Raw genomic sequence first — 111,234 nt, 5'->3', positions numbered from 1 at the left:
TTTTAGCTTCTTAACATCCTTGATGTGTCATTTCAAGTTCCGAGGCATGTGAGTGATTCCTTTAAAGGAACACTCCGACTTTTTGGGACTTTAGCTTATTCACAGTATCCCCCAGAGTTAGATAAGTCCATACATACCTTTTTCATTTCTGTGCGTTCTGTAAGTGTTATTTGACGCACCCACCGCTAGCCTAGCTTAGCACAAAGACTGGATGTAAATGGATAATCGTATAAATACTGGGAACTATATTCTCACTAGGCGTAGGAGCACAGCTACTTGGGCGGAGTGATTAGCGCAGCACACGAGACGCCCTGTTGATGGTTCCGTAAACAAAACAAACGTGACTAACTAGCTAGTAGCGAACGTGACTCGTGATCATGGCTGACTTTGAGGAATTGTCAGAGGAATTTTACTGGGTATCAAACCAAGATCCAGAACCATATAGTTTTGAGCCAGAATACACAGACGAGGAGTTACAAACTTTGGAAGCTGTAAGACAAGATACAGCGAACACCCATGATTGTAAACTATAAATTTACTATCTAGTAATTGCTGACTCTATTACTCCAACTCTGAGCGAACTCTCTGCTCCTCACCACAGGGCGTCTTGTGTGCTGCGCTAATCACTCCGCCCAAGTAGCTGTGCTCCTACGCCTAGTGAGAATATAGTTCCCAGTATTTATACGATTAAAAATGGTCTCTGTCTCATATAGCCTTGTTATTTGTACACGCTGTGACTATACAGATCACAACATGTAAATAGGAAAATGTTTGCATTATTTTGTCACTTATTGGGATTAGTATGCTACCTTATCCATTTACATCCAGTCTTTGTGCTAAGCTAGGCTAGCGGTGGGTGCGTCAAATAACACTTACAGAACGCACAGAAATGAAAAAGGTATGTATGGACTTATCTAACTCTGGGGGATACTGTGAATAAGCTAAAGTCCCAAAAAGTCGGAGTGTTCCTTTAAGCGGGTCGCACACCGGACGCGCAGCTCAGCGCCGTGCCACGTCTAGGACAACTCTCACCTGAAAATCCGATAACATCAGCAATTTTCTGATTTCTGTAAATAAATATAAAACTAAATGTATATTGCAGCACAGGGTGAAGTCCGTATATACATTAACTACGATTTGAAACACATAAATGTAAATTTAATATAAAACTATGTAAATGGCGCTCTGTGGCGCGGCAGGATTTTGAACACGGTCCTGAGCCGTTGCTGGGCGGGGCGGACAGACGCCGAAAGGCGCCGCCAGTGTGTGTACTCTAATAGAGAATAATGTGTTCGAATTTAAAAGACGTGGCATAAGCATAAGAAGTCCACAGTAGTCGATTGTCGAGTTCACGCGCATAGGTTATCACGCACATGAACTCGACATTCGACTACTGTGGACTTCAACCGAAAACAGGAAGAAAATACAGGTATGTGCGCTGGCTGAATTAACATCATTTTTATTCATATCTTTCACATCTACTGCAGTCAGATTCACCCGTGCTCACTCTAAAGGAATCACTCACATGGCTGTGCACTTGTAATGACACATCAAGGATGTTAAGAGGCTAAAAGCAGGTTTAAAACTTGCCCCATAGAAGTCAGCAGGGTGCAAATTTTAAAAAGAGGATAACACGGTGTAGGCAACACCGATTTTTGTCGTTGTTCTCTGTATTGACAGCACTCCAAATTTACAAAAAAATGAGCTCAGTGTTAAAATTGAACACTGTTCTCCTTTAAATAAGTTGAAGTACTAAAATACAAAAAATATATACAAATTAATAACTACTTAACAAATTAATTAATAACACATAACAAAAATATTAAAGTCCCCCTGTGGTGAAAATCAAGCTTTTAATGTTGTTTATATGTCTATGTGGTGTTTTTTATGTGCTTTAAGACAAACCATATAAGACCATCTCAAAATCGCGGTTTGAAATCGCTGGTGTGAGTGTGAATATTCATTGAACTGCGTATAGTAAATGAGGCAAGGGTGTAGAGTTACATTCAAGCTATTTTAAGGCATGAAGGAAACAACTTTTAAATTTGTCATTTTGGTGATCAAATATGAGTTTTAAGGGATACAATTATTGACTACAGGGGGACTTTAAAACCAAAATTAAGATGAAAATATCTTTAAAAAAAAAATTCATGAATACTTTATGAGTTAGAGTAGGATCGTGCATCAATAAACTAGATTCCATACTTGATATTATAAATGGCTAAAACCTGCATAGTATTTGTTTGTCTTTTCTGTATGTGTTTAGTTATCTGAGTACAGGACAGAAGAAGGGTCCAATGTTCAGAGCTGTGGAACCAACACAGGTACATCAATTGTGTACTTACTGATTTGTTGCTTTTTAAATCTAATAAAGCTATAAATATTTTTTTTTACAATATTCTTAAGTTGATATATGTAATTATGCATCAAAAATCAAACCTGTTTGTCTGTGTACTGGCGTGTTATGTTGTGGTTTTTTTTGTTGTTGTTTTGTTGCTGTGGATGTTTAGCTGAATTGTGTCATAAAGAGGAGGAGAGGGAGAAAGGGGTGTTATTGTCCCTTCCAACAATAGAAGGCCAGGGGAGACACGCTGTTAGTGTTATCGGATCAGAAAGCTTGTTAGGACATGTTTAAGAGCCTGACCCCTTAATGCAGCGCACAGAGCTGCTAAAACCACTGTTAATAATAGCCTTGAGAGCAAGGGACACTGACTCAGCATCAACAACATATTTGATTTACTTTGGTGGAAAATCACTGACTGCACATTATCCTGCTTATTAGACAGCTACGTACTTGCCAAATAAATAAATGGACATTTAATATTGATTTGCAATTTTTGTATTATGTGAGAATTAAGAGGATGCAACGTGATATGAGAGACATGATGAGAGACTGTGTGGGAAATTAGTTTCCTGAGAATTAGTTTACAGTTTAACGGTCACTATACAAAAATTATTGTTTGTATAGTATTCTTATTGTTATAGACAAAATAATACAATACAAGTACTCTTTTTACAGGCTAAAGGACTGGTCAGGCCTAATGTGTCTGCAAAATGGAGGAAAGTCATCACTCTACCCTGGATCATACAGTGAGAACTCAGACATTTAAAGTCACAAACATAATGCTTTAACTCTGTTAAACCACTTTTTATCACGCTTTCAGAGAAATTCAAACTTATTCTTCCTTTTCCCTCTCATATATAGTGTATTTAGGAACGGGGACATCCTCAGTCCTGCCCTGCGTCTGATCATTCCCAGACCCATGCAGAAAAATCTAGAGCAGATCCTGAGGCTCATTTCGGAAAAGGCCATGCTTCGCACAGGAGCTGTGCGCAGGTGATAAAAATATACTTACTGTAGAGTATGTGTTACGATGAGCGTATGAAGCGAGTCCTCATACATGGTGAGATTGTTTTGATTCCTGCAATCATTTCACTTTGTTGACCTCTCAGGCTCTGTACTCTGGAGGGCTTCACAGTGACCTCCACAGAGGAGCTGGAGTCTGGGCAAAGCTATGTTGCTGTTGGAACAGAGAGGTTCAAGAAACTCCCATATGTGGAGATACTGCTAAACAAAGCGACAGGCAGCAGCGCGGACAGGTGATGAGGGTGGATAATTGAGATGAACAATACTCTCATTTTTTTGCACATACACTACTGAATAAAAAAAATAATTTATATTTTATATTATATTTTTGAAAGGAGTCATGCTCACCAAGGTTGCATTTATTTGATCAAAATTCAGTAAAAAGTAATATTGTGATATATTATTACAATTTGAAATAACTATTGTCTATTTTAATATATTTGTGTAAGTGTAAGTTATTCCGGTGATTGCAAAGCTGCCATTACTCCAGTCTTCAGTGTCACATGATCCTTCAGAAATCATTCTAATATAATATTTTGTGCTCAGGACACATTTCCTATTATCAGTGTTGAAAACAGCTGTGAATTCTTTGATATAGAACATTCAAAAGAACAGTGTTTGAAATAGAAATGCTGTGTAACATTATACATGTCTTTACTTTTTATTTTGATCAATGAATGCATTCTTACTGAATAAAAGTATTATTTCTTTATTTTCAAAATTATTACAATTTTATTGATCCCATACATTTGACTTGTAGTGCAAGTATAAATGAAATCATGTTAAATAGGATCTATTTGTCTTCACTCTAGACATTTTGCAGGAGACAGAGGATTACAGAGAAGAATTAAGGTACTATTTACACTAATATACAGTGGAGTTAAAATAAATATATCTTAAATATTTCTTTTTTATTAAAAAATATATTACAAATCATTACAAAATCATATAATAAATATATTTTGAGGTTTAAATTAGATTTTAACTTTTTAGTCTCAGACTTACGTATGGAGCCCCGCTGTATGTTTATGATTAATACATTTTCATAAGACAAACTGTTCTATTGAAGTTCGTGAATGTTCTTTTATGATGATCCGACTCAAGAGTAGAAAGATTATTCCTCAGGACAGCCACAGTGACTCCACCCTCCTGAATTCACCTGAGGTAAAAACCAAATACTCAGTTTTTCTAATTCTCCTTTTTTTCCCCTCTGTTATACACCGTAAACCAGTGGTTCCCAAACCTGTCCTGCCGGCACCCCAACACTGCACATTTTCTTTGTCTCCCTAATCAAACACACCTGATTCAACTCATCAGCTCATTAACCCATGTGATAATGAGCTGATGAGTTGAATCAGGTGTGTTTGATTAGGGAGACAAAGAAAATGTGCAGTGTTGGGGTGCCGGCAGGACAGGTTTGGGAACCACTGCCGTAAACAATGCACTTTTTAAAATCCACATTTCTTTATTGGTGCTTTAAAGTAGAGCGTCATCGTTCAACCGAACCCAAAAAGGCTTCAGATTGTTCACTCACTATATTGAACATATCTTGTGTAAATAAATGGTGTCTGCTTTCAGAGGGAAGGCAGGCGTGTGAAGTCCACAGGAGATGAGGTGGAGCGAGAGAGTTCCCCTCAGCTGGTTAAGAGGAGGGGAAGGAGAGGAGAAAGAGAGGAGAACTCTGTTTTCTACGCCAGACCTGTGAGGGTCCGCAGACACCCACACACACACAGACCCCCACCTAAAGCTACGACAGGTGAATGCTGAAAAATATACTTAATAAATAAAATGTAACTTTTTTTAGTATTAACCTGTTGCAGTCTCTCTTGTAATATTGTGTAATTGTGTTAGATGAGCACAGTGTGTTTAAGGCCTCTGAGAACAGCATGAGAGAGGAGGTTCGAGGTGCTGAAGAGGTCGCAGAGGATGAAAACACAACTGTAGAGCTTCCCATTGACCAGGTACACCTCTCCCCTCTTTTGTCCCATCTCATCTCATCTAGCCTTTTCTAAAATTGTTTTCATTTCAGAGAGAAGCAGATATCGTGGAGGATGAAGAGCCTCCTGAAAGAGATCTGTTTGACCCAGCCAGTACAAATCATGTGAGTGTGTAAAATGCACATGATAGTAATGACAACTCAATCATGAAATAACACTATTTGTTCCAATTAAGATGCATTCTGGTGAAATACACAGTCCATCAGCTGATCTTTCCAGTGAAAACAGAGATAAAGAGTTTGTAGTGTCCGAGAAGGAAGCATGGGACGATACGTCAGCTTTGCGGAGAGAAACACAGCAGGGATACACATCCAGCATAGAGTCTCAGCCTGAGGCGAATAAACATGACATTGTAAGACACTGTGCATTGAACATGGACTTCTTTTTTGTAGTTTTACCTCTTAATTGTGTTTTCACTTAGGCTTACATGGAACTAAATCATCTTTAAAAGGGATTATTTTATAATCTCATAAAATGATGCAGATTTTCTTTAGGTCAGCATAATTCTTTCATTTCGTTCCTATTTAGGAGTCAGACACACAGCATTTCAGATCTTCATCATCATCACTCAGGGTCTCTGAACATTCCCCACAAAGTGAAGAAACACACCAAGTCAGTCAGTTTATGAGTTGTAAACAATATATTTAATGCATAATATTTCAATGTAAATTATGTAGTGTAGTGCCATCTCTAGTAAAGACCTGGTATCTAATTGCTTGTGGTAGCCAATAATACTCAATGCATCTTTTTATAGTCTAATGTCGGATTACGTATTTAGAAATTATTAGAATTATGTGTAAACATTAATAATTTATATACCTTGTCTTGCTCTCTTTGTGTATGTATCAGACTTTGGGATCCCATGAGGAACAGACAGACAGGGATGCTGAGCGCCCTCTCCAGGCTGAAGATGATGCAGGACACAGAGACACACCTTCCCAATCCACACACATGCTCTGAACAGGAGAGCATTTTTAAAGAGCATTTAAAATAATGTACCCTTCAAAGTAACAGTGATCTCAGCATGCAGAGATTCAGTGAAAATATGCTTTTTTATTTCTTATGTTTAACCAAATATGACCTCTGAATATAAAAATATTTAAAATAAAGGTATTTCTAACACTAGCCACTTTCACATTATTAGTACAAATCCATATAAACTTCCGATAATAATACAATATGTATACACATTTTGTATGTTCCACAATCCACATGCGCTTAAAAGTGACTCTTCCCACAGTTGCAATTAAAGTGCAAAACATTTGGATTTCACCAACACAGTTCAAGTAAAGATTTTAAGTTATAAATCGTTTTCTCCTGATAAAGGTTCACAGTATATACAGAAAAGGAAGCTGCACAGATATTGTGTCAGTTTTCAATGAGAAGAATTGGTTTGACAACATGGCTGGAGCAGATCATAGGTCCAAGCGATCTCCTCATTCACCTTCCAGTCCAGTGGCATGTTTTAGTGGTCACTTGTGTTACGGAGCCCTGTGCCGTCTGTCTCAGAGACAGAGCTCAGGACGCACAGGGTCACTCCAGACATGATGAGTAACATTCCCAGCAGAGCTCCTACATGAGCAGAGAGACAGAGAGTGAAAAACCTGTATAGAGTGAGTGATGTTATTAAAGGTACTTTAATACCTTACCCTTTCCTCCAAACTCTTCTCCAAGCAATTTCCCCATTAGTAATGTGAACAGAAATGTGAGGGAATTCACCATGGGCACGGCCAGAGATAGATCTACAAAACAAACAGCACTTAAAAACTCAACAATACAATAATATTCTCTCATCATGATTGAGAATCATATATACACTGAAGAAATAGTAAGATTATGCTATTCCTAACAAAAGTTGTCAATACCTAGAAATTTCTCACCTGTAGAAGCGAGAGTGAAATAGAAAACTACTGATCCACTTTGGTTTAACAAGAATGGCACCAAATACTAAAACATAAATAATATATACAAATTATATAAAGTATACAAAAATTCTGGTACAGACTACATGCATAAAATAATTACACACCTTGAGATTAAGAAAAAGGAATTTGATCTCGGCCAAAAACTGGAGGAGTTTGTTGTCCCTCTGAACTCCTTCAATGCCCTCTGAGCCTTTTTTCAGGAAGGGGTTTGTTCCTCCCCACAAGATCGAGACCAACAACAGACAAAGCACTTCACCTAGAGAGAACGTTTATGCGATATTTTTAAATGGAGAATTCAACACATTTCTATAATATAAGCAAGACGGAACATAGTGATTCCATATAAATGTATGCATACACACTTGTGGAAGACAGATATACTACTGCTGAATTCGGAATCGCATTCCGCCATTGAAAGAGATGGTAAACGTAGTACGAGTAGTGTAAGTTACTAGTATGCAGTTCCGAATTCAGCTCTAAACCTTTGGACAGCATACACGATAGTCTCACCTGCTGACACCATCCTACTCTTCTTCAAGTAAAGAAAACTGGCACTGCCTTTTTTCTTGTATGGTTTAAGGGCGGTTGATAATCCAACTTTTGGTGTATTACCGCCACCAACTGGACTGGAGTGAAGCATCGACGGAAGGAAAAACAAAACAATCATGAGAGAGAAAAAAAAAAACTTACATTTGTGCCATGGAAATGCCCTTTAAATTCTACTTTCAAATTCTGTTATTTTGAGATAAGTAAGTATTTCTCTCTGTATTATTGACTGTCGAGGCAACTTAATAGATTTGATAGATTGAAATTGATTAAACCTATATCTTTCAATTTCTTAATCAACTCCTCTCATTCCTTGGTAAATAGCCTACTGCTCAATGCAGAAGTACATCCTCATTAGTTTTGTCTTCACTACAGCAGTGGTTCTCAACTGGTTTGGCCATGGGACCCATATTTTCCCATGGTCATCAAGCCGCGACCTACTTTTTAAGGCTATATATATATATACATATGTACAATTGTTTTAAAAAAACTAATTTATTTCACAAAGATTGTACCGTCCCACACACAAGTACCGTCCCACTTTAACATACACGTAAATGGTAAGAATATGACTAATACTGATGAATAAACAGTAGGCCTATAGGATAAGGCTATTGAAAAGCAGTCCCAAACTAGTTTATGTTAATACAATTAAGGTATGAGCCACCACAGTCTTTTATAAATATACAAAATGACACAAAGTGGAAATGACATGGTTTGGGGTTATGGAAACAACAGTTATCAGGGTGAATACACAATACTAACATGAACTGTTAATGAAACATGGAAACTGCTTCTGAATAAAATGAACATCATATCTGCATGCAAATCCTTTCCAGCTAACACACGACGTACCAGTTTTGTGTCACTTCAACATTGTGTCAGCTTGACGCTGCGGGAACTCTTCCCCTTCTCCAAAATTCTTGAAACCTTATAGGATAACGCCAGTAAAACAACTGGCCAATTGTTGCGAAATATGCGAATCGCATGCAAATACTGACGAGCCTTCAGGCAGTATAAAATGTGGAGAAGCAACAATTGTGTCATAATCTTTTTTCCTTCACGCTGTCAAAGATGCAACAGAAGAAGACACAACATAACAAACTTCTTCACCGCATCCAATGGCTTCCTTCTGCCGACTTTGCGCGGGCACTAACGCATCGTTTTGCTTCAGAAGGACTTCATTAACCCTCCCGGAGCCGTGTGGTTTACTTTTATCATGGATGGATGCACTTTTATGGATTTCAAAACAGAAATGGCCATTCACTGCCATTATAAAGCTTTGTAAATATAAATACAAACTCCGATTGTATTCGTCTGAAATAAGAATGTCATATACATCTAGGATGGCTTGAGGGTGAGTAAATCATGGGGTGATTTTCATTTTTGGGTGAACTATCCCTTTATGGAGCTCGACTACACATGGAGTGCTCCAGAAGAGCCCACTAGGAGTAAGCTCGACCCCTGGTACTTCCAGTCAGGCCGCCACCAGGGTGCTTTGAGGAGAAGGACCCCGTTCTTTCCTGATGTCCATGAGCACCTGGTGAAATCGTGGTCTGCACCCCAGTCCGTGCACGTCCACACACTACAAAGGCCATTTTCTCCCATGTGGACGAGGTCTGGAAGCCCATGGTTACGTGCACATGCCCCCCGTCGAGGAGACCATCACCACGTATTTATGCCCTTCCTTGGCCACGATTGATGTGGATCTCAGCCTGCCGCCCAAGCCGTGCAGACTGACCGCATCTCCCTGACAAGGCTTACACCTCCGCTGGGGAAACAGCATTCGCGCTGAACGTGATGGCAGTGCTGCAGGTCTTTCAAGGAGAGGGATTCCCCACAGAGAGTGGGGGCTTCACCCCGGGTAAGTACGGATGATTTGGGACAACTTCAGGAGGGCAGAGGTGGATTTATTTGCGATGAGCGAGAACACACACTGCCCACTGTTCTTTTCGCTGTCTCATTCTCCGCTAGCGGGGAACGCTCTGACATTGCGTTGGCCGAGAGCCAGACTTTATGCATTCCCTCCTGTGACGATTTTGCCTCTGGTGTTATGCAAAATCATGGTGTAGAGAGCATTGGTGATCCTCGTTGCCCTGAACTGGCCAAATCAGCCTTGGTGACTGGACCTGAGAGAGATGCTTGTGGCTCCCCCTTGGCGGGTTCCTCTCAGGAGGCACCTGCTGTCTCAAGCTAACGGCGTGATATGGCACTCCAGCCTGGAGTTGTGGAGCCTTCATGCTACTTCAGGGGTCTTAGGGGGGTCTTTCCTACAGCACAGGTTGGATAACGGGAGCCTACCGTCCAAGCTAAAAGTTTATGTGGCCGCTATTGCCTCGTTTCATTCCCCAGTTGACGAGCAATTGATTAGGAGGCATGCGCTGGTGGTCAGATTTCTCAGAGGGGCAAGGAGATTCCCCATGCCGCCGTGGGACCTAGTGCTGGTTCTGAAGGCTCTCTCTCTACCCCCGTTCGAGCCCTTGTCATCTATTGCTGTTAAGGAGCTCTCTCTTGCTTTTTGCCCTTGCTTTAGCTAAGCACAAAAGAGATTTACATGCGTTCTTGGCGGACAGCGATTACAATCATATTTGGACCCCGCGACAGCAGTGTCACTCTCCGGCCGAGACCGGGTTAATTTGCCTAAGTCTCTTTGTACTTCCTTTAAAGTGCCGGTCATTTCTCTACCCACTTTGTCTTCCGATGCGTCAACCTCGCATGATTTGGCTGTTTTGCCTTGTCAGGGCTTTGCGGGGTTATATAGATTGCTCGACCACCTTTTGACAGTCGTACCAGCTCTTTGTGTGCTACAGTGGCTGTACTAAGGGATATGCAGTTTCTAAGCAGAGACTCTCTCACTGACTCGCAGAGACTCGTTTTGGCTTAATTGAAAGAAAAGGGTATTTTTCATGGCCACAGAAAAATTATTCTTAACATGTACAGCGCTTAGAGCATGTAACGAGACCAGAAATCGTTAAATTGACTTTGCGGCAAGCAGAGAATCAAAACCAAACATATATTGTGCACAAGTTTTATTAACTAAATAACGAAAACAACTAATCTAAACACATACACACAATCACACAGACATGGGTAAAATGGTAAGTGACAGAATGAAACCGGAAACAGAAAGAGGGAATGAAGCTATGGAAAAGATTCAAAACCTCTGTTTAGTCAGTTAATTGTACAATACTTGCATTGCCGTTGGAGTTGAAGCAGTTTCGTAAAGTTCCTGATTTGATGGTTCCGTGAGTCGATGGCGTTGAAGTTGCAATCGATTTATTCTGCATTGAATGAAGAAGATAAACTTGCATGGTTAGTTCGACTCCGTCATGGTCGAGGAAGTTGCACATGGCTTGATGTGTTGGGCCTGCCGGCCCGCAACCGCGTAGTTGGACCGGGTTTCTGGTCTCACACACGCACAGCGACCAGCAGAAGCAGGAAGAGAGGGAGGAACTTGTGTGGATGCTCTATTAAGCCTAAGTCACACCTTTCAGGGTTGGCTTGACCAATGAGAAAGGTGAAATTCCTCTGTTGGGAGGTTTTGAAGCATGGTTAGAACAGGTCTGGCAGTTTGTGGCAGTTATACTCTGATTAATATAACAAACACACACTGCATTCTATGAGGAGGATTAATAAAGGCCTTCTGAAGTGAAGCCATGAGTTTTTGTACGAAAAATACCCATGTTTATAACTTTATAATCTAAAATAACTAGCTTCCGCCAGACGACCGTACGCATACTACGCAAGTGGACTTGCGCCACAAGAGTAACCCATGACGTGTGTATGACTTAGGAGTATCGTAAGCTTAGACGCCTCTCGCCTCTTTCATTTCCTACCGTACCTGATCTTCACCTCTCACGGCAGGATTATATACAGTTCCAGCAGCATCAAGCTGACGCAATGTTGAAGTGACCACTCTCGAAAGGGAACGTCTCCGGTTACTGTTTGGTTCCCTGTGATGGATCAATGTTATTATTATTATTATTATTATTATTATTATTATTTTATTCCACCTGTTTTTTTTTTTGTTGCTGTTATTTTGTTATATTTTGTTATATTTTTATTTTAAATCAGGTACATATAAGTTATTTTGAATATGTATTATGTTTAATACATGTCAGGGTTTTGTGCTACAATATCCTACCTTGTCAAACTTTTTATATCCTTTTAATATCCTAACTTGTCAAACTAATAATAATAAAACAAGCAAATCAATGTCTTCAGGATTACTAATGCTGCTGTGTTACTAATAATTTGCCTACTTATACAATACGCCCTAAAAGTAAGGCTTTTTGTGAAGAAAAAGTACACACTTTTGAGTGTGTAGCAAAAGAGTAGCCTATAGCTAATATTTTACAGTGATTTGCATATTTAGTCAACGCTATAGGCTACTTGGTTACTTATTGTGCTAGGAAAATAAGATATAAGGCATGTTTTATATGTTATTGCGTTAATAAATTACGATGGTTTGTTTCCATCACATTGCAGTTTGATTACCCACACTAAACTTGTTGGTGGAATGGAATTATTTAACCAGAACACACACAGTTATGTTGTTAATGTCCTAAGTATGCACTGTTAACAAAAGCCCATTCCATGCTGATTTTTACATTATTAAAAATAATTAACGTACAATGTAAACTAATGTGAACATAAATATGCTTTCTAAGCTGGAGTCACCATGATTGCATTATCTGGACTGGACAGATTTCCTTGTTTTGTTACTTGTAGCGTCTGAAGAAACAAGGCTGCCTTTGATAACACCAGGAACGAATTTTACGATCGTGCACGTATTGTTGCAAAATTTTTAAAAAAATAAACAATGTATTTCGGTTTCATTTCAAATATGTTTCTTTTATGTTGCGCGTGGATCATCGGTGCTGGTAAGAAAAGTTTATTTATAATCGAATGTTGTAACGTATAATTATTATGAACCTTATAATCATTCATTTTACAAGTAAATCATTATAACAGTCGAGAGTCATTTTACTCTTAAGTATAAAGATACAATTTCTGTCATCTGATTATTGATGTCGAGAAAAGTTTTGTGTTAAAGGTTTTCTACTTTGTTAAAGTAAATCCCTTGAGTGAGATCCCATTAAGTGGTATGCTGTTGTTGGTGTTTTTAATCATTTAATTTAGGCTACTGGTGGTCATGATAGTGATTCAACCCTGAATACAAGCTACAAAATCTTTATTTTTAATTTTTGTAAATGAGAACAAATCTTACATTAAACTTAAAGTCAGAACACATTCTTTTAGCCTCTTTTAGGGTGAATGTTCCTGACAGGTTTTTGGTGGCGATCCGTGGTCATCCAGCTGTACTGGGCTGTGAGTTTACACCAGATCCTGACCTGTCCAGCCTGGTGCTTACCTGGCAACGGGACTCAAATGTTGTCCACAGCTTCTATTATCAGCAGGACCAACTGGACCGCCAGAGTCCAGAATACCATAATCGGACATCGTTGTTTATTTCAGAGCTTGGTAAAGGAAATGCCACCCTTAGAATAAATTCAGTTGGACCTAAGGATGTGGGTCAGTACCTGTGCCTTGTGAGCAACGCTAAAGGGACGGGAAAAGCTCAGATAGAGCTGGACTACGGGGGTATGCTTTCAATAAACAGAAATCATTTTTTATGCCTTGTTATTATTAAAGCTTGGAAAAGAAAAGAACGTTTTGAACTTCAATGGTGTTTTCAGTATATGTTAACTGATACGCAGTATATACAATTATCTGTAGCCTATTTGAATATGTGTAGATTTGCGTAGTCAAATGCCTGCAACAGTAATAAGACATTATTAAGTACGGAGTTATGGAGAAAAGGACATTCTTTAGGAGGTTTTTAAAACGACTAAAAGTTACTGTTGGTGAATCTTTGCTTCCTGAGGATACTAAACTCACTCTCTGTGTTTCTCAGCTCTTTACTCTGAACCTAGGTTTAACATCCATGTGAACTCCACAACTGTGACAGTGCAGTTTGAGACGGAGGGATTCCCCAAACCTGAGGTGATCTGGCTGGACGAAGATGGCCAGAACCTCAACTATCACCTGGAGCTCCTCGACCAGACAGAAGATGGGCTTTATTTAGTTAAGAGCAGCTATGAGGCCCAGAAGCCGGCGGTTAATGTCACATTTACACTAAAGAACCACCTCCTGAACCAGAACCTTCAGAGACCCGTGTTCCTCAGCTATGGTAAAGACCCTCTTTCACTCTGAACTAAATGCATGTCAGAAGGTATTCACTGGGGTTAGTGAAGTTAAATTGTGATATTAAAATTCAGACCTATTCACCATGAAAATGGAAGTATAATAGCCATGATTTATCCATAATTAACGTATGGCTGTATAAAATAAGATGTTCACAGTCTCTGTGAAAGTGACATTGAATTAAGTGCTATATGACATGTGAGAGGCTTTGTGAATTCATTCCAGTTCTTCAGGCACGTTCAGTGTGCATGAGGTCATGTTTATTTTAATAAGGATAACAGTCCATTGACTGTCAAGAAAAAAAAAAAAAAACACTTCTCACATCACCTCATAATAAAAGAATGAAACAGTATATTTTTAAACCAGTTTCGCTAGGAATCACTCTTTCATAAAGACAACCACAAAGGGAGGTAATTAACTCTTATTTTCTTAAAACCAGGTTTTTTCTTTCAACCAAGACAAAGAAGAAATTGAAACATTGATCAGCCCATAGTGTTTTAACACAAGTTTTACTTGCTCAACCAGCAACGAGAAAAAAATCAGATGAAATAACTGCAACATGTTGTATTGATGCAAAGTTGATGGATAGGCTATAATATATAACCATAGTCAAATAAGCTAACATGAGGAAGAACAGAAGCTGGGTTGTTGTGAATTCTTCTAAAAAATAGTGTGGGAAAAAGCAGCTCAGCATCAGGTTACTCACGATGATTACTGTATGTTACAGTCAACTAGTACAACTAGTTCGGTTTGAAAACCTAGTTTGATCAGTAGGCTAACTGTCGTTCAAGTTACTTTGTGTCATTGATCTGAATGCAAATAGCATGATCACATTTAGTAAGACACTCAACCAAAAACACAAGAAAACCTTTTCTGAGGACACTAAATTTTCTTTTTGGACGGAATAAACAACATTTATTAAATTTATCACATTATATATATTTTTCTTTGGATTTTTTCTTGAAGTATTACTTGTATTATCTGAAGCTTGATTTCAATTTGGCTAAATCCTCTAAATAATAATCTTAATAATAATAATTAATTAATTATGGTTTGAGGTAGAATTGATGCTTTATATCCAGTAACATTATTGATTTGATTGCATTGACACTATGAGATGCGAACTGAGCTAAATGATGACATCACTGTTTTCTCCGGATGCTTTATAGTGGAATTGAACTAATTTCATAATTTATGAACTTTGCAGTTATTGAACTGAACTGGATCAACAATGAACTGACTTCAGCTGAACAATGACACTGTTGATCATCACTTTCCTGTGTTTTTTTTTTTTTTTCAGTTTCAAATGAGGCTGGAGGCAGAAGCTGGAAGATGGCAGCAATAATTTCTCTGTCAATAATAAGCGTCATTCTTTTTGCTGTTGTGATGCTTTTACGATTTAAAACAATAAAACTCTACCTTTGAACCTCATCAGCTTTCCATATTGCTTTCCATTGAGCTGCCTGGAAAGATATTTCCATCTGCTGCTAAGCAACACGTATTTAATGAGAATAAAATAGCAGAAAAGCAATGTGGACTTGTGGGAATTTTAGCAATGTTATCATCCTCACAAACCCTTAAAACCATAAATATTATTTATGGTCCATGATTATGCAGTCTATTTGCGTAAAAGGCTGTTGCCTATGCTGTCATCATGGCAGTATCCTCCCCATTTATTGCTAGTTGCACAGAAATCTATAGATTACAGAGAGTGCTGTGTCAACAATGACAACACCAGAAAAAAATCCCTTAAAAGGTGGATAGTTGATACAGTAAACACTGGGTTTCTAAGGGAATCTAGATGTTTATTATTGAAAGGCGTAAGGACAGAGTGCAACGGTTCGATTGTGTGTAATGATGTTTGGCTTGGGTTTGTAACTAATGGATGGTATGAACATGACTGTCTGAGCCAGCTCTTTCATGTTACACAAAAGGTAAATGCTCCATATTTGCATTACTGCTCTCCTGTACAAACTTCAAGATATGCAGAATTTTTGTTTATTATTTATGTCAAGGTAAGCACAATATCAACTCAATTGTCTATCCATGCCGTACAATCATGATTATTGCAGTACTTAAAATATTAAATATTTGCGAGTAAATTCCGTTGTTAAATTTCATATGACAGATTTAGCACAAAAACAAATGCACAACATAAAAATAAATAAGCAGTGAATACAAAGAAATGACTTTCGGCCCATAAACTCCCTCATAAGCCCCTTTCACACAGCGCGTTGATCCCGGGAAATTGCCGTAAAAAAATTCTAGAGTTTCTTCTGTGTGAACGCAAATACGTCCCAGGATTGATACAGGTGTCGTGCCGAGTTTCGACCCCTGCCAAATTATTACCCCCCTAGTATGGTAGGTTTAAGATTAGTTGTGGGGGAGGGCTTAGGATTAGGCAATCAGGAACTGACTTCAACGAGGGGGGTAATAATCTCTGTGTGATAAGGGGCTTTACAGTCTCTTTTTTGTTGGCATGTGTGTAAATTGTAAAGCATTCAAGCATTCTTGCGTAAAACTGACGTTAACTCAAGAATTTGACAGAAAACAAACATTTGCTCTGCTTGTGCTTATCATGGCCAGTGATGTATGAGCACAGCAATGCAACAAGTCGAAACATGTAGGCTATGCAAAGCATTAGGCGCAGCTTCAATAGGAATCATTAATTGACATGGTTCACAGATGAAGGTCCTTGCTTGTTTCGTCTACGCACAAACCAAATTATAGCAATGACCAGAAAAACGCAAACCACGGACAGGACAAGAGCGATGGTGCCTTGATTTGCAGTTGTGTCCTTATCTGAAACAGAAAAAGAAGCTTTGCTTAATGTGGTAAGAGCTTCAGAACGTGTCAAATGCACTGTTAAATCCAGACTGAGATGGATATTACACATATAAAAAAAAAAAAAAAAAAAGCATTTAAGATTAATAATAAAAAGCCTTCAAAAAGCTTTCAAACCGTGAAATTCAATATATGGATATATTGGAGGTGTACAATTAGTCATTCAGATGACAAGACAACTAACCAAAACCATTTATGCTAGTATATTTGTGAATGAACTAAATGATGTTGTTCACATTCTGTAATCACAATGTGACACACTGAATTTACAGTTGATTTTTTTGTTTTGTTTGTTAAAAATGCCATCTACTGTGTTCTGTCCACTAGTTAACCATTTAGAAATCTATGTCTGTTAAAGTAGAAATTCTCTGGAGCCCCACTAATGGAAAATGTAGTTGTATCTAGGTTACAGAGGCTTCTGTACAAATATTTGACAAGGGAAAAACAGGCCACTCATGTATACAGTTAGAGAATACAGTCTTATGATAAAGGGAATTGAGACAAAATGCCCAAAAATTGCAAATGGCTTCCATGATTACATGTAAGACACAATGTTTCTGTTGAAAGATTTTAATGATATTTTAGGGAAAACCCACTGCTATAATTAGTGTTTTCCAAACCCTGTGCGTGCTGATCCATGAACAGCTTATATAATTACAGTAAGTCTGATCTTAATCTTGACAAACCATATTTTGTCCACAAAAAACGCTGAATCGTTCTCAGTTTAAATACATTTAAAAAGCTGTTAATTACCTTCTGGGTTATGAATAAGGGGTGCAGCCAAAATTAATAATCTCAGTAAACGGCACAGCAGCTTAATTCAGCTTATTTACCAACATCCAAGCCTTTTTAAATGTCATAATACTTAGATAAATGTAGTTTGCTTTGGGTTCTTCTACATTAGGCAAAAGTGGGTGATTATGTGCAATCACCTCTATGACTCAAACCGTTTTACACACCTTTCTCATTAATCAAGTTTTTATCAGCTATGCAATTCCAATGGTCTTACATCAGTTTTTTAACTGGAAAAGTCAAGTCTGTAGATGAATCAATTGAATCACTGTTCTACTATTTCCTTATTTATTTGTGGTGTGGATCCAACCTAATCTAGACAAAGGAGTTCTGTGTTGTTAAATAGCATGAAAATTATGCTAACAAATCACTTGAGACAAGTCAAACATGCCTTAAATGCATTGAGTAACGGATGACATTCCTCTAACCGCCACATCCTCACACACACTTTACACACAGAAAGTCATACCATAGCTGAGGAACACGGGTCTCTGAAGGTTCTGGTTCAGGAGGTGGTTCTTTAGTGTAAATGTGACATTAACCGTCGGCTTCTGGGCCTCATAGCTGCTCTTAACTAAATAAAGCCCATCTTCTGTCTGGTCGAGGAGCTCCAGGTGATAGTTGAGGTTTTGGCCATCTTCGTCCAGCCAGATCACCTCAGGTTTGGGGAATCCCTCCGTCTCAAACTGCACTGTCAATGCAGAGGAGTTTACGTGGATGCTTAACCTGGGCTCAGAGTAAAGAGCTGAGAAAGAAACACATAATCAGCTGTGTTGAATTGAAATACACTGAAGTAAAATGTAAAAAGAATATTGATTGTTTTAATCACTAAAGTAATTTCTAGCTTATATAATTTATTTTACAGCAAAGCATAACGAGGACACTGTTCACTGGAAATCACACTTTTTATATTTCAAGGCTTTTCACGACCATGAAAACATGATACGGCAAAACACAGCAAAACCACTGCTGACATAATCTCAATTCTCAGGATACCGCATCCTCCAACAAAAATAAACTTCAAGATAAAATTAAACAGGAAGATGAATAGCTAATTTGTTTATGTTTACTCTGTATCAAATGTAAATGAATCAATTCATAAAATCAATTCTTAGACTACACTAGAATTGGAGGTCAGTAAATTCAGTAAATACTTTAAATTCAGTAGCAGTGTTAAAGAAAAGTACAGGAATCACTGAGCATTTTCGTAGGGTGATCTGTCCACATAGATGGAAGAATGCATATGCAGGAACAGTTAACGCAACGAAACGTCATTCGGTTGGCTATAATATATATAATTATTTTTTTTTTTTTTTTTTTTTTTTACAATGGAACTGATTCTGAATAGGAACCAGTTCTCAGTTCCAAAACTTACATTAATCACTGGAATAACTTTTCCAAAACCATAAAAAAAAGACAGAGAAAACGAATATGATCAACAAAATTCAACAAAAGTTGGGAGATTCTGGAAATTGCACAGGAGATTGTACAACACATTCACTCCAATATTCATCACACACATACCTCCATAGGTCACTTTCATCGAGGCTTTTGCTGTTCCCTTTGCATTGCTCACTATGCACAGGTACAGGCCTGCATCCTTTGGTCTAACTTTTGCAATTCTAAGAGAGGCATTTCCTTTATGAAGCTCTGAAATAAATAATGACGTCCGATTGTGGAATTCTGGACTCTGTCTGCCCAATTGGTCCTGCTGATAATAGAAACTGTGGGCAACCTGTGAGTCCTCCGATCGTTGCCAGGTAACCACCAAGTTGGAGAGGTCAGGATCAGGTGTGAACTCACAGCCCAGTACAGCTGAACCACCCCGGACTGCCAGCAGATGCTTATCAGTGACAATCACTTCAAATGAGGCTGGAAAGAGGCAGGAAGTAGAAATTAGAGTTGTTTGAAGAAACACTGCTGGGTAATCCAAAGATTTAGATTAAAGGAGTCATTATCATGAGAAATCAAGTCTTCCTTCCTATTTTGAAGGAATGTGCATTTTTAACTACTTAACATCTTAGCATCAAAAAAACAAATTTAGTGAAAAAACACTTCCATGGCCCTTTTAAAAAAGAAGTTTGAAAAAAAGAAATGTGCGATTATTATACTTCTTTTAAACTAAAAAATAAGAAAGTATACTTTCAGTTCTCAGAAATATACTTGCAATTGCACTTTAAGTATCCTTGACTTATACTGACAGAAAAGTCTAAGTATATTTGGCCTATAATTATCTTTTGATCGAGATCGAAAGTATATGTAAGTATTCCAAGTATGCTTGGCTTGTAATTGTGTTTACTCTTTAAAAAAAAAAGCATAATTAATAATAATTAGAATGTTTGTGTACACAAAGTTTACTAAAATCAGTCAATGCTGAAATTCATGTATAGAGCCCCTTGTGATACTTCGAGCACAGTTTTATGTTGTGTCGAGCCTTCTTAGTGTTTTAAAAATAGCGATTTTGACACTATCCTAGAAGTGCCCCATGCACTCCCATTCAAAAGGCATTTTGACCGAAAACAAAAATACGGTCAATCTTAAAAGTGGCATTTCCATTCTAATTATGCTTTTACACAAGAGTTTGACTCTAGATTAACAAAAAGAGCCTAGGTTAATTTTTGCAGAGAGTTACCCTTTAAAATGAGTAGCCTATTAAATCCTTTTTTCACAGTTTTACATATTGTCTCATAGACTTACATTGTTTGAAAATACTGATTATAAAGAAAGAGATATGTTCCTAATTCTGAGTATCTGAATTGTGTAGGATAGTCCACTGGAAGTGTACATAGGAATCTTTACTCAGTCTTTCCCAGCCAAAATCTCCAGATCAAAACACAGGTGAAGAAGCAGAAACAAGTGATAGAAGATTGCTTATGCAAATGTAAAATAACGCTATCCTCAAACATTAAAAAGCATATAACGTTACAGAATGAAATGTAGACCCAGAAAGGGTTAATGATTGTTAAGGTTTGGGGGGTGTTGGACTTGATCTGCTGTTTTGATCATCATTCTAAATTCGATCCGGAGGAGGTAGTCTTTGACAAAAATACGACTTTCTCAGCTTCTTTTTTTTGAAAATGTTGCTTATTTATTTGTGTATTAAACTTCCCCACATTCAAGTGTTGATAAAGGAACATGAAGCTAGAATAAAATGTTTTTTTTAGTACAGTTAACCCTTGTGTGGTGTTCATATTTTTGTTACTCAGCCAGTGTTCGTGGGTCTGGTGGACCCGCTGCATTTTTGGGTTTTTAATTCAACACAATCAAAAATGTTATGTTAAAATACTCAACAGATGTTTACTTCATCCTAATTACAAGCAATATAAACAGCATGTATGATCAATATTTTCTCTTTACCTTTGTTAGATCACATTTAAGAATTGCAACCTCGTGTGGGAATGGCAGGAGTAGAAGCACAAAACTCACTCTTGCACTCTTTCACACTTACACACAATCTCTCTCTCACACGCACGCACACACACACTCATGCAGACACATACACACACCCACAACACACACACACACACAACACACACACAGACACACACAAAACACACACCCACACACACACACACACACACACACACACATACCCACGCACATACACACACACACACACTCACTTGGATATGTGGTGTACGGTCACTCTCCATAGGCATAATGGTTTTTCTAATGTACAAACTGTATAATATATCCCCCTACACTAACCCTACCACTAAACCTACCAATCACAGTAAACTTTTGGCATTTTTTGAATTTCAAAAAACACCATTTAGTATGTTTTAGTATGAGGACACAGATGTCATCATAAACCATGTTTACGTTGTAATACCCATGTCATTATAAACATTTGTGTCCTCATAAACCATATACAAGAACATACACACACTAACAGCAAGCCCTGACAGGGGGAGGACAGAGTAAAGGTACACAGGACCTACAATTTCCACACTTTTATTAGCCCCGGGTCCAGTGGACCCGAACATCCTGTGTGTAATATAAATGTGTAGGGGGGGGTGTACAGTGTGTTTTCATTAAAAATGTGTTCTGATATATATTCCTCACAGAAAATGAGCCAAGGCCAATGAGTCTCAGTTTGAAAAAATAATTAATTGTATAATTTTTCTTTTGATAAAAAACGAAAACGGGTCCAACAGACCCGAACACCATAAAAGGGTTAAAGGTATATTTCAAGAATAAAAAAAATACCTTAATAGAAACATAATAGTAAAGTGCAAAAATAATACATAAATAGTAAACTATAAGTATGATGTTATGTCCCCTTAAAGAAAACTTACAAGTATATTTGCAATATAAAACTACTAAACTAGTAGTTTACTGAGAGTAACTTCAAAGTGTACTTTTATAAACTGCTACAAGTATTTGACTATCAGTATAGCTATAAGCTCACTTTTAGTATAGTTGAGTAGAAACGAAAAATTTAAGTTGTAAACTAGTTGTGTACTCAAAGTTTACTACTGTTGCACTTAAAGTAGGCTATACTTAAAAGTATACTTGTATTAAAAAGTGGGCCAATTTAGTCCCAAGTAATATTGAATTGAAGTACACTTCTAGTATAGGCTACTTCCTAGATAAAGTATACTTAAAAATATACTTTTTTATTTTTATAAATTATTACGTTTAAAACTATGAAAACAAAGAGTGAGAAGACACAATATATTTCAATATTCATGGAGTAAAACTATTTTGGCTGTGGTTGTGGCGCTATTTCACCCACAAAGCACGAGTATCTAAAAGTTTTTTTCTAAAGTTATTGTACGTGTTTAATATAACGCCCTGGGATTTCTATTCATTAAATGTAAGTCTTACCCACAACAAGAGCATCTGCGAAGCACAAAAGTAGCCAAAGCATCGTCGCAGGGAAGTCAGGAACATGGTTTAAATAACGAGGCAGTTCAGTGTAACGTTGATCACATGTAGCCGAAGTCAGAAATAAAAATGTATTAATTAAGCTTTATTCCACTTTACGGTTTACGTGATATCTCAAGCCATAGTTAGAAGCTCGAGCAAAGTATAGCATATATCAAGTTCCCTTTGCAGATAAGCTTCCATTCCCTGGCCCTGCAAGGTACAAAGCTTCCAACTTAAGTACACCTGGCAGCAGCCTGCAGAATGGGTCTGTCTGCGGACTGCAAGAGAGGGGCGTAACTTACAGGGGGCGTAACTTGAAGTTGTCCAAATCACACAGAACCGCACGATATGTCAGATAGTGATGGGATTTATGGCTCTTTGAGGGGATCCGGATCTTGGCGATCCGTTCCTTTCAAAGAGCCGTTCAAAAGAACGGCTCTTTTGGCTCTTTTTAAATATTTAGTCAGTTTTAAGAAGCCAGCTTGGGGGCATCTCAGTTTATCCTGAAAAGAATCACTGGGAGGAATGATGAGGTGAGATTTGTAGTCAAATAATTAAAACTCAGATATCACACACCAATATCTGAGTTTGAATTATTCTGAAATATTGATTATTACCTCATTTGTGGACTATATTCCATAGGGTTGCACAACATCCCTCTGCTTAGACAGTGACACCACTATTTTGGATTTACCTTTAGTACAAAGTGTGTGTATGTGTAAAGCTACGTTGACTTATGTATTCATACAATACCTACTCACAAATAAACATCAAAAACAAAGCCGGCTGCAATGAATTTCTGTGCAAAACAGTTTTTACTACAAACACTTCCACACAAGAACATTGTTATCACACAAGAACATTTTGATAGAAAACAAAAAATATTTAAAGTTTTAAATATATAGGCCTACTGTAGATAAAATTAGACTACATAAAATGGAAATGTCTACATAGCCTACAGTCCACTACTACAACTATTACTACTGTAAACTTTGCAAATAGGACATCAGCCCCTTCGTCTTAAATGAACAATAACAAAGTGGGCTGCAATGAATGTCTGTGCAAAACAGCTTGACGGCAGCGTGCACAAGTCATGGCTCCGCTCATGTTTATGAGCCGTTCAAAAGAATCGGTTCGTTCGCGAACGTCACAACTCTAATGTCAGAACGAACGAGATGTTGTTGGCAAGATGGCAGCGCGTATAGTGATAACGGTAATAATATTTTCCCGAGATAACTGTTTAAATCGAAGTGTATAAGTCATTCTCATACAGTAGCAACATATTTTGGTATTGTTTCTGGAGTTGATAATCTATTAAAACAACACACAACAATATAAAAACACTTTAAGGTCGTACATTCAAATGTCACTTCCTAACATGAACAAACAATGAACAGCTGTTTTTTTTATTAACTAACATTAACAAAGATTATTAAATACAGTAACAAATGTATTGCTCATTGTTAGTTCATGTTAGTTAATACATTAACTAAATTGAATAAAATAAAAGTTTTTGCAATTTTCTTTCTTGTTTAAGTTGGACCCCCAAAAGAAAGATGCCCTGATTTCCTCCCTATGGACCCCAGGGCACTTGTGAATCTTTAGTATATATTGCAAAATCACACTCATGGAAAGAAGGATTCATACTGAAAAAAGCTAACACATTTAAGTTGTAGGTTCTCCTTTCTTTTTAGTCTTTTGTAATCTTGGCTCTCAATTGACTTTATCTGAGGCGTAATGGTGAAGACTTGTTGAATCACGTAGGACTATTTTCCCTGTAGGTTTTTAAGCCACTTAAAAGAGAGGTTCTGTTCCTGGATTCCTAATATGTGCGTTCCTCAGACTAACATGTTCTGTAGCTCAAAAACAATGTGTTCCTCAACAGAACTTTTTGTGTGTGTGCTCCAGTACTTCTAGAAGTTACTGATGCCATTTTTGTTTTTATCAGGTCTGTTGCACAGCACATTGTCTCTGGACCATTGACAGAATTAACAGGCCTGGATGTTGAGGTAAAATATCATTTGCAAAGGACATTTGTCTGCATATCACTTTTTTATTAATTATTGTCACAACTTGGGCTATTACTACTTTAACTATTTCTCATTTTACACTTACAACTTGGAACTCCCGTACAAACCACCAAGCAAGTCAAGACCCTTTCACACAAACGCAAATCTCTAAATCTTTAAGCTTTTGTACTTTGTAGTCTGCTGGTTATTAAACATATTTATTTTTTATTTATTTTAAACAGGGGCTCCCTCAACAACAATTTGGCATTGCCTGTGGAATCTTCATGATGATGGCGAGTGAACAGTTTTCCAGTAAAATATACATTTAATTCATGCTCTCTCACGAAATGTCCTTTAATGGTGTCTATAGCCCTTTTCACGCATGCAGCTTTTTCCTTTTCTGGCATTGGACTTGTGTAAATGGAATAAGGCCCAAATAATGTCAGCACAGTGTCAGCACTCTCTGACGCAGCTTTAGTTGTTTCCTTTCTCCTCAGTTCCACCTAAAGCTGTTTTTGGGATTCATACTGTTGCGAAAGAGGATTCTCTCTTTTTCTTTTCATTCAGCTTGCTGAATTCACACACACACAAAAAAAGAATTACAACTTTTGTACAAACACATCTTTTCTATATTTGCAGTACTCTTGGTATGCTGCCTGTCATGGAGGCTCCATTTGATTTCACAATTCTAAGTATAACTTCAATGCTCATAGATATGGTTATAAAATATGCAATTTGTTTTTTGATTTGGTCCAGGAAGGGGCCCCCTCTGTGGTCCTTCCTGATTGTTATGATGCAGAGCAGGAAGCAGGATCCAGGATCCAGATGCAGCAGTGTTTTTATTAAATAAACTTGAATTATGACAAAGACTAAGAATAAGAATAAACTTGAACAAAGACTAAGACTCCAGGACAGAACAGGCAACATAACAACATCAAGAACTCACAAAGACTGAACTAGACACAGGGCTTAAATACAAAGGCAAACAAGCTAAACAAGATAACAAGGGGGCGTGGCTAATCAGAGACACCTGGGAAGACTAATCAACATAACGGGAGACAGCTAAACATGAAAAGACAGGGGAACACATGACAGACAAGAACAAGACACAAACCCACACCGTGACATTGATATAATTGATATAAACGTGGGCCTGTTAAGCCCTTTCGGACTGGAAAAGTGAGCTGGGCCTAAAAAATTAACTTAACTTGCAACTTGAATTGTAAATGTATTGTACTCCGTTCTCTTTTTCAGCATGACACGCCTTGCTTAAAGAGGTGGTGGTGCACAATGTTGGTGGAGAATTGAGATTGACGGGTACCAGTGTCCAGGCCTGGCTGCTGGATGAAATGACTGAGGGGGCATGTAAAATTGTATAGGGGGCTTCACTTTATACCATCAATGAACAATACACACTGATAACTTGCTTAGTAAAAAATATAAGCCAGCGTCATTTATTATGCATATATTAACCCTTTCACGCTTAATTTTAATATTCTAACTGACTCCCCATTTTTTCAAGGCAACTGTTATTTTAGAGCGTTCCCCCTTAATGTTTCCATGGCGACGCGTCATATTTGTCACGTGACACACCGTAGCCACAATAACCATGACAATAACACTGTATGACAGATGTATCGCTTTTATTTCCTTTTTTATTCAAAATATTCACAAACTTGCTTACTCAGTAACATCAGAGCCCGTCTACGGAGAGCCTTGGCACTCCCTATTCAGCCCCATTGTGTTGATTTTGGTTGCAGTTCCATTAGAATTCCACTGGGGGTGATCGCGAGCGAGTGCAGACTGAATGGGAGTCAATGGGGCTATACGGCTAAATGTGTCTCTTTCACCCAAATGCCGTTGAGAAATCTCAGATTTTATTGTAGGTTTTGCAAGTTCAACATGGGTTATAGGTCGAAAGTTGAATGAACGAGTACTTATTTCTTTTCTATTTCTTACAGGTTGAGTTGTTGTTGCCCATAACACGCTAGCATTCTGCTAATGACGTCAGCATTCTGACGTCATTGACATTTTAAAAGACTTTTTAAACCAAATAAGTGACTCTAAAAAAATCGAACACCCAGCAATGTGTAATTTCTTTGCATCTCCTTTCGAATACAACATTCAAATTACTAGACAAAAAATTATATCCTGAGAAAAGTGGGTTTTGAGGGGTATTTCGCCATAGACCTCCATTCATTCTGCACTCGCTCGCGAGCGCCCCCGCATGGACAGAGACGTGTTACTGCAACCAATCCAGAACCCGGAAGTAAGCAGAGAGTGCCAATTCTCTTCCTATTAGACATTCTCTGGTAACATCAACTATCTGATATTCCGTTTCTCAAAAATGTGTATGTGAGTGTGTTTGGACATTTAAAAACCTTTAGAAATAATCTTGATCTTGATCTATAACGTCTGATGGGCGCCACCATGTTTCTTTATGCCACAGTTCAGAGAATCCTGTGCGTTATCAGATTCTCCCGAAATACATGAAAGAGAGTGGCCGGTGAACTGTGAGAAGAATAGAGTAAACTTTATAGTTACTTCCACTATGTTTGTCTGATATGAATAACAAATTATATTTGAATAGATTGTTATTGCTGCTTCCACAGACATCAGTGTGTATTTTACAATCTCCAAATGTATTGTTTTACTAGTGCTTATGTGCATTTAAATGTCTGAAACCTAAAATAAACATTTTGAGGTTGAAAACACTGCATAGTTGTGATCTATGACAGCGCTGAGCGCGTCCGTCTTTGGCTCAGCACCAATCTGGCAGTTCTGTCGTCACTGAACATTCTAAATCCATATATGGGACCATACTCTCAGGAGCGCTGGAATAAAAATCCCATATATGGGACTGTACCGCTCAAAAGGTTGAACATTTCACTTGTAACCAACCATGAATACAAAAATGAAACTGAAGGGGCACAAATCAGATCTGAGGGGGCAATGCCCCCTTTTGCCCCCTCGTGGCCCCGGGCCTGCCAGTGTCTTTAAAAAAAAAAAAAAAAAAAAATTCAAGATCATATTAGCAGTAATCTGGGGCAGCAAGGTATTTTTTTTTAAATTATTATTATTATTATTATTATTTTTACTTACCACTAGCCATGGCCGGAGGCTTGCCCACTTTACCAAGCAGGGAATACAGATGGCCAGGGGAAGTCTGGACCCAATTTTCCACATCCCTAGGAAGAGAAAATAGGACGTGGTCACCATTGTAAAAATGATGGCAAAAATTTTACAGGCCCAAAAACTTGGTCTAAAGTAATCTTTCTTGTGCTTTACATGTACTTAGCTATTATGTAATATGCATCTCACTCCCTTGTTTTAAAAGGAACCCGTCCGTCCCCTTAAAACCATGCAAGGCGAAGAAGACATGCAGAGTCGAGTCCTCTCCTGAGGGAAATTGGCATTTTGCAGGCATGTATCTGTGAAGCACATCTATGAGCCATAGTTTAAAGTCATTCACAGGATCACAGTTAGTTATATGTGCAAACCATATAGACATGCCAGCTTGCCACTTCTTACATACTGTATCTTAATCCAAGATGCAACAATAACTACAAATATGGCAGAGGTCTTCAACCCTGCGGACCCACTATCCTGCAAAGTTTAGCTCCAACCCCAATCAAACACACCTGAACCAACTAATCAATTTCTTGAAAATCACAGGTGTGCTGAAGCAGATTGGAAATAAACTTTGCAAATTTTACACATGATCTTCATCCTTGTGGTGCTACAAGATGGTGACCCTGCAATTCGTACCCTGGCTATCACATGCACACGTTTCTGAGAGAGGAATCCTAGGGATGGGCAAATGAAGCACTGAAGCTTTCCCCTGAATGTTTCGGGAAAAGATTTGAAGCATCAAGAGTGTCGAAAACAGCGCCATCTTGTGGCAGGTCAAATTTATAGCAGCCATGTTTATAAGCAACTGAGTGTGCAGCGCCGTTGTTTTATCCATAAAGCACAAATAAAAGCCTGACAACGCTAAATATTCAGTTTTCTGATAATATGATTCACATATTAAAGTGTGGCAATAAATGCAACAATTATATTACTAATTACTATAACTATAATTAATACTAATGATAAAAATACCAACACAGTTGCTTGATGCAAGTAAATGTTGGTCTAATTATTTTATGGTTTCTATGCTGTTTATGTGCCAGAATATATGATCATGTAACATAGACTATAGGCTTATTTATATATAACATTTTTTTAGTAAATGGACTTAAACTTCCAAAAACCTGTAGAGTAGTGGTCTGGGTTCAAACATTCCGACATGCAAAGTGAAGCATAGAAAGTGAGGCTTTGTTTTTTCATTTGTCTTGCTGTGGTGGCACACCACTACTAAAATGAATACTGAGGAAACACTGCTACCAGAAAATGTCGTATTTAAAAAAAGAAAAATCTGAACATGTTTTACACATGAACCTTTCTCTTCTTTTGTCATCAGGTGTGGTAAACTGGAACTCCTTTTCAGCGGAGCGTAGAAGGACCTGAACTCTCAATTTGATGTGATGCACCGATGCTCTTGTGGTACTTTGATGAACCTTGTAGAGCGCTGTGGAAAAAAACAGTGAGCAACTTGAAGTGGGTGTAACTTGAAGGGGTGTAACTTGAAGGGGTGTAACTTGGAGTCTTGCAGGCTGCAGACAGATTCTATTGCTCGCTTCGCCCCATACATACTCTGATTGGCCCAATCCTCTTTCAAAGGCATAGTCCTACATGCATGATAAGAAATGTGTTTGTAGTCGGTGTATAGGACCAATTACAATAGTATATCAAAAGTATATCATTCAAATCTATGAACTTGAAAAGACGCGGGTTTGAATGAATAGATCTAAATTTAGTATTTTTGAAGTGTACGAATATTTTTGAGTAGTCACTATTTACAATGGCAAGCTTGTCAGAGGCTTTTGTTTAAATAAAATTGTATTGGTATTTTGTAAGGATAATGAAGACTCAGACTTGACTGACATTCCTCAGAGACTCCAACATTTCAGATTAAAGACATCTCTAAAACACAGAGAAATGCATAATTGTTCATTTGCATTAGCCTAATTTAGCCTACATTTATTCACTTAATAGATGCTTTTATCCAAAGCAAATTACAAATGAGAAATACATCTAGCAATTGACCAAAACAGTTACATCTGAACATCAGAAGTGATATAAGCCTAATACAAAGTTCCAAGATTGTCATTACAAGCTATAATAGAGATCAAAATGAAAAATGTGAAAGTGTGTGTGTAAATATATAGTGCCTTACGGAAGTCACATTTTATGTTGCTGCCATATGTTAAACTACTTTAAATTACTTTTTTCCCACATCCATACTACACACTCCATACACCATATGACAAAACAAACATCAACAACAGATGTTACAACTTTGCAAATGTATTAAAAAGGAAAACCTGAAATAAGTTCATTGTAGAAGTATTCAAACCCTTAACTCAGTACTTAGTTAAAGGGATAGTTCAGCCCCATTTTTTTTTTTTTATCATCTGTATGAGTTTCTTTCTTCTGTTGAAGTATAAGATGTTTTAAAGAATGTTGGTAACCAGACAGTTGACAGCACCCATTGACTTCCATAGTAGGAAAAAAATACTATGGATGTAAATGGGTGCCATCGACTGTCTGGTTACCAACATTCTTTAAAACATCTTCTTTTGTGTTCAACAGAAGAAAGAAACTCATAGGTTTAGAACAACATAAGGGTGAGTAAATGATGACAGAATTTTCATTTTTGGTTGAACTAAGCACCTTTACATCCTCAATTCTTTTAGATGTGACAAGCTTTGCACATTTATATTTGCCGATTTTCTGCCATTCTTCTCCTCAGATCCTCTCAAGCTCTTTCAGGTTGAATGGGGACCGTCGGTAGACAGACATTATTAGGTGTCTCAGGTCAGGAGATGTTCGATTGGGTTCAAGCCCAGGCTCTGGGCCACTTAAAGACATTCACAGAGTTGTCCATAAGCCACTCTTGCATTGTATTAGCTGTGTGCTTATAGGGTCATTGTCCTGTTGGAAGGTGAACCTTCTGCCCAGTCTGAGGTTCTGAATGCTCTGGACTAGACTTTTATTAAAGTCCCCATGAAATCAAAATTGACCCTATATTTACTTTGTTAGCGCATATTACTAGTCTTGTGGTGAACAATTAATCTGTGCAAGTAAATATTAAAAAAAAAAAAAGTTTTTACCATGGTAATCTTTAGTCAAAATCTGAAAAGTTACTTCCGGGTCTGGAATGGCGTGGTTTGAAAATGCTTAACCACTCCCCTCAAACCGTTAGTCTGCTATGAGCAGAGATGGAGAGGAGGAGCGCTAGAGTAAAACCCTGCCCTCTGTTCAATATTCCGTTTCACTTGGAAATACGCCATAACACTGGAGAAAAGTCGTTTGCAACTTCCAGTTCACGGGGGCTTTAAGGCTAACTCTATATTTTGCTGCGTTGAGGTTTCCTTCCCTGATGAGTCCCCCAGTCCTTGAAAACACCCCCACATTATGATACTGCTATCACCACACTTTACTGGGATGGCATTGTGCAGGTGATGAGCAGTGCCTAGTTTCCTCTACATGATGCTTGGAACTAGGGTTCGTCAGACCAGAGAATATTGTTTCTCACTGTCAGAAAGAGTCCTTCAGGTGCTTTTTTGCAAGGAGAGGCTTGCATTCTGCCATTAAGCCCATTGGTATTGCAGTGATTTTTGTCCTTCTGTAAATTTCTCCTATCTACATAAATGATCATGGAGCTAAACCAGAGTGACCATCAGCTTCTTGGTCATCACTCTAACCAAGGCCCTTCTCCATCGATTGCTCAGCTCTAGGAAGAGTCCTGGTTGTTCCAAACTTCTTCCATTAAGAATTGTGGAGGCTACATGCTTTTGTGAATCTTCAATACAGCAGAATGTGTTGTTTTTTTGTAGTCTTCCCCAGATCTGTCTTAACACAATCCTGTCTCTGAGCTCTACAGCCAGTTCCTTTGACCTCATGGCTTGGTTTTACAATTTCAGCTGTTAGACCCTTTATGTGTGTGTGCCTTTCCAAATCATACCCATTCAATTGAATTTGCCACAGATTAACTCCACCTGAACTGTAGTAACATCTACAAGCGATAGTACTGAATGCTACTGAGCTGAATTTCAAGTGTCCCAGAAAAGGGTATGAATACTTATGCAATATAATTATATAAAAAAAAAATACATATAAATTTGCAAAGCTATCACAAATATGTTGTTTGCTTTGTCATTATAGTGTATGGAGTGTAGATTAATGTGAAAAAAAAAGGAATTTAAAGTAGTTTAAATAAGGCAACAACATTAAGGTGAAAATGAAGGTTTTTGAATACTTTCACAAGCCACTGTATATTTATGCACATGTGTAAATAGTCTAGTCTGTTTGGTTCTATTAATTCTGCATCTTTAGTATTATACTCTGCACATGATGGGTATTTTTTGCTGAATTATATTGAACACAACAAACTTGCACGCTACGTTTACATGTTACGTCAGTTTAATAAGAGCGTTTCGGACAGGGAAAACCATCCATTAGTCACCAAGCTATTCAATCTTTTAAATCGTATACTTTTTTTATTTAACATTGTTTTTATTAGTAAATCATTAAAAAAAGAACAACAGTGTTTTAATACGGCGCTGTTGTCTCTCACAGTATGTTATAATGGACGCGAGCAGTTCTGACACCCCCCGCGCTGCTCATAATGGTATGAGCCGCATCGCACGCTGACTGGAAACATGTGGCTTACTGTGTTTTTTGGATAGTAGAGTCTCAATTTGCCGGTTTGTCATGTTGAGAAACACGTCGCATCTTTTGGTCAATAACTTAGTGATACAGTCTGTAAAACGACTGAAGACCAAGAACACACAGTTGTCACGCCGACAGACAGGAACTGAAGGGCCTTTAACGGTCTCTCTGGATCAGACAGGTGAAGCCTGCGATTCGTTATTTTCCTGCTGCTCGAGGTACGTCTTCTTTTCAATCTAAATAATGAATCAGCCGACATCTGCACAGATTGTTACGGTTATTCGAAAGGTTTTGGAGAATTCCAGATTTGCTTGTAAAGTAAGCAGATTGCCACGTTGCAACGGTGCTGCTTGCATGGCATTGATTAGAAGAGAGTCACTCCCCTTGACCCCTCAAGAATCGTGTTCATTTAGGATCCGGTCTGTTTGATATGGATTCTGGGCGTTTAAATCACGGGGATGTCTGCTGCAACGTGGGCTTGTTGGAGGCGCAGTTCACTTGGCGCCCTCACGGCGGCGCTGCTGCGCCACTTTAAAAATGAGAATTCAGTTTGTTTATTAGACCAGTCAAGCCAAAAGTGACACTTCATATTATATAAAGCAGGTTTTTTAAAACTTTTTTATGCCAAGGACCCCAACATATGGTAATCACTTGAGTAGCCTAATATATAATGGTTACTGTATATTTTAAGATTTAAAAAAACTTACAAAATCTTAAGTGTAATATAGAGATGTTGTTTCCAAAATTAAATAAATGGATTTTATGTCACTGTACTGAGGCCAAAACAAATTATTGATTTTTTTTTTAACTAAAATGTCAATAATTATTAATAAATGTATTATAAAAAAATATATCTTGAGAACGTTTATTTTCTATGAAATTGGCAAATTGTTTTTTTTTCTACATAGTATTAAAGTGGGATGTTCAAAAAAACGGATTTGGTGTTTTGTTAATCCATTAATTTCCATTTGGTCTTTAGAAACTGTATACTCAGAATGTGGCACTTTGAATGACCCACAGCTGTAGTCTTAGTTCAGACTAAAGTCTAAAGACTAAAGTCTAAAGACTAATGTCTGCCACTGACAGCTCATATGTGGCTCTAAGATTCACTCATATCTTTTTTTTATATGCATTTAGAGATCATTCCTCATATTGTGTGAGCTGATTGGTCGTGACCATGAGGAGGTGTAAGAATTGTGGAGGGACGGACATTGATGTGGACCAGGCACGGGGTGATGCCGTGTGCATGAGCTGCGGCTCCGTGCTGGAGGACAACATCATCGTTTCCGAGGTAACCTTCGTGGAGAACAGTGGAGGAGGATCGTCCGCCGTAGGGCAGTTTGTCGCTGGTGACTGTGAGTGATAGTTCATCTACACCATTTTCTTACTGAAATTGTTTAATTTGTTAATGAGGGAATAATCTTTCTTTTTTTTTTTTTTTTAGCTTATGAGGTTAACAAAATGTGTTATTTGAGTGTATCTAAGGGGACCAAACCAAAAGCTATATGATATTGTCCTCTATCTCACCATCCATTAGATAGGGTTGTTATGAACCTTGACTGGAAACAGGTCCAGTTCTCAAATGTTAGCCTGTGAAATCTTTTTTTATATTATAATAATCTGCTTCCACTTTTATACTTTGGGTACTTTCTGAGGAATTTCTAGTCTTGCAGTTTTGGATAATTTCATTTTCCTGAATTATTTAATTGTCCTGAAATCTTCCCACATGTTTGAAAAGTTTGTATATGGCAACTTTTTTTTTTCTTTTTTAAATGACACACTATGATAAATCAAATGTGTGGTAAAAGTTTTATAATCAAAATAATATCATGTTGAAATATACAAATAGTTCCTCTCCAAACTCATTTAAAGGTGCAGTAAGCAATTTCAGAGAAGTGCTTAAAGACAGAGGACCAAAACACATTAATAGCCAATCAGCAGTAGGGGGTGTCCACTCCACTCCGCGCACGTCTTGCATAGCATGTTTGAGAATTTGAGGGCGGAGCTATCAAGATAGGGGTGTGATCCTTTTGGGTAGGGGCGTGTTTGTTTTGGTGTTTTCAAATATCAAAAGCATTTCTCAGAAACTTACTGCATCTTTAAAGGGCATATTGCAAGGTTTTTTTTTTCTTTCAAAATTAAAGCTGCAGTCCGTAACTTTTTTGGGTTAAAAATTATCCAAAATACATTTTTGAGTTAGTACATAACCAGCCAGTGTTCAAAACTATCTGCTTGCCTTAGCTCGATTCAAAACGGTAAGCTTGTAATAATGTTTTTAATTTCAGTGGTACTGGTGGATTTCCGCGGGGAATTCGAGCATGTCTTTGCGTCATTACGTCACATCTGTACACATAAAGAAGGAGTTTCGGCTAGTCGGCTATATTGCGTGTGAGGATGTTGGAGGTGGAGATTTATAGCCTTTTCTCACAGCACTTGATATAAACGTATCAATTTGATGGCGGATCCAGAAACGTTCAAACGACAATCACCAGTGATAACTGGAGTTTCATCTATTGTAAACGCAAAAGACTTCGGACTGGCTACAGAAAAAAAGAGACTGCAACCGGCCCATGCGAAAACAAGGATAAATATTGGAAGGGCATTACATGTAGTCACGCAATGCTGATGTTGTTAACATTAACAATTTGAGAACAAAGTATAATTTGCACGGTTTGACGTGATATGATAAGCGATCGTTAGATTTAATCAGCGCGATTTACTTCAATGCTTTTTTTCCCTTAGTTGGTCAGAACAAAAGTGGATGTTACTTGTTCAGACGATATTTTCCGGTGAAAATTCTTATGTTGGTCATACTTCCAAAAAAAGTAGAATCTGTGATTGCGAATGACAGTATCCACACCGGCGCGGTGACTGACAGCCGCACATTCTCCTCAAAACATTGGATTAATCGTTGCTGTGCCTTGCTGAGGCACAACCCATGTAAAGTTGATAATTCCACGAATAACTGCAATTGCAGATTTCGAACAGAGATGGCGACAAAGAGCAAAAACTACAGACTGCAGCTTTAATACATAAACTTGTATGAAAATATCATATAACAAGTTAATACAGAATTTAAAATTGTTTTGCAAGACATAATGTCACAAATTTAGTAGAAAACGTGACAGTTTCCTTGACCGTGTTGAAAAACCACTTTATTTTTTTTAAACATTGCGTCATTTTACATCACGAGAGGGAGTCGTTTGCCGGCGCTCTGCGTTTGCTCAGTGCAGAGTAGGTTGATATTCAGTTGGAGCGGTTGTGATTTCTGTGTGTTTTCGGCAGTTATTGTATTTCAATTTATAATCGTCATGGTAAATGATTGTGTTTGTGGAGGTCGCACAAACTCCAGCCTGTCAGGACATCGAGTCCACAGGTTTTGCTCCACAGAAAAAGGACGGCGCTATCTTCTGTGCCTGGGTGCATTTTGTGCAAGTGAAGAGATGGGACTTCACTTCTGCATCTGTTTCGAAAAACGCGGTAGTGTGTAGCGTTCAATTTAGACCGGAAGATTATAATCCCGGCGATATAATGGAGTTCAACATAGGGTGCCGAAGCAAGAACCAAGTGAGACTCCGGGTGGTGCGGTTCCTTCGGTGCACACAAAACGTGCCTTGTCTTAATTTAATTCATGAACATATCCTTCATAAACTTTTAATGTAATGCTTTTATGTGTGTTATTAGTCTGCAGCGAAACTTCTTATTATCATAAATAGTTCTATAATTAATTTTCAATCTGTAAAAAAAACACTTTAAGTTTTCATTTTTGTGTTGGCTGTTTCTGCATAAAAAGTTTTTATGCAGTGATTGTGATTATTTTTGTATTCATTGTCTCCAAATCGGGGTCATTCAAAGCCTTTATAAAGTCTCATAATGGCTGACACAACACATGCTGGTAAGGGTCCAATACTAGCTTTGCTATATCCTGATACATAATAATAATCTACAATATTGTGATCTGAGCATAGTGTTACAAATCGTCAGCTAACGTGTATATATCTATAAGCTAACACTGCCCTGTTCTCCTCACACCACAACTCAATTAGTCTCATCTGACCGTTGTTTTGTCTAATCCTGGCATGTCCCTGTTCTCTTGGCTGCATAGGCTCATAATTATATGGCTGATAAATACGAGTGAACATTTACAGTTTCCTCAACCTCCTAACTGTCATTGCGATCCAATGCTTTCCTTTTGTTTTAATTGGCCGCATTCCCTCCCGTTACCTCACTTCCGGTTTTGGTGATTTTCAGATGCGGAAGGAAAATTTTCCCACAAAAACGACTCCAGAAGCCTTAATAGCGTTTTATAAGTATATATTTAAAGCAAATCTAGTTCCTACATTCTTTTTCTATACATTGAGTCACTGGGTACTCAAACCTGCAATATGACCTTTAAGTGAGTTGAGTTTTAATTATTTTTTTTGAACTGCAGTACCGTCTTTGAACACCAGATGGCTGCCAAGTTGTTGTTTTTTAAAACTAATGTTCTGCAATGGTGGTCATGTGCAACAAACTTTCATAATTATTCTGAAAAACAGGTCACTTCGCTTCCGGTTCAGGTCTTTTGAATCTGCTTTGTTAAATATAGAGCCGTTTTAATCAAGATACCTTCAAAGGAGCGAGCAACACCATTGTCCATCTCATATGCAGATTGATATCAAGAAGTTTTTATTTTTCTTCTCACTAACATTTGGATATTAAAATTGAATCAAATTTATATTTTATATTTATATTTAATTTACTACTAATAAAAATAACTAGCTAGGTTAGCTGGTTGCTTTAAAAGTGCTTAGATATCGCCGTCAGGTCATACTGCTGTTAACACTTTCTCCAATAAGCTGTTGCAGTGAGACATGTTTTCCTGTTTGTTCATGTGACATTCAACATAAAGCCTGTGAAAACATTTTATAGTGGAAGTTGACTTTCAACAGCTCATGTAGTTTAAAAATGGCAAATATTAATTTTGAATATAAGTGTTGTTTTTACCTTTCTAAGTATTGGGTAAGATAACGTGTATTAGGCAAGGCAAGTTTATTTGTATAGATTATACACAATAGTTATAAAAACAAACATATTTAAAAAAATATTTTAAATCCTTTAAGAACATACAAATATTAATTGGAAGAGATTGATTAAAACAAATAAGAACAAACCAAAAGCATTGATAAAAGAACATAGACTATAGTTCTTAGTTATGAAAAGTATATTTTTCTGTTCTCATAATATTAGTTTTAGTATTAATATATTTTATTTTTGCTTTGTTGTAGCATCTGGAAATGTTCCATCATTGGGAGGAAACTTCCACACCGGCGTTGGGAGGGAATCCAGGGCGGCCACTCTACAGAATGGTGAGCGTTCATAATATACAGTATTTTCCATTCCTGAAGAATTCATATGTCCTTCATATAGACTTAATTTACACTTCATGATAGTCAGAAAGCAGACATAAAGCATAGACACTGACATTCAAAAGTTTGGGATTAGTACGATTTTTTTTAATACTTTTTGAAAGATTCCTATGCCCACTAATTCCAAATAATATTTTTTTCCCAGGATTCTTTGATTTAAAAGAAAGTTTAAAAGAACAGCATCCAAACAGAACTCATTTATAACAATATAAATGTCTTTAATGTCTCTTTTGGCCATTTTAATGTGTCCATGCAGGCTGAATAAAAGTATCAATTTCTTTCAGAAAAAAAATCATGGTGATCCCAAATGTATATTAATTGTAGTGTATGTAACTTTTCTTTCTATGTGACTTAAGGTAACTTAGCCTATCTATAAACCTTTCATGTGACATTTTTTTAATCTAAATATTTTAATCGCTTGCTTAATTCATTCATACAGAGCTTTTGATGTTAACTTATTCCTTTATCATACAAATGTCATGTTTTTTGGCAAAAGATGTCATTGTGACATCTATATTGGGCTTTTTTTTAATTTAAGGGTTAAATTGAGTGTGCCAAAGCATCTCCTATGTGCTTTGGCACACTCAATTTAACGATATTGTGTGTTACATATGTCCGTATAATATTCCGTTTCATTGAACTACATGATTAAACAAGATAGTAGTTAAGTATATGTGTTCTGTGTTTATAAGAAAGGGGGATTCTTTGGAAGCTGTGGGCTTGTGTAATGTGGTTTCAAGTTAAGCGTGTGAAGTTCGTTTCAGCCAGATGGTAATGGTTGTTTTTGAAAGAGGCTTATTAAGCCTGAGAAGTCAGAAGGTGTGGTGGGTTTATGTGCTTTTGTGTAGTAAACCGATGAATCAGTTTGGTCAGACAACCGTATGGTCTGTGTGTGTGCTGGGAGGGAAATGCGGAGGCCACTTTATGTGTGTGTGAGGGAATGTACACGTGTGATTAATGGCCTCATGTCTGCATCGAGATTTATACTATCTGTGTGTGGTGAGAGAACAAAAGTTGCTCTGTGAGATCTTGAATCTGTATAAACAGACCTGCTTTCAGCTTGAAGATGCTCTCCTCCCATTCTGAAGGGCCGAACAGCCCGTCTACAGCAGGTGCTCATATATAATGTAACTAGACCCGTAATTTGTAGTAACGCATATAATTTCAATATGTATTTTTATTATGGTTAAACTATCAGTTTTTGGTGTTAACTGTTAGAATAGTAGAGGTGCTGTATAAGCATTACTAATAGTTGACTGCACCTTAAACTAGGATAGGGAAATATATTAAAAACACACACTTCTCTGTATTAAATGTATTAAAAAACATATCAAAATACAGATAGGAATAAAAAAGTTTGTATAAGTCTTAAAAAACACAAAAATCTATGATTTAGCTCTTCTTATTAAATAAAAATGATTTAGCTCTTGAAGTCAGCATTAAATTAAAATCTTTTCGATTTTCTAAATGCGTGTTATAGATCTTATTTTGAACGATCCATCCGTGCATAGTTTCATTTTTATTTTTTTTTGGTCAATTATCAGATTTTTCTTCAATATGTCTTTTTTCAGACTTGCACCAAACTCTCCAGTTTTACTCCTATCTGTATTTTGATGTGAATTTTTTTTTTTTTTTTTTTAGGGGGGGATTTGTTCATATTCCATTCACCTGATTTATGCATTATTTTATTCCTAAAAACATGGTGAAAATTGATTTTTATTTTTTTTCCTGGCTGTTGACAATATTTTCTGATTTATGGAGTGATTCAAATAGATAACCAAAATCACCTCTATAAAAAAAAAAAACTTTTAATGGTAATATGCCAACAATAGAATCTAGAATTTTGTACCTGGTTTTATCCAATGTTTAGACTTCCATTCCGGAAATCAATATTTTTTCTTTTTGGATAATCTGTTACATTCAAATGTACATCGCAGCACGGAAAAAAAGTTGCTACTTCTGTTTCGTCGCGATTTGGAAAACCAGGAATAATCTGTGAGGCAATGGTCTTCCTCTCTGTCTGGTTTAAAATAATGAATTGAAGTAAAAAAAAAAAAAAGTTCTATATTTGTTTGATTTAAACGCAACAGAGTTGGACTGGTAACCTAAAGTTTGCTGGTTCAACCCCAAGAAAGGGCAAACCAGGAGCTTTCACCATTTGTGTGTTTCCACTATTAACTTTCGAGGGGCAAAACCTGCAGTAAATGTGCTTTGAATAAGTCTGACTGTGATGTTTTGGTTTTCTTTTTTTTAGCTAAGCGACAGATAAACCATCTTGGTCATCAGATACAAATGAATCAGCACTGTTTGGACACCGCCTTCAACTTTTACAAGATGGCACTCTGCAAGCATCTGACCAAAGGACGCAAATCATCCCATGTTATCGCCGCCTGCCTCTACCTCGTCTGTCGGACGGAGGGAACACCTCGTATCCTTTTGACCATGAGGTGATGAAAGCACTTAGGGGAAAATAAAGTGTCTGTTATTGAGGGTTATACACCATGAATGATGACGCAGATGATAAAATATTCATAATATGTGACGTATCCGTGTTGGTCAATTGGTTTTAGCTGTGGGTTAAGGCCTGTTCACACCAAGAACGATAACTATACTGGATGGATTCTGATTGGCTGATTGTTTTTATCGTTCATCAGCTGGAAAAAAAATTCTGAAAGTGTTTCCAAGGATATCGTTTCTCTGTGCCGTTATAGCTGTGGTGTGGACTCTGCTAGAACAATTTTTAAAACTATATCTTTATCGGTATAGTTATCATTCTTGGTGTGAATGGGCCTTTAGAGTATAAAATACAGTTCAATGATGGACAGGTGTTTGCAACAGTCAAGAGCTGCTCTCAATCCCACTGTAATGCAGATGTCACAGGTTACATAAACTCAACACTATTTTGACGTTTCCACAATCTTATCCTTTTGTCAGTCTGCCAATCATGGGATTTATAATGGCACTCCTTCAGTATTTTGATCATACATTTGTCTTGTAGTTTTTCAGAAATGATGACTATTTGCAATAATATACTAAAGGATATATATATACACACACACACACACACACATATATATACATAAATATATACATAAATATATATATATATATATATATACACACATATACATTATATGTATGTGTAAATATATATATATATATATATATATATTTATGTGTATATATATATATATATATATATTTACACATACATATAATGTATATGTATGTATATATTTATGTATATATGTGTGTGTGTGTATATATATATATATATATATATATATATATATATATATATATATATATATATATATATATATATATATATATATATATATATATATATATATAAAATATAGAGAGAGAATGCAAAATACCATAAAAAAGAGCAATGGTGACTCAGATTGCGTTCCATGGAAAGAAGATGAAGCGGTAGGTACGGAAGAAGAGAGGTTGAGCAAGAGAGGCCCGCTGTGAGGGTAGATGGTCAAAGGTGTTAGTCAGTCGTCTTGATTTGGTCTCCACACGTACATCTGTCTGCATTCCACAACGCACACAAACACTCACAGCGTCTGATGCTTAGTCATATAGCCTCGGTTCTCCCGTGTGTGAACACTCATGATTATTTTTGTAATAATCATCCTACACTCACACTGACTCACACTGAGTCGAAGTCTAACTCAGGTTGTTATCTTTAATGTGTATGTGTATAAAGCACTTTGTTTCCTGTTTAGCCTGCGCTTCACAAAACCTCATCTGGTGTCCGAGACGGGATTTCGCTTATAAGCGAGTTGGCTTTTTCAGGGTGTTTATGTGTGTTCAAAAAGAAGCAGGAAATAAGGCGGGGTGTATCTCTCAGGAGACTGCATTAGGCCTGTATAAAAAAAAAAGAAAAGTTTTTGTAAGCAGATTAAAAGTAGATTGGAACACCCTGCTTTAGTTTTGTTATAGTTTGTGTTTTATGCCTAGCAGTTGGTGCACATCCTCCAGCATTTTGCCTAATGCGGCGCAAGTTCAAATCTGGATAATGACATTAGAAATCTCTATTATCCCTCACTACCAATGATAAAAAAGCAGTAAATATATCTAAATAAATGTTTTAAATACTGTATGGATTTGTTTTATTTTTTAATTCAAGGTGGGTATTAATGTGTTGTCTTTCTAATGGAAATTGACTCAATGTCCACCAGCGTGAGGTGTAGTAGATAATATTCACGGATGGATGGATGAACGTTTAATTGCACCAGCTGTTATTTTCAGTTATATTATAACTGTTATATTCAGCTGTTATAACTTTAATGACCTATATGTGAAAACGCTTGAGTATTAGGTAATTATTTTTCAGCTTTCTTCTGCCTTTAACAGTCTGAAAATGCCACCACATTATCACTCACATTTGTGTGAATTTGGATTTTCATGGTCAATGCTACTCGCTTTCACTTTTTTGTGCAATTAACAATTAAATGGAGGCAACAGAATCTTTCCGTCTCTCTGAGATTATGCAACATACGTGTTCAGTCAGACATCTGTTTGGGTTATATAAGAACTCATGAGAGAGCTTTCGCTTTCTGCCCAGGAGGAAAAGGGGTGTGTGTGTGTGTGTGTGTGAGAGAGAGAGAGAGAGGCATTGTTGGTCTCAAGCTCTTCTGTACAGGTTCAATTTAGCCAAACATTATTTCTCATTATTTTTCAAACGTTAGTCTGCGAAATGGCTTCTTTCTCTATGGTTAGCTCTAATCTTGCTGAGTTTGTGGATTATTGTAGTTGTTTTCCCATTTTATGCTATTTTTATGTATTTATTATTACTATTTTTTTTCTATGTTGACGCTTAAAACACTGTGATTTCCGTCAAGTAATTATGGAAAACATTAATGGCCTTAGGCTAATTTTGCAATATGTAGGATTTCTCCCTGGAAAGGTCAAATCCTGATCCATCCTAAAAATGAGCATTAATTTAACAGGGTCATCCATAATCCCACAATTTAGGATTATCTTTCACTGTTACCGTGGCAACTGAAAATCCCACAATGACTTTTTAATGGGATGTTTTAATACACTTTGTCTTGATTAGACAGGTGTGCTGGTCTCCATGGATACAGAGTACACGGTTGCCAGGAGACGGGGATTTCCAGAGTTCAGGAGGTGGTGGTTCAGTGAAGCTCTACTCAAAGAGGGAAAATGTCAAGCAAAGAGACCAAATCTGACCAATATCCCTCCCTGTTTCTTGTCGGTCTCTGTCTTCACCAAGTGTCCCTGTGTGTGTGTATGTATGTGTGTATGTATGTGTGTATATATATATATATATATATATACACATTAAAGCTGGCATGAAATGGAAGTTGGTTCTCAAATGAGAAAAAAAAATGCAGGGCAGGATTTTGTACATCGGGAAATGATTGGATCATTGCTGGACTGTTGTCGTTGGGTAATTGCTGCGATCTCAGACAGGTTTCTGGAAGTGAGAGATTATTTTGTCACCCTCGCGCCACTAAAAACGTCATAAGAAAAGGGATGTCGATGCAAGAAGGAGGGGAAAATATTTTGATAGAAGATTACAAGGGCTCATGAATTCAAAAAACAATAATGGGCACGGATATATCATTTATAATAACTGAAATATTCCATAAAAAAGATGAATTGTCGGTTTTGATTTAACTGTGACTTTAAGCCATTATTGCATAATATATTAGGTCCTTACAGACTAAATAGTTAATTTGTGAATAATCCAGTTTCTGAAACGGCTAGAGAATGGTAAGGTCATGAGTTCGCATGCATGCATTTAAACAATTTGTGTTGAATGTGTTGTAAGTCGCTCTAGATAAAATTGTCTGTCAAATACATATGTAAATCCAATTGTGTATGATTTCTTTAACGCACTTTCTCAGACATGCTGCTTGATTTGAGTGACATCCTGCAGGTAAGTTACTTACATCTAAACATGTAAATGCAATCTATCCATCCGATGTAGATTCAGCACTGTTTTTAAGTCAAATAAGCAAGTTTGTGACATTATTCCTTTGAAAGGGGGACAAAAAAAATATTCTGAGGTTTATGTCAATTTTTTACTTACAGCTTTTCACTATATATATATATTTCTTATGCTGATATCATTTTAAAAGAACAGTTTATTAAATTAGAACATAATGCAAATATCATACGCAGTTTGACTATCAATCCAAGACTTTTGAACCCAGTTATTTATAAATTGTGCATGTATTAGTGTGTGAAAGCCATTTTCTTCCAGCTGATGTGGCCGTTTTATATTTTTACCCTCCCAGCTGTCCTATTAAACCCCCTCCCTGCCCCACACGCGAACACGCAGACCCTGTCCACTGCGGTATTTGAGTCATTAGGGGATTTTACCAGAGAAAGGACCCATAAATTCCTTTGCTTTCCCCCAGACAGAGGAGCTCTTTTGAGGCATAAGGCTGTTGCCGCCCCATTTCAGGTCAGGAGTGTGTGAGGGCCATCCTACTTTTCAGTGGTCGTGACCTCTGACATCAACCAAAAAAGATTCCTCTTTAATGCTGTGGGGCCCAGATGGAAGAAATAGGGTGTCTGTGTTTGTGCACGTGAATCATTCTTTATGGATATCTTTATTAAAAATCATTATTAAGGTGGTCCAAGAAGATAAGTGTTGAGTTATATGATGTTTAAAGCTTGTTTTATGAAATATTCTGTTATTGTAGTTCATCCTCACAGATAAGACACAGATATAAAGTTTGTGAGAAAGTAAAGACTGTGGTGATGCTGGTACGCATCCAAACCCCCGAGCTATGAACTCTGCAACCTTCAGCATCTGTTAAAATACATAGCGTTATTACAGTCGTCTTGTCCCTTTATTCATCCTCCTCTCTCTATCTTATCTCTTTCTCTTATTCTCTGTTATATATTCCCATCGTCTGTTTCTCTTTGTGCTCAACAACAAATTTGTGTCTCACTCTTTCTTTCTTGCCCTAGGTGAACGTGTATGTTTTGGGCAAAACCTTCCTCGTTTTAGCCAGGGAGCTGTGCATCAACGCACCAGTTATTGGTAAGCATCAGATATCACAAACAAGTCATTTTGCCCTGTCCCATGATGCTTTGCGGCTCACACAAATTAAACTGGTACTGTGTGAGTATGAGAATGGGTCAGTATAGTGCTGTTGTTACTACCCAGAGGGTAATGTAAAACCTCAATTGAACACTGGATTGATTTGTGCAATGTTTGGTCGTCGTTTTGTCTTTTCCTCACCCTTATGTCATTCCAAACCAGTATGACTGACTTTTGTCTCTGAAACTAAAAGGAAGATATTTGGAAATGTGTCTGATGTTTTCTATGGCCCAAATAATGTTGTTTTGGACCACATTGACTTTTCATTATATGGGCAAACAAACAGTCCCTCCGACTCGAAATAAACAATATCCCGGAGTATATGTTATTCCAGTAACTCCAACAGTTCACTGAACTTAGACATGTTGTGCTGAGAGAAGTGATGAGCATGCGCAGCTGATACTGAGCATGAGCATACTACCGAACGCACAGGTACAGCGGTTCTCGAATCACGTTTGACATACTGAGAACCGATGAGCTGAGCATGCGTTGAATTTTTTTGAGAAGGACGAAATGCATGTTTCTTCATTGTTGAACATCAAGAAGTGTAACAAAATAAAACATGTTGGAAACATGTCTTATCTCTGTATTATTTTAAAGATTGGAAACACAATGAATGGATTGTAAAACTAAACATTTATTATTATACTAAAACATTATTTTCAGGAACGGCTAATTTAATTTATAAGTTGATATAAATCTTTGACGTAAACCCTTGCCAAGGTTTTAAGCGTGCTTCGTAAATGTTTATAATGTGTTTATCAAAACACAACGTATTAAACACACTGGAGAGACATGCATCGACTTTTTAGTTTTGTCGACTGTAATACAGGTTTCAGCAGTTCTAAGCTCAGCACATACAGGCCTACTGCTTGTAGTAGCTGGACAATAACTTTATTCTAGAGCTGCTGTAAAGCCAAAACAATCTCTGTTACTGTAATTTCCTATTATCACCGTAAAGCTGCTTTTAAACAATTTATATTGTTAAAAGCGCTATATAAATGAAGGTGACTTGACTTGAGCGGTTCTCGAGTCAAGACAAGAACTGGTTGTTGCAGCGGTTCTCGAATCACCAGAACAGAACCGAGAACTGTTTCTTTCGGACACGTTCGATACGGAGAACCGATGAGCTGGAGACACTGAGCATGCGTGATAGCACCGTCTCTGAACCGAACTTTCTTTCGGCCAACTGCATGCTGTGCTGATACATGAGCACGGGTGAACCGAGGACTTAAATGGGGGGCCAGATTCGGCGAAATGTACATTTATTTAATAACAAATAAAATAAAATGAATGAAGACCAGTTTATTCACTTTATATCTTTAAAACATGTGAAACATCCGCGTTTGCTTATCGCCTGTAGGGTTCATTTGCAAAACGGAAATGTAAGAAACTTATCCAAGATGATTATGACGATGATTAATGTATTTTTATCCGCCGGGATGATAGAATTGACGTCATTACTTGAGTACGTAAAAGAACTGGTGAAACGATTGAACTGTCCGAAAGAACCGGTTCGTGGAAAAGAACTGGACTTCCCATCACTAATATTTTACCCAGATTTAAACAGTAAAGACAAGTATTATCATAACTGTACACTAGACCAAAGAAAAGGAAAAACTGTTTGATGAATAGAAACCAATGTTTTATGATTTTTCAGGTCACTCAGCATCAAGCTGTCAACAAATAACAATTAAACAACAAGACAGAGGAAAAGCTGTCTAGTTTCAAGTGCAAACCGCCCCACTGTATATGAGTACAGAATAATTAGAAAGAAAATAGGCTTAAATTAAAGTGTGTTTTTTAAAACATGTTTAAAGAAATAAATAAGAATGGGCAGCATTCCATTATGTGTGAGACATAAAAAAAAAATCAGAGGACATTGTTTCTCTTCTAGTAGTGTCTCGTAGCTAATGTGAATGAAGGCAATTATTTGAGAGGAAAAATCCCCCTGCTGTTCATTAATGGATCAGTCTGAGTACTCATGCATAAAATATCAGTTCCGGAATCTGTCCCCCCTGCACCCCTGTCCCATTAGTACTGTCAGAGGAACACTGAAACTGGAAGGTGACTTTCCCACACTGGACTTCTGTCATTCCTTCCTGTCCAAAATAACTTAGCTCGGTCCCATCAAGAACAGCGCTAACCGTGTAGAACGCATCCTGCTCAACCTGTACCGGGTGCTCGAACCGCACGGGGAACGTTGAGCTAGAACCATCCGACACAAATTTGGTCAAGTTTTGTGCCAGGAGCACTCCCTGTCTCTTTAGTTCAATTCGGACGCTATATTCCGCCTTCCCTCCACTGGAGCCGTACAGACCAAGTCCGGCGATGAACACTCGCTTGTCCACGGCGAACTGGATGCTGTCACAGCGGCCGCGGTAGCGCCACTGGTTGCTTCGGTAGGCGGATGACTGGAAACGGTGACAGCGTTGCGCCGCCAGCCCCTTTCTGGATGCATCCGGGAATCCTAGCGACGGTTTCGTAGCAGCCGTGTACCAGAGAAAGATACTGTGCGTTTCCTCAAGGGTTAAAATGTTCGACTGCGCGGCTCCGTCCGCAAATTCCTGCAGTGTCATGGAAGGCAGGCGCACAAGGTGCAACGCCTTTCCCAGCACGGAGCGCTGGTTCTGTGACGTGAGGCTCAAGCCTTGTCTCTGACACTCTGCATCGGCCCATCCCAGGACGGCCTGGAACACCACCGCCTCCTTCACGTTCAGCGTTTCCCTGTGTAAGATGCTTTCCAGTGTGGGCAGGTCAATTTCAGAGAAACCTTCGGAGCGCAGCGCAAGCTCTGCCTGGGCGTCGATCACTTCCCAGCACCTCTGAGTGAGCTCCGGCTCCTCAAACAGCCGACTCTGAGATAGCAACACGCACGCATTTCTCGCCTCCAGGCTCGTCTCGAGGAAACCCACACATGCGCGAGCCAGAGCAGACACCAGGTATTTTTTGGCAGCGTAGAGAGTAGCCAGAACTGTGTCGGGCGACAGCTCTATCTCATCACTGTACATGTATCTGATAAAGAGGAAGATAGAGAGGTTAGGGTAAACTTTAAAGTCCACATGAAACTGAAGTTGCGATCGTCTATTCTTCACTATTGTGACGTCTATCCGAGTGAAATTGCTTCTCGAATGAGGAAAAAAATGTAGGGCGGGACTTGATTTCGTTAATCGGGAATTGATTGAATGGTTGAATCATTATCGTTTGCTATTGCTATGATCTCTTCTGAGTGACAGTTTGTTCTGCTCTCGTGTCAGTAAACGCGTCATCAGAGAAGAGAAGTTGTTTTAAGGGGGAGGGGAAGTTATTTTGTTAATTTTTAATAAACACTGCAATATTCCATAAAAAAATCCATTTTGAGTGCAGAGATGTTCTTCCATATGAAGAGAATAAAACCGCTAGGCTAGGTCATACTTCACCAAAACTGATGTGTTTAACATTGTTACTGCTTTAAATAGTGACTTCCAACTTTCCCAGGGATCATTCGCATTCACAATCCAATAAACTATCTTGAATAGCACTGAAATAAGAGGGCGACTCTTAAACCAAGACATCACTGTCAGGGCCTTGGTGAACCCATCTGTGCTGCTTGGCATGAAAGCCGAGTTGCCCTGTTATTAATGCCCGGATGTGATTAGTGAGTCTTACTTGAGCAGGATGAGAAACGCAGCGGGTTCCACATCTGGAATATGGATATCAGAGTCCGCTTCCGCGAGATCCCCGTAAAACATGGCACAGAAAACAGAGCTCCCCACCGCCAGCACATACTGAGAAAGGGAGAAGAGGCAATCCGTCAGCGTTTTATCTCTTTTCCCAAGCGTTTACTGGATTGTCTCCCTTATCTGACACCTATTTCAGGCCCACTGATAAGCTGTTGGGTCGAATCGGGTTTGTTCGATTTGGGAGACATCCAAAATAATGTTGTGGTTATTGTAGGGGAGAGGTGTGTGTGTGTGGACTCACCTTGTGTGCCGGGACCCTTTCCGATTCGCCGGGGGGACCAACAATGAAATGAACATCTGCCATTTGTTCATTATTGAACATTAGTGCATTTCTGCATAAAGTAAAAAAGAAATTTAGCCTTGGTGTTATTAATAAATAAAATAAATATTTAATTTGAAAGAAAAGAATGTAATATTATACAATTTAATTGTTTAGATATTAAGTATCTTTTAATGTTTTTATTACTTTCCTTGATTATATTATCTTATACTAAACTAAATGAATAATATCTGAACATTTATCAAAATATTTGATCACTATATTTGGGTTGGTGTCACTTTTAACTTTTAAAAAACTATACAAATGTAATAAATAATGTAATAAATGTTCAGACATTATGTATCGATTTAATGTCTTGCCTCTCTCGTAACGTCGGGTGCGCGGAGTGCCAGCTGGGAACCTCCACGTTGTTGTTGTTGATGTTTTGCTCTGTGGTCGGTGTGGTGGCGGTGCACGCGGTGGTCTGCGCGACCGGCTCCGCGCTCTTCTTCTCGGGCAGACTCAGCATCACGGTCCCGTTCTTCTGCACCGTGGCGTGATCGTTCACGGGGTACAATTCCGCTGCCATCCTTTTCTTCAGGGAAAGAGATAGGATGTTATAGCACACAGACAACCTGCCGGGGTGCTTGCTTGTCCGCTTCAACTTCTTTAACGTTTCGGGGAGCAAGAGTATAAAAGTCACGCATTTCATGATCCGGCCATGATGGGACAGCCTGCATTCCGGCGCAGCGGGCATCAGAACAAAAATACCAAAAGTTTTTGTTTTGTATATATATATATATATATATAAAAAAAAAAAATCAGCTACAACCGTGGTCCGTGGAATTCCTAAATAATATTGCGTATTGTCCTTGGAAACAAAAGCAGCTCCACTGTCCTTAAACGGTCACATAAATATTTGTGATTTTAAGGATTATTTCATAGATGCCATCCTCTTTTCCCTAATCACATACTCTCCCATCCCACACCGAAAATCCAATCCAAATCGGTTTAAAATCACTTAGGAATAACACAAGAAATATATATATAAAATATAGAGTCTGTAGTCTTAAATAACGGCCCAGCGGACTTTTCCTCTGCCGTGTCTTCACAGAATGATGAAGTTTGAGTTTATTTTGAGCTCTCTCTCTCTCTCGTCTGACGTCAGCAGTGGAGGGTTGTCTCCATCCCTCCTGTAAATTCTGTGTTGCCGTGTCCGGCTATTATAAGTAACTCTTGTCTGGGATTTTACACATGGTTATTCATGTTGTTTTGGGGATTTTTCGCAGTATGTATATGTGAATATATACATATATATGTGAAAAAGTGAATTTTATTTTTCTTCTAAAAGGATTTAAATGTATTGAAAATACGTCTGAAACAGATTGTTTGATGTTCTTGTTGGATCTGGCAACCCTGCGTAAATGGCTCTCTGTGGACTGTGCTGTGATGTTGATTTTTTTTTTATCCTTCATATGTAACCTACATTATAACTTTACAATATTAACAATCTCAACGTCTCCTTTAATGATCCGAGTCAAGGCAAATATATTTGTTTTTTGCGCATCAAATTCTAAGTTCGTCAGTACGCGTCGTTTCTTTCGTTCCACGATATTTTTTTTTGTCATTTACACTCACGATGCAACTTAGTTCTAACACTAAAACATATCTATTTATATGCAATGTATTTGTATTCAGACATCGAGCGATGCATTTAAACTCGCGCGCTGCAGACTTACAAACCAGATGCTTTCTGTAAATGTAACGTTTACGTCACACTAAACTGTTCTACTTGTGCAACCAGTGAAAAATCTTGCGTGTTCTTACCTCAAATTCTGTATTTTATGCGTTGGTTTGTTTTCATCACACGGCTGAGATAATACCCTCGACTCAAAGCGATGTCAAAAGTTTTACTGCTCCTGTCGTGATGGAGTCAGAAACCGGACGAGGGCTGGACTTGTGGAAATACTGTAGTGCGCACGACTGCTATCCGTATTCCCAATAAAGTCCTCGCGCAGAATGAGGCTTTTCTCTCTCCCCGGTCTCTTCTTTTCCCCCACAGACAGCACAGACGGATCTAAGCGGCTTATGTGAACATATGTAGTGGGGAATGGGGATTAGTTCAGAGTGTCCCAACCTTTCTTGATTTATGTACCTCCACAGTTCCGTCAGTAAGGCCAAATACCGTTACTGAATATATGTGACCCTGGATCACAAAACCAGTCTTATGTTGCACGGGTATATTTGTGGCAATAGCCAATAATACATTGTATGGGTCAAAATTATAGATTTTTCTTTTATGCCAAAAATCATTAGGATATTAAGTAAGGATCATGTTCCATGAAGATATTTTGTAAATTTCCCACCTTAAATATATAAAACATTTATTTTTGTGAATGGATGCAGCACTATTGCCAATAGAAATGGACAACTTTAAAGGCGATTTTCTCAATATTTCGATTTTTCTGTACCCTCAGATTCCAGATTTTCAAATAGTTGTACCTCGGCCAAATATTGTCCTATCCTAACAAACCATACATCAATGGAAAGATTATGTATTCAGCTTTCAGATGATGTATAAATCTCAATTTTAAAAAATTACCCATAAGACTGGTTTTGTGGTCCAGGGTCACATATATGTGTACAAACACACACACACACACACACACACACACACACACACACACACACACACACACACACACACACACACACACACACACACACACACACTCACACACACTCACACACACACACACACACACACACACACACACACACACACACACACACACACTCACACACACACACACACACACACACACACACACACGCACGCACACACAAATGTGTTTGAGACCCAGATTTTTTTTTTTTTCCCCTGTCATTACACTGTTAAGAGTATAAGAAACAAATGGGGGGAAAAACATTTTTTTTTTAATTATATTTTATTCATGTTAATCTATATCCACTGTAGTGGACACCAGGACTTAAAAAATACAATGACAAGGAATGACATGTATAGGCAAACCCAATGGGATTTCACCAATCAGTTTTTAAGTTTCAGGATTTTTTTAACCAAACTTTGTGTAAAGATGATTCTCAACTGTGTTATGAAAGATATCATGGAAATAATTGATACACCATTATACTTCATGTAATATGCATGTAAACATGGCCATAAATGCCATTCCCATTCAATACAATGTGTCTATACACTGTATCTAATTAGCATATTAATGTGTTCTTGGGGCAACATGTAATGAAAAAAGAAGTTTAATAATGTGAGTAATAATTGCAACATTTTATAATAATATCTAATATTTCATAGGAATATTGATTCATATATTTCCGTATTCACTTGTTGTGTCTCCAAAATGCCTGATAAACATGATTCAAGGCCTGATGTCCACTACAGTGGACATGTATGAAACCAATGTCCTGTTTTGTAACCGAAAGTCATATTTTGATTAGAAACCCCATATTATTTTCCTGAGATGTTGATTTATGACAAACAATTTGAAAATGAGCTCTTTACAGGACATACGGATTTTAAACTGTGACATGTATGGTGTCAGAGAAATTCTAATAAAGTCTATTCCTCCTGGGTTCCATAATATGTATGTGTGTGTGTGTGTGTGTGTGTGTGTGTGTGTATATAAAATATAAATATATATACACACACACTCACACATATATGTATGCATGCATGTGTGTGTGTGTGTGTGTGTGTGTGTATATATACAGTGTATATATACACACACACACATACATGCATACAGTGCATACATGTTTGTACACACACACTTTTCAAATTAAAGCAGTTAGTATTATTGGTGAAAATAGACCAAAATATGTAGCGGCCCCTCAAACTGAAGAATTTTATTGAACCTGTTGATTTGATTGACTGAAGTGTTTGATGGGTAGTAACTAGGAAAAACATTGTATTCTTGTGTAGAAGAGTGAGAGATGAGTAAAACCTCTCGAGTAAATTACCATTACTTATTACTATTAAAATCTGAGATTTATTCATTTAAAAAAAGTTACACCCATAATAATTTTAATGTCGTTTCTGTTTTGTAGTTTTTAACAAATCAAAATCACCCCCATGGAGCCTGATTAAGTACCCCCTGCAGTACACACATCCTTGATTGGGAATCATTGGATTAAATGAAGGATTTGCTGATACTTTGTTAGAGCTAGAAGACTTTTGTGTTTTCCACACAGTGCCATCATCTTTTGAAAGCATTATTGGAAAACCGTCAGAATATTGGAAAAGTCCCTCAACCTGTCATTTTTCTCCCATTAAATCAATTTTGATGGTGTGAGAAACATCTTGTTGTTGGCTAAAGCTCAATAATGGAGAATCTCTGTATGAGTTGTATAGTATTTGATGTGAGTATAAATATGATATTTGTTGTATTATCATGACCAGTGAAATTCCAGTTTATTAAAAGCCTTTGAACTGAACACTCAGTGGTTATGAGCTACAGTATTAGCACTTTAAGATTGTAGGCAAGGGTGTAATATTGTGTCCAATAAAGTATATCTTGCACAAACCCTCACATACCACTCATTAGCAGCTTCAAACCTTAGATTTGACACCGATCGTTATTGAACTGAAAATCCAACAGTGTTTGAGAAAGTCTAGATGTACCTGTCTAGCTTTGTAATTCAGAATTTGTTCCCCTACAGATCCGTGTCTTTATATCCCGCGTTTTGCGCAAATGCTGGAATTTGGAGAGAAGAGCCACGAGGTTTCGATGACGGCACTGCGTCTCCTGCAGAGGATGAAGAGAGACTGGATGCACACGGGACGAAGACCTTCAGGCCTCTGCGGAGCAGGTAACCATGGCAACCCTCCCCTAACGGTGCGACCTCTTTAATGATGTGAGCTAGTGAAGGGTTGCTTTGTTAGATGCGCAAAAACACATACACCATCGCTGAAACATCCACAGTTGGAATGCACGCTCTAGAAACCCCTTTCAGAACTGAAAGTTGTCAATCTGTCGTTGGAAACATTTTAAGATAGTTTCTGTCAAAATCTGTCAAAATCTGTAATTAGATCAGGTCACGCATTTGAAGTGGTTCCCAAATCACCAATCGTGTTTAATGAAAGAGAGAGAATGATTCCTAAAAAAAGTGTTAGCCTTCTCACACTCACTGAGGCCTGATATTTCTTGGCACTGTAAATTGCCTCAGAGATGCAGTGCAGCTAAATTCTGATTTCATCAATGTCATTTTTATTTTCTTGCACTTTCAGTCTTGTGTAAACTTTACACAGGCTGTGAAGTTTGAGTTTCAGTAATTAAGTTTTTAGAATAACTGATGACTCCTGCCTCTCAGCATGATTTTCTCTGCCCCCCCACCCCTTCGCTGCATAACCTGAATAATGAATCTCCCATTAATCTTTCAGGAGCAGTGCTGAGAAAAGAGGAAGCATGAGCCTAAAAGAGTTTGTTTCGCTGCAAGAGATCAGAGACTTGAGAAAGAAAGGGAGACTGACAGAGAGACTGAAAGAATGTGAAAAAGACCCAGAATGAAGATAAACTGAGAGGCAGAGAGGACTGCTGAGTGTGATGAATGCCTCAAGCTTGTTGAATAGTCCTCATCTAGTAGCTGAAACACAGATTGATTTGATATCCTGCAGGGTTAAACAGCAGAGGAGGAAACTGCAGTTTTTTTTAACACAACATGAACCTGGGCCCAAGATAGCGGTCAGTTAGATACAGCTGACACCTCTGGACATACAGTGGAGAGTGGGGTAGAATGTGTTGCCCCTTTAATCTGTCACAACTTAGTACATTTTCTGAATGGCAGGATATATATATATATATATATATATATATATATATATATATATATATATATATATATTATATATATATATAGATAGATAGATAGATAGATAGATAGATAGATAGATAGATAGATAGATAGAGATAGATATATATATATATATAGATATATATAGATATATATAGATAGATAGATAGATCAGCATTAGAACAGCATTTATTTGAAATATACATCTTTTATAACATCATAAATGTCTTAACTGTCACTTTTGATCAAGTTAATGTGTCCTTGCTGAATGAAAAGTATTAATTTCTTGGAAAAAAAACTTCTGAATGGTAGACTACATGATGCATATTAGTGAATTTCCGCTATATAAAACAATGACAAGCAAATATGTACTGTAGTGTTTTCAGGGTAAGCTGTGTCAGTGCTCAACTAATAGTTATAGTAAGTTTTGCCTTCAAATGCAGAAAATACTATTACAAAAACTACAAAAAATGATCAATTATTGCAATACATGGAAATATTTGTCCTGGCTTATTCATAAAAATGTGAATAACGTACTACAAAATATGTCTTTGGAATGAGATTAGCGAGAATTAGTGTGTTAGGGCGATCCCGTTCTCCTCTCTCTCTACCCCACTCTTTCCTGTCAAAATCTCTGCTGTCCTATCCATAAAAGGCCAAAGACAGATTTTTTTTCTTTTTTTTTTAATTGTCATTTTGTTTCTCAAAGCATTACAATAAGTTTAGAGAATGACAGTGAACCATGATGTCATATTTTTAAATTGGTTAATCTTGTAGGGATCATTAAGCTCTAAAATTCATCAGTATCTTTTACATGCTTGCATGCTTTGTGGTGTTGGACATTCTTTAGTTTGTCAGGTAGTTCAGAAGTGCATCTGGCTCTTCATGTTTCTTTAATGAACTTGAGTGAAACAGGCATCAGGGGTTCTGCAGTATTGCAGGTGCATTAAATGTCTGTTTGTTCTGCCTGAGGTGAATCAGTAGGGAGGCAGGTACAGTGGACACACTTTTCTGAAGGCCTATAAATGTTTCATATTTGCCAATTTGTCCTCTCTCCTCCTCTCTCTCTTTCTCTCTCTCGAAGTGAAAGTGTGTATGATGTACTTAAAGTTGTGTGTTTGTGTTCCCTATAGCTCTCTTGGTTGCTGCCCGTATGCATGAGTTCCGTCGCACAATTAAGGAAGTGATCAGCGTGGTGAAAGTCTGTGAGGCCACACTGAGGAAAAGGTGTGTTTTGTCTTAAAATAATCACAGTTTGACCACAAGCTGTGCTCAGTTATTACCATTTTCGTAATATATAGCAGTATCATTAGTGCTATTTCTGGATTTTGGTTTTGCACTTCTTTCTTTCTGAAGCTTTGAATTTAGGCCCGGTTTTGCTGTTCTACGTTTTGACCCCCGGTGTGTTTGATTGACAGGCTGAATGAATTTGAGGACACGCCCACTAGTGAGCTGACTATTGAAGAGTTCATGAAGGTGGATCTGGAGCAGGAGTGCGACCCGCCCTCTTACACGGCTGGAATTAAGAAGCAAAAGCTAAAACAGGTCACGAATCACACTTTTATTTAGAATTATGAACATTAAAATCAGCCATTCTGTCTATATGTGCTTTCACACTGTCAGACCAATTCTTTTCTCTGATGAATTCTTCCACAGATTGAGCTGGAGCTTTCAAAAAAAGTTGATGATATTGAAGGTACCTTGAAACATTTAGACAGAGTCTATGCTCTAATTTTCATCATGGTTGTTTGAACACACGTGTATGTGCTCTGCAGGTGAAATCTGTGGCTATCAGGATGAGATTGAAGTCGAGCTGGAGAGCTGCAGGCCCAAAGCCAGGGGATTTTATGCATCCTGTTCCAGAGAAGGTACAGTATTCACACACAATCCCGCAGAAAGATTGTTACACAGAAACATGTTTTTTTCAAGTTCACACTTACACTACCATTCCAAAGTTTGTCAGTAAGATTTTTTTATGTTTTTGAAAGAAGTCTCTTATGTTCACCATCACCAAGGCTCATTTATTTGATGTAAAATCAATGTAAATAAATGTAATTTATTCCTATGATGGCAAAGCTAAATTTTCAGCAGCCATTAGTTACCTTCACTCTTCAGTGTCACGTGATTCAGTGTCTCAAGAAACATTACTTATCACAGATGAAAACGGTTGTGCTGCTTAATATTTTTGTGGAAACTTTGATTAATTTTTTCTGGAATATTTCAAGAACAGAAAGTTCAAAAGGTCAGCATTTATCTAAAATAGTAGTATTTGAAAATAATTTAAATGATTTAATTCAACTTAATGCTTTCATGCTGAATAAAAGTATTAATTTATTTTTTGTTTAAATTTTTTTACTGACCCCAAACTTTTTAACGGTAATGAATATCGTTGCTTAATGTGAGGGTAACATTTTTAACCAGTGCAATCTACACACACACACACACACACACACACACACACACACACACACACACAAAACTCCTGGTGACCTTAAAAACATGGAATGTTTTAAGTATTCCATGAAATATCAAAAAGTTTATATCATTGTTAATCATTTATATTTAAATATAATTTTTTATCAATATACATTTTTTTTATAGCTAAAAAATATTTTAACAATTATTAAAAAAATAAGTATCCAATATTTCAGAATGACAAACATTTTATATTATAGAAATATAGCTTAATGTGGGTTAGACTTGGCTCGCAAGTACAGCTATCAAGTGTATTCTAGGCCAGTTTATTGTGCATCAACAGGTTTTGAGACTAACATGCTTTGCTTTACTTAAAGATTGTGTATGGTGCATGCTCTCAGATGGGAGCGTGTATTTATAAAAGCATAAGAATTTGTTTACAAAGAGTGATGATTGGCTGTTGTGTGGAAAACACTTTTATAGAGACGGTTTGCTTCTAGAGAACTACAACACCCAATGAAGCGAATGACACCCAAACTTTTCACGCTTAAAACAAATGATTATATTGTTGTCAGAATTTCTCTTTGTTTAGTGAGAACTGCTGCTCTCAAAACGTTTTCTTCAGGAAGTGGAGTGTTACTTCCCTTGTGCAGAAATTCTGTTTACGTTTCTTTCCAATTAGTTCCTTGTTCAGTAGCACGCACATCCAGAGATCCAGTGCTTCCCCATGCGTGATATATCTCTCTCTAATGTAGTGATTACAGGAGGGAGCTAATTAAGACTGCGAGCGTGGGAGTGCTTGTGTGTGTGTGTCTGAGTGCCTTTTCATGCATGTGTGTTCACTTTTCTAGAGTGTGTGTGTGTGTGTGCATGCATGTGTGTTAGTTTATATAATTACTTTCTTCCCATGTCAGCTGGATCATAGCGAATCAAAATCAAAGGGCGAATGCATTCGTTTTAATTAGCAAAATAATTTAATTACAAAAATAAATGTACTTTATTTGCATACAGACAGCAGTTTCTTTTTTCATCTTTATACTCCGTTTACCTTTTATTTGTTGTTCCTGCAGTTATTTGAGAGACTTAATTTGTGATGCATGTGTATTTTTTCGCTTGCTTTTCCCAGATGATGTGATTTCCTTGGCATCATCCAGTCTCCTTGCTGGTGATGATGAAGGAGAGGACGATGAGCTGAGGGCAGCAGCGTCTCACCTGTGCAGTGCTGTATGTGGAGAGGATGGAGGTGGCTATCAGCAGGAGCGAGATGGAGAGAAAGTCTCTCCAACCAAACGGCCCTCGTTAGCATTATTGCTCGGAGCTTTGCCCACTGCGGCCAGTTTGGGCCTGCCCGAGTCCATCACCAAAATGGGAGAGGAGAAGGAGAACGGTAGGAGTGTGACTCCACTTTCAAATTGCATAAACACTTTTTAATTCCACAGTCATTCTTTGTTACCACAGTTTTGCTGTGATAACATTGACAGGGTACAAGCAGAGGAAGAGGAGTGACACTAGAATGACAACTTTGTGAAACATTAACGTTCTTTCCATCCATTTTCATCCACATTTGATCTTCATTCTTTTTTGTATTATGAGTTTAAGAAGTGTGCAGCTATAGTGACTGCTTTTTTTAAAAATGCATTCTCCCAGTTTGCCATTGTTTTGTCTTCCGATGCACACCAGTAATGTTTTTTTTCTAAGGCACGTTAATAAAAGCTACTTAAATGCCCTAATTAAACTAAGGCCTAAACCTGGCTTAATCTAAGCCCTGTCTGTGAAACCGGCCCTAAATTGTTTTTCATTTATTCCAATTTCGTTTAGTCACACATTTGTACTATTAGCAGCATTAGTCAAAGAAGAAGAAGAGTGGAACTGGAGTGACTCCTTTTCAAAACACTCACATTAATCCACTTTTCTTCAGTCACACATTTATGCTATTACAGCATTAGTCAAAGAAGAAGTGTGGAACTGGAGTGACTCCTTTTCAAAACACTCACATTAATCCACTTTGATTGAATCTACTTTCAATTCACATTCATTGTTAAATCACACACTTGTGCTATTAGGACATGAGTAGAAGAAGAGTAGTGGAACTTGATTTTCTTTTCTATAAAATAATTAATCCTCTTTTAATTTATCCCACTTCCACTCTATAAGTGAGAGTTACCCAGCCTCTGGAGAACAGAACTCAAGAGTGACTTGTTTATCTGAAATGATTGCGTTATCTTTTGTGATTGTTGCGTTTACATTATGCGAGAGCATTCGAGAGAGAGAATAAGACTTTGTTCATCACAGGCAGAAGAGCTGCAGCTGGTAAACTCCTGAGGATAGAGTGCTGGCAGGTTGTCAGATTGCGTGATTGGCTGTGCGAGCAGGTTGTCATGTTTCCGATTGGTTGTGTTGATTGTGGATGATTTGTATGGGGCGGAGGAAGAGGAAGCCCCCCTCCGCTCTTTGAAGCACTAATTGAACACAGCACCTTGTCATTAGCGCACTGTCTTTCATCCACCCACTACGGCCGGCTGTATGCGCACTTGATTGCCCGTGAGACCCGCTCATACAGTGTGTGTGTGTATTTTGGTTTGATTTTTGAGTTGGGTTCAGGAAAAAACATGACTCAGAGAGGAGGGTTTTTTTTGTGTGTGTTTTTGTTTTGCCCAGTGTTCATGTAAACTCAAGTGAATGCCTTGTAGAACTGTGACAATGTCATTTATTTCCCTCAATTTGCTCATTTCATCTTCGTGATGATATGGCCACTGACACAATATGTCTCTCTCTGAATATGTGTGCACTCTTCTGTCTTGGTTCTGTCTGCTTCAGCTTTTTCTGTCTATTCTCCCTGTTTATTTTTAGGTGGGCTCATTGTTCCATTCCAGACAATAAGATGCTTGTTAGAGTGTTCTAGTTACTGTGCGTGAGAGTGAGATTAAGCTGAATGTTCTTATTTAAAAATGCAGAAGTGTTTGTTTGTGTGATGTGCGAGTGTATTTTGCATCAGAGAGAGAACTTTCACTACATCATCAAACTTAATGACATATCACAATTATTGGCACCATTAGTCTTGTCCGTCATCATAATTTACCTTGAAGGATTAGTTCACCCAAAATTTTTTTTTATTTTTTATTTACTCACCCTCATTTTTTTTCCAAACCTGTATGACTTTTTATCCTTTTGTGGAACACAATAGAAGATATTTTGAATTGGTGACCATTGACTTCCATTTTATGAACAAAAAACACTGAGGCTTTTCCCAAAATATCTGGGTCAATGACGTGACGCCTAAATTTTCTGTCCGATTGCATTTTTTCAGGCAAAAATGGGTTTAAATGCATAAAAAGATACTGTATATTTGTAGTACCTCTCTCATGTATGTACTCACTTTAACTTTTCAAAAACCTTTACTTGTTATTTTTTTTGTTATTTAAAGTGTCAAAACATCATGTGGTGCGACCGTCCGGCCATAACTTCTGTTTTGAAAACGTCTGTGAAATTACTCTGAATTTATTAATTTATATTCTGCACTATTTGGCATGATTTCCAAAATGTTTTGTAATCCTTTATTTATTTATTTATATTTCCATCATAATATACAAACAAACTTTATCCGATGATGTCCATTTTATGAAATATCATGTGGTGCGACCATCAAGGAACTACCATTTTGGGACTTTTATGTTAAAAACTATTTAAACACAGGAAGTTACATCATAAACCAAGTTACCAAGGACCCATAGAAGCAGCAAGCAGATTAGAAAAAAGAATTAGAAAATTAGAAAAAAATATAAACCTTTGTAATGGTTGGTATGTAGTGGCCACATTTGGATGTCATGTGGTATGACCTCAAAAAAAATGTAATATTAAAGTTATTTCTACAAATATATATTTTTATTATAAATTTCATAGTGACCTTTTTTGGCAAGCTAGCTTGTTTTGTTTAGGAGGCCAATTCTGTGCCTGTAAATTTTGACTGAATTTGAAAATATCATGTGGTGCGACCAAATATCATGTGGTGCGACCACTGCAGACTGTTTTCCATGGTAGATATATGTCCTAGATTGCAGTTTTATGCTTTTATATTCAATTGACGGTTTATATAAAAAAGTACTTTACTTTAGTATATATATTAGTATACTTTTAATATATTTCAAACAGTTTATGTTTACTCTTTGTATAATGTAAGAAAAATGCAAAAAAAAAAAAAAAAAATTAGAGCATGTAATTTCAGTTTAGTAATAATGCATTTATTAGTAGTGCATTTATTATTGCCAATTAATTATTTAAAACTATTTTAATCTATTTTACCAGATGCCACTGCCAAGCGAAAAAATTCTGACCCTGCAGCAAGAGCGGAGTACCTTGATAAGATTGAAATATGATTACAGTTTAAAATATCTGTTTTCTATGTGAATATATAGTAAACTGTAATTTATTCCTATGATCAAAGCTGAATTTTCAGCATCGTCTTCAGTGCCACATGATCCTTCAGAAATCATTCTAATATGTAACCCTAGACCACAAAACCACTCAATGGGTCAATGTCACATGGGTCAATTTTTTTAAATTGAGATTTATACATCATATGAAAGCTGAATAAATAAGCTTTCTATTGATGTATGATTTGTTAAGATGATACAATATTTGGCCGATACAACTGAAAATCTGGAATCTGAGGGTGCTACAAAATCGAAACATTGAGAAAATCGCCTTTAAAGTTGTCCATTTATGTATGCGATATTGCTATATTCACTCACAAAAATAAATGTTTATACATTTATTGTAGGACATTTACAAAATATAAAACATGATCTTTATTTAATATCCTAATGATTTTTGGAATAAAAGAAAAAACGATAATTTTGACCCATACAATATATTGTTGGCTATTGCCACAAATACCCTGTGCGACTTGTGACTGGTTTTGTGATCCAGGGTCACTAATGATTTGCTGCTCAAGAAACATTTCTGATTATTATCAATGTTGTGGAAACTGTGATACATTTTATATGTCAGGATTATTTGATGAATAGAACGTTCAAAAGAACAGCATTTATTTGAAATAGAATCTTTCGTAACATTATAGCCTGCGCCCGAATGTGACACTGAATGTGTCTTTGATTAATAAAAGGATTAATTACTTTAAAAAATAACTATTGACCCCAAATGTTACCGGTATACAATACTTTTATGAAATAATTTATATCTATAGCATTATTATTTGTTAGAAAGAAATTCTAAGTCAAGTTAAATTAAATGGTGGACTTGTGTTTGTCATGTGATTTTTATAAAAAAAAAATGTTTATAAAATGTTTATGTTCAGGAAAATTCTGTGAAATTTGTATAAAATTTGGTTTAAATAAATTTTTTTTGTATAAAATGTATTGTTCATTGATCTCTTTAAATAGATTTTTAACAATATAAGGTCTTCGTGTCATTTGGAGCGACCACTTATGTGGTGCGGCCAATAAAAGCAATCACTGTATTAAATTTAAAATAAAATATCTTATTTCTGTGGCTGAAATATGAATCACTGATACAGTATGCTTTAGTAAATTATATTTTTAAAACATTTCTATCAGTTTTATGTGATTTACAGGAAAAATAAGTGTTAACTAGATTTAACTCAGAAATTATAGAACAAAAAATGAGATCATTATTTACAAAAACTCAAAAGAAATGCAAATACTTGGTTTCTAAACACTTTAATTACTAAGAACTTGTAAAAAAATGTTTAAGGATGTTAAGGAAATTAATTAATTTGAAAATAAATCACAGTCGCACCACATGACATTTTTTAAGGCTACAGACAATTCATCTAGATGAAAAAACACTAAAATCACTTAAATAATTTTTTTTAAATGAATTTAGGTGTACACAACATCCTTAATGTTTGAACAATTGCAACAGGTATTTTTTTTTTTTTTGTATTTTAAAATTGGCCTGTTGAAAATCCTTATACGTCATTGACCCATCTTCCTTTATGCTCAACAGAAGAAAGTCATACAAGTGAACTATCCCTTTAGTGACTTTAATTAATGTTACCTCTTTAATTTATTCAATTTTTATTTAAATTAATCGATTCTTTTACTGCACAGTTATTTTAATTCCGCAGAAGCTGTTTTGAATGATATACTGTACTTACTTTACACTATGTATTGTACTACTGTATATCGTATGTGATTTGTTAAAGAATGGTAATGTCTCTGATACAACAGGTTTTGTTTTACTACTTGGATTTTGAGTTTTCAATTAAGCAAAATATTTCAAAGTGTCACGCATGTCCTCTTATTTGGTGTTGCTGCTAGCTTTAGCATGTTAACTAACTTGAGTCCAAGTTTGAAACGAGTGCCCAAAGTGTCTTTTTTCATTGCTTATACTACAATATTACGTAGAGCAATGCAGATTTTTTTTATTTTGCTCTTTTTTTTTTTACTTTTTCACTATTGCTCTGTGTGTACGCTATGAACAAAAATGTTAAAGTGCCCCTTTTATAGTTTTTCTAATATTCCCTTTCATGCAGTGTTTAATATAGCTGTCTGTAAATGTAAATGTTCGAAAGTGCATGATAAATAATGTTATTGTATCCCAAAAGAATCGAGACTGAACCGTTTAAAGGTCATCAGGAATTCGAATCCCACTGCGTTCTACGTCACTAGAAAATACATTTGCATAATGCCAGCCTATTTTGTACATTGTCCGCCTGCGAACAACTTGAACCGTCCTCAAACACTTTCAGTGCGGGATTTGCAAAATGCTTGTTCTGGAAAGATGGGTCAGTAGTATTACCCACCCATTTTATTTTGGCCAGCTTGCTACTCAGAATCACAACCTGCAAGTATGAATAATTATTGATGTATATGTTTTCTACCGGCTGTTAAAAATACATATTTTTTTGTGTTTTATATTGTGCAAGTTTCTGGCTAACTCCCATCATTACTGTCTTTCTGAAATAGTTTTGCAAGTCAGCTGTGGGGCCACTATTAACTAAAACTGTTTCTATTAATGCAGATTGTCTGTTGTTCTTACTACTTTAAATAAAGATCAAGGATGGAGCAAGATTTCTTTTACAAACTTTAATGTTACATCAGTCATTTCCGTTAGTGCTCAGCTAACACATGCACTGTTATTGATACAGTTCCCACATGTGCATTTTGAGTAGTGTATCACTGAGAAACGTCCTGCTCAAGTCGTCCTTGCGATGGAGGTTCGGGTTGAATAACTAGATCTTCCAATGTTTCATCATCGGACTCGCGCTCGGATTGATATGGTAAAATCGACGTCATCGTTACGGTCTTTACAGTGTGTACAATCGCTGAGGAATGAGTAAGCCTCCGGAGTCGGACAGAGCTGAAGTTCAGTTATGGTAATGGATGTTTAGTTTCCAACATGCGCTGTAAACGGTAGACCAATCACAACAGACCGGGTCATCTGGCCAATCAGTGCAGAGTAGACTCTCGGAAAGGAGGGATTTAGAGAGACTGGTTCATCCGTCGAGTCGTTTGAGAATCATTGAAAATTGTGGTGATGTGCAATGTATATTATGAGAAAATTAAAGTGTTTTTTGACCTTTGCATGTAAACATATTGTAGGAGATCTCCAAAACAAAGTTAGAAACCTGTAAAATCGCATAATAGGGGCACTTTAATATATGGCAGTATATTAACTATTGAAACTGTGTTAGAGCGAGCAGGCTATATGGGTGTCCATCCTCTGCTCATCTTGTTTTTCTTTTTTGTAACTTTTCTTTTTGACTTGTTCTGTTTTTCTAAGGTCAGTTCTCTTTTGTGAGGATGTCAGAATGGTGTCCCCGTTGTCTCTTTCTCTCTGTCTGTGTGTGTGGAGAGAGATCTGGTGTTGTTGTGTAATGCAGTGTATTTTTCTGAGGGGGCGGAGGGCCTGTGATCTTAACAATGCAGCAGTGAGTGCGAGTCTCCAGATGGTCATTCACTGTCCTCTCTGACCACACAGCAGGAGATACCAGCAGCATCCCCAGGTTTACTGTGATTCTATACGTTTCTGTTTTTCCTTTTCGTTTATAGATCAGTCAGTATATTAAATGTATTTGCGCACTCTAGTTTCCATTCCCTTTGCGTAATGTTACTGTTCACTGTTTATCTGCAACAGAAAAAAAGTGGATGGAGTCTTTCCTCCCCTCCCCATCCTTTAGAATCTCCTGAATCTTCAGAGCAGGAGGAGATAAGAGACTTGTTCATTTACACTAAGAAAGAGTGGGAGGAGATAGAGAGAGAGAGAGGAGGGGAGGGAGAGGTGCCTTTCAAAGGAGAATGAAAGACAGAGTAAGTGTGTGACTGACATTTATTCTTCGTGCTCGCTTTGAACGCATCCTCAAGACAGCTGTTAGGGGTTTGTAAAGGACAGATGGGCCAAAAGTGACGGTAATTTACATTCATAAGGCCTTTATAACGCACACAGATGTGGCTTTGTTAGTCTTTATAACAATGTTCATGAACACCATGTTTAGAATCATGTCACAGATCACATGGTTTGAAGTTTGAGGTGCCCTTTTGATAATAATTGAATAGTTTATTCAGCAAGGACCAGTTGATCAAAAGTGACAGTAAAAACATTTATGAAATTACAAAAGATTTCAAATAAATGCTGTTCTTTTGAACTTTCTATTAATCAAAGAATCCTGAAAAAAATGTATCATAGTTTCCACAAAAATATTTAGCAGCACAATTGGTTTTTAACATTGATAATTTTAACATTGAGCACCAAATCGGCATATTAGGTCATGTGACACTGAAGACTGGAGTAATGATGCTGAACATTCAGCTTTGCCATCACAGGAATTACTTATTAAAATATAAAAGTAGAAAACGGTTATTTTAAATTAATAATATTTTTTACAGTATTTTTACTGTTTTTAAACTCTGTTGTTACTGTATTTTGGATAAAATAAATGCAGCCATGGTGAGCATTAGAGACTTTTTTTAAAAACATTTAAAAAAATCATACCGACCCAATCTTTTGAACGGCATTGCATATTTATTCATATATAAATATAAAATGTTAATGTTAATAAATTAAATTTCTCATCAATATTCAGTTACTTAATTTTATTCAACAAAAACACAAATGTATCATGAATAAATAATAAATATATCGGCAAACTATAGTTTTGAATTATTGTATGCTTTTAAAGTGATTTTTTTAAAGCTGTGAAACTATTGTCATAGCGAGTTTTAGTGTAGTTTCCAACTTGGCATACTTATGATTCATAATGTTTTCGTTCCCTTACTTTTTCCTGCTGTTTGATTGATTCTCTTTATCGTTTTCATCCTTGCCACTCATTTATTGCTTTTTCTCCTAATGAATGCAAGCACTGACAGTGATGTGATGTCATCTGACAGTGACGCTGTCATCTGACAGAGACGTGCTATCTGTGTGAAATATGACATCATAAAAGTGTGACTGACTGATAGACTTGTGGAGAGGAAAACAAATGACTATGGGAGGCCCGATCTATGTGATAGACACGTTCACTGTACCGTTAACATGCACTGACAGAAAAATCTGTGCGCGGACCCCCATGAGGATGTTTTCCTGTCTAGATTTAACACCTGAAGGGCAGCCGAATGTGAGTGAAAATGAGAGATCTCATGAATAAAGTCTGTTCAAGTCTTTTCCTCTTGCCGTTACATTTACATTTTATTGTTTAAAAATGTGTCTAACCCTCCCCCATTTTTGGTCTGTAGATGTACAGTAGAGTGTGAAAAAGTACATGCATATATTTTCTCTTGACATTTTCTCTCTCTCGTTCTCTCTTTCCAGCCTCTGGGCGATATAGACAGTTGTAGCAGGTGTGTGAGTGGGCGAGGGGTTTCCCTGGGGAAGTCAAAGGGGCAAGAAGGGGTCAGTTTTTAATGGGCCTGTCTGCCCTCTTCGCCTCCAGAAGAAACCCCCCTTCCTCTCTCTTTCCATATCTCTGCATCTCCATTGTCCGTCTTTTCCTTTCCCTGAGCTTCAGTGCTTGTTCTCTTGACCCGCCAGTCAGTTTGAGTGACGTTATCAGATGATTACGTTTGATGAGCTCCTGCTTGTGTTGAAGAGTGAGAATTGTCCATGGGAGAGAAAGAAAGGAGGTGTCCATCTGGTGATATCTTGAAATATCTGTTTGTATTTAGTCGGACAGAGTGCTCGACTCTGAACAGGTGTCGGTGTCAGTGAAACCTCTGGAGACCTTTTGAACGCACGTGGAAACGCTAATGTCTGGGTGGACAGCATCATTCAGAAATGTAGCCTCGGGACAGAGGTTTTTGGATTTAAGAACAGGGGAATAGATGAAGAGGGAGAATGATTAGTGTTAAGTGAAGTCTCTCATTTGTTGTTTCTCTTCTCTGTAATTTTGTTGAACTTGGCTCCTTTTTTGTGCTTCTCAGGTTTTTTTTTGTGCCTGTGTTGTGTTCAGGTGATGTTAAAGGGACAGTTCATTCAGAAGTTAAAGTTGTTATTGTTTACCCACCCTTGTGACTTTACTGTGAATTTACTGTGTGCAACAAAAAAAATTGAAGACTATTCAGACTGTTTTTTTTCTTTAAAGTGTGTACAGGTGCTGAAAAAAGCTTTAAAATTGTTCTTTTGTATCGGATCTATTCATTGAATCTGGTTTACAATTGGGCTGGTTTGCAAATTGGACTGATCCAGTTATAGAGTTAATCCATTAATTTACAGCGTTGAATATTGATTTATGAAATCACAATCGACGATTCTTATTTTTATGGAATATTGCAGTTAGGCCTGTCACGATTATGAAATTTGGCTGACGATTAATTGCCTAAAAAATAATTGCGGTTATGCCGATTAATTGTCAGTTTTAGGGCTTTGACGATTAATTGTCTGTATTAGGGCTTTGGCGATTATGCAGATTAATTGTCTGTTTTAGGGCTTTGTGCTTCATTCGTTAAATAATTGTGATGAATTTAATCCTTTGTAAGTAATCATTTTGCAGTGTAAGATTACAGTTAACACCTTTAAATATTAAATAAATATATTCAATAGCTATGACAATTTGTTTATTAAACTTAGTGAGTGTATAAATCAGCAGCAAAAAGTAATTTTTGAAAACATCTGCACAGTAATTTAATAAAATCTAAACATGTTAATAAAAACAAATGTGCACAAACCATGATAATATGATACGCTTTAAAACAGAGCGGAACAAAGCGCGTATGCGCATCGCGGGTGCAGAATGATGTGCTTAATGCAACATGGAGTCGCAGTGCGCAGCGCTGCTCAAGTGCGCATTTAAAAGTTCACGGCACAAAGCGAAGAAATGTCGAGGGCACAAATCCTAGTGTATATCAGTCCAACAGTTTATTGATCATTTGTTTCTTCACAGTTTTAAACTCCAGTTATTGTGCGTCTGATGCCAATTCATAGTCTTTGTAATGTGTAGGCACACGGTAGCAAGCGAGTCATTTAGAAACAGCAAAAAACTCCAGCCAAATAAAGTCATTTTATGCAAATCCACAGTCCTTTATCTATCAAGCATTATAACGTCAATGTCACATTGGAGAAAGTTTTACCGTGTATCCTGTCGTAACCGGACGACGCGCGCTGTTTGAATGCTGCACGGAATGATTGACAGCTGCAGACGAGTTTGTGAACTTTAATTTAACAATGTAAATATACTACTGTCCCTCACATTAAGCTGTGGAGTGGCTTCAGATGACTTTGAATATATTGCTGGAAAACGTAATTAGTGCTTGTCTATTTATTTTGGTCCATGACTCCCCCTTGTGCCGTAGGCCTAAAAAAGAGCGCAATAATCACGGTTGTCTGAAACAATCGCGGTTAGATCAAATAATCGCGATCAGACGGTTATTTAATTATCGCGACAGGCCTAATTGCAGTTTATTATAAATAATTTATCTATGTGCATCCTTATTTAAAAATAAAATCATGTTCTAAATGAACAAACGACAACAATCCAGTCTATTCCTGTTGGACAAAATCAAGTCCCACCCTACATTTCTTCTCATTCGAGAAGCTATTTCACTCATATGTACATCACCATAATAAAGAAATGATTATTGAAATTTGTGTTTCATGCCATCTTTGAATTTAGCTTCGTATTGCCATTAAAATTACTTGAAATATAGTGCATGAGTTATATGGGCTACATTTAAGGTACATTTGCTTCCTTTTTTTGAAGCTTGAATTCTTTAGTGCCAATTCATTTTTACAAAAATCTTACCAGACAAAGAAAAAATCATTATAGTGGTTTGGATCACCATGAGGGTGAGTAAATGATTTTTCATTTTTGGATGAACTATACCTTTAAGTGACGGTACTTCATTACCATTTCAATGCTGAAAAACTAACAATAACAGTTTATTTTTTACATGTTTTTTAACAGTATTCAATCCCCAAGTGCTGTCTGACTGACATGCAGCTGCTGTCGAACACTCATGCATATGCATGTCTTCAGGTAGTGCAGCTGCACATATGCACACTTTAAATGCTAATTTTAGTCGAATGTAGTTTCTGGCGAGCTACACACAGTTGGTTATATGTCCTAAGTGAATGAAAACAGACGGTACAAAAACAACAACATTTGAACATGAACACAAAGTTAGGCCTAATGGGAAAGACAGAATGCGGTGTTCGTTTTATTAAAGTTTCTTGTCTTTATTCATCTTCTTGGATCCAGCTGCACCTGGTAGTCTCTTTCTGGTGTGGTTTTATTTCGCCTGTTGTAACTAATCTCTGCTATTCACGCTCTCACCACATCACACACATGTGACTCATAGCACAGTGTGTTTTAATGTGTGGTGTTGGAGGACTCGTGTGTGTGTGCGCGCGCATGCATTGGTTGTGTAGTGTGTTTAGTCTGCGCTTGTTCAGATGCGAGCGGCGAGATGAGGTCAGGTTTCTTGACTCACGGGATCGACTTATATTGAGGGGCCTCAGTTCAGAGGCGAGAAAACAAGAATTGCCCTCTCTGTTTTAGAGAAACAAGAATTGCCCTCCCCTAACCCTCCATCCCCATTACAACACATGAGAGAGAGAGGGATGCTCTATAAAGCAAACTTCTGAAGCGTTGCCAACAATCTCCAGGCAGAAAGAAAAGAGTAAGGATGGGGGAAGGGAGGAACTGGCCCTCGAAAAGAGGGAAAAGACGGAAGGCAGAGGGGGAATAACCCTGGAAAGTTGCTACTGTAGAGCCACTGGTTTAATGATCCCAGTAGCCCCATTGGGCTTTCTAGTAAGATTTGCTACAGGGCAGAGACCACAGAGAAACACACACTTATTTTTCAGTATGTTCTTCCATGTGAATTTGCTGAGGGACATTTTATGTGAAGGTTTTTGGGTTGGACTGCAGTGGGATATTCTATGCATCTCCACTAACCTAATTTAACAACTGGCTCAGAGAAATGTTCTCTGATGAATGGCAGCATGTGTTTCTCCTTAGGAAAGTGAAACATTTAATACACTTTAATTATGTGGCGTAAACACCAGGCAAAACTTTTCTCTTTTCCTTTTGCCAAAGCAGTCTGAAATAGTCACAACACAAATTAAAAAAAATATTTTATGCCATTTTATTTAGTTTTACATTGTATTTTGCGATTTCTTTTTCTTTTTATGTTGTTGTTGTGATTTCTATTCTATTTTACATTATTTTTATATTATAATTTTTGTACAAATTTATTCGGACTTCTGATGTGCTTATGTCCATCAATAAAATATTCAATATTCGGGAACTCTTTGTTTTTCTCCATCAGATGTGGAGGCAGAAAACGGTGAGCTAGACCTGAACGGTATCGACGAGGACGAGATTGATCGTGTAAGTTTTGACCTCACTATAGTAACGACATGGTAATTTGTAATTTGGTTCTTTAAAGCTGAAATCTGAGATGGGATTTCACATCCAAAAATGAATAATGGAGTTGCATTAGAATAGAGTGGAATGAGATTTGTCATGATTTACAGTCTGTTTAGCTCGTCCACCATGACCTGAGCGATTATGTATTGTTGTTTTTTAATCTTTCTTTTTTTTTTATTAGTATATCCTGAATGAGAAGGAAGTTAAGGTGAAGACCGAACTGTGGATGCTTCAAAATGCAGACTACCTCAAAGAACAGAAAGGTAGAGAAGATTGAACTGTCCCATTTGTTGACAGATTCATTTAAACTAAGACATCATTTAATAAAGTTTGGAACGCATTTGTTAGAACGATATGTTTGTTTTTCTTTAGAAAAGGAAGAAAGAATAGCAAAGGAAAAGGAGGATGGTACATATAAAGAGCGGAAGGTAACAAGGTAGTTCATAAATGACAGTTGTAGCTGTGAGGGTCACAAATGTATGAGTTTACCTCCGTATTTTTGTGTCATCTCACAGCCTAGAAAAAAGTCAGCACGGAGGCGTGAGCCCATCAATGCCAGCACTGCAGATGAAGCCATTGAAAAGATGTTGGAGCAGAAACGCATCTCCACTAAAATAAACTACGATGTCCTGAAAGACTTGAACAAATCCAGCCCAAAAAGTCCCACTCGCCAGCCTGAAGAAGCTTCCACTGGAGCCAAAAGAACCCCCGCGGCCCATCAACGGAAACTCCAACTGACTTCACCCAATATTGGCAAAACTGTCAGCAGTTTTGGCAAGAGGTATGGAGTTGTAGGAGAAAGGTTTCTTATGTCTCGATTTATTTCTGTTTTTCTCCACTCCCTAGTTTTTTTGGGGATTTGTTTTTGCCCACACACCTTAAATCACACATTCTGCTCTAGAAAATCCTCTAAACTCACCATCTGTCCTAGAAAATTCCCACCATTGCAGTCTTAACACCATATCCCATCCAGGAATGATGCAAAAAAATCTCTTCCGTTTAAAAAAACGTTTTATCGCTACCAGCTGCAACCGCATTGAGTGACTGGACATCTTAATGATTTGGTTGCTATTACTTGTTTTTTTTTTCATTTCGACCAAGGTTGCTCCGCCCACAGAGAAATCTTACTCCGCATAGCTGTAAATTAAACATCAATTATGATATGATCGACTATGTTTGTGTCGCATTATGGAGAATTTTGTGACAGGCAGATTACTTCGGATTGGAAAATTGTTGGGTTTAGAAAAAGTGGTTGCAAAAAAATTCGAAAATATTTTTTCTCCATTTAGTAATCCTGTGTCTCCAAGTTGTATTATGGACAGTCTTAAAACAGATCCACTCCTATTAATACAGCCTGATTTTTCTTCGTCTGCCCACACCCTTTATTGGACTCTTTCCTGTAACCACCTCAAGCTCTTTTTTCTCTTCTCTGTTAACTATAGACCTACGGATACACAATGGCAGGGTGCATTACTGTAACTGTATCATGATCCCTGCTATATTTTCTTACTCTGTTTATATTCACATGAACACTATTTTCTATTTTACAAGTTTAAACAAGGTGCATCTGCTACACAGAGTCTGCCTTTTCATAAATCATTGAAATTGTATTTTTGTTAAAGGAAAATTCTGGTTTTACATCAGCTTATTAACAGCAGTCTAATAAAATGATCCTATTATGCTGTAGCGCTTTCACGTTTTCCATGATGCATTAGTCAAACATTTCCCAGATCACATCATTTTGTGGTTATTCTTTCTTATAGCATCTTGCTATACCTACAAATAGTATCACGGTATTACCATTGTTTTTAGACCTTCTTGAAGTACCATGTAAATACTGTGTTGTATGAACAGTTTAGTCATTCAGAACCACAGTGAAGTACCATGGATTTATCATCTGATAATGTACTTCACAACACTTTTTAAAGTAGCATAATCATTAATCATGTACTTAAATTATCATCAAAACTTTAAATTCCCATATGTTTAAATTTTTTTTAATGAAGAATTGATAGCCTGAGAGAAAAAGCTAATTGGGGTCTCACTCATGACCCTCAAATGGAAAATCTCCAGAGCTTTGTGGGCCGGACTGCTAGTGTTAAAGGTCCTTATGTTTGTTTCTCTCTTTTTTTATGTCCTTTACCCTTTTGTGCACTTGAATACAGGGCAGGTCTGTTAAGAATAGCTAAGTCTAAGCTAAATTAACTGTGTGAGAGCGTGTGTGAGAGAGAAGAGAGAGAGAGAGAGAAAGTCCCATGCATATGGTCAGTCAGAATAGCCTCATTCTGCTCTATATTTAGTATCTAAATGCTGGTATGGAACACATTAAAGTTTAGAGCACATATTTAAAGTGAGGCCCACTCCCTAGTACCCTCCTTTTTGGAGAATATGTGTGTGCGCTCTACTACCGTGTGCTCATTTCCATTCGAGTTGTTAGTCTTTGGTTTCTGGGTTGTCATTAGTCATGGATATTCTCTCTTTAAGCAGAGGCTCTTGGTGGCCCTGCACACAAAATGTGCTCCGACAGTTTGTCTTGACACTGCAAGGCCAATGGAACAATGAGCAACTCTCTCTTTTCTCTCTCTCTCTTTGAGTGGCCAGTTTCATATGCGTGTGGTGTTTTTCTCGTTGATTGAATTCTTGAAGTGAACAGGATAGATCTTCTGAATCATTCATTCTGAAAGTAGCTTTTATGTTTGTTTTTTTCTGAATGAAAAGGTCAGCTATCTGAACTTCCTTTTAAAAGCCATTACACTGTTACCACGCCACTGTCTCTCTTCCAGTTTTTCCCTCTTCTCACTCATAACAGCCTGCAGTCTGTTTACTGAATGGAGTCTACCTGAATGGGATTGTCTGTATTATTCAGTGACTTGCCTTTTACCGCTCAAAGATGACCTTACCTTGTTTTCTCCATTTTTTTTTTTTTTTTTCAGTTACTTGTAGTCTCATTCTAGGGCTTGGCAATATGGCTAAAAAAATAAAAGGCTTTTATGTGTTGAACAATATTTAATATATAAAAGATGTATTGAATATTTTTCTTAAAAAAACACACAAAAGATATATACAGTATATATAAAAATGTATATATATATAGATTTTCAGTGTTGCTAATTTTATATCACCAGCACAATTATTGTATACATGTTGTGAATATTCAATCTATCGCCCAGCCCTAACGTTTTTTTCAGGCTCTCTTAAGAGGTTTCCAGTCCTATTTCAGCTTAACCTGAAATTGTGTGAGTGTGTGTGTTGTTCTGCTGACAGTAAAGCCATTGTACTCCGTTCACTCCCATTCTCTGTTGCACACTGAGGTATTGTGTTATACACAGACACACACAGACACTCAGCCTCCCTTTTCTGCTTCTCTGCTGCATTTTTACAACATATTCCCGACACCCCGCAACTGCCTGAACATCTACCCATCTGTTGGTCTGTTCATCCCTCCATTCTACTGAACCTTAAATTTAATAAGTCTCTCACATTCTCTCACTCTCGTCCTGAAATAGCTGGTATAATTGCCCCCTGCTGTTTTAACCCCCTCCTCCTCTGGTCATTTTCTTGTCCTCTCAGATACCCGCAGCTCAGCATATATATATATATATATATATATATATATATATATATATATATATATATATAGAGCCATGTGTGTGTGTTTTGTGAGAGACAAATGCCAAAGGTTTTCATTAGAGTTGGAGGTAGGGCTCTGTGAGAACCTGAGATGGATTGTTCTTATTTTTGTGGTCCTTTGTTCTTCCAACACTTCCTCTGTATCCATACATGAGATCATCTCATGTTAGACATTCACACCTGGAGTGCCAGAAATCGCCATCTCACACCATAACACATCTGGTAATTAAACAGTCTCCTCCTCTCGCTCTCTCAGACAGCTGTTATAGACTCGCTTCCCCAATTTTTTTTTCTTTCTTTCTCTCGCTTCCATCTCTCTTCCTCTGAGGTTCCTTCTGCTGTCGGCTCAGAGTTTCTTTCTTAATCAGCTTACTTGCAGAAAACCTACATCTCTAGAGAAAGAGACAGAGAGGTGAGCTGTCTGCGAGATCAAAGAAAGTTGAGTTTTTCTCAAGGCTGAATTGACCCAAAAGCGAGAGGAAGTTTTCGTCATCCTCGAGGAAAAGAGAAAGCCTTATCTCTGCCTGGGACCAAAACTAGCTTCTGAGATGAAGAGACCGACGACTTAGGCAGTTGCTCATGCCTTCAAGCGCTCAGCAGTAATAGTGTCAGCCTGGTGTCATACTCTTTCAGCTCAATAAAATAAAAGCCCCTGTTGACATCAGCCATTTAGTCATACCCCGAGAGCAGCGTATGAAATGAAGGGGTGATGAGGAAGGTCAGAGTAAATACTGAACAGTTTAAAATGTTAAAGTGATCTGTGAGAAAGAAATCAAGTCATCACAACCACAAACCAAAGACTCTGTCATACACATTTACTAATGGTAAGAGGAAAAAATAGATATAAAAATTTAGTATCACATTACTATACTGAATTTCTCAAAATAAACTAGATGAGGTTTTTTATGTTCATATTTTTGGAAAAGAACTTTGAAACCATTGAAAGAGCATTCAGTTATTTATGTTCAAATAAAATCCTTTTAATCGAGTTATGATTCTGAAAAGCATGAAAATATATTACAGTTTTGAATAACTGTCACATAAAGAATTACAATATTATTGTATTGTGACCCAGATATCAATATACCGCATCACCAGGGCCCTGATTCCCATCTCTAATCATTATTGTTGTGCTATGTGTTTGAATAATTGACCCACTCAGTGGTGTGAACAATTTATCAGCCCTTGACGTAAATGCAAATCTGTGTGTGTGTGGAACAGACTGTTTCTCAGGAATAGAATGTTGTCACTGTGTTTTGGCTCTGACAGCTTGTTTTCATGCCAAGTACCGTACCGTTCCCCATCCCAGAATGCACTGTAGCATCAATAGGACACTTGCATGCTGGGTCGTGAAGGACTGTCAACCGTGCGTGCATGTGTTACTGACTGAGAATTTGAAGGAAAGTATCTGTCTGTCAGTCAGTCAGTCAGTCAGTCAGTCAGTCCATCCTCTCTATTTTAATTTTTCTTAATATAGCCTTCTTTCTATTTGTCATATCTGGTGCCAGTCCTACACTTCTAGCCGCCCTAAGCAAAACTGCCAGTAAGAACAAGTAATATTAAATAAATAAAATTGTTGACAGCTAAATAAATGCTTTATGAAAGTATTGCTCTGACACCATCTAGCTGTCAGAAAAACTATAACACACAGCTGAATTTATTTTCTAAATACGAAACTAAAGCATAAAAAATATAGTTTACCCAAGAAAGCTTAAGTAAACATACGAAAATACATCAATAATTCTCTAAACTTTAGACTCTAATGGCATTGTTTCTAAAACACTTGACAGGAGTCGCAGGACAGCTTGCATGACCGAACAGGAATGTTTAACTCTTATACATAAACCTTGCACAAGAACATTTTGATTATTGATGTATATTGACACAAACTGAAAATTACATTTCATCAGGGCATTTCTAATGAAACACAGTTGACTAATATTGAACCCGGAGATCTAGACCGGAGTATTTTGTTAGTTTTTTTGTTGTTGTTTTGTTTAGTTTTTTACAAATTTATTGGTTTGCCAAGACTAAAAAGAATTTAAAATGTTACAAAAATACATACCTACTTTGTTCTTGGCACATTTTTTCTTTTTTTTCTTCTCTGGACAGAAAGCTTTGTTTTGAAGCCATAGCCATAAGTCAAAAACACAGACTGTAAAAAGAGATGGACGACGAACCTTCACTCACTGCCATTGTAGAGAAATTAAAGGGATAGTTCACTTTGAAATTAATTTTTGATATGTTTTAGCTTACCTCAAGGGCATCCAAGATGTAGGTGTCTTTGTTTCCGCAGTAGTTTCAATTTTGATATTTTTAGGTCAAACCGTTCTTGTCTGTCAGTCATATAATGCAGGTCGATGGTCACTGTATCAAAACACAAGCACAGAGTCCAAATTAAAACAATTCCCCATCGTCCAAATTAAACAATTCCCCATCGCAAGTACACATTGACGGCCTAAGACACGAAACGAGCGGTTTGTGTGAGAAAACGAACAGTATTTATATCGTTGTTATCTCTTGAAAACAGCACACGTCTAAATGATCTGACGGCGCGGGCGGTATAGATGTATATACATAGATGTCGCCTTGGCTACGCAGTTCATTGGAACGAAACCGTAGCCAAGCGACATCTAGTGTATATATCTATACCCGCCCGCGAGCGGGTATAGATGTATACACTAGATGTCGCCTTTGCTACTACAGTTCATTGGAACGAAACCGTAGCCAAGGCGACATCTATGTATACATCTATACCCGCCTGCGCCGTCAGATCATTTGGACGTGTGCTGTGTTACAAGAGGTAAAAACGATATAAATACTGTTCGTTTTCTCACACAAACCGCTCGTTTCGTGTCTTAGGCCGTCAATGTGTACTTGCGATGGGGAATTGTTTAATTTGGACGATGGGGAATTGTTTTAATTTGGACTCTGTGCTTGTGTTTTGATACAGTGACCATCGACCTGCATTATATGACTGACAGACAAGAACGGTTTGACCTAAAAATATCCAAATTAAAACTACTGCGGAAAAAAAGACACCTACATCTTGGATGCCCTTGAGGTAAGCTAAAACATACCAAAATTTATTTTCAAAGTGAACTATCCCTTTAAGTTGCCAATGTTTCAATATGGCGCTGATTACGGAGCCTGACGCCGACACTGGCAGTTGAAATCAGCTCCGATACGGCAGCGAAACGACCGGAAGTCATTCATTTCCTATGGAGATTCGCAGACCGCATGCGAATGGGTCCGAACCAGGTGCGAACGAGTGCGGTGCGAAAAAAATCGTGTCCGTTGGCCATCCGGATGCGTTCAAAAAATTGAACTCTTGCGAAAGGCTACGGACGGTTTCTATCCGAAAATCCCAACGGAAGTTAGCGTTGCTATGGTACTGATAAACAAACCTGGATTCTTAACTTTTAATAAAATAAATAATGATTTTATAACGATTAGTTGTCATGTCATTTTTTTATTTTCATGATGTTTTAACGTTATTAGGGCAGTTAATACAATTAAATAATTCAATATTTAAATATACTCGCTTCCGAGGCTTCCGCCCACTGATCTATATAATGACATATATATATATATATATATATATATATATATATATATATATATATATATACGTGTCCCAAGTTTAGTATATATATATATAATGTCATTCTATATAGATCAGTGCTTCCGACGCTTTTCACCGTTGTGTACGACATCCGCTGGGGGCGTATTGCGTATTACGGAGCTGATTTCAACTGCCAGTGTGAAGGCGGCGTAAGTCTGCGCAGTAGTGATCGTGAAGTGGAGCCGTGGTATCAAGGCCCCGCCCACACCTGCAGAATCTGTTAGTAAAGTTTACTGATGATCAACTCATTATGTCGATGTGAAATAAACAGTTATGAAATGTAAAAATTAAAGTTAAAGCTCCAATCTCCTTCCGAAAATCCCCAAAAAAGTATGTTGGTGCTTCAGTGACTACTTCACTCAGAGAAGCAGTCAATCTCAGCTGTCAATCGTGACGTCACACTCCCATTTTTATAGCTTTAAAGAACTAACTAAACTTGAAACTTTGAATCGGGGAGAAGCATCGAGAAGACAACCATCACACCTAATTTTTTTTCATTTACTTCTTAAATTTCCCTTTTTATGACAGACTGGACTGAAACCCACCTAAAATCTACCCTTACGCCTGAAACCCACTCAAAACATACCCTTATGCCTAAAAGAGTCACAAGGATGTGGGTGGGGTTGGATGTCCACCGCAGGATGAAGCGAGTCCTACTTGCATTAGATTACATGGAGAGGGCGGTGTTTATGACCTATACTGGGGCCACCTGGGGGCGATTGAAACATTTTGGCTTCAATTTTGAGGACTTGTGTGGCACACTTGGGCTGAATCCAAAATCGCCCCCTAAACCACTATTCCCTACATTAGCCCAATACAGTTCACTTGAAGGAGTAAATGAAAACGAGTGAGCGAATTTGGACAGCTGTTGAGTGTACGTCGGCTGTACACTTGGTTTTGTGGTTTTGCAATGTGGGATAGAATGAGCGCACTTGATAACCTCCACCATGGTCTAACATTTGAGGGTGATTTGGGATTCGGCCATAGTCATGTCATTATCTGCCGCACTGCATGATGTCCAAAACAGTTATTAAATAAATATAAATCGTTAAAGGAACCGTATGTAAGAAATGTATTATCATAAAATGGCCCTGATATGTCACTAGACATTAAGAAATCATGTTCATTTCAAATACTTATATCACTGACAACAGTAGTCCAGCCAGGATATTGTCATTTAAAAGTGATAGTTGCAGCCCTCAACTGATGTTGATGTTGTCATGTTGTGTTTTGGCCTGATGCCCCACCCTCCACCTATCTACCAATCACAAAGTCAGTAGTGTTTCGGCATCCGGGTTGCCAGCTCTGCTCTAGTTACCACAGCTGCAGCCACAAACGTGTCGGATAAAAAATATCTAACGTTACGAAACCTAAAAGACCTCGTTATGAATCCGAAATACGCAAAACATCTCTCATGAAACATAAACATACCACTTGCCATTGGAAGCTCCTTGTAGCAGCCTACGTTTTGCTGGATCCTGCAGCCTAACTGGCAACCTTGAGTCAGGGGGAGGGGATACACCGCTCTACAGTAATTAGAAAGTGATTGCAGTACCAGTTTTGGCCACAATCTTACATATGGTTCCTTTAACTAGAAAAAATAAATTACGACATGACTCGAATGACATGAATATATAGTGATATGCTACTTATATCTTTGAAAGCAAGGGGGCCCCCTGGTGGTTCAGGGGCCATACGCACCTTGCGTAGTTTGCGTATAGGGAGGACCGGCACTGGTTATCCTTTTTTCTATCCTCCTTTCATTATATCCTCCTTTCTATCGATCATTCTCTTAGTCTGTGTGTCTGTGAGAGATTTTTGTGTTTGAGTTGAGTTTAAGAGTTTGAGTAGAGTTGGGACGCCTTGTGGTTATATAAAGAGAACTGCTCCCATGAGAAATTAATCTCTTCTGCATATTCAGATGTATCATCAGGAGAATCATATGATTCTGATTAGTGTTTATTTATGCTGCGGGTTTAGTGCATCATATCCGTACCTCATTAACATATCTTACATTCTTTGGAATAATGAGTAAACTCATTATTCGAACTGTGCCTCTGCATGTTGACTTGCAAATACTGAGATAAACAGCGTCTCTGGATTCTTCTGTGCTTGTCCTCCCCCCCCCTCCCCCCATCTCTCTTTCTCTCTGTTTGTCTCTCGATCTCCCCCTTCTGTTGTCACTTGAGCTGCCATGTTTATTCCTCTGGGAATTTTACAGTATGAGATTTGAGGTAATTCAAGACAGGACTTGTCCATGTCTACCACTACCTATGAAAATGTGCTAGATTTGCCAATTTTTTTTTATGCATTTTGTTTCTGAAAATTATAGTGAATACATTTTTAGTGAATATACAGAGGGACATTTCATTATGAAGCAGGGGTTTGTCCCTGTGGGTCTCTAAAACTTGTGTTTTTCTGGGTTGATAAAATTTAAATTGCGTACATTTAGGGAATTCATTTAAATAATGTGTCAAAATTTGCATTATAATAAGTCAGTGACTTTTAAGCAGTGTTTTTTTAGCAGTGTGTCAATTTAAGCAGAATTGAAAAGAACAGATGAGGTAAATATAAAAAAAATGATTGGACTGTATTGTATGTAATTTTTGACCTCGTGCCATGAAATAAGCCATGTTCTCTTAATGATCTTGTCTGTCTTTTTCACTGTCTCTTTCTTTCTGTCTTTCTGTCTCCAAGGTTACAGCCCCTGGTGTGTGCACAACCCTCTAAGAAGCTGGCCCTCGATCAGGTGAGTGAATTTAAATCACCGTCCGTCATACTAGCACATCCTTGGCAGGTCTCTGGATATATTAAACTAATTTCCCTTAACCCTCAAATGGCCTCTGGCCCAGAGCTTCACTTAGTTTATCGCCGGTGCAGAAAAACTGCATTAAGTTGACCTAGAAACGGGTTCTTCCTTTTCATGTTTAAATTAAGAGAATTATTTTGATCCGCCGAGCTTCTCCTAGATCAGCAGGCTATTTCTGCGGCGATACTCAAAGGCACCAGTTTGAGTTGGGCTATCGTAAGCTTAATGCACTGCCTCGGACTGCAATAGAAAGTGGGCCGCTGACATCTGGACTCTGAGGAGGCCTTGATGACACATGCTCTTTTCTCTCGGCTCCTACTGATCCCTCGCCGTCATTCTGGCCCTTAGACCGCTGGAGCTCTTCAGTGGCTCTGTCACTCCCTCCGGCTGTGTCGTCCATGATGCTTCATCTTTCTGTATGTCAGGGACCTTGATCTTTTCTCCTCTGTCTTGTTTTTCCTATGTTATTAAGTCAGTCTGTCTGTCTCACGACAGTCTCTCTACTACTTTTAAACTTCTGCGAGTGTGTATGTGTGTGAGTGTGAATACATAATCACCTCCCTCTTTTGAAGCCAGAAGCAGAAATACTACCTTTGGGGGTCAGTACTCAAGTAACTAAGCAACCTCTTGCCTTCACTTGGCAACAGGAAATGAAGTGTTGTGATTGACATCTTTCCCTTTGTCCCTCAGTAAAAGAAACGGTTCTTAAATTCTTAAATTAAATTAACTCTGAAGCTAACTTGTAAAGATAAGTGTGATTCTCATTTAATGTAGCATTATAATAGAATCACACAGTCAAAGGGTGTTTGAGTACATTGAAGTCAACAAATTTACAACCCTACAGTTTTTTCCCCTACTTGAATGTGTTTTCACTTGGAAACAGGTTGGATGATGACTGATGCAAAAGGAGCTGCGAATACCATTTCATGTTGACTTTTTCCTCCAGAAAGGATCTGGTGCTCCAGTGGCCGTTCCTGCTGCCCCAACCCAGAATACTATTGTTGTAGAGAGCGGACCGGTGGCGTACGATGACCCTGCAGATGAAGAAGAGGAGGATGAGGAGGACGAGCACTGTGTCAGTGCCGTGCAGTTAATGGGCAGCACTGGTATGTGATGCAAAATTCTTACTTTGACCTATAGGATGATTTCTTTACTTTTTGTATAGACTTATTAATTTAGACTACTGTCATTTTATTATTATTTACACTCACCTAAAGGATTATTAGGAACACCTGTTCAATTTCTCATTAATGCAATTATCTAATCAACCAATCACATGGCAGTTGCTTCAATGCATTTAGAGGTTGTGGTCCTGGTCAAGACAATCTCCTGAACTCCAAACTGAATTTCAGAATGGGAAAGAAAGGTGATTTAAACCATTTTGAGCGTGGCATGGTTGTTGGTGCCAGATGGGCCGGTCTGAGTATTTCACAATCTGCTCAGTTACTGGGATTTTTACACACAACCATTTCTAGGGTTTACAAAGAATGGTGTGAAAAGGGAAAAACATCCAGTATGCGGCAGTCCTGTGGGCGAAAATGCCTTGTTGATGCTAGAGGTCAGAGGAGAATGGGCCGTCTGATTCAAGCTGATAGAAGAGCAACTTTAACTGAAATAACCACTCGTTACAACCGAGGTATGCAGCAAAGCATTTGTGAAGCCACAACACGCACAACCTTGAGGCGGATGGGCTACAACAGCAGAAGACCCCACCGGGTACCACTCATCTCCACTACAAATAGGAAAAAGAGGCTACAATTTGCATGAGCTCACCAAAATTGGAAAGTTGAAGACTGGAAAAATGTTGCCTGGTCTGATGAGTCTTGATTTCTGTTGAGACATTCAGATGGTAGAGTCAGAATCTGGCGTAAACAGAATGAGAACATGGATCCATCATGCCTTGTTACCACTGTGCAGGCTGGTGGTGGTGGTGTAATGGTGTGGGGGATGTTTTCTTGGCACACTTTAGGCCCCTTAGTGCCAATTGGGCATCGTTTAAATGCCACGGCCTACCTGAGCATTGTTTCTGACCATGTCCATCCGTTTATGACCACCATGTACCCATCCTCTGATGGCTACTTCCAGCAGGATAATGCACCATGTCACAAAGCTCGAATCATTTCAAATTGGTTTCTTGAACATGACAATGAGTTCACTGTACTAAAATGGCCCCCACAGTCACCAGATCTGAGCCCAATAGAGCATCTTTGGGATGTGATGGAACGGGAGCTTCGTGCCCTGGATGTGCATCCCACTAATCTCCATCAACTGCAAGATGCTATCCTATCAATATGGGCCAACATTTCTAAAGAATGCTTTCAGCACCTTGTTGAATCAATGCCACGTAGAATTAAGGCAGTTCTGAAGGTGAAAGGGGGTCAAACACAGTATTAGTATGGTGTTCCTAATAATCCTTTAGGTGAGTGTATGTACTATTTTAGTATTTATTAATATGTTGAATTAGCTTTTATTTTTATTTCAGTTTTAGCTTTGAGTATTTTTAGTACTTATAAAAAATTAAGTTTACATTGTTTTATCTAATGTGTATATTTCAATTTATTTGCAGCTGTATTCCAATTAACAAAAACTATTTTTAATAGTTTTAGTTAAAAATAATACTGCTTTAGGGGCTTTCAACTTTTTCTAACCAAATATAGTCCCTAAATATAAAAAAGCTAGATTTTCTCAAATAAACCTTCTATTAACATTTTCACTAAGAGCTTTAACCTTACTATTTTATGTGCTTAAAAGATAAAAAAAAAGTCATAAATATTTAGGGACCTGTTCATTCATAAACTTTGCTCCTTTTGACATTTTACACTCTTTGCGTGATTTTTAGTAGTTCAGAAAAGAGCATTAAGTTTTGTCCTAACCTTTTTGCGTTGCTCTCCTTTCCGGTCTACAGATTACGGCTATGAATTAGATGATGATGATGGCTTCTGAATCCAGGGTGGGAGCACCAGTGGAGAGGACACACTAACATTTAGCCTGCTGCTTATTTCAACCCCAAAACACACATGCAACAACCTCCATCTCACTACTCCTGGTGTTCGTGCTTATGTTTGCAAGATGAAAAGAAATACCGTGAACTTTACACACAACAGAGGAGAAGAACTATAGCTAAACAAGAACAAAGAACCCTACCTTCTTGTGTTTGTGCTTTTCAATAGGTGCATGTTCTTGAGCTCATGTGCACTAAGTAACTTAAACACCATTTAAAACGGGAGTATGAGAGTAAATGGATGTGTGTGTGGTGACTGGGAGAGATGATTCTCTCTATCTCTCGCTTGCTAACTGCATTACTGTGTGTTTTAGGCTAATGATGACATATGATCTTGCACATCTAAAGTGATTAGCCTCTCAGGCCTCTGTGTGGACAAACGTGTACATGTACACGTGCCTTTTATAACTGCAGTATACAGGCCTCGAATAGTATGATGATTTTTAGAGCCAAAGTGTTATTCTTTAAACCAGATGTATCTTTATGTTTTCAAAGTGGATTACGGTGTGAAATCTGATTAGTGACAGTGTTAAATTTTGCTCAGCTACCTTGGCTGGTTTCCTAGTGCCTTTTTTAATTTGTATTAAATTACCCACTGTTCTGTTGGATTTTCCATTTTGGGCTAGTTAAAGTTTTTTTAAACTTAAGCATAATGTTTAAAAGGTACTTTGATGAGAATAATAATTATTTTTGATTTGATGGTTGCTGCTTTTCTGGTTTAGGGAGATGAGTACTTGAAAAAATCATTCCAGATAAATGCTGTTAAAATGTCTTTGGTTTGATCTTATTTTTGCAGTTAAATATTTACAAAATGCAATATATTTATGTTTTCGACAGATAAAGGAGATGTGTACATTGTTGGATTGTTTCGAAATGGATTGATGGTTTAGTATTGGTTTGTTAATGAAGAAGATAGAATAGTTTTAATAGTATTACTCATATCTGAATACTCAGTATCAGAGAGTTGGTGCTCTTCGAGAATGTTTTACTTTATTTATACTTTGCTCTCTCCCAGATTCAAAGATGAGTCAATGAAGAGTACGCTGTTAGAAAAGTATTTGAGGGGTTTATTCAGTCAGTCATGCCACAACACACAGCAGATATTACTGATGCAGACCCAAGCCATTTAGATTTTGCTAATAATTACAAGTAAAAATGATCCAATTTATTCACAGGGTAACCATCTTAAACTGTTAGAAAATACAATAAATAAAAAAACAAGGTGGACAGTGATCCCAAATTCTGATTAAACCATTGACCTGGTAAATGCATCCACAATCGATAAAGTTAATAAATGTTGATGTCTGTGAACTCTTGTTTGCGTAATAAAAATCTTCTACGATATGTGAGTCCTCAGGATTCGGTATGCGAGTCCTCGGGAGTCCATTAGAACCTGTGTTTTTTGGAACAGAACAGGTTTGGTCTCGCAGCAGTAATGGTGACAATACAACAGACTCAAATCAGTGTTCAGAAAACCTAAATAGTATTTATGAGCAAAGAAATAAAGAGTAATCATAATACACTACGTCTTCTGTCTTTATTTTTCAGTGTGACCGCTGTGTATTTTTATTCTTTTTGTCTGCTTGCTGTCTGAGTCCTTCGACACTATGACCTAAGACAAGCTATCTTCACTGCCAATGGGTAAAACTTACTGGGAATAAGGCAAAGAAAGAGTTGAGCATCTGTTTTTAGGTTCTTGTGCTCAAGGCTGTTGTGTTTTGGTTGGCATAGAAACATGAGCAGTAATAACTAACTGTAAGATCCCACTGGATGAGACCCTAGAAGTCACTCTCGTGTCTGCAGGGCAAGGGCAGCTGGGAGTTGAAGTTCTTAGGGTCATCTGTGTTTACTGGGTGTGACGGTCTTGCCTTAAAGGCTAGTAAAATCTCTGAAAGGAAAAGAACTCTGCAACAACAACAAAAAAGTGTTTTGTTACATACACTTTCCTTTGTGAAACTGTATAGTCTCTATATCTCATATGAAAAACAATGTATTTAAATATTTAGCCTTTGATGTTAATGGTATTTGATGGTTCTGCATCCTTTGGGAGGAAATCTTGAGCTAGATCCACACAGACCCTGAGTGAAATGAACGTGGTCAACTCACCTCTTCACACTTCTGTCTTTCTCATTATCTCTTTTTCACCGCTCTGGAACCTATTACTCTGACCTTTCGATATCACACATGAGAAACCAGTGCTGATAAGAGATCGGGCCTAATGGGAGAGATTGTGGGTTAATCTGTTGAAGCATGTGAGAGAGACAGGATTTCCAAAGATCGTGAGAAAATGAGCTGAGAGAGAGGGAATATTGATTTTGCTAATGAGAGGATTTTTGCCTGGCTGTTTAGGAATGAACGTATCTAATGTAGAATAGCCATGTTCAACACCGACACACACAATGGGCTGCGTTTCTCAAAAGCATCGTAAGCCTAAATTGATCATAGAACAATTGCCACCAATGGTCTCTACAATCAACTTAGGCTGATGCTTTTGGGAAATGGAGCACAGGTCAGTTAACAGTTCCTGTTGACAAAAAAAGGTGGAAAAAGTGCAAACCAATCTGCAAACTACCTTTTTTTTTGGTATTTTGCTCTTCTTGTTATACAATAGAGGGCAGTGTTCAGAGTAGACATAGAGTCTTCAAACCTTACATTAAATATGAAATTATATTACGAATCATAACGAATGTATGATATAAAATTAAATGTTTCAAATGTTATAAATAAAATTATATTTTAATTTAATATTAAATATAGATTTTATAACTATTAAATGTAAAATGTATTTAACTCTTGGCCATTGACTCTTGCACGCAGCTGCAGAGAAAGATCAGTTTTACTTTTGTTTTCTGAAAAGAGGGAGGAGTTTAAAACAAAATTAATTCTCTTTTCAGAAAACAGAAGTAAACTGATCTTTCTCTGCAACTGCGTGCAAGAGACGGTGAGTGCGTCAGTCGCCAAGAGTGTATTTAATAGTTCTGCATTCGCAGAAATATATCTGTTTTATTTATGTCAGTGACTTTATGGGTAGGCTATAGTGACGGGGCACCCTGGATCGTGATGATCGAGCTGATATGACGCTGCTTACTTTTATAACAACAAAATATAAATTTTGAAACATATTATTTGTGAATAACTCGTCCACAGTTGCCACGTCTAATAATTCATAACTTACGCAAACTATCTATTATGCCGTATTTTCTCATAAAAAATATCGGTATTACTCATTTAAAGCGAATTTAAATTGAATTAACCTATGCATTTACCCCAACGCTGGTAGTTAGTTTTTTTTTTTTTACCGCAACGCTGGCTGGGAGTGTTAGCCAATGAGGTATGGATGATGACGTAGCCCTATTACTCGATTCAAAGGTTCAAAAGGGGAATGCTTTTGGCTTTTCTTTCTCTCTACCGTCGCTTCTCTTCCCAAATGAGGTTCCGGTGTACGAGAGAGACACTTTTAATGGAACTTAAAGAGCCGATGTTGACTGAAAGTTCAAGTGATTAGGTAAAGGTTTATGATCGGGCGTGGTAAACATCATACTGTCTATGGTAAACATGAGGTGTGGTGCCCTGGCTGCCATGTAAGAGAGAAAGTGAGATGATGTGGTCATTTCATCATGTTTAACTAAATTTACTATATAATTTGGTTTACTCAAATTTATATTTAAGAAAAACGCAATTTATTTATCGTTAAATTTGCACTCATTAATAGAGCTTGGGCGTCGTGACGTCATACTTGGCGTGGCGGCCATGTTGATGGCCTCGCGAATGTAAACATACAGCAAGTCAACGGGGAGAAGCAGAGTTGGGAGAAAGAAAAAAAGGATGCGAAAAGGATGTGGAATTTACGGGGATACGTTAAATAGGGAAGCAAGGGACCAGTATGTGGACAAAATCGGCAAAAAAAGTGTAGTTAGTAGCTGTCAACCCTCCCGTTTTTTCCGGGTTTATCACGTAACTTATTTGAGCTCTTTTCCCGCTGTCTTCCCGTTTCAGTATTTACCTATAAAATATCCCGAAAAATTACAATTTCAACCTTCATCTTTCTGTTGCTATCCTCTGCAAAACTGCAGCATTAACTATGCGAGTTGTGAAGCTAGGTCTAACGTGACTTTGCTTGCAGATTGGCGTGAAATCGTGCTCTCACAACAACCACGCTGTTATCTAAAAAAAAGGCCAATATCACGCTAAGGTTGCCTTCAAGTAAGCAAAACGATGCTTTGAAAACATCTGTTTTTCTGGAAGGGCAAGGGGGTAGCAACAGCACAACAGTACAGAGACTGACAGATCCGATGGAAGGGCCAACATTAATGTTATGATAGTATTAAAATACGGGATATTTTACAGGAAAATTTGTCCACATAACTTACTGGTCCCTGGTTTCCCTATTTAACGTATCCCCGTAAATTCCACATCCTTTTCGGGATTTTAACATCTTTTTTCTTTCTCCCAACTCTGCTTCTCCTCGTTCGACTTGCTGTATGTTTACATTCGCGAGGCCATCAACATGGCCGCCACGCCAAGTATGACGTCACGACGCCCAAGCCCTATTAAGCCATAGCCTATAAGAAATGAACAGTACTTTTGAAAAATCTTAGTTCTTGTACACTTGCATCAGATAAATAATGCCTGAATTCATTGAAAAGTTACTGAGTGCACCTTTAGGGAGTGATAGCCAAGATATTTAGCTTCTATCAGTAGCAATATTGAGTAAACCACAAATGTCATTTTTATATTGAAATATTTTTGTGTATCATTGTAAGCTGTTGAATGACATTTGACTCCGTTTTATGTGACGTGAATTACTCCTTTTTTTTTCAGTAACATCACTTACAGGTTTTCTACTTTTTTCATAGCAGCAAAATGGCTGAATCATCTGATGATCAAAATCCCTTTAACTGTCCGATCTGTCTCCATCTTCTGAACAACCCAGTAACTACATCTTGTGGGCACAGTTTCTGTATGAACTGTCTTAAAGAGTGCTGGGATCGAGAGGATCAGAAGGGAGTTTACAGCTGTCCCCAGTGCAGGCAGACGTTCACCCCAAGACCAGCTCTCAGCAGAAGCACGCTGCTGGCTGAAGTTGTAGAGAGGATGAAGAGAGAAGCACCAGAAGCAGGAACAGCTTCTCCTGTTCTGAGTTTTTCTGTCTCTGGGGATGTGGAGTGTGATATCTGCACAGAGACCAAACTAAAAGCCATCAAGTCTTGTCTGGTGTGTTTGGCTTCTTACTGTGAATCTCACATCCAAACTCATTATACATCTCCTGCATTAAATTGGCACAAACTGGTCAATGCCTCACCACATCTACTGGACCAAATCTGCTCCCAACATCATAAACCGCTGGAGCTGTACTGTTGCCAAGATCAGCAGCTGATATGTATACAGTGTGTTTTGATCAACCACCAGAACCATAAGATGACTTCATCTGCAGCAGGAAGACAAATCATACAGGTAGAGCTACTGAGGTTTCTGCATAACATTTATAAATTAAAAAGACTAAAATTTCACTGTCAAAAAAATGTCAAGTGCACCAACAAGTTGTTTACTTTTCAATGTTTTGAAACAATTTACAAATATTACATAATATATACATGATTACATTGCAAACAAAAAAATATAATTTCAGAAGCCTAATACCAAACTATAATAAATTCAATCACAGGGACGGTTGAAGGAAAATTCGGATACCCTACACAAGGAAATGCATCAGCGAGAAATGAAGATACAGGAATTAAGACAGGCCATGAACTCTCATAAGGTAAGTGCATTGTAGTGGAGCATTACTAATTTTTACCACTATGTATTATGTCAGCATTTCAGCTTGGTGCGTTTGCAGTTTATTTGGATGATTGACTGCTATATGATGATAATAATTATTAGAATAATATTATAGCATATTTATATTATAGTATAATAGTGTACTAATTTGGTGTTATGTGATGTCAGTTTGCTGCAACTTTTTTTCTTTGTCAGTTTGCTGCAACTTTGCATCAACGTTGCCTAGGGGTTAGAGTCAGAGCTGAATCAATGGGGTGTTTCTTACAGCCTAAAGTTTTTCCTCTGTCATCTAACAGCTCTCTGCACAGGCAGCAGTGGAGCACAGTGAGAAGGTATTTACTGAGCTGATCAGCTCCATGGAGAAAAGACGAGCTAAGATAACTGAGATGATCAGAGCTCAGGAGAAAGCAGAAGTAAGCAGTGTTGAGGAACTCATACTAACACTGGAGCAGGAGATCAGTGATCTGAAGAGGAGGGACGATGAACTGGGGCAGCTTTCACAGATGGAGGATGACATCTATTTCATTCAGGTAACAACTGATACCTAACTGAACTTAACTCTGGCATCAAACTGACTCGGGTCTGCAGCAAAAGTCCTGGCTTGAAATGTTTTGTGATCTATTGCTGCTTTTTCCATCTACAGAATTTCTCCTCTCTGTCCTGCTACAAATCTTCAGATTTGTGCAACATCTCAGTCAGAAAACATTTGACATTTGATGAAATAGAAACAGTCATATGTGAGCTGAAAATCCAACTGGATGATCTCTGTGAACAAGATATTGTTCGAATATCAGAGAAAGGTGAGATGGCTTTTAAAGATTTTTTTTAATTTAATTTTTTTTATCAAACTATTATCTTTAACCTGATTGTTACAAGGAAAATAAATTTAACTCCATGCTATTTCTTTTTTTTTATTGTATGTTGTCAAAATTTGGCAGATTAGAGCCAGAATTTACAGAATTGTAAATCATTGATTGGTTATATCTACCCAAAGAAAAAATTCTGAGTGTAAGCAGGCAGATTGTCATAATCATGGGATTTTTTTTTTTCATGTGTATCTTAATAGTTCCCAGTGTCCATATAATGGTGAACAATGAGAAGATTACAGAGTGTAAGTCAACATATTTTTTCACCTTTTTATTTTAAAACAAAAACACTCCATACACTCAAATATTCTTAATGTTTTTTTATTTGTTCAGATTTGCCATCTCAACCCAAGACCAGAGAAGAGTTCCTACCGTGTGAGTTGCTCTGTAGTTGTGTGTAAATGTCAGGAGTGAGGAAAACCCATTCTGAAGTTCATATGTTTAATTCCATTTTCTTTTTGTTTATAGATTCCTCAAAACTGAGTCTGAATCACTCATCAGCCTGCAGTGAGCTCTCTGTATACAACAAGTCTGTGTCAAGGAGTCCAAAATTCAGAACTAGCCAGCCGACCTCGTTTTTCGGAGCTAGCCAGCCGACCTCGGTTTTCGGAGCTAGCCAGCCGACCTCGGTTTTCGGAGCTGGCCAGCCGACCTCGGTTTTCGGAGCTAGCCAGCCGACCCCGGTTTTCGGAGCTGGCCAGCCGACCTCGGTTTTCGGAGCTAGCCAGCCGACCCCGGTTTTCGAAGCTTTCCAGTTCACAAATGTGCTTAGTCATAATTGTACATACCAGGTGTTGTGTAATGAGATTCTATCTGGGCGTTGTTATTTTGAAGTTCAGTTTAGAGGAACAGGTTGTTCAATTACATTCTCATATGACCAGATTAGTCAGGGGGGACAAGGTTTTATCTTTGGCTCTAACAACAGATCCTGGAAATGTAACTTTCCAGAAGCTAATATTTGTGAATGGCACAATAACCAACAGACTAACATTGGCTTGGTCTCTAAAATTGGAGTGTTTCTCGATCAAGTTGCAGGAACCGTGTCCTTTTACAATGTCTCTGATAAAATGACCCTCCTACACAGAATCCAGACCACGTTTTCTCAACCACTCTACCCTGGGTTTTTCACTTAAGGATTGGGGAGATAACTCATCAGTGACAATTTGTGATCTTCCAAAACAAAATAAGTAAATATAATCTGTTCTAACAGTGATAGTTCATGAAAGGGCACCAAATTCAAGGTAAGGCAAGATAAATAATTTGTTCTCATTGTTAAAGAACGATGTTAATTGTATAAATCATTTAAAAAAACCTAAATTGGTAAATTAATTGACTTGGAGATGTGGTCTGCTTAAGTGTTTTTTTTTTTTTTTGTTGTTTTTTTTTTTATAATAAATTGATAGGAAACTTGTTTGAAAACTGTCATACTATGGGGTGGTCTGTGTCTGTTCTTCTTGTTTCCTTGATCCAGCAAGTTGGTAAAATTTTCACTTAGGCTACTATCTCTGCTGCTCTAGATTTCCCAGTTTAACATTTGTTTGACAAATTCACTTTAAAATAGATTCAGGTGGAACTTTCATTGTGCATTGAACGTATTCTGAACAATAAATTACTTTTCTTTTTTACGAACTGAGAAATTGTTTGTAAATCTGTTACAAAAGAACCATTAAATGAATGTAACCATTCTCAGAACACACTATCTTTTGCTGAATACTTTTTAATGTATTATTTTTGTATATACTTTTTATCTGAAGTGACACAAATCAGGAATACCAACAAGCAATTAATTGTAAGGAAATAGTAACATTAAAGTTACTTTTACAAAGTTAAGTGGTATAAGAAAGCTATCTGCTTCCTGTGGAAGGTGCCGTCTGACCTTTGACCCCCTTCTTACGTCATCTTTGTATTGTTTTCTATTTCAAAAGACAGGTGTGTGTGCGTGTGTGTGTGTGTGTGTGTGTAAGAGGTCAGAGATTAAGAATGCCTGGGCTATACTGCAGTGGTAGTACAATAGGAATATCTTAATAGAGACATTTAAACCTTCTTTCTTCTAAACAGCACATCCACCCGCACACACTGGCTGTGGTCTGCTTTAATCAGGGTGTGTAATAAGCATGAAGGACCAGGGGTCGTACCAAACCTCTGTGCAGTCAGCATTCTTAGATTCCAAAACATAGCAGCACTCACACAATGTTTTATCAATATTTTAGCTCTAAACTGATAAATGTAAACTGAGGCATTAGTGTATTATAAACATTAACATTATGAATTTTAATATGCTCTTAAACAATGCGTATCTAAAGTTCTATTTGATTGACTTGACACTCCTAAACGCACAGATGGTAACGCTCATTCTGTCTCTCTCACCCAAATAAATGAAACACGGTGATATAAAGGGAATAGGAGATGCATTAAAAACTTCTTTGCTGTTTATATTGGAGCATGATAGCCCATAAATCAATCATACTCCTGCCTTGATCTGAGTTTGTGTTAGACATTCCTACTGGAAGAAAATAGTTTTGCCTGAGGAAATCCATACCAGCCTCCTGTTATGGAAACTCATTATTATACAAAAATATTAAAAATATATATTATCCTCTCAGTGCTCTGGCCAGTCATCCAACAGATAAAAACACACACAGAGACATTACACATGAATTTAGTAAGATGATAAAGTTTTATATATCTTGAATATCTTCTAATAGTGGGTACAAAGAAAATACATAAATACATAATAAATATGTTCTAATAATATTACAAATTATTTGCATCATTGTACAATGACAATATAAAAGCAATACTTTAAGAAAAAAATACTTTCATATAAAATATCAGGTTTGTATGTGGGTAATTATGGCTCCTGGACATCAAAAAGTTTGAAAACCCCTGATGTGATGGGGGAAAAAAAGGATGTTGCATTTGAGAGACAATTGAGCAATTGCAGAGGAATAATAAAACTTTGTTTGTGTACAGCTACACCTGCTGGTCAAATGGAGGAATAGAGTCCCTTATTTCTCTCTCTCTCTCTCTCTCTCTCTCTCTCTCTCTCTCTCTCTCTCTCTCTCTCTCTCTCTCTCTCTCTCATATATATATGAAGAGTTCAGATGCAAAAGCCTCTAAGTGCCATCTGAAATTTTCTTCTAGAATGATAATTTTTATCAAGCTCGTATGTTTAAGTTTAGTAATTTCACTTAAATGACAATAAAAATTACCTATTAATTGTAATTTAAGGGTAAATTAAATTACTTAACTTAAATATACGAGCTTGATAAAAATGATCATTCTAGAAGAAAATTTCAGATGGCACTTAGAGGCTTTTGCATCTGAACTCTTCATATATATATATAATTCTAAACATGATCACTCATCTTTCACTTCTCGCTTTGTCCCAAAAGGGCCTGGGTGAAGAAATCTGCATAAATTATCATCTTTTCATATTCAAATAAGGCCCACTGATCGTTAAACCCATGAGGGGTTAATGATGAGAGAAAGCTTGTTAAGTCCAGGCCAATTAAACTGCAGAAGAGCAGTGTGTAAAGCAGGGCAATTAAGACTAATTAGGAAGAATTTTCTTAATTAATTCCAAAAGGGCACATGTGTGTGAGACCTCCCAAATGATGGTTAGTGTTATAAAATCACAGACTGTGTACATAGAAAACACACATACATCTTCATATCTCTCACTCAGTTCTCAGAAAATGGGTCACCATCAAATAGAAGCATAATGAAAGATTTCTGCTCAAAGATCATTAGAATTAATCACCAGAGACTTGCACTTTCTAACAGCTGTCCTGGGATACTGTACAGACTGATATATGTGCTAAATTAAGATTTTAATAAGATGATTATAGGATGAGATATAGAGTGTGATCTTATTTGACAAAATAGCCTACAGAACAACTAAAAGCTCCAGGCATGATCAAATCATTTTAAAACTTTTTTTTTTAAACAGCTTTGGCTGATATTGTCAACAGAGCTGCAAAGGAACACTTATTCATTATGTGGATCATGTTTGAGGACTTTTTTAGCCTATGTAGTATAGCACAACACCTGTTAATACCGGAAGTGGCGCGTTCCACAGCAGGGGCGTGTCTAGAGCATTTTCAGTGGGGGGGCCATGCTGGGGCATTGCCTCCAAACGGGGTGGCCGCCAGTGACCAAAAAAAAAAAAAAAAAAAAAGCTAAATTCTACAGCATATTACGTAAATCCTATTGATATTATTATTTTATTTTTAACTTGAATAAAGTTACTTGTAAAAAATGTAGTAATAAAGCACATTTTTGATTAATTTAGTTTTTGTCATCCCTGTATATATCCATTAAGTTAAATTTGAGAGCCAGTGTTTATTATTTTTAGTGTTTCCATAAAACTAACAAGTTTATAAAATAAAAGCAATTTTAATAATGAGCAATTTTAAAACCCCAGAAGCAGAAACAATGTCAATTATTTTCTTTTAATAAGTAGTTTGGCCATTACAATATACAGTAGTTTTATTCACAATCTCTTTCAAATAATAAATAAATAAATCCCCCCCACTGTAATAATTCAAATGGTTTGGCAAAAACATCATAGTGTTTCATTCAACATTTCTTTCATATTAATTTACAAAAAAGCTGAGTAACACAGAGTTAAAGTTTTAGCATTGTAACAGTTTAAATGAAAACACCACAGTTTAAAAATAAAATATGGAACCATTACATTGTGCTCTGCTAATATATTAAAGAACAGTCTTTAGTTTAGAAACAATAATACCTGCCAACTTTTGAGTTTAGCTTGGAGTGGGGGGGGGGGTATATGGGGGGGGGGGTATATAATAAGTGTATTGTGATTGTCACTAACATTTTAGTAACTAAACTGAATTGTATTAGGTTTAGTGACAACATGTTACAATGTTTACATGGTACAATTTCTGGTAAGCTACGCTTTTTTATTATTTCAATTCAATTATTGTGATTTGATTTAATATTGACTCATTTGGATAAATATTAGGTAGGCTACACAAGATTATTTTTTTCTCAAGAAAAAAACAACTCACCTATGAGCCCTGTCAGCTGGTAGTAGGCTATTATTTAAGGTTAAAACAACTCAAATTAAATATAATGCATTTTTTTATTATAATAACAACTTTATTTAATGATACAAGTAAAAATATAATAAATATGTAATATAGAACACATTAGCTAAATACTCTCTATAGCTATTTTTTTCTTGCCAACTGCTAACTTATAGCATAGGCTATATTATGTTTATTAAATGGCTTTCCTGAGGTAAATGTGACATAATTGTTCTCCAGCTATGTTATTGACCTCTTCACACTGATGAAAAACACTGATTGATCGATATTATGTATGAGGAATATACATTTCGGTAAGTTGTACTGTATCTTTCAGTGTTCATTCATGTTTTTTTACTATTATTAGCTAGTAGATATGATCGGTTCACGTCACATTTACAAGCGCCAAAACGGTATTTATTGTTTGAATTTCGTAATAAAATTGACAGAATCTGAGAGCTAAGTTTTTTATATCATAAAGTAACTTGCTCTGTTTAGTCTGTCGGCCTCCGTGGCCTCTTTGCTTCGCGATTTTTCTGTGCGTGTGAAAACTGCGTGTCTCTCACGGTGAATGCGTGAGAGTTGGCAGCTCTAGCAGAAAGAGAGGAAAACAGTCGAAAAAGAAAGAAGGCAGACCTCAACTAAAACAGCTGGAACTTCTGGAACTAAAACTTCTGTTTCGGTGGTGAGTGGCAGCTCTGTTTGGTGTCTTGACTTCACACTCTTGATTGATAAAGTAAAAGTCCAAGTCCGCGACGACCGTTATTATTTCTCTGGCGCTGCACTTCTTTCTTTGAATCGTGAACTTCAGTAGAGTCTATAAATTGATTGGCCGTAAAATGAACCAATCACAAGACATCTATAGGGGGGGCACCTGGGGTGGCCAATCGAATTTCAGGGGGGGCCGGTGCCCCCCCTGGCCACCACGTAGACCCGCCCCTAAAACCATTTAAAATCATAATATTGCTGTGATTTAGTAAAATAAACATTGGCCTATGCGCTGTTTATTTTCCACAGAGAATCACGATGCTTTAATTATTTACATGCGTGGAGATTAAATGTTTAAATTACCTCAGCTACGTTCACAGTAAACGCTACTCAACGCAAACTCAGTCTCTGCATGTGCTGTTTGTTTAGGTTTCCAATAACGTGCATTTGGGAAAGCAAAAGTCGGACGCAGTTTGTGTTTCATAATTGCACTGTTATCATATGCATACAGCGCGTCTCGGGTTTCTTGTGCTGTGAGTTTGAGTTGCTTAACGTTCATCTGGGAACCACCAGATTTGTAACCGCAGTTAAGTAGGCTAATTCATTTGTAAATCAACGACAACACAGGAGAATACATAAATATGTTTTTTAATATGCGGATTGTTTTTCATCGCTATTTCAATATAAAAGTTTAACCCCTCGGTCTGAGTTTGAATGTTTTGATGTGCACATGTTCTTTTTTTTAAGAAATGACAGCGGCTGTTGCATGTCGTACAAAAGTGACAAAATATTAAATATTAAGTGGACATAGAATTAAATGTTGTTTGGTAAATATTAAACAAGGATTTTGTCATGCCATATATAGAGTAACAACAACAATCACCAGGCCGTTATACATTGTTATGTTTATATTTTTATATATATATTTTTTTTACATGGTGTATTTTAACAGTGTTGTTCAATAAAACCCATATGATTACTTACTCTGAAACTTTAGCTGAACCAATTATTGCTTGTTATTATATATTTGTATTTTAAAGGCTGTTGTTCACTTGTATCAATCTTTGTTACCCCATTTTTATCCGATTATTCGATATATCGATGGAATCGGTAGAATACTCTATTAATAAAATACTAGATAACTGCAGCCCTACTTTACTTTTGCTTTAAAAAAAGGATTTCATAGAAATTTGGATTTCATTTGGAGTTTCACCTCTGAAGTCCTGTTTGTGTTTTTCATCTACAGAAGCCCAGAACATGTGGATATATTGACATTCAGAACATACTGACTTTCTCAGACTTTTGTTATTGTTACATTTTATTACTTTTGTACATTTTTACTCTTTTAGCTTTACATTTTGTCATGGGCTTGTTTACATTTATACTTTTTTATGGTACACTACTGAATGCCAAAGTTGCAAGTTAAATAAAATGTTCTTAATTACATGTGGCTGTTTTGTTACTTTATATTAGCTTATTCTTTGTACATATCAATCCTCATATTTAATTTGATATTTTACCCCTATTTTGCAGTTACTGTATTCTTGCTTTGTATTACTTACCAAAAACGTGGCACCATACCAAGCAAAAAGGCAGTAACTACAGATTCTCCAAAAACTATTTTGCCACAACTTGGGCTCTGGGTGTGTTAGATACACTGTATTTGAAATAATTGGAACCATTTTGTTTTCCTGAACATGGATATACCAAACCCAAACTAATTTGACCATTTTAGGTCAATAATACCCAGAAGCTGTTCTGGTGCTGAAACGGCTGCTTAAAGTCTTACATTGCTAAGCTGTATCAAGGCCCAGATGGGGACAATTTATTTTGAATAGGACCACATTATTATGTGTGAGTATTAGATTAATGTGTGTCTGGGGGTGTTTCTGTATCTGTAATGTAGTATCTGCTATACCTACAAATCACATTAATGTTAAAGCACTGCGAAACAACTTTTCTGTGGAGCAATATAGGCAAGTTAAACTCCAATTCAACAGAGCAAAACAAAATCATTTTGCCGTAGTGTTTCTAAGGCTTTTCAAACTCTTATGAGGATAACTAAGATAAACAAGTTGATGATTTTATTTGGTGCAGTATCTGTTTCAGTAGGTTTATAAACACAAAATGAAATGAATACATGGGACAGATATTTCAAATTAGTAAACATGCATTCAATTATAGATTGTATATAGATTATATATATATATATATATATATATATATATATATATATATATATATATATATATATATATATATATAAATAAATAAAATAATGATAATAATAATAATCAAAATAATTGATGAACACCACATTTCATATGGTTATTACTCCTCATCCTCCACAACATTGCTCACAGGCAGAGAATACCAGAACACCCTCCTGTTTGGTGGCATGAGAGGACAAAGATTACAGATGATGTCTCTCTTCTTGACCTCCTCAACCCCTCTATTCTGTGGTCGCAAAAGAGTGGGCACCTTCAGCGAGAATTTCTTCATGAGGAAGTCCAATTCCATAAATTCATTCTCCGTATGAGATAGTTTGTAAAAGAGGCTCGTAGAGCCACACCGCAACTGTATCTTCCACCATCTCCCCAAGCTTTGGTGCTTGCGCTTACTTGACCTTGACAGTGGAGTGGCCATCCCTCCAATCTAGCACACTGGCATTCTCCAATTTGACAACATCCACCTTCCTGGAGTTGGAGCTTGCCACAACACTCACAAAGTCTTCAAAGTCGTAGACCACACCACCTGGATGGCTCCTCATTTGCTGCTCGACACCATGGTGAAAACTGTCTGCGCTCATGAACGTGTGTCCCCTCTCAAAAAACTTTAGTGTGATGTCCTCCTGTGAAATGGTGTCACTGTTCACAAGAGTGACGAGTGAGGATAGAAGGCACCAGTTCTTATTCTGTGCGCTGCAGTTGTCCAGCCAGAATATGGTGTGGCGTACATCCCGCTCCTTCTCCAATGCAGTTGTGTATGCTGATGTAATTTCCGCTGCACTTCTCCCAGCCATTACCTTGTGCCACAATACAGAGATGGTGTTTTTTTTGTTTGTTTTTTTCCCCACTGAGGCAAATGTTTCGCGGTATGCCACGATGCGACGAGTAAATACTGCTGACTTGACTCCTGGTATGCGTCTATCACTTTCTGGAGGGCCACGCTCCGAACTGATGTCATGTCCGGCCAGTCCCTCTCTGCATCTGCCTGGTAGCTTTGGCGGCTCTCTAGGGCAGACTGCTTATGTTTGTTTCACCTTAGGCACTCTGGGCAATCTGAGCTTTCAGTCTCCCCTGTGTGGCAGTTCGCATGTTCAGCATGATTGCTCCTCCCCAAGTTTGGCAAAGCTGATTTTTTTGTCTTTTACAATCTTCCTGTATGCTTCATAGGTAGGAGCAGGCGTTTCCTTTATCCAGGTAGTCTGAATGCATCATCTTTATTGTGATGTCACTTGGCAGGTACCGTTGATTTGGGGCATGCTCCCGTCTGTAATGGCTCACACAAGGATGGAAGGATGGAAGGAATGTGGTCATCAAGGGTCTTCACGTCCATCTTGTTGACTGCAGCCTGCCTTCCTCTCTGGTCCTTGGTGGAACCAGTGGACTGGTGTTCGACTTCCCCATCATGGGAATGACTAGACTGTTATTTTTAAGGTGGTAGCCCAATGATGACAGGAAAAACATTTTGCAGACCTGTCTTGGCTCTCCTTTCTGGTTTTGCAGCCGTTAGATGAATGAGCGGCCACGGTGACTTTCTGGGCCAGTTGTTGTTCTTTTGGTTGGCATTGGGGTAACTGAGTAAAACATCCATGATCATCTTTCTGTGTTGGTCATCTCCCAGTATTGACTCCTCTCCCTCCGTCTTTCCTCTGAAATATGGTCTGTGCACCTTCTTCGACATTTGGCACCACAAGGCTCTCTCATTGGTGGTCGACGTGATTCCACATCAGTCTGTGGCTCTGGCTGGGGCTCTGGCTCTTGAACTTGTTCCCCTGGGTCTCCAAGTTCCACTTCAGTCTGTGTCATCGTAGGTGTTGGGACATAATCTAGGTCTGTAATGTCATCGTATAAGCTGTCCACGCTGGTGGTATCCAGTAAAGTGTCCAGGATGGTCCACTCCATTTCTTCAGCAGGGGGCAGGACTTGCTGCTTCTTTGATGGAATACATACATGTGTATCTTAAATGAAAAAGAGAGAAAATTAGTGGCATGAATGTAAATCCACATCTGTCTGTGTCTGTCTGTGTACTGCAACAAATTATTATTATTATTATTATATGGACCTACAGGACAACATCTTCACTCTGATCAATATAAGTATATTGATGTCTGTATATCATAATATTTCATTGTACAGGGAATAACTTCAATTAGGTCCATGACAAAATAATGCATGAATTAGGCTAACACAATAATAAATTCATAATTTTGCACCCTTAATGAAAATGAATTAAGAAAAGCAACACACAAAAACGCAGCCTGGCTTCATAAGTTATATTAGGCCTACAGTGATAGGATAAAACATAGAAGCTTGCAGTCATGCAGAGGGACAACATTTTCATAGGTTAATATAATTAAGGGGAATCCAAATTAAATATATAATTTTATATTCAGAAGAAGAAACTGTGCAATAAATAAATGCTTTTTTTGAATATTGGTACATGTGACCTTATTGCATTTCATTGTTGTTTTACATTCACAGACTGTGGTCTTGAAAGCTTTTGTTTGTGTTCCTCTAGTAAATGATGCTAAAAATAGTGAAGTGGTGGATTTACATGTATTTATCATTATAGATAAATACAATTTTTTTTGCAGTTATATTTGTGTTGGATATACATCATATGAAAAATGTTCTGTTTTCTCAGAGACCATGCAATGTGACACATTTGTGATCACGAAATCATGAAATTATTTATTGTACAGACAGTGATTTACATTGTAACACTACATTATTATGTGGTCAGGTAATAATTGGCTTCTGCGTAAAAGACTGACCGTAATACTGCGTTTTGGAGCCAGACAATTTAAAATCCTACTTAAAAGACACTTCTCGGTTCACACACACTATTAAGTTAATCCATATCCAGACGTGCAGACACACACACACATTCTGAAGTCAAAACAGCTGCCCTATTATTGCAATACCCACCTTCACAGATCTCTCTAAGCACAGAGAGACGCTGCGTCTATTATCGTGAGGCTTTAATGAATGATACTGTAGTTCAATAGATGTATAGGTGTTGAGTGTGTGTGTCTTTGATGCAGTGTGGAGACATAATGTCTAGCAGTGTTTAAGAGCAGTAATGCTCAAAGGTTGAATCACCGTCATCAACCTGTCCGGTGTGTGGGCTTGTCATCTATCCACCTAAAAGAAAAGCAAATGATACAGAGCGCAGATCTGAGAAAGCCCTGGACAATCATAAAAAACATATTGGTTTATATCAGTGGTTCTCAACTGGTGGTTACTGTCAGCAGAGGGGAAAAAACGATGATACATGCAAAAAAATAATAAAATGACACAAAGCATGTAATCATGTAGGTTAAGATGGCAAAATAAAGCTTATCATAGAAAACACTTTCTATAATGATGTTTACTTCAATCTGCGCAAACAGATCTGCGTTCAGTCAAACAATAAAGTATTTCGATCAAATAATCCATCACTTGATAAAACACTATTTGGCTCAGGGTTTGTTCAACCTGGTACATAAAATGCATTTATGTATTTATAGAATTGACAATATTTCCATTCAGCCTATGTTTTGCATATTTTTTGCCCACTGAACACTGTAAAACATGATTTTTTGGAGTAGGATTTACAAGAAAATACTATTTCGTTTTTTTCTACTTCAAAATTTTACATTTACTTTAATATTACTTGCTGTTTCTTTGTAATTATGTGTGAAATTTACAAGTGATTTCTGAATGAAAATTGTTTTAAAGTAAATCCCACATCAGTGTAGTTCATGCATGGTAATATAAATTTCATTTACATTTATGTTTTATGTTTCATTTATGTTTACATTTTGATGAGATGTCCAAAGGAAAATTTGGGTCATGAAACAAAACGAGTTAACCACTGTTTTTTCATAAATAGAGTACAATACAATAGAGAAAATAGAACAAGAGGTTTAGCAACAAATTACCTAATTTTAAACAGCAATAGTTACATTGTGTTCTGACTGAATGATGCGTTTACGATATTTATATCAAAATATTGAAGTGTTTTCCAGTATATCCTAAATGAAAGTATGTCGACTCCTGACACCACACCCATACATGCTTGCTGAATATTTTCTTTTAAAACCATAATTTTTCTGCTATAACAGCTTCCTCATTTCTGGGAAGGCTTTTCACTGCAAGTCGGAACACAGCTGTGGGTTTTGCTACCATTTAGACACAAGAGCATCTAGGGAGCTAAGGCGGTGATGTTGGGCGATAAGGCCTGGTTCACACTGTTCACCGGGCTTCAGGTCTGAGCTTTAAAAAGTTATTCCACGGCAGATTCAGTAAAAAATGTCTTTATGGGCCATGATTGTTGCACAGGGAGAAAAAGAGATGAAACCTCCCCTAAGTTCTGCAACAAAGTTGGAAGCACAGAATTCAGATTCTTTCAAGGTTATTTCGATCATGACATCACAACGCTCTTTTGGCATGACACCACTAAGATGACGCATTATCAGTTCATATGAGAACAATTCGAAAATGATAAATCACATTCCAGGGAGCTTCTGAAATACAAACCACCGTGAATCTGAGCAGCGCCACTGAGGCGTCAAAGGCAAACAGATCAGGCTCTTTAAACTCTTAACTGTCAACAAAGTTGACTCCATTTAGAACCGAATCCAGAACCCGGAGCTGTAATGTCACAAAGAGCCCTCGGAGAACTCAGGAGTGTTCTGTGCTTACAGTAAACAAAGATAAGAGCCATTCTCATCTTCTCTTGTTTGACTAGAGTTCAGTTCTGCTTTGATTGATAAGATCTGCCCAGGCATTATTTCTGGCATAGGGACAAATGTGAGTGTGCACTTTGTAGTCTCCTTGACATGTAGAGGCCAGACTTTCCCCCTCTTTAATGCTTTCTGTCTCCGTTTCTTGGAAAATTAATACCAGAATCCTGCACATGAAAGGATTATTGCCCCACATGTAAAGGTTTTCCCTCCAACATCGTGTCAAGGTTCAGGAATTTGTATCATTCATGCAAAAACTTGGAATGTGATTTGGCATGGGATTCTACAGGCAGATTTACCGTGGAAGAGGGAGAGTGATATGACCTTGAGTCATGATGTGTGTTTTTCCTGTGCTGCTTAACTAAGCTGTGAAGTGCTTGGGACAGACAGGAATGTCTGTGGAATTCCCCTCGAATCCCCTGCATCACGCAGTACCTTTGACAGATTTCTCAACAATGAAGTTTCTGGACCCGGTTCTCTTCACTTTTTTCTCTCATTCTCTCACTATTGTAGGAAATGTTACCTCATACAGAAAAATACCTCTGTGTAAAACACAATTGCACAGGATCTTTCCCTCCCCAAGAACAGTTCCCTTGTTCCTACCCTCGGAAAAAAAACACGAGAACTTGGAGGAGTGCAAAAGAAGTCATTAAAAAATCTTAACAAGTCTTAACAAGAAAGGGAAAGCATGTTTAAGCACCAGTAACCAGTGAAAGTACATGGCCTTTAAATACACAGCAAGGCTGAAGAGGAACTTAATTCTGTTCATAAAGTTTTATCCTTAAAATATGCAAGCTATATCCCGAATATACATGATATTTGTACCAACAATATGGTTGTGAGTGTGATACTGCAACACACTCTCATGGCAATTCATAACTATTTTACATTTTGGCAAATTGGCGGCTAATTTATAAGTTTACAATCTCAGTCATATTTTTTTTTTTTTAAACTGCTTACAACACATTGATGGTTAGGTTTAGGGGTGGACTTTCATGCTTACATTTTTTTTCTAAAAATCATTTGTTTCCATATAAATCACATTGTACTAATTCATACGAAATCACATACATTTTAAAAACTATATTGTCATCTTTGTCTGATGTGGGAAACGAGTTTCAAACGAAGCCAAAGCAGAATTAGCCGCCACTTCTTCGTCGAACATAGTCGAATAGTGGCGTTCCTGAATAAATCTGTGTTTTGATTTGTTTGAATAAATTATTCAATCACTTACTTATAAAGACCCTTAATAAAGTCCTTTGTCGTCACCTAGCCTACTGGCGTAACCATTTAACCTGCAGAATGTCATTGTAAAATAGTGTCTCTTAACCTTTTTTTTTTGCACCCTGCTGTCCAACACAATATTCGAAGACTTTTCATTAACAGAAACTGGGAGTATTGATATACCATGATTACTTTTGTGATTTTAGAAGTTTTAAGCTGCATGTTCTTTAATAATAATAAAAAAATACTTAAATAAATTATAAATAAATTAAATTTTGGTATGTTTTAGCTTACCTCAAGGGCATCCAAGATGTAGATGTCTTTTTTTCCGCAGTAGTTTCAATTTTGATATTTTTAGGTCAAACCGTTCTTGTCTGTCAGTCATTTAATGCAGGTCTATGGTCACTGTCTCAAAGAGCATGCACAGAGTCCAAATTAAAACAATTCCCCATCGTAAGTACACATTGATGGCCTAAGACACGAAACGAGCGGTTTGTGTGAGAAAACGAACAGTATTTATATTGTTTTTACCTCTTATACACAGCCACGTCCAAGTGATCTGAGGGCGCGGGCGCTTCCTGCTGTGTGACGTGTACGCAGACTGGTGCATAGATATATACACTAGATGTCGCCTTAAAGACATTCGTTCCAATGAACTGCCGTAGACAAGGCGACATCTAGTGTATATATATCTATGCACCAGTCTGCACACGTCACACACCAGGATGCGCGCGCGCCCTCAGATCACTTGGACGTGGCTGTGTATAAGAGGTAAAAACTATATAAATACTTTTCGTTTTCTCACACAAACCGCTCGTTTCGTGTCTTAGGCCATCAATGTGTACTTACGACGGGGAATTGTTTAATTTGGACGATGGGGAATTGTTTTAATTTGGACTCTCTTGAAACTACTGCGGAAAAAAAGACACCTACATCTTGGATGCCCTTGAGGTAAGCTAAAACATACCAAAATTTAATTTCAAAGTGAACTATCCCTTTAATTGAAGGGAAAAATAAATTTTGTTTTTAATTTAGATTAAAGTTGTATTATTTTGATATATTAATAATAATTGATTAATATTATGTCATCCTTTGGCCCTTTTGCTGAGGTCCCCTAGTGGACTTCTGCTTGCTGTAAAAGTTCCATCACTAATGCAGTGATGTAGTGTCTGTCTTAAACTCACAAACAGAGACAGGCGGAGTGATAAAAACAGTGAAAAGTCCCAGTCAAATTTGAGGACTGTTGTATTTACCCCCACCCCTCAAAAACACACAATAGAGAATATTCTCATGTGTAAAGGTCAGAGTTACACACAAGGGATCCTTAGGGATTTCTCTGAGAAATACATAATCCATGCTCAACCAGCCCTGCCTATCTCCTTCTATTCAGCACTGTATATAAGCAACACAATGTCTCATTGTGTGTGCGTGTGTATGTGTGTGTGTGCTCCTCCCTCTCTTACAGCACTCTAATGCAATGAATGATTGGCACAGCTGACTGAGCTGATAACAGCTCCATCCTTTACATACCCACCCACTGCTAGGCACGCACATACCCGCCTGAGGTTAACCCTCGTGGGCCGCAGACCTAAACGTCGCCTGCCATCTATTCCCAGAAGCCTGGATCAAAACCACAGCTGGGCTTCAAAAACTGGCCTATGTGGTGGGGTCACATAGCTGTCTAATTACCAGCGGTTTACAGTCTCAGGCTGGATCTTGTGAAAAAAATAAACAACTTTCAGTTAAAATGTTCAGACATTATTTAATTTTTTTTAATTGAAGGTGTCGTCATTTTTGCACTAAACGGAACTGCGGTCTGAGCGCCCTGATAAGGCAGACATAACACTGGCTCAACTACTGAAGTAAGTTTGGGGTGGAAACTGTTTGTCTTAACAATTTGGTTTGGTGCCATTAGTCGCAGAAATAACCATCGTGAAATTTGGTTAATATGCTAACAAGATGCATCAAAGTTTAGAGGTGGATTAAAATCCTATATTTCTATGATACTTCATAATGATGCTTCAGCTCATTTTTAAAAGGATGTTTTGACTTTATGTCTTCTTTGGGACATATAATGTTGAACAGACCAGGGGCTGTCAAGCTCCCTTGCAGGAGTGCATACATGCAGGCCATTTAATAGTTTTTTTTATTTTATAAATGAAACCTTCATATGATTTAAAGGAAAATGTAAAACTAAAGAGTTAACAAAAGGATCTGCAATTGGGTTCCAGAGATCAATCAGAACAGGGCAAACTGAGGTGAGCTGTAAGATGCCTCTTCTGAAGATGACATATTCAGGTCAGCCCATTGGCATGTCGCACCCCTTCAGTGACCATAAAAGAGGTGTAGAGTGCAAACACTGAGGGAATCTGCATTAGCTGTAATAGAAGTCTGCCTTGAGGTCAGAGGTTAAGCACTCTCACACTCCATCACTGACATTTATAAACCTGAGACAGAATTTCACACCTCCCAATGACACACCTGCTCGCTAACTCTTCAGCACTTCTGTTTCTCTCTGCATCTTCAAGAGTGTCCCGTATATATTTGGCCACTTAAGATATGCTTACAAAAATAATTAGGGCCATTGCATGTATGACTGTGATTTTTGCATGTGAGGTAATCTCTTATGTCAACACACAAAGCTTTAATCTTTTATCTCATCCTGCAACCAAACAGATCAATTAACAACACTGTATCAAAACTACTATTGTATACTTTTGACCCGCAGGCCAAACTTCAGAGCAACAATGACAAAGAATACAACAACAGCTCTTTCAATCAGTCATACCCTCAAAACCCTGTGTAAATTTCATTCCATGTGCATCCACTGTAAAACCAAACTATTTCAGTTTCCCACCCCCTTCCCAAATCTGCACATGTTCTGTGAACTTAACAGAATGCAGGTGCCTTTCTTTCTATCAGAGCTGCAGTGTGTCACATCCTCAGAGTGCAGCGAGCATTGTTCACATCTAATTCCTCTGCATGTAGCTCTCGGGCTGACTTCCTTTCTTTATTCCTTTACTCTGGCTGTGGACCGGCAGTAGAAGAACGCAGGATGGAGTCTGACGGCAAGATTAGGACTACAACGTCACCCATTTCCTAAAGAGAGAGAGCAGAGAAAGACAGAGAAAGATTAACAAATAGCAGGATGTGACACAACCATACAGTAAATTTGTGATATCATCTCGTTTAGTCTATTACTAACAGACTAAGAGCAAAAGTTCAGGTCTGGCATCAAAGCTGAGGGGTGGGAAGCCTTTGACCAAAAAAAAAAAAAAAAATTATTATTATTTTGTGCCTTTTATCAGGCACAAAAAATAATAAAGAGATATGAGAGTGAAAAGCAAGTAGGCCTACTGAATGTTGAACAAACAAACATTAGTGAACTTCACACACACACACACACACACACACACACACACACAACATGATTTGGCTGTTTAATGAGCCTTTCAAAGTGTGATTATTTACTTCAAATATCCTCACAACAGTGTTAATTTCGTTGACGAATAATTTTCGTCATTATTTTCGTCAACGACATTTTTTCACAGACGAAAACGAGACGATAACTAAATAAAAACTAGTTTTGAATGACGAAAACTATGACGAAAATCTATTGACATTTTCGTCAACGAATAAAAACTAGACGAAAATGTTAGATAGTGACGATTTGGGAAGCGATCCGGTCTGATGTCCTGCGTTTGTGGTAGATGCGCATATTTGTACTGTGACGTGCTGATCTTCCCAACGGCACACGAGTTGGCATGCGCTGCATGTCTCATCAAACGTTAAAACATGTAAACGTCTGGGAGAATGAGTAGAGCAGACATGTAGATCTGAATAAGAGTGACGACGCAAAAAAAGAGCTCTATTCGGTACGGTTTTCTGTGCGCACACACCCGACCCGCGAAGCGTGCAGCCACTCACATAGACACCTATACAGCGCGCGAGTACGGAATTGAGCTCTCTTTCGTTTCTGAATCGACAGATACACACAACATTATGTCTAAATGTCCGTTTTGGAGAGTATTCACGTAAATAATGTGGGTTAAATATGTCTTAAACTAGTCGTCACCAAACTTTTTTCTCTGGGGGCCACATTATCGTTCCTGACTGTGATGGGGGGCCGGGGCCGGGTCAGCTATATAACATAGAATTGTATGACCCAGACCAAAATGACCACCAGCAGGCCTCATTGTGTAGTAGAGATTACTAGCCTGGCACAGCCATCCCCACTACTATATCCACACTACTATATCAACACTTGATTCCTGGCACATATTTGTTTATCTTTACTAGTGGTTTGCAAAAGTTGTAATCGAGTCTTCACACTTTGTTTTATTTAAAGTTATTCTTCACAAATAATCGTTGGTCCACTGTTCTTTGAAAACTCTGCACTCTCTTTTAGGGGTGGAACGGTACACAGAAGTCACGGTTCGGTTCATACCTCGGTTCAGACATCACGGTTGGGTACAATGAAGGGAAAAGCAAAACAAAAATGCAGAAGGCTTGTGCATGTCTCAGGCTGGACCACCAAAAGAAAAATAAATGTCTTAAGCCTTGTATTTTTTTTTAAATAAGTTTTATTAATAAAGTAAAGGCATAGAACCAGTTTATTTGTAGTGCACTGACAATAGTTTTATATAATTAGTTCATTAATTCAATTAATAAAAATACCTTGATATGGTTGGTAATTGGACCTGAATTAATTGAAAATTAATCTGCTACATTTCAGATTAATATATTTGTTTTCCCTAAAAATGTAATTCACAGTAACTTAAACACTTTGCAGTTTGAATGATGTCCTGCATAAACTAAATGACGGAGTATGTTTTTATGTTTCCACTGTTCGATCGCGGCTGCGCCACACACACACACACACACACACACACACACACACACACACACACAAATAACAAAAACACTTTACGACTTTTCGATCGCGCCCACACCTCTCTCTCAACATATTCCAGCATTGCAATCTTTACACCGCAGCCTGCTTCAGAGCTAAGGCGGAGCTACAGATTAGGTGTCCCTAAGAATCCGCGTATCTAACAGTAGTTCCGCATTACATTAATTAAATTGCACGCAAGTTTTATTTATTTTTATACCGTGTATTCTCCGTGTAAATGTATGCACCAAACTGTGACGCCCGTACCATGACGTACCGTCCATGACGACTTTTGGGGATTGCCTCATAGGGCCGATTCAAGTGGTTGGGGGCAGAGGGGCTGGGGGGGGGGGCAGTCAAAGGGGGGTGGCGGGCCTGAGTCGGCCCGCGGGCCTTAGTTTGGTGACCCCTGTCTTAAACAGTTGTATGTGCATCAGTGCAATTGGATCCGCATGTCATTCGACATGATCCGATGTCTTAAAGTGACAGTGGGTAATAAACCTAATGCGGTCTGTGTCCTTAATATTGATCAAGCAACAAAAGAAAAAGAGAAAAGCATTCACTGCTCGTTAATAGCTTTAAAATAAGGATTAATTATATTTAATTCATACAAATAAATATGTCTGTTTGAAAGAATAGAGAATGATGTATGCAAGTTATAAAGAATTCATATGCTATCATTCATTGAAAAAGAAGACTGTGTTTAGGAAAAGTGTTTTATTTAATTTTAGGACATTTTTTAAGTTACAGTAGTTAAATCTGTATCTGTATTGCACGTTCAAACTTTAAAATCATTCATATTAGCAGGTTAATGTTTTCTCTGGGAGTATATGGGTTTGGAAATTTTAGAGAAATTCTAAATGAATGCATTTCAATTTAAACCCATTATATTTTAAATCAAAATTTGCTGTCAAAATTAACACTGATGTGAGATTATCTTTTGTGAAAAAGCTACAGTCAGTGTTTTTGACATTAAGAATAAAAAAAAATACGTTTTGTATTACAGCCGTTAAATCTGTGTGTGTATGTATTGCATATTCAAACCTTAATACATAACAGACTGATAAACATTTAGTCAGGTCAACTGTCGACTAGATTTAGTCGACTAAAATCTGCTAATATTTGTTCTACTAAAACAAAACTAGACTAAGACTAAAAGACTTTAAGACTAGACTAAGACTAAAACTCTTATGATATTTAGTCGACTAAAACTAGACTAAGACTAAAAGATTTCAGGTGACTAAAATGTGACTAAAACTAAATGGTGTGTTATTCAAAAGACTAAGACTAAGACTAAATCAGAATTTGCTGTCAAAATTAACACTGCCTCACAAGATGTTTTTCAACATGTAGACCTATCCTATTTGTGAGGGAATAAAAAAAAACGATATCGTACAACTTACAAAAAAAAAAAGCAAAAAAAGACAGGACTACACGAGGTCCTGGCTCGTTTTTTCTTTTCTTTTTTTTTTAAACCGGTATAATATAATTCGCCAGTAATCGATCACTAGAGGGCGCTCTGTATCTGTTACCCAAAAACATTCAACTGCGCCTTGACATGAGTGTCAATTTGGATTGTGAAAGAGTGCAAGCAGAGAAAATGCTACAAAAATGCTAAAATAAATAAATAAAGAAAAAATTCCTTACTGCGTAATAATCGTTGGCAAAATGTCACCATACTTTTACCAGTAATTATATAACCATTCAATTGTCAAGTATTATAGAATGGAAAACTATTCCTTTTGTGAAATATTTAAATTGATTAAATGATAACAGTATTTGTTTG

The 111,234-nt window shown here is 37.5% G+C and overlaps 7 protein-coding genes across 14 annotated transcripts in view; 4 read left to right on the top strand and 3 right to left on the bottom strand.

Moving 5' to 3' along the window:
- Positions 1-6,762, top strand: part of dcdc2b (doublecortin domain containing 2B) — a gene marked incomplete at its 5' end in the record, with an annotated part of 8,363 nt that extends 1,601 nt beyond the window's left edge. Inside the window, 12 exons of the mRNA XM_081351948.1 lie at positions 2,267-2,324; positions 3,020-3,090; positions 3,206-3,337; positions 3,454-3,600; positions 4,180-4,219; positions 4,472-4,531; positions 4,946-5,123; positions 5,219-5,328; positions 5,397-5,468; positions 5,540-5,716; positions 5,893-5,976; positions 6,214-6,762. Of these exons, the coding sequence (XP_081208074.1) occupies positions 2,267-2,324; positions 3,020-3,090; positions 3,206-3,337; positions 3,454-3,600; positions 4,180-4,219; positions 4,472-4,531; positions 4,946-5,123; positions 5,219-5,328; positions 5,397-5,468; positions 5,540-5,716; positions 5,893-5,976; positions 6,214-6,324 (1,240 nt within the window). The 3' untranslated portion in view covers positions 6,325-6,762. The remainder of the gene's footprint in view (positions 1-2,266; positions 2,325-3,019; positions 3,091-3,205; positions 3,338-3,453; positions 3,601-4,179; positions 4,220-4,471; positions 4,532-4,945; positions 5,124-5,218; positions 5,329-5,396; positions 5,469-5,539; positions 5,717-5,892; positions 5,977-6,213) is intronic.
- Positions 5,989-7,908, bottom strand: tmem234 (transmembrane protein 234). 2 transcript variants are annotated; one of them, XM_081351947.1, is made up of 5 exons: positions 7,800-7,908; positions 7,394-7,545; positions 7,245-7,311; positions 7,014-7,106; positions 5,989-6,936 (listed from the first exon to the last, which is right to left on the bottom strand). In XM_081351947.1, exons 1-5 carry the CDS (start codon positions 7,810-7,812, stop codon positions 6,830-6,832), a joined length of 432 nt encoding a protein of 143 aa, XP_081208073.1. In that variant the 5' UTR covers positions 7,813-7,908; the 3' UTR covers positions 5,989-6,829. The 2 variants fall into 2 exon arrangements, with proteins under 2 accessions (XP_081208073.1, XP_081208072.1); XM_081351946.1 differs by having other exon boundaries at positions 7,652-7,845.
- A 4,663-nt stretch (positions 7,909-12,571) lies between these two features.
- On the top strand, positions 12,572-15,467 carry LOC308681904 (V-set domain-containing T-cell activation inhibitor 1-like; the record flags this gene model as incomplete). The annotated part of the gene is made up of 4 exons (XM_081351217.1): positions 12,572-12,718; positions 13,098-13,439; positions 13,753-14,028; positions 15,343-15,467. The coding sequence occupies exons 1-4, from the start codon at positions 12,658-12,660 to the stop codon at positions 15,465-15,467; spliced, it is 804 nt and encodes a 267-aa protein (XP_081207343.1). The 5' UTR covers positions 12,572-12,657.
- A 253-nt stretch (positions 15,468-15,720) lies between these two features.
- LOC308682196 (V-set domain-containing T-cell activation inhibitor 1-like) lies at positions 15,721-22,895 on the bottom strand. The gene is made up of 4 exons (XM_081351716.1): positions 22,509-22,895; positions 19,203-19,550; positions 18,148-18,423; positions 15,721-16,844 (listed from the first exon to the last, which is right to left on the bottom strand). Exons 1-4 carry the CDS (start codon positions 22,549-22,551, stop codon positions 16,708-16,710), a joined length of 804 nt encoding a protein of 267 aa, XP_081207842.1. The 5' UTR covers positions 22,552-22,895; the 3' UTR covers positions 15,721-16,707.
- Positions 22,896-32,275: 9,380 nt separating this feature from the next.
- brf1a (BRF1 general transcription factor IIIB subunit a) lies at positions 32,276-85,493 on the top strand. The gene is made up of 19 exons (XM_081350666.1): positions 32,276-32,556; positions 33,476-33,693; positions 37,606-37,686; positions 40,001-40,174; positions 43,635-43,666; positions 44,710-44,782; positions 53,519-53,668; positions 55,783-55,876; positions 56,068-56,194; positions 56,306-56,345; positions 56,425-56,517; positions 58,191-58,451; positions 70,807-70,868; positions 71,089-71,170; positions 71,280-71,335; positions 71,423-71,688; positions 80,860-80,911; positions 81,918-82,077; positions 83,877-85,493. The coding sequence occupies exons 2-19, from the start codon at positions 33,516-33,518 to the stop codon at positions 83,912-83,914; spliced, it is 2,019 nt and encodes a 672-aa protein (XP_081206792.1). The 5' UTR covers positions 32,276-32,556; positions 33,476-33,515; the 3' UTR covers positions 83,915-85,493.
- On the bottom strand, positions 45,461-50,996 carry btbd6a (BTB (POZ) domain containing 6a). 2 transcript variants are annotated; one of them, XM_081351965.1, is made up of 5 exons: positions 50,651-50,996; positions 49,204-49,418; positions 48,806-48,896; positions 48,491-48,609; positions 45,461-47,857 (listed from the first exon to the last, which is right to left on the bottom strand). In XM_081351965.1, the coding sequence occupies exons 2-5, from the start codon at positions 49,410-49,412 to the stop codon at positions 46,825-46,827; spliced, it is 1,452 nt and encodes a 483-aa protein (XP_081208091.1). In that variant the 5' UTR covers positions 49,413-49,418; positions 50,651-50,996; the 3' UTR covers positions 45,461-46,824. The 2 variants fall into 2 exon arrangements, with proteins under 2 accessions (XP_081208091.1, XP_081208090.1); XM_081351964.1 differs by lacking the exon at positions 50,651-50,996 and having other exon boundaries at positions 49,204-49,722.
- Positions 85,494-86,823: 1,330 nt separating the features above from the next.
- LOC308681467 (E3 ubiquitin/ISG15 ligase TRIM25-like) lies at positions 86,824-92,049 on the top strand. 6 transcript variants are annotated; one of them, XM_081350396.1, is made up of 8 exons: positions 86,824-86,913; positions 88,829-89,426; positions 89,638-89,733; positions 90,050-90,283; positions 90,397-90,553; positions 90,820-90,864; positions 90,953-90,994; positions 91,088-92,049. In XM_081350396.1, exons 2-8 carry the CDS (start codon positions 88,836-88,838, stop codon positions 91,750-91,752), a joined length of 1,830 nt encoding a protein of 609 aa, XP_081206522.1. In that variant the 5' UTR covers positions 86,824-86,913; positions 88,829-88,835; the 3' UTR covers positions 91,753-92,049. The 6 variants fall into 6 exon arrangements, with proteins under 6 accessions (XP_081206522.1, XP_081206525.1, XP_081206523.1 ...); XM_081350399.1 differs by having other exon boundaries at positions 86,835-86,913; positions 88,832-89,426; XM_081350397.1 differs by having other exon boundaries at positions 86,835-86,913; positions 88,794-89,426.
- Positions 92,050-111,234: the final 19,185 nt, after the last annotated feature.

The sequence above is a fragment of the Scardinius erythrophthalmus genome, assembly GCF_964197995.2.
Source record: "Scardinius erythrophthalmus genome assembly, chromosome: 21".
NCBI classification, from domain to species: domain Eukaryota; kingdom Metazoa; phylum Chordata; class Actinopteri; order Cypriniformes; family Leuciscidae; genus Scardinius; species Scardinius erythrophthalmus.
This window is presented reverse-complemented; position numbering and strand designations above follow the sequence as displayed.

What these genes read in the sequence shown, in the direction of transcription:
- LOC308681467 (XM_081350395.1), top strand. An exon ending in AGGCCATGAACTCTCATAAG is followed by an intron (nt 89,734 to 90,049) that starts GTAAGTGCATTG and finishes GTCATCTAACAG; the next exon opens with CTCTCTGCACAGGCAGCAGT. An exon ending in CAGAGAAGAGTTCCTACCGT is followed by an intron (nt 90,995 to 91,087) that starts GTGAGTTGCTCT and finishes TTTTGTTTATAG; the next exon opens with ATTCCTCAAAACTGAGTCTG.
- tmem234 (XM_081351946.1), bottom strand. Translation starts at nt 7,784, where the DNA reads ATGCTGTCCAAAGGTTTAGAGCTGAATTCGGAACTGCATACTAGTAAC. An exon ending in TCCTTTTTCTTAATCTCAAG is followed by an intron (nt 7,312 to 7,393) that starts GTGTGTAATTAT and finishes TTTATGTTTTAG; the next exon opens with TATTTGGTGCCATTCTTGTT. An exon ending in TTTCACTCTCGCTTCTACAG is followed by an intron (nt 7,107 to 7,244) that starts GTGAGAAATTTC and finishes TTTGTTTTGTAG; the next exon opens with ATCTATCTCTGGCCGTGCCC.
- LOC308682196 (XM_081351716.1), bottom strand. Translation starts at nt 22,551, where the DNA reads ATGCTTTGGCTACTTTTGTGCTTCGCAGATGCTCTTGTTGTGG. An exon ending in CGCAGATGCTCTTGTTGTGG is followed by an intron (nt 19,551 to 22,508) that starts GTAAGACTTACA and finishes GCCTCTTTCCAG; the next exon opens with CCTCATTTGAAGTGATTGTC. An exon ending in GATGAAAGTGACCTATGGAG is followed by an intron (nt 18,424 to 19,202) that starts GTATGTGTGTGA and finishes TTTCTTTCTCAG; the next exon opens with CTCTTTACTCTGAGCCCAGG.
- brf1a (XM_081350666.1), top strand. Translation starts at nt 33,516, where the DNA reads ATGAGGAGGTGTAAGAATTGTGGAGGGACGGACATTGATGTGGACCAG. An exon ending in AGAAGCAAAAGCTAAAACAG is followed by an intron (nt 56,195 to 56,305) that starts GTCACGAATCAC and finishes ATTCTTCCACAG; the next exon opens with ATTGAGCTGGAGCTTTCAAA. An exon ending in TGCATCCTGTTCCAGAGAAG is followed by an intron (nt 56,518 to 58,190) that starts GTACAGTATTCA and finishes TGCTTTTCCCAG; the next exon opens with ATGATGTGATTTCCTTGGCA.
- btbd6a (XM_081351964.1), bottom strand. Translation starts at nt 49,580, where the DNA reads ATGCCCGCTGCGCCGGAATGCAGGCTGTCCCATCATGGCCGGATCATG. An exon ending in CACCCGACGTTACGAGAGAG is followed by an intron (nt 48,897 to 49,203) that starts GCAAGACATTAA and finishes TACTTTATGCAG; the next exon opens with AAATGCACTAATGTTCAATA. An exon ending in AAAGGGTCCCGGCACACAAG is followed by an intron (nt 48,610 to 48,805) that starts GTGAGTCCACAC and finishes TCCCTTTCTCAG; the next exon opens with TATGTGCTGGCGGTGGGGAG.